The 117,926-nt window shown below is 41.1% G+C and overlaps 3 protein-coding genes and 1 pseudogene across 7 annotated transcripts; all 4 read left to right on the top strand.

Moving 5' to 3' along the window:
- Positions 1-8,960: 8,960 nt before the first annotated feature.
- On the top strand, positions 8,961-17,787 carry Cdx4 (caudal type homeobox 4). Its single transcript, NM_007674.3, has 3 exons — positions 8,961-9,618; positions 15,572-15,717; positions 16,997-17,787. Exons 1-3 carry the CDS (start codon positions 9,123-9,125, stop codon positions 17,201-17,203), a joined length of 849 nt encoding a protein of 282 aa, NP_031700.1. The 5' UTR covers positions 8,961-9,122; the 3' UTR covers positions 17,204-17,787.
- A 1,178-nt stretch (positions 17,788-18,965) lies between these two features.
- On the top strand, positions 18,966-24,816 carry Gm9516 (annotated as a pseudogene).
- A 19,149-nt stretch (positions 24,817-43,965) lies between these two features.
- Positions 43,966-96,655, top strand: Chic1 (cysteine-rich hydrophobic domain 1). Of its 2 annotated transcripts, none has more exons than XM_006527760.4 (6): positions 43,966-44,452; positions 53,777-53,831; positions 61,162-61,317; positions 74,818-74,874; positions 75,550-75,609; positions 96,575-96,655. In XM_006527760.4, the coding sequence occupies exons 1-6, from the start codon at positions 44,148-44,150 to the stop codon at positions 96,581-96,583; spliced, it is 642 nt and encodes a 213-aa protein (XP_006527823.1). In that variant the 5' UTR covers positions 43,966-44,147; the 3' UTR covers positions 96,584-96,655. The 2 variants fall into 2 exon arrangements, with proteins under 2 accessions (XP_006527823.1, NP_033897.1); NM_009767.2 differs by lacking the exon at positions 96,575-96,655 and adding an exon at positions 77,023-83,681 and having other exon boundaries at positions 44,039-44,452.
- On the top strand, positions 96,575-112,151 carry Tsx (testis specific X-linked gene). Of its 4 annotated transcripts, XM_030251301.1 has the most exons (9): positions 96,575-96,696; positions 97,311-97,371; positions 102,098-102,209; positions 103,598-103,633; positions 104,314-104,350; positions 105,772-105,853; positions 108,063-108,163; positions 109,551-109,609; positions 111,827-112,151. In XM_030251301.1, exons 3-9 carry the CDS (start codon positions 102,116-102,118, stop codon positions 111,850-111,852), a joined length of 435 nt encoding a protein of 144 aa, XP_030107161.1. In that variant the 5' UTR covers positions 96,575-96,696; positions 97,311-97,371; positions 102,098-102,115; the 3' UTR covers positions 111,853-112,151. The 4 variants fall into 4 exon arrangements, with proteins under 4 accessions (XP_030107161.1, XP_006528004.1, XP_006528003.1 ...); XM_006527941.2 differs by lacking the exon at positions 97,311-97,371 and having other exon boundaries at positions 96,664-96,696; XM_006527940.3 differs by lacking the exon at positions 96,575-96,696 and having other exon boundaries at positions 96,824-97,371.
- The last annotated feature ends 5,775 nt before the right edge of the window (positions 112,152-117,926 follow it).

The raw sequence follows: 117,926 nt of genomic DNA on the forward strand, positions 1-117,926 counted from the left end.
TCCTTGACTACCCCTCTGGCTCCTACAATTCTTCCTCCCCCTCTTCCTCAGGGTTCCCAGGGTGACCCAGTGGAGGTCTCCAATTTAGGCTCTCTCTCTCTCTGCCTAATGTTTGGCTGCAGGTCTCAGCATCTGCTGCCATCAGTTGCCAGAGGAAGCCTCCCATTTAAAATATTGAAAACTGAAGCTGATTGTCTCTTTCTGCTGCCTGTAGATCAAGATGTAGAATTCTCAGTTCCTTCTCCCCCCACCGTGTCTGCCCACATGGTCCCATGTCATGCTCCCTCTCATGATGAAGATGGACAAAACGTCTAAAACTTTTTTCTAGGCAAAGGAAGAAAGATAACTTTGATTTTCATAAGGCTCCCTAGTAAGTCAGAGTTGAAACATAAAGACAAATGCAAAGAGAGAGCTGTACCCAAGAAACCCTAGGATTTGGTTTGCCAAAGTTCCACGAAGAAGCAAGAGGCCAAGAGTGAGGAGGGATGCACAGCATGGAGAAAGGAGACAAGGCACAGCCTCACTAACTCAGCTGCTCCCAAGAATCAGCCTTGGAAATGGACTAACTCAAGGACTTGTTCCCAGGATAAATCGAAACACTTACACTTTTTTTTTTAATGCTTAATAAGAATGATAATCCCGCCGGGTGTGGTGGCACACGCCTTTAATCCCAGCACTCGGGAGGCAGAGGCAGGCGGATTTCTGAGTTCGAGGCCAGTCTGGTCTACAGAGTGAGTTCCAGGACAGCCAGAGCTAAAAGAGAAACCCTGTCTCGAAAAACCAAAAAAAAAAAAAAAAAAAAAAAAGAAAAAAAAGAAAAAAAAAAAAAAAAGAATGATAATCCCTAGCTGGGCATGGTGGCGCACATCTTTAATCCCAGCACCTTAGAGGCAGAGGCAGGCGGATTTCTGCGTTCGAGGCCAACCTGGTCTACAGAGTGAGTTCCAGGACAGCCAGGGCTACACAGAGAAATCCTGTCTCGAACCCCCCCCCCCAAAAAAAGAATGATAATCCCTTCCTGAGGGATACTCAGTCACAAAGGTGCAAGTCAAACATGGAGGTAAGTTTATGTTATGAAGGTGAAGCTCCAAATCTGTACCTAATATGTCAATAGTGCAGGTACAGTCCTTATTTCAATGCTTTGAGTTGCAGCATGTTCTGCCCAACAAATGCCTACATAAAAACAACTTTTCAAATTTGCAAATTAAAAAAGAAAGTAAAGAAAGAAGAAAACTGAATCTGAAAGAAGTGGAGTGCCAGCCAGGCGTGGTGGCGCACGCCTTTAATCCCAGCACTCGGGAGGCAGAGGCAGGCGGATTTCTGAGTTCGAGGCCAGCCTGGTCTACAAAGTGAGTTCCAGGACAACCAGGCAGAGAAACCCTGTCTCAAAAAAACAAAAAAAAAAAAAAAAGAAAAAAAGAAAGAAAGAAAGAGAAAATGTTTATCAAGTGATGAGATTCTCCCAAGCACTAAAAGGTTTAACCATACTCCATCATGATACCCATGGTCCATCCATAATTTCACACTTAATATATCCTTCAAGCCCTAAAATTAACCTCAGCAGTGAGTCATCAGGGTTTGAGTCTCCATTCCACCCATGCTTCTGTAAACTTCACTCCCTACAGCAAAGCTGCCTCTCTGGTTAGTATCCAAGTGAAGAAAGAAATCAAAAGTTGCTTTTAAATAAACTAGATTTCGTGTTTGTCCCTTTCCCAAAACTTACACACACAGAGTAGGGGAGAGAAAGACACAGGAGAGGGAGGGGGAGGGGAGGGGGAGGGGAGGGGAGGGGAGGGAGGAGGAGGAGCCTGGAGTGTCCTGAAGTGGAATGCTGGCTAACTCTGGGCACTGTACTTACCATTCCTGCTTCTAGTCTCCGTAGCTAGGTCACTGGGTCACTGCGGTTTCCAATCCACAATCCACAGGTCCTTTCACCGTCCAAAGGTTCTTTCCAAAACTGCTGAGTAGAATGCGTTCCATTCGACTGGACTTATACACATCAACCCATGTTCTCTCAAAGTGCTCAAATCCCAAAAAGAGTCAGATAAGAGTTCAAATAACTTTGAAGCGGCATGGTCTACAAAGTGAGTTCCAGGACAGCCAGGGCTATACAGAGAAACCCTGTCTTGAAAAATCAAAACAAAAAAAAAACAATAATAATAATTCTGAAGCAGACCAAACACAGTCATTTAGGAACAGGAGTCTCTAATGTGACTCAAAGAAAAGGAAGAGAACTTTCTGAGAGAAGGATTACTCCTTGAGGCTTTAGGGAGGCAGTTAGTATTGCAGCTGAGTCTTGTAAAGTAGAGAAAATTAGAACCTTTTTTTCATTTCCACAATTTGCTGCTTGTGGAGATGGTTTAGGCACAGGAGTGCATATGTAAAAATAATACCTTTTTTTTGGGGGGGGTTCGAGACAGGGTTTCTCTGTATAGCCCTGGCTGTCCTGGAACTCACTTTGTAGACCAGGCTGACCTCGAACTCAGAAATCCTCCTGCCTCTGCCTCCCAAGTGTGCCTCCACTGCCTGGCCAAAATAATGCCTTTCTAGTGAAAAGAATTCTGATATGAGAGTTGTCTTAGTCAGGGTTTCTATTCCTGCACAAACATCATGACCAAGAAGCAAGTTGGGGAGGAAAGGGTTTATTCAGCTTACACATTCATACTGCTGTTCATCACCAAAGAAGTCAGGACTGGAACTCAAGCAAGTCAGGAAGCAGGAGCTGATGCAGAGGCCATGGAGGGATGCTCTTTATTGGCTTGCCTCCCCTGGCTTGCTCAGCCTGCTTTCTTATAGAACCCAAGACTACCAGTCCAGAGATGGTCCCACCCACAAGGGGCCTTTCCCCCTTGATCACTAATTGTGAAAATGCTTTACAGTTGGATCTCATGGAGGCATTTCCTCAACTGAAGCTCCTTTCTCTGTGATAACTCCAGCTGTGTCAAGTTGACACAAAATTAGCCAGTACAAGAGTCAACAGACCTGTTTTTCAATCATAGTTCTGTTGTTTGGCCCCTTAAAATCTTGCCTTCTCAAGCCCTCTGCCTCCTCATGTGTAACGCTGGGTTCGTTGGTGTCTGTTATTTTCTCCTCAGGACTTCCTTCTCCTCTTTCCCCTTTCTATCATAACCCCTTCTCCATTCTTTTGACGGGGCCTTACTCTGTAGCCCAGGCTGGCTATGCAGTTCAGGCTGGCCTTAAAGTTGTAGCAATCTTCCACCTCAGCCTTTCAAGTGCTGAGATGGACATGAGCCACCATGCCCTGTTATAGGAATTGTTAAGGTCCTCCATATTCCTCTGTCCTGACACATTACCTCAACTATCACATAGACTAGTGTGCCTCGGAATACAGTAAGTGAAGGAATGGTTCACGGCCTCAGTCTTTTCATCTCTAAAATAGGAATAATAAATCATTTGTGGAGCTATTGCCAAGATTTAATGAGATCAATGTGCAAAGTACCTATAGGTACATTACCTAAAGGTAATGAATGACCTTAGTCTTCTCCCTAGCACAAAACTTTCCATTAGCTTTTTGCTAGTTATTTACTTATTTATTTCATCTCAGAAACAACTTTAAAATATAGAAAGAATCTATCTCTACTGCCACTCACAAAACTGCAGGAAACATTTGATTGATCATCTTAATACTACTTTGCCTGCTTATACTGTTAGGTCATTTGTTTACTTGTTAGTTTTGGGGTCAGGTTCTCATGTAGTCCAGATTGACCTTGAACTTGCTATGTCATTGATGATGGCACTGAAAACTGATCCTCTTCCCTCTACCTGCCAAATGCTGGGGTTGCTTATAGATATGTCCTTTCATGCCAAATTTAAAGTCTATTTTAAATTCAATGTCCAAAGCAATTCACCATAGCATTCATCTACTCAAAGTTCTACAATGTTTCCACCTCATTTAGGGAAAAACCTAATCTTTACAAAGTCTTACTCCCCTGTCTTAGTCAGGGTTTCTATTCCTGCACAAACATCATGACCAAGAAACAAGTTGGGGAGGAAAGGGTTTATTCGGCTTACACTTCCATACTGCTGTTCATCACCAAGGAAGCCAGGACTGGAACTCAGGCAGGTAGGTCAGGAAGCAGGAGCTGATGCAGAGGCCATGGAGGGATGTTCCTTACTGGCTTGCCTCCCCTGGCTTGCTCAGCCTGCTCTCTTATAGAACCCAAGACTACCAGCCCAGAGATGGTCCCACCAACAAGGGGCCATTCCCCCTTGATCACTAATTGAGAAAATGCCTTAGAGTTGGATCTCATGGAGGCATTTCCTCAACTGAAGCTCCTTTCTCTGTGATAACCCCAGCTGTGTCAAGTTGACACAAAACTAGCCAGTACACTCCCCCTTCAACATTTGGACCTCATTTGCTCTTTAACTACAAAGCCTTTCTCCAATAGAAAACAAGCATTATCTTTTCACTTGTTCTCTTAGTATAGAGTCTTCCTCATGACATAGTCCATCAACTTTTGTAATTTATACATATGTTACTTCTAAAAGAAGTTCTTAGCTACCACAACATTTAAAACTGCACCATCTCTCTCTAGTAGTTCATGTCATCTATCTCTCTTCTTCTTCTTCTTCTTCTTCTTCTTCTTCTTCTTCTTCTTCTTCTCCTCCTCCTCCTCCTCCTCCTCCTCCTCCTCCTTCCTAAAAGTGATTGATGTTTGACATACCACAAAATGTAATTTTCTAATAACATCCCACTAGAATACAAGTTTAGCGACAAGTGAGATGGCTCAGGGAATAGATACTTGCTGACAAACCTGCCAATGTAAGTTCAAGTTCAATCATCAGGATCTACATGGCAGAAGGAGCTCAACTTCTTATTTTTTTCCTTAGAGATTTATTTATTTCTTATGTGTGAGTACACTGTAGCTGTCTTCAGACACTCCAGAAGATGGAGTCCGATCTTGTTAAAGGTGGTTGTGAGCCACCATGTGGTTGCTGGGATTTGAACTCAGGACCTTCGGAAGAGCAGTCAGTGCTCTTGACCACTCCAGCCTGAAGCACAATTTCTACAAGTTGTTTTCTGAGCTCCACATTCCAACACATACATAGGTACACACACATACACACACACACACAATAAATAATAAGTAAATATAGAATCCAAGTTTAATAAGGTCAGATGCTTTATTCATTGGTGATGTGTCCACAGTTACCACAGTTCAGTACCCAGTACTTAAGTATTTGTTCTTCTCCTCTGTCTACTACAGTGAGTGGAAGTGTTCACTGCTTTCACCAGCTCTTGGGACCAATAGGCAAGGCTAAAGGGTACAGAATACAAATCTGCAGGAGAAAAAGAAACAAGGAAACAATAACCAAAAGCATCTGACTTATGCAATGCATCTGTTTCTGGTGGGAAACTGGCTTCTCTCACTATATGACATCATTTTAGAGGCAAGGTGGGCTTCTGTGCTTTGAACCAACCCAGGAGGAGCGAGTGCTGGTCATTCTCAAAAGAACCCTTGGAATACTAGCTTTCCTTGGATCTTAAAAGAAAACTTGAGTGTGTATATGTGTGGGGGAAGGAACACAAGCTCTGCTATAAACAGAATTCTTTGGTGCCTGAGGCTGAGCAGGTGTACCTCATGAAGAGTTTGTATCTTCATGTTTTCCCTGTTCAATAAGATGAGTTGTTTGTTTCCTCTTTGCTTTACTCTGAAAAGGGATGAAATTGTGAATATGTCCACTATGTTCAAGATTCCCATTTAACAAGATACTGTGAATATGTTCAAACCAACCTGCAGAAAACCAATAGGCAGCTTTGTACTGTCTGAATTAGCAACTCATAGACTAGTGCTGGATCCTGATACTGGCCAAACTGCAGCTGGAACTCTCGAAGTTCAGGTGGTGGAACCCACTAATCTAGTCAGATGTCTTTGGACATTTGTATTGAGGAGACCACCCATGTGCCTCAATCAATGTCTGGCATTGTTGGCATGATAAAGCGAATAGAGCCCAAAACCTGTATGCCATGTGTTGTGACCTGGCTACCTCTGCCTTAGCAATGTGTTAATGTCTAGAAGTTATCATATTAAAGAAGTTCCTGAACTTTCTTTGTTGGCTGAAGAGTGAAGGTTACAAGAAGGCCACAACAACTGTTTAACTTAAGAAACTTGAAACTTGGAACAACATCAAGATGGACCCCCACACTCAAGAGTAATTGACCAACACAAACTAGTCTCTTTTGTTGTTGTTGTTGTGGGTTCTTTGTTTGTTTGTTTGTTTTGTTTTGTTTTCAAAGGAGAAGGGATGGAGAGATAGTCCAAAGTTAAGAGCATATACAGCTCTTCCAGAAGACCAGAATTGGATTTCTAGAGCCCGCATCCAGTGGCTTAGAGCCACCTGTGACTCCAGCTTCAGAAGCATCAAGCCAGCTCTGGCCTCAAGTACCTGCACTCAACACACACACATGTACTCATACACATGCACTTAAAAGCAATAAAAGTAAATTGTAAAAGAGAGAGAATACAAAGTTGGGTAGGTAAGGAGGAGGTGGGGTGATCTGGAAGAAGAGGAAGGAAGGGATGAATATGATGAAAAGGCACTGTATGAAATTCTCAAAGAATTAATGAAAATGTTTTTAAAAGCTCTATGTGTCTTCATAGATGAGAGCTGGCAAGAGCGAAATGAGCAAGTGTCATTGTGGTGGACCTGCAGGGGACCCTGCATCACCTACAATGAAGACAATGGTGTCATCAAGATCTTCGTTTAAAAAAAAAATCCTTGGAATTGCTCTGCTTAATGTGAGCAGACTGCTCCTGCTCCTGGTGGACATGGGAGAGCTACATTTGTACTTACAGTGCTTTCTGGAAGTTAGGTGAATTATTTGCCACTTGGTTTAAAACTGTTTTCCTCAAGAATAATGATAGATTTCCCATGTACAAGAAGATCAGTACAGACCTCAGCAGAATCTTGAGAAGTCCAGAGAGCCAAAGAGCCCTGCAAACAACACACACTGATTCATCAGACTCCTGAACAAGAATCTACTAAGAACCTGGGAATCTTATTGAACTAAACCCACACACAAGGACCCCGCAACAGAACACAGTCCTCACTAAGCCAGACAAAGTCTGGGTGAAGAAAGTAGGGGCCTCAACAAAAGCAAATCAGATGGGGAGAGGGCTGTAAAGAAGAGGCTGAGAAGAAAGAGATGCAAAAGGGTGCAAAGAATGGGGTTCAAAGAGGGGGTGCAGGGGAAGGCAGTACAGAGAGGGGTGCAAAGAAGAATACAGAAATGGTGGTACATAGATGAGCAAGAGAAGGGGTGTAAGGAAGGCTCTGCAGAGAAAGAGTGCAGAGTATGCGGCTCAGAGCAAGGGCCACAGGCCAAGAAAGGTAAAAAGGAAAGAAGGAAAAGCTGCAACTACCAATAACCCAGTCACTGAAAAGAAACCAGCCAGGAAAAAGAAGTCTACCAAAGGGAGTGGAGTATGGGAGCAGGTTGCACAAACTATTAAAATGTGTACTATGTCATAAGGGTCAAATAATTGGTGACAACTTATTTGAATAAAGACCTGATCAAGAATGCTATCAAAAACTGTATTCAGATCCAGGCATGGTGGTGCACACCTTTAATCCCAGCACTCGGGAGGTAGAGGCAGGCAGATTTCTGAGTTTGAGGCCAGCCTGGTCTACAGAGTGAGTTCCAGGACAGCCAGGGCTACACAGAGAAACCCTGTCTGGAAAACATCACCACCAACAACAACAACAAAAAAACTGTATTCAGTGAATGAGTATAGCAGTCAAGCTGGTTACAGGTGTCATCTTTGAGAATCCTGCTTTATAATGCAGATGCAGTCAGGGCTTCTCTCTCTTTTTTTTTTTAATTTATTTATTATATGTAAGTACACTGTAGCTATCTTCAGACACTCCAGAAGAGGCATCAGATTTCTTTACGGATGGTTGTGAGCCACCATGTGGTTGCTGGGATTTGAACTCAGGACCTTCGGAAGAGCAGTCGGCGCTCTTAACCACTGAGCTATCTCGCCGGCCCCGGGGCTCCTCTTTTTAAATGGGTGACTGTGTCTGGGATATAGGTGGTGGAGTGCTTACCTAGTTCATACTTTTGGAAGGAAATTGCAAGTCTGCTGTAGCTGCCATGGATTTCAAACTCCATGAGTTCCTGTCCTTTAGGGCACTGACTTTGAAGAAGACAGACGGAAACTAATACATTACTATGAAGTTCAGAGTATGCACTACCCACTTGCGCTCTCTCCCCTTTTCATGGCTCCTTCTTCTTCTTCTTCTTCTTCTTCTTCTTCTTCTTCTTCTTCTTCTTCTTCTTCTTCTTCTTCTTCATCTCCTCCTTCTCCTTCTTTAATGTGTGCATATTTGTTAGCATCTAATTAGGTAACCTTCCATCCAACTGGAATCTAACTTTAGGAAGCTAGAAGTATATGTCAGTGCTGTTTCCCAGTGCCTACAACAATTCCTGACCCACTATGGATACTGAATATACATTTGTGAAACAAATATCTATCTGTCCAGAGAAACAAAGCCCTCTCCTTGTGTGTGAGAGAAGGGAAAATCCTTGCCAGTGGCATGATGGGCCAGTAACAGCTGGAAAGTCCATACAGGAGAGTATGGGCAGAGGGGAAAACCTGGAGAGCAAGCTGGGCTCTGGAAGATCAGGGAAAGGCAGGCCTCAGTGAAAGGAAGCAAGACTTTGCGCTTCTCAGTCTCATTTTGAAGAAGCCAATGAGAAATTTCTTGAGGAACAACTGCCTCCAAAAGCGCAAAAGTGGTGCTACGAAACCAGAAGAGTCCCTGAAGTGGCGCTGATGGGCTAGGAGCTAGGGGGAGAAGGTGTTTGGAGTGAACAAGAAGACGTTAAGTGGCCCTTCATTTGAATGCAAATGCTATGTAAAAGCTTGAAGCCCCTTGACGTCAGCCCAGCCTTTGGTAACCCTCCTATGGCTCACTACCAGTCACCTGGAAATTTAGGGTAGGAAAGGAAGGATGGAGTAGTCCGAGCCGCGCAGAGGAGCTAGCAGCGCTACTAGTGCTGACCGTTGATAGTCTCTTGCGTCTCAAACTCGGGTTGGCGCTAAGTTTACAGGGACCTCAGGATGGCTTAAGGGGCAACTTCTTCTATCCAAGTCACCATGTATGGAAGCTGCCTTTTAGAAAAAGAAGCGGGCATGTACCCAGGCACTCTCAGGAGCCCTGGAGGAAGCAGTACAGCCGGAGTGGGCACCTCTGGGGGCAGTGGTAGTCCTCTGCCTGCCTCCAACTTTACTGCAGCCCCAGTTTACCCACACTACGTGGGTTACCCTCATATGTCCAACATGGATCCTCACGGGCCTTCGCTGGGAGCCTGGAGCTCACCCTACAGTCCGCCCCGGGAAGACTGGAGTACATACCCTGGGCCGCCCAGTACAATGGGCACAGTGCCCATGAATGACATGACCTCCCCAGTTTTCGGATCCCCAGACTACAGCACTCTGGGCCCCACCAGCGGTGCAAGCAACGGCGGTAGCTTGCCAGACGCGGCCAGCGAGTCACTGGTTTCTCTTGACTCCGGCACCTCAGGCGCCACTTCTCCCAGCAGGAGCCGTCACAGCCCCTACGCATGGATGCGCAAAACTGTGCAGGTGACGGGTGAGTAATCCATCGTTCCGCTGTTTCTTCTCTTCTCTACCCTTGGTCCGCTACCCTCTTACTCTTCACTCTACGTCCCCGTAGGAGAGTTCAACTAAGCAGCCCACAGCGTAGCTGGCTGATGGGATCAGTAGTTCCCTCCTTTGCGCCTAGGTTCAAAGCCGGTTAAAAGTAGCGCTTGGAACTAAACCTCTCCTGGGGGTTGTTGAGGTGGGTTTGTTTGTTTGTTTGTTTGTTTAGGTGGTTGGTTGGTTGGGTTTTGGTTTGGTTTGGCTTTACCCTTTCCAGATAAGTCAAGGGAGTAAGGGTATGGACAGTGTTCCTGATGAACCACAAGGATCGGGATCCAATCCTGTCGTTGTCCGGAGGGAAAAAACCAGAAGCACATCATGATGAACAGGGTGAAGGACAGCTAAGGTTGTCATGGTGCTTGCCGGTTTTATCTCCAAATCTTTCCCTACCGCGGTATGCAGCCTCGCTGAAAACTTGTGATGCTCAACTTAGTAGGTGCTTAGCTGGCAACCGACGGCCGAGCCTAAGAAGGCTTCCAAGGCAAAAAACGGCCCTCGATACAAGATGCCTAAGGAAGCTACATCTTCCGTCGCCCAAATTAGAAATGTCTTGAAGCCTATTCCAATGTCCCTACCAACCGAAGGAAGCGTTAAGGTGAACAAGGTTACAGAACTGAGCTGTCATTTCATAGGACACAATCCTTACATCCGCCAGGCACACAACCCAACTGTTCCAAGTATTATTATCTCCCCCCCCCCACCCCCGCCACTAAGTGCCTAAAGCTCTCATAGCTATTTCAGCAGGTGGCCACAAATGCAGAAGCAGAATGCAAGTCTGCGACAGCGTCAAAACACTAAAAGGTGTAAGGACCCCAGTTTAAGGTCTAATGTCGCTGACCAATAAGCCCTGGCGGGCAACTGGGAGCAGCTAGCTGGTGGGGAGGGAGGCGCGAGCTTAGAGGAAATGAAGACTCCACTGTAATTCTTAGACTGGGAGCCAGTGACATGTTTGTTTACAGCTGTGGTTGTTCTCTTAACATTTTCTTATTATTCCAATACTTGTTCCCTGTCATTAGAGGACATTAGTGACATTTGTCTATCACATTCACCCCTCTGGGGAGGCAATGATATTTCAATAGTATTTGTCCATGTGTTTTCCCTTCTCGCTCTTCCAAAAAGCAAAGGTGAAAGGATAGGGAGGTAACATTTTTTTACCTTTAGGAGAATTTTCAGCCAGAAGGAGGAAGCTCCAGTTTTATAACTAGGGTAGAGATCCCAAGTTAAAAGTAACACTTAAGAACTTATATTAAGAAGAAAATATGGATAAGTCATGTAACTTTAAAAAATAATAATAAGGCTAGGGTAGGGCATTCATCCCCAGAACTGTTGTTACATCTAATCTTCAGGGTAAAAATAACATCCATTCACTAAAACCTAAGAATAAGCAAAATACATATTTTAAAAAGGACATAAAAATACCTACTGTCTAGGATTGTCCTTTGAAATACTGTAGGGGGAAATGTCACTAGCACATTTTTTAGAATGGAAAACAATGTGAGGAAAATGACACAATAAGAAAATTCAGTTGTGACGATTTGTCTTTGTGTTGCTGAGGGGAAACATGACAGTTTTCTCTGTTTTGCTTTAAGTCTTCCATATATATCTCAGAGCCTTCTTTGGGTAATTCTGATGCCAAGAGAAGTTGAGAAGGGATCCCCCCATCTACTCTGTGTTACTTCCTCTCTTCCATGTTTAGTAGAAGCTCAAAACTGAGAATGAGGTTATAGCTCCTTGGACTCTTGGCAACTTGTCCTATAGGCAAAGTTTTGTTAACATCAACATTTGTTTCATTTGAATTCCTTGTAAGTTAATACCATCCTTTTGCATATTCTTATAGTTCAGGTTGTTATTCATCAACAGTTTAAGATGAGAGCACCCCACACATATAAGTGATACTTTTCATAAGTTCTGGAAATTCTAGACTCACTGAATATCTTTCATGATATTGGGCCTTAAACTCCACAAAAATCAATGTCATCACCCCATTGAACACTCCAAACCAAAGTATACCCCTTTATATTAGCAAGGGAGCAGATGTTAAAGGTCTGTTAAGTGAACGGACAAGTCAGAGCTTCCTAAGCTTTCTCCTCACCTCCTACCATTGCACATGGACATAGCGTTTAGGGCTGAGAGAGAGAGAGAGAGAGAAAAATCTGTGGACAACAGACTGGATTAAAGCAATAACCCTTCCCTGAATTAAAGCAATCCCATTAAAGCTTTGTTTCTCTTTTTTTCATTAATGAAGATAATTGAAACAGACTTAAGTTAAAGTGTGTGTGTGAGTGTGTGTGTGTGAGTGTGTGTGTGTGTGTGTGTGTGTGTGTGTGTGTAGCACTCATTACAGCTGTGATTTCTCTCTTTTTTTCGCTTTTTTTTATTAGATATTTTCTTTATTTACATTTCAAGTGCTATCCCAAAAGTTCCCTATACCCTCCCTGAGCCCTGCTCCCCTACCCACCCACTCCCACTTCTTGGCCCTGGCGTTCCCCTGTACTGAGGCATATATAAAGTTTGCATGTCCAATGGGCTTCTCTTCCCAGTGATGGCCGATTAGGTCATCTTCTGCTACACATGCAGCTAGAGACATGAGCTCTGGGGGTACTGGTTAGTTCATAATGTTGTTCCACCTATAGGGTTGCAGATCCCTTCAGCTCCTCAGGTGTGATTTCTAAAGCATGGAGATAGACATGTAGAATAAACCTATTCTAAGCACATGCCACTATACGCAATCTATCTTATCCAAACATTTCTACAAATGTTAATATTTTCAAGCAGTCTCACATTTTAAACAATGCCAGTGTACGAGAACAAGTCGTTTTCCACTGTTTTCTTTAGTACAGAACTAAAGCCCTATATGAGTATTGGCCAAGCTGCATGCTTAGCACAGCTGGAAAGAGGCTTCCCTGTTTACAAAAGGAAAGGAAGTCATTTGAGCAATTCTATTTAAACCACTGGCCACTAAGGAAATACTTTAAAAGTTGTATTCAGTTAGGATACTTCATAAACTGAACTGCTTAATAATCCTTGAGGCCTTGGTCATTGTCTTCCTTGGTTTTTCATATTTTGTTAGACAACTTTAAAAGTGAGTTTGGATGTGATTTTTAGTTAAAAAGCAGTAAAGGATTGCCATTAGGTGAAAAGTCATCACGGTGGTACTGTCTCCATCGTTGTTTTGTTTTGTTTTGTTTTGTTTTCTTTTGTTTTGTTTTGTTTCTGTTCTCATCACCATTGTGGTCCTGAGGCTTCATATGGGCTTTTCTGCCTAATATTTCTTTGGCTGCTAGTCTCTCCACAGAACACCATTTCAACCACATTTATGGTGACAGTGTCATCCTATATAGTGACATCTCCTTGTGAACTGTGAGGTACTGCCTCCTGGGTGGTAGGAAGGACCATTGTGAACTATGGAGGTGATTGTTCAAGTCTTTGTGGAAGAAGTAACAAAATTCTCATTTCAGAGGAGTGGAAGTAGCTCTTTAATAAATCTTAGACTTTCTTCCATTCCTAAACTAACTCATAGTATCGGCTGAGAAGGAAATCCCCTGATCTCAAAATGTCATTGTCTCTAGAAAATAGAGGAACTTAAACAATAAAAACAAGTCCTCCTCATGCTTTGTTGGTCTTTGGTTTTAGTGTGGGAATATGGACATTGTGTTCTACCGGAAAGTGGCCAGATCCCTTCACTCATCTCAGGGGAAAAGGCTATTGGGGAAAGAGCCATGGTTCTGAGAATTTCTTTCCCTTTGTAAACTGTGCAGGTAGTTAGTATACTCCCTTGTCTTTGGGGTTTTCCGTCTTATCATCAGATTGGGCCTACAGACCCTTTTTAACACTTGTTCAGCTTTGATATGCATCTCAGCTCTTGTCATTACCCCTTTCTTCGAAGGTTATATTGCCGGAAAGGGTGAGCATTTTCATGGCAAATAAAGAGGCCTGGTCTTGACTTTATTGTCCTCAGAAGAAACTACAAGAGGGAAATTTATGACCAATGGGGGTTGGGAAGGACCACAATCTTTCCAGAGTTCTTGAAGTCTGGTTATATTTACTGATTAATTGGCTGAACTGAAGACACAGACACACACAAGTTGAATTTTAACCTTCCTCTTTCAAGTTAAAATTTAAACTCAGTCCCTTTTTTTTGATCAGGAAGGGTTTTAGGAACTATCTCCTCAAAGATATACTTTGATTCTAAAACCGAGGTCCTGAAAACCAATTAAACCTCAGATTTTTGTTTTCATCCTTCAGTATACATGCTGTCTTTGAAAGATGCCAAAAGCCAGATCCCTGGTTTCCTGTGTTTCTGCATGGATCCAGAAATCTGGATCGAAGTTTGGGCCTTTGAGGAAAGTTAATTGGCTGGGACTTGGGGCTCATCATTTCAAGGGAAAGAATTTTAGTTGCACTGAGTAGCCCATAAGTTATCTAGCCATTCAGTTGAATCCTAAGGTAGATCTGTTTCTACATCCAAGCCCCCTCCTCTTCCTGAAGATGAAAGGGTGTCTGACATTTGTTTAGGGCTTGTAAATTCCAAGCCAATTGGTTGATGTTCCTGAATGTAAAGAGGGTTCAGGATGGGATCCATGCTATGTGGCTCCTTTGTTAGGCCTGTGCTGCATCTTAACACCTCAATGGAGTTTAGGGACCCACTTTAAAGAGGTCTTTGTCCTACAGGTGGGGGGGTGAGCGCAAAACCTCACATCAAAAACAACCAGAGAAGATCAGAAGAACTTTCTAAAAGCCACAGGGGAAAAAAAGCGAGATCCTAGAGTGGGTTAGAGAAACTGAAAAGAAAGGGGGACTTCCTAATCACCTTTGCAAAGTTTGAAAGGAAGACTAAAACTCTATTTAAAGGCAAGCATGAGAAATTAGCTAGATGTTGTCACACAAACCAAATGTTTGGATATCTTTTCAAAGCACGTGGAGTCCTCACTTCAGTCTGCTTAAGTCAACACACCCTCCTCCCCCATTCACTGTTCACGTGGAAATAAAAAAAGCCTTAATATTCCCACAGGAAAAATAGTACTTTTTCTAATAAACATTAGGTGCCATTTTGAAACATAATTTGCTAAGTAGCAATTAAATATTTTCTTTTCAAACTATACAAAGTCTTTCTAGGTAATACACAGAACTACAATGTCAGGATTCCAGAATAGTTTGCTTCATGTGGGATTATACTTCCCAACAGCATACTAAGCCTAGAGTCAAAGGTCCATGCTTGGGTTTGCCCTCCTAGGCTCACCAGCACAAATTCACTTACCTATACTGAACCTCAGGTTCTTTGTCTATACAATAACATTCTCCATGTTATTTAACAGAGTAGATAAGATAATGGGAAACAGTCATGAAAGCATTGCAGAAAATGTAATTCATGAAGGCCAGCTATGGTGGTGCACACTTTTAGTCCTAGCACTCAGGAGGCAGAGAAGGGTATATCTCTATGAGTTTGAGGCCAGCCTGGTCTACAGAGCAAATTCCAGGACAGCCAGGGCTACACAGAGAAACCCTACCTCAAAACAACAACAACAACAATAAAGCAAAGTATAATTCATGGTGGCTGTTGCCATTATTGTTAATTCAATTATTATATTTGGATGAAAACTGTGTGGTTGAGTATTTAAATATTTTAAATGTTTTTGTATAACAGTAGGTAGAGTAGCTGTAATTCCACTGATTATTTCAGGACAATTATGGATGTTTATATTCACACCCAGGTAGGTATTGATAACATGATATGATATATTTGACATGATATATTTAGCTTAAAAATACAATTCCTTTCTATTTCAAAGTAATAAATGAAAGTTAGAAGAGTAACTGGTGCCCTCAACCCAAATAATCTCCAGAAGAGAAGAATAAGATGAAATCTTATGCTTTCTCAACAGGGAAAACCAGGACAAAAGAAAAGTATCGTGTGGTCTACACAGATCATCAACGGCTGGAGCTGGAAAAGGAATTTCACTGCAATAGATACATCACCATCAGGAGGAAGTCAGAGCTGGCAGTTAACCTGGGCCTTTCTGAGAGACAGGTATTACCAACATTCCCACATAGTTATTTCAATCGGCTAGGGTTTGGAGGAAATAGCAAAACAGAAGACAGATGCGTTTCTAAGTGCTCCTAAACCCATACTCACCCTGGGTTGTTTCATTGATCAGGGGACTTATTAGCTATTTAATGGGTGGGTATTTTGTGAGCCTGGGAGCAAGAGATCAAGCAGAGAGGTGCAAAGAGATTAGAAGTCCAATATAATTCATCAATCAAGTCAAACGTTGATCTGGTCCCTCAAGTAGTACTAACGAGTGTGAAAAGTGGAAATTTCACAACTGTGGCCACTGTCTGAGTCCTATCAGTCAAACTACAAGAGGAACTACATATCAGTGCAGTTCTGTGGATGGAGCTTTTCTGTTATTCAAAATAGGAAATGTAACCTTCTCTGGTCTGTATGATGTTATGATGCCTGCCTCCAATTTAGCTTCCTGTAAATACTCAATAAAGATCAACTTACAGCAAAGGGCAGCAGTCTCCACTCATTCAGACTTGGCAATTACACGAGCACCTGGTGAGTTTTCCCTAAGTCTAAGAATGATGCTGGAATCATAGAAGTCTAGAAATGTAAAATTCATTAATGCATTGCCTTATCTCAAGCAGTTTGCATTCCAACCACGTATAGGCGCATTAATACCACTCTCGTGTTGATTTACAACAAGAAATAGATGGTATTTCATGACCATGTTCACCCAGTTCTCGGTGTTAATTTTTTTTTTAATGGTTTTTCGAGACAGGGTTTCTCTGTACAGCTCTGGCTGTCCTGGAACTCACTCTGTAGACCAGGCTGGCCTTGAACTCAGAAATCCACCTGCCTCTGCCTCCCAATTGCTGGGATTAAAGGCATGCGCCACCACGCCTGGCTCGGTGTTAACTTTTTAATATAAGAAAAATTTTCTTAATGGCCAACTGTAATCACTGTTGCCATTTAAATCATTCTCTTTCATCAACATTCCTCAGCATCATTATATAATTATTTCTACTTGTGTAACAGAGGATGCAAATGAGTTGTAATACATATAGCTCTGTATTCAGAGTCGGTAGTCCTAGGTTTGATGGCTTCAGTCTCATCTCTTACAAAGCACCTTCTCTTTCTGAGACACAGTGTTTTCAAACCTGTAAAATGGGTATAGTTATAGGCAAAGTCACCCTAAGGCTCAAATGAAGTGATGTGTGTGAAGGAGGCTTGTAAGGCTGCACTTGCTGTGTTGGTTACACTTAGGGTGTTGTTCCCATTAAGTATAAAGCATTTTGTATTTCAGGTGAAAATCTGGTTTCAGAATCGCAGAGCCAAGGAGAGGAAGATGATAAAAAAGAAAATCTCCCAGTTTGAGAACACTGGAGGTTCCGTGCAAAGTGACTCTGGCTCCATCAGCCCCGGAGAACTGCCTAACGCTTTCTTCACCACTCCATCTGCTGTCCGTGGATTTCAGCCAATCGAGATACAGCAGGTCATAGTTTCTGAATGAAACAGGAGCAGAGAAACGGAAGCATCCTTCCTGTTACAGTGTCTCTTTGGCCTCTAAGCTAACAGCAGGGCAGTTGAGATTGGATATAATTCCTTACAAGACACAATTCCAAACAAGTAGACACACGATGAGTTGGAGATATTTCAGAAGACTCTAATATTCAGAAACCATCCCCAGACCACTCTTATTCCATGCTGTCATATGGGGGCTGGGCAAAAAGCTGTGTGAAAAGCTTTGCTCCTTAAAGTCTAGACTCAAGAGCCCTTGAAACTTTGTTCACAATTTCAGAAACTTGTTTGTGCATATGCTCTTGTATTTGTTATTTGATTTTGGTCTTTTTAGGGAATAGGAGTAAAGTAAGCATAAATTTCTCTATCTGGAGGTATCTTTTGGCGAAGAAATTAAAAAACAACCAGTTTTACAAGATAACTTTGTAAAACAGCATCAGGAGGTGATTACAAATCTATTGCCATTGGTTAATTAAATGAAGATCATTTTTCCCATTGAATAATACTCACATGCTATCAATTACCTAGCCATAGAACTTAGAAGATTTATCTATTTCAAATCTTGTCAAAACAATGAAGTCAGACTAGAATGATATAGGCTGGGTTAACTGAGTTGCTAGCAAGACAGATAGATATTCAACATACAGAACAAACACCCTTGCATTCTCAAAGAAAGCAGTCCACCACCTAAAAACACATAGGTCTGGGTAAGCAAAGGTGCTGCAGTGAGCAGGGTGGCCTGGGGCTTTTTTGTTGGCACACTGCATACATCAAAATGGCCAAAGATTAAATCTCCCTTTGAAAGACAAGGTGTCACAATTACTTGCTGGGGGATTGAAAATAAGAACTGTATTTTCCCATCCCTAAAGGAAATGTCAGAAAAGGGGTTCGTGGTTCCATGGCTCCTACTGAGGAAATAGCAATCTGTGCTGAAAGATTTAAGGAAAAAAAAAAAAAACTTCCACTTCTGCCCTGACCTCGTGGAAGTATATTCCTTCCAATAAGGAAGATACCAATCATCCATTTTACTGATGAGCAAAATGAGGTGTGAGCATCATGCCATTTTCCAAAGATAGAAAATAAGGCCATTATGAATGCTGATGAGACTCTTGCTTTCCCTTCCCCCATCTCTCCCCATTCCCTTGCTGACCCTCTACCTGCTCATGGACAGTCTCTCTCTCTCTCTCTCTCTCTCTCTCTCTCTCTCTCTCTCTCTCTCTCTCTCTCTCTCTCCCTCCCTCCCTCCTTCCCTCCCTCCCTTTCTCTGCCTTTACTACCCTCTTGACTCCGCTCCCCATGCCCTGAATAAACTCTATTCTATACTATAAAAAAAAAAAAGAATGCTGATGAGGACCTCTCTGCAGATAGATGATGATCTGTCTGCAATAAGAAGTCCAACCTCATTCCTAATACACAAAAAACACACCTTTGGTGGTAACTGTCACATTTACATGGAAGCTGCCCTTTCTTGCTGTAAAGCTATTGCTGTTTCTCCACTACTCTAGACTCTGAAACATCTGAATTTTTTTTCTTAATAGCATATTAAAGGCATTTTCTCTCCAAACAATGTGTTTGTTAATTCTCTGGGTGCTGAGAAAATGATACATCCCCTACTTTTATGGCTATATTACAGTGGTATATACTGGAGGCGTGTAGACAGAGGAAAGATAACACTAGAGCTCAAAGGTTGCACTGTAAGTAGCTTCAATAAGGAAAGGGTGGGTAGGAGCAAGGCAGAAATGAAAATTCAACAAATGGACACCTGGGTTCAGTCAGGTAAATGAGGAATTAAGGAGGGATATTTTTCTTTTCATTACTTTTCAAATGTATGCATACTATTTTTCCCATCCTCAAGTAGTTTGCACGCTGCAGAAGAGTCTTTGCAACTTATTCAGTGTTCCAGTCTTCAAATATTTTTCTGAACACCCCTGATCTTATCTTAGATATTGTGTGCAACTACAAAGAACGATCACTGGGAGGACCTGGCTTATTTCCAGATACAGGAGGAAGTAAGGCCCAAGGAAAGTTTTCCACAGTTGACTCAGATGCAGGCAACTGGCCACTTGTTCGGTGGAAACGTTTTAATGTTACCAAGCCAAGTCAAGAAGAGAAGGGGAGTCAGGAAGAAAGGACTAGAAGGGAGAAATACATTGAAAGGTTGTGTGAAGAACACTTAAGAGGTAGCCATCAGTCTGCAAAGCATTGGGTATGTTTACATACATCAAAACCCATCAACTTCTTGTTTGCCACTTACTCATTAAGAATGCTACAAAGGGACTGGAAACAGCTCAATTCATAGTGTTTGCCTAGCATGAAGCTATGGGTCCAGTCTCCAGAGTCACATAAATGGGGCATAGTAGCTTGTGCCTGTAATCCCAGAACTCAAGATGTGGAGACTAGAAGATACTTGGCTATATAATTAGTTTGAAGACAGCCTGGGTTACATGAGACCCTGCCCATCTCACCCCACCCCACCCCCCAAAACACTGCAAAATAATTACAGATTACAACTTTGATAACAAATGGGTAAGAACTCATTAGAGTTTCATCAATAGAAATAGCCATATTATGTGATTTACATTTAGTCCTTCAAGTAGGTATTTCTGGCTCTCATTTTCATACTTGAATATGCTACTGAGGAGAAACACAAATAATTGACAATTACTGAGTGTCTCATATAATGCTAATTAATAGGTTTGAAATGTAGCTGCAGACCTGAGTATATGATCAGTAAATCTTCCGAACACCAGTGCAAAGCAAAGAAGTCCCGTATTGTGTGTCTGTCATCCAGGAAAATATTGTAAATGGATAGTAAAGGAACATAGTAAAATGGTATTAGCCAGCCGTGGTGGCGCACGCCTTTAATCCCAGCACTGGGGAGGCAGAGGCAGGCAGATTTCTGAGTTCGAGGCCAGCCTGGTCTGCAGAGTGAGTCCCAGGACAGCCAGGGCTACACAGAGAAACCTGTCTCGAAAAATCAAAAAAAAAAAAAAAAAAAAAAAAAAAAAAAGACTATGATGTCATTAGTTTGTTTCTTAAGTGTTTTTTGGATTTATTTTAGTTTTAACCCTCTTAACATGTTTGGGGAGGCCCCATATGCTTTCACCCATTTCCAAAATTTACAGAAAATCTCAATCTCTCTCTCTCTCCCTTTCTCCCTCTCCTCCCGCCTTCTCTCTCTCTCATTATTTTTTCAGACTTAAATATTCCATTGGGAGAGTTATTGCTTTGGTCTTAAAGACTCCTCTTATCTTCCTGAGTTGACCATGGGGCCTCATCTTTTCAGAGCTCTAGTGTCATCCTTGTCTGTAAAACATGGATTTTGAGTTTCATTTCTCTGATCTCTGAAACTCTAGTCTGCAGCTACCTAATTAAAACACAAATGCCATCTGAAGAGACAGACACTTAAACTGTCAATCATTTCTCTAGTCCCTTTCAAAACAGAAAGGCCTTTAAAAGGCCTTCTCTTCATGGTCCACAGGAAATGTCCCTGAGCAGGAGGGAACTCCAGGAGGTGAGAGATAATTGCTACAAAACAATAAACTCAAATTACATAGACTGTTGAAACTCTTTGCCTTTAATTGTATTTAAGCAAACATTTTTGATAATTCCAAAAGCCAGAGAAAATGTCTCTCCTCTTCTTCCAGTACAACCTTTTCTGACACTGGGCTAGCCTGAAAGAGAAGTTTAGAAAATGGTACAAAGGGGGTTGGTGATTTAGCTCAGTGGTAGAGCACTGAGAGATTCTAGATTCATTCCTTAGTGCCAGAAAGGAGAGGCAGAAACGGAGACAGACACACAGAGACAAACAGAGAGAGACACAGAGAGAGAAATAAAGAGCATCTCTGGTATGCAACACACTTTTCTGACTTCCACGGACTCATATAAAACATGTAGTATAATACATACAGTCAGGCACACCGATAAAATAAATACTATAAAACAGTGGTTTAGAACAGAATTAAATAAATAGCAACAGCTACATATACTGCAAAGAACACAAGTAATGCCTGAGGAGGGAAGAAAATCTGATTTCCAGTATTCTGAGCATTCAATTTTCAATAAAAATAACTGATTGTAAAATTATCAATGAGCCGGGCAGTGGTGGCGCACGCCTTTAATCCCAGCACTCGGGAGGCAGAGGCAGGAGGATTTCTGCGTTCAAGGCCAGCCTGGTCTACAGAGTGAGTTCCAGGTCAGCCAGGGATACACAGAGAAACCCTGTCTCGAAAAAACAACAACAACAAAAAGAACCAGGCATAATGGTTCATACCTTTATTCTCCCCATTCAGGTTGATAAAGGCAGAAGGATCATGACTTTGAGGTCATCCTCAGCTAGCTATACAGTGAATTTGAAGCCTGAGCTACATGATCCTTTCTTAAAAACAAACACAAAAATTTACTAGACGATTTTTTTCTTGCAGTTCTGAGTTCTAATCCAGGTAATATGGTGCTACACAAATGTTCTACCTAAGCTACAACCCCAACAAGCTGCAACCTTCCTCTTTCTCCTCCTCCTCCCCCTCTCCCTCCCCCTCCTCCTCCTCCTTCTCCTTCTCTTTCTTCTTCTTCAATTGGAGACAGGATTTCACTGTGTAGCTCTAAAGAGCCTTAAGTTTAGTCTTCCAGCCTTGGCCTTCCAAACAGTTGCTATCGCATGCATGTGCTACAAAGCCTGGTTACTAAGAAGGTTTCAACACTAATATGAAGTGATGGAAAAGGGAATTAGTGACCTTGAAGCTAGATTAGTTAAATTCTGTAGTCTGAGCTGGGCATGGTACTTTAATCCCAGCACTCAGGAGGCAGAGGCAGGTATATCTCTGGGAGTTTAAGCTCAGCCTGGTCTGACTACAAGAGCAAGTTCCGGAATAGCCATACACAGAGTAACTCTGTCTCAAAAACAACAATAACAACAACAAAAATGATGTATTCTGAGCAATAGAAAGAAGGAAGAAAGGGGCTGGTGAGATGACTCAGTGGTTAAGAGCGCCGACTGCTCTTCCTAAGGTCCTGAGTTCAAATCCCAGCAACCACATGGTGGCTCACAACCATCCGTAATGAGATCTGATGCCATCTTCTGGAGTGTCTGAAGACAGCTACAGTGTACTTACATATAATAAGTAAATAAATATTTTTAAAAAAAGAAGGAAGGAAGAAAAATAACCTGAACGGAATCTAAGAATCCTGTAACACATTACTGACATTGTCAACATGAACATTATAAGAATTACAAAAGGAAAGAAGGAAGAAAACAAAATAGAAAAAAACTTTGAAGCCGGGCGTGGTGGCTCATGCCTTTAATCCCAGCATTTGGGAGGCAGAGGCAGGCAGATTTCTGAGTTCGAGGCCAGCCTGGTCTACAGAGTGAGTTCCAGGACAGCCGGGGCTACACAGAAAAACCCTATCTCCAAAAAACAAAACAAAAAAACACACACACAAAAAGAAAGAGCTTTGAAGACAGGATGAGAGAAGTCAGTCTTTTTTATTTATTTTATTAGATATTGTATTTACATTTCAAATGCTATCCCAAAAGTTCCCTATACCCTCCCCCCGCCCTGCTCCCCTACCCACCCACTCCCACTTCTTGGACCTGGCATTCCCCTGTATTGGGGCATATAAAGTTTGCAAGACCAAGGGGCCTCTCTTCCCAATGATGTCCGACTAGGCCATCTTCTGCTACATATGCAGCTAGAGACACGAGCTCTGGGGGTGTATGAGGGGAGGTGCCTAGTCTTACTACAGCTTGATGTCACGTTTGGTTGATATATATCCAGAGGAGGCCTACTCTTTTCTGAATATATACAGAGGAGGAATGGATGGGGGGCGGAGGTGGAGGCTGGACTGAGAGGAGATCCGGGAGGGGGCAACTACAGTTGGAATGTAAAAAAAAATTAGTAATTTAAAAAAAGAGAAGATGTGAGAATGGTAACTTACACCTGGAATCCCAGAACAAGGAAGGTGAAGATTCAAGGATCAGGGGAGGATGTAAGAGCATCAGAAGTACAAGGACAACCTGGACTATATGGTGAGGTTAAGGCCAGTCTCGGCTATATGCAACCCGATTTCAAAAAAGATAAGGAAAGAAGAATGAAGCCAGAACTATACAGAGAAACCCTGCCTCGAAAAAACAAAAAACAAAAACAAAAACAAACAAAGAAAAAATCAAAAACAAAAAAATGGGCCAAAGGACTGGGGGGTGTGGCTTAGTGGGTAAAGTGACTATCTCACACATATAAGGACCTGAGTTCAGATCCCCAGCACCCATGGTAACAGCAACGGCTGTAATCACAGAACTGTTGAGGAAGGTCAGATTGGGCAGTCTGTCTAGCCAATCAGAAATGCTGAAATTAAAGATGTGCACCATGACACCCAGCCCTGATGGTTGTTTGTTTGTTTTTGACGCAGGGTTCCTCTGTATAGCCCTGGCTGTCCTGGAACTCACTCTGTAGACCAGGCTGGCCTCGAACTCAGAAATCCGCCTGCCTCTGCCTCCCGAGTGCTGGGATTAAAGGTGTGTGCCACCACGCCCGGCTATATCATTCTTTCAAAGATTCAAGGGGCATCAAGGAAAAAGAGGAAGAATCATTATAAGAGCTGGAGGATGGGGAGGAATTTGATGAAACATGGCCTCCTGGATATGATATGGTCAGTTAACCATGAACACAGCAGGTAAGCATGGTGACCTTCAGAAGCCCAGCACAAAAATAAGACGTTGGCCAGGAGACATAGCTCGGCAGTTAAAAGCACTGCCTGTTCTTGCAAAGAGCCTGGGTTTGGGGCTGGTGAGATGGCTCAGTGGGTAAGAGCACCCGACTGCTCTTCCGAAGGTCCAGAGTTCAAATCCCAGCAACCATCCGTAACGAGATCTGACTCCCTCTTCTGGAGTGTGTGAAGACAGCTACAGTGTATTTACATAAAATAATAAATAAAATCTTTAAAAATAAAAAAAGAACCTGGGTTTGGTTCTCAGCACTCACATGATATCAGATCACAACCATCTACAACTAAAGTTTCAGGGGATCTGATGCCCTTTTCTGGTCTACATGGGCACCAGACACATGTGTGATGCACAGACAAATGTAGGCAAATTTATTTTAAGAGTTTTTAAGGGGCCACGTGTGAGAGGCAGGCCCGGACATGGCTGATCGCCACAATTCCAGAGCCCAGGCAGCAGAGAGATTCCTGGAGTTACTGTAAAAGACTTTAACCAGCAGGAGATCGTCAGAGCTCTAGCAGCCTTCCTCAAAAAGTCCAGGAAACTGAGAGTCCCGGAATGTGTGGACACAGTAAAGCTGGCCAAACATAAAGAGCTTGCCCATATGATGAGAACTGGTTCTACCCACGAAATGCTTCCACAGCTCGGCACCTGTACCTCCGCGGTGGTGCAGGGGTTGGTTCTGTGACCAAGATCTACAGAGGATGGCAGAGAAATGGTGTTAGGCCCAGCCACTTAAGCAGAGGCTCTGAGAGTGTGGCCAGCCAGGTCCTCCAAGCCCTGGAGGGGCTGAAAATGGCCGAGATGGGGACTGCAAGCTAACACATCAGGGACAGAGACATCTGGACAGGATCGCTGGACAGGTAGCAACTGCCAACAAAAAGCATTAAAACAAACAATGCTGGGTTAATAAATTGCCTCATTCATTTAAAAAAAAAAAGTTTTTAAGGGCTGGTGAGATGGCTCAGCGGTTAAGAGCACTGACTGAGGTCATGAGTTCAAATCCCAGCAACCACATGGTGGCTCACCACCATCCATAATGAGAAACAAACAACAACAAAAACCTATGAGCCATAATGAGCATAATGAGTGTAGGGGGCAGAGGAGGAGCAAGCAGGGCCTGGAGCAAGCAGGACCAGAGCAAGAGAGAGAAAAGGAAGGGGAGCAAAAAGAGTTTTTAAAATAAGTAAAATTAGTCTGGCATGGTGGCGATCGCCTTTAATCCCAGCACTTAGGAAGAAGAGGCAGGCAGATTTCTGAGTTCAAGGCCAGCCTGGTCTACAGAGTGAGTTCCAGGACAGCCAGGGCTACACAGAGAAACCCTGTCTCAAAAAAAAAAAAAAAAACCAAGAAGATGGAGGAGGAGGAAACAAGGACGAGGTAAGTGAAGAAAAATAGGAAGGGAGGGAGGGAGAGAAAGAGAGAAAATTAAGACAGGAACCAGTTTGGAAGAGAAAGGAGTCTATAGGAGAGGGGGGATTAAGAGAGGATAGATATGATCCCAGTATCTTATGTGCATTATGAAGTTGTTGAAAATAAAATTTAAAAAATAAAACAAGGGGGCTAGAGAGATGGCTCAGAGGTTAAGAGTACTGACTGTTCTTCCAGAGGTCCTGATTTCAAATCCCAGCAACCACATGATGGCTCACAACCATCTGTACAGCTACAGTGTACTCATATACATAAAATAAATTAATTAAATCTAAAAAAAACAGAAAAAACAAAAAACAAGGGAAGAATCTTGGAAAAAGTGGAACTTAAAGAGTTCTGAAGAGCTAAACTTGGGCTTGTTGATTATTGGGTATTTATTATCAGGCAAAAATAGCTCCTTTGTCTTTCTGCCAGGGACTATGAACTGTATTCAAAAGATGACACTAATTATGAAAAATCTAGGGGAAGCAGTTCATAAGGAATATGCTGTAAATGAAGTTGTGGAAAGTACAGAAGAGTAATTTAATTACTACTTGGTATTCAGGCACTCTATAAATACGAGTGACAAAAATTATATAGTATACAGATCATTCATCCATTCTGACATGTTCCTGTCCTGTGCATGGAGCTCAACTACTAAAAGATTTGTAAGCAGGCATGGTAGCACACGCCTTTAATCCCAGCACTGGAGGCAGAGGCTGAGGCAGAGGAGGCAGAGGAGGCAGAGGCAGGCAGAAAAACAAAAAACAAAAAAAAAACAAAAAAAAAAAAGATTTGTACAAATCAGTGTTGGCCTATAGACAGACCTCTAGATGAGAAGAGCTTTCCTTAATTACTGAAATCCTGCTGCTGGTGCAGCTTCTCCTTATTAACCCTAGAAAGCTGTGCAAAGGGGCCAATGCTCACACTTGAATTTCTTTTCTGTTGTTGTTGTTGTTTGATTTTTGGGTTTTTTTTTTTTTTTTGAGACAGGGTTTCTCTGTATAGCCCTGGCTGTCCTGGAACTCACTCTGTAGACCAGGCTGGCCTCGAACTCAGAAATTCACCTGCCTCTGCCTCCCGAGTGCTGGGATTAAAGTCGTGTGCCACCACTGCCTGGCCCACAGTTGAATTTCTTTCTTTTTTTCTTTTTTCTTTTCTTTTCTTTTCTTTTCTTTTTTTTTTTTTGTTTTTTTTTTTTGTTTTTTTGAGACAGGGTTTCTCTGTATAGCCCTGGCTGTCCTGGAACTCACTTTGTAAACCAGGCTGGCCTCGAACCCAGAAATCCGCCTGCCTCTGCCTCCGGAGTGCTGGGATCAAAGGCGTGCGCCACCACGCCCGGCCACAGTTGAATTTCTGACACACATTTTTGGTCTTGGTCCTCTTGTTCAATGCTATATTTTGAAATGTTCACATAGAACCAAATTTGTGTTTGTTTTCTTTTCTTTTCTTTTTTTTTTTTTTTTTTTTTTTTTTTTTTTTGAGACAGGGTTTCTCTGTGTAGCCCTGGCTGTCCTGGAACTCTCACTGTAGACCAGGCTGGCCTTGAACTCAGAAATCTGCCTGCCTCTGTCTCCCAAGTGCTGGATTCTTTTCTTTTTTTTTAAGATTTATTTATTATTATATATAAGTACACTGTAGCTGTCTTCAGATGCACCAGAAGAGGGTGTCAGATCTCATTACCGGTGGTTGTGAGCTACCATGTGGTTGCTGGGATTTGAACTCACAACCTTCAGAAGAGCAGTCAGTGCTCTTACCCGCGGAACCATCTTACTAGCCCTGGTGTTTGTTTTCTTATTGATTATAACAGAGAAATTGAAAAAAGTTGGAGTTCATTTGCCTTCCTTTTTTTGTTTTAAAATTGCTACCTATATAGTAAGTGATGAGTAACCTAAACATATACTGTAGAGCACCTTATTGTCTGGTTGACAACACTATTTTTTTTTTCAGTTTTTCAAGCCAGGGTTTCTCTGTGTAGCCCTGGCTGTCCTGGAACTCACTCTGTAGACCAGGCTGGCCTCTAACTCAGAAATCTGCCTACCTCTGCCTCCTGAGTGCTGGGATTAAAGGCGTGTGTCACCATGCCCAGCGATAACACTATTTTTAAAGGATCATAATCCTAGTCTCTATCACCACATGCATTTAATGTGTTAATACCATGTAGTGAAATGTTCCAGTTCTAGTCCCAGATGCTCAATTTAATGTGAAATCTGAACACATGCATCCATTTGACCTCCTTTTAGGAATAAATTAAGAAACCAGCCTTTCCTACTCATCTGTACTGTTCTTTTAGTGTTTCTTTCCTTCATCACATTGATGAAGAATAGGATCTTGGCTTGTGTCATAGTGATTGTGGCTTAACCCATATTTTGTTATGACAGAAGTTGAAAAAATAAGTTAAAATTTTCCTTGTTTCCAGATAACATTATCTTATAATCTTTCAGAAGACCAGAAGCTGTTAGATCTGAGAAGGAAAATGACAGGACACAAAATCAATATGCAAAAGTCAATAATAAGTTGACATGCTAATAGGAAATAATTGATGAAAGATTTCACAGAAGCAATCTCACTTACAGTTGTGAACATACTTAGAAATAATTTTAACCAAAGATATGTAGATCTACGCATTAAAAAATATAATATACTAGTAAACATTTTTTATTTTATTTAGTTATTTTTGGAGCCATGGTCTTACTTTACATCTTTGCCTGGCCTAGAACTCACTATGTGGGCCAGGTTGGCCTCAAACTTGTGGCAGTATTCATGATCCTTGTCTCTCAAGTGCTGAGATTAGAGATATATACCACAGTCTCAGCATTTGAGTACTGGTCCCAGGTTGGTGGAACTGTTTTGGAAGGTTCAGGAGGTATGGCCTGGATGGAGGACATATGTGCCTGAAGGTGGGCTTTAAGAGTTTAAAGATTTGCACCATGTTTGGTTCCTTCTCTGCTTACTGCTTGTGATTTGGAAAATGCTTCTGCTCCAGCTGCCTTGTCTACGGCCCACTGCCTCCGCTCTACATCAGGGCCTCTAAGCCTCTGGAAATATAAGACCAAATAAAGCCTGTTTTCCAGAAGTTACCTCATCATGATGCATCACAACAGTGATAGCAAAGTAACTAATGCAGTAATACATGGAGACAAACTCTCTGATACCAGTCTGAGTAAAGACTTTGGGGCTATGACATGAAAAACATGGACAAGGAAAAAAAACAAGTGATTTTCACATCAAACATAATAAACTTTTGAAAAAAATCAAGTGTGATGAGACAATGTACAGAATGGGAGAAAATAATTGCACATATATATATATATATATATATATATATATATATATGAATGATATTATTATACATTCAGCTATATCAGATATATGAAAACATGCTTAGCATGACTAATGGTTGTCAACCTAGAAACACCTGACCATGCCTGGTTTTCTTTCTTTCTTTTTTTATTTTATTTTATTTTGTTTTGTTTTGTTTTTTGTTTTTCGAGACAGGGTTTCTCTGTGTAGCCTATTTTTCTTTGCGCCACCACGCCCGGCCTGTAAGACCCATCTTAATTTCAGGCAGAACAATTTCCTGGATAAGGAAGCCTGGAAAGTACAGAATGAAAAAGGAAAGCTAAGCATTGGCCTGCTGATCATTCTCTGCTTTCTGATCTGTGACTGTGATATGGCTACCTGCTTCAAGCTTCTGCCTTCTTGACTTCCCCACCCGGAAGAGCTGTGTCTTGAACTGTGAAGTAAATAAAGCTGTTCTTTTAAGTTTCTTTCATCAGAATATTTTATCACAGTGACAGGAAAAGAAACTAAGCCACTCATCACCAGGGAAATGCAAACTGAAACCACTGTAAGACACTTCCTTATGCCTGCTAGGATGATTATAGAAAAGACAAAAGTTACTTGGCAGGCAGCAAAAGCAGGATTTCTGAGATCTAGGCCAGCCTGGTCTACAGAGTAAGTTTCAGGACAGCCAGGGCTACAGAGAGAAATCCTGTCTGCGGTTGGGGAGTGGGGGGTGGAGAAGAAAAAAAGAAAAGAAAAGAGAAAAGCTAAGTATTGGCCAGGATGTGAAACAAAGCCTTTGCATAATCTAAGAATGTAAATTGGAACATCCTTTATGCAAAGCAGTCTAGAAGGAAACACAGAAATACTAAGGCAGTCAGTGCATGCATAACAAAAGAAAATGGGGTTTGTTGGGTACCGTGGAGCATGCCTTTAATTCCAGCACCCAGTAAGCAGTAGTGGTTCTCTTTGATTTTGAAGCCAGCCTGGTCTACAGAGCTAGGCCTAGGACAGCCAGATCAGCACATAGAAACATTGTCTTAGAGAGAAAGAAAGAAAGAAAGAAAGAAAGAAAGAAAGAAAGGAAGGAAGGAAGGAAGGAAGGAAGGAAGGAAGGAAGGAAGGAAGAAAGAAAGGAAGGAAGGAAGGAAGGAAGGAAGGAAGGAAGGAAGGAAGGAAGGAAGGAAGGAAGAAAGAAAGAAAGAAAGAAAGAAAGAAAGAAAGAAAGAAAGAAAGAAAGAAAGGGAGAAAGACATGACTGTAGAGTTTGCAATGGAATATTGTTCAACCATAATTAAGAAGGAAATCACGCCGGGTGGTGGTGGCGCACGCCTTTAATCCCAGCACTTGGGAGGCAGAGGCAGGCGGATTTCTGAGTTCAAGGTAGCCTGGTCTACAGAGTGAGTTCCAGGACTTCAGGACAGCCAGGACTATACAGAGAAACCCTGTCTCAAACAAACAAACAAACAAACAAACAAACAAAAAGAAGAAAAGAAGAAGAAGAAGAAGAAGAAGAAGAAGAAGAAGAAGAAGAAGAAGAAGAAGAAGAAGAAGAAGAAGAAGAAGGAAATCACATTATTTTGGTTAGTTGTAAGAATCTGGAGGACATTATATTAATAAACCCCGCAGAAAGACAGATGTCACACATGTTTCACTTATATGTGGAATCTAATAAAGCTGATCTCACAGAACTAGAGTAGAATAGTGTTTATCAAGTGCTTAAGGGTAAGGTGAGGAAATGTTGGTTAAAGGTAGACTATTTCAGTTCAGTAGCATGCACAAATGAAGAGATCTATTGGAAAATAGTTGACTATAGTTAACCAGGCACTGTATTCTTGAATAATGTGTCAAATATGTTTAATAATTTCTATACAAACGTTATAACTGCATTAATGATTTTGATTTAACAATTTCACTATTGATAGATTTTTAATTTATTTATTTTTATGTGTATGGGTGTTTTAATTACTGTGCCTAAGAGATCCTTGAAACAAAATTCTTAACCTGTAAACCCGCTTACCCAAGGACAGATACTTCCTGAAATACTAGAGGCTATTGTTTCACTCTTTTAAACAAGTTTGTTTGACCCAACTACACAGATGTGTTTGATCTCATGTAGGTAACAGGTATTTGGGCAAGAAGTATGTCAGGATGTATGCTTGCCCCTGATTGGGTGTAGGTGGGAAATATGGTGGCCTTGTGGGGTTGTCTTTTTAAGCCTTTGCAAGATGTAACTCCTGGTCACTTTCTGGGAACCCAGGAATTGATCTGGCCAGAGTCCATCCTCCAGGCTGGTATTTAATTAAAGTTAAGCTTCAAATCCTGACTGGTATTTAATTAAAGCTTTCTTCAAATTTGGCTCAAATATTGTGGTGGTTAATGTGGTGGTAGTTAATGCAGTGGCTAATCTTCCTTTAATCCCAGGTGGTAGGGGCTGGTCAATCTCTCTTAGTTGGAAGCCCCTGTGGTCTATAGAGCAAGTTCTAGGACAGCCAAGGCTACACAGAGAAACCCTGTACTGAAAAAGCAAAAAACAAAACAAACACTAATAAAACACAATCCAATTTATTTAGATAAATTATGTGTGGATCACAAGAAAAATAGGTGATTTTGGAGAATTTAAGATAAATATCACTATATTCATGTTCATACTTTTATAAAAATAATAAATGTTGCTTTTATTATTCCACAAAAAAATGTGATCTTGAGGGGTTTGCCTTTTTTTTCATATAAAGCAACTAAAATATTTACTTTAAAGGTCCTTTTATTAATTCTCACTAAACTCTGGTGCTCCTCAAAGGTCAAATTCTGAGCCAATAAACTTAGCTGTATTAAATATATACTCTAGGCTAAGTTTAGTGATGTGTACCTTTAACTTTAGCACTCAGGAGGCAAATCCAGACAGATTTCTATGCGTTGGATGCTAGCCTAATATACATATATGCATACTTCCAGGCCAGTCAGGGCTCCAAAGTAAGACCATATCTCCAGTGTGTGTGTGTGTGTGTGTGTGTGTGTGTGTGTGTGTGTATAAAGTCTTTACTTATTCCTTAATATATCTGTTTTCTCGTGTTCCCATTTGTATGCAACAAACAATCACAGCTACTTTTTTTTGTTTGTTTGTCTTTTGTTTATTCAAGACAGGGTTTCTCTCTGTAGTCCTGGTTGCCTTGTAACTTTCTCTGAAGACATGTCTGGTCTTGAACTCACAGAGATCCACCTGCCTCTGCCTCCGGAATGCTGGGGTTAAAAGCATGTGCCACCACTGCTTGGCTATGGTTTCAATCTTTCTAAACAATAAGCTCTTCAAAGATTGAATAATGTCTTTTGATTGATTGATTGATTTTTTTTTTTTGGTTTTTTGAGACAAGGTTTCTCTGTATAGCCCTGGCTGTCCTGGAACTCACTCTGTAGACCTTGAACTCAGAAATCTGCCTGCCTCTGCCTCCTGAGTGCTGGAATTAAAGGCGTGCACCACTACGCTCGGCTTTTTTTTTTTTTTTTTGAATAATGTCTTTTAAAAATCACCTATTTATGTTTAGTCAGTCATGATGCCAAGTAAATCTTACAAAATGCATGTTGAATAAAAATAAGCTCATTAAGATCCCAGCCTTTAGAAAATGAAGATAATAAATTAGTATTTAAGTCATATTTTTGATACCAGAAAGAAACCAGGATTACACAGAGAAACTCTCTCTTGAAAAACTGAAAAAAAAAAAGTTACTGTGATTGCTTGCTTTGTTTTGTTTGTTGAGATAGGGTTTTGCTGTGTACCTCTGGCTGCCTTGGAACTTTGAACTCAAAGACCCCACTGCCTCTGTCTCCTGAGTGCAGGGATTAAAGGCTCAAGCCACCATCACCTAGCAAAAGTATTTTCACACTGTGGAATCACCAACGAAAGCCAGTTCATAACAGAAGGGAGAAAGTATCACAGAGAATTCACAGTGTAAACCACTAATTAGAAAGAATATTAGGGCTGGGCAGTGGTGGCACACGCCTTTAATCCCAGCACTTGGGAGGTAGAAGCAGGCAGATTTCTGAGTTCGAGGCCAGCCTGGTCTACAGAGTGAGTTCCAGGACAGCCAGGGTACACAGAGAAACCCTGTCTCGAAAAACCAAAAAAAAAAAAAAAAAAAGTATGTGGCCTTTTTTTCAACTAAAAATGAAACTTTAGGCTCTTACTCCTGCTTCTCTCCCTTGCCTCTTGCCCCCTTTCTCCCCTTCTCTCCCCCATTCCCTTCCCCCTCCACGTGGTCATGGCTGGCCTCTCCTTCTCTACTCTCTCCTTCTCTCTGCCTTTCTCTGCCTCTGTTACTCTCTTAACTCCCCTCCCCCATGCCCTAAATAAAAACTATTTTATACTAAAAAAAAAAAAAGAAACTTTAGCCACATTGCTGGTAGGAGTTCAAACTTGTACAACCATTTTGGAAATCAGTTTGATAGTTTCTCAGAAAACTGGGAGTAGTTCAACCCCAAGTCCCAGCTATATCAGTCCTGGATGTATACCTGCTATACCACAAGGACACATGCTCAGCTATGTTCATAGCAACCTTATTTGTAGTAGCCAGAAGCTGGAAAGAACCCAGATGCCCCTCAACAGAGGAATGGATACAGAAAATGTACTACATTTGCACTACTCAGCTTTTAAAACCAAGGACATCAAGAGTTTTGCAGGCAAATGGAAGGAACTAGAAAAATAATATCCTGAGTGAGGGAACTCATACCCAAAAGGACATGCATGTTATGTATTCACTGATAAGTGGATGTTAGCTGTAATGTTCAGGATACCCATGCTATAATTTACAGACCCAAAGAAGCTAAACAAGAAGGAAGGCCCAAGCCGGGCGTGGCGGCACACACCTTTAATCCCAGCACTCAGGAGGCAGAGGCAGGCGGATTTCTGACTTTGAGGACAGCCAGGGCTATACAGAGAAACCCTGTCTCGAAAAAACCAAAAAAAAAAAAAAAAAAAAAAAAAAAAAAAAAAAGAAGGAAGGCCCAAGTGAGAAAGCTTGAATCTCAGAAGGAGGAATAAAACAGTCATAAGAGGCAAATGGAAGGAGGGAACTGAATGCAGTAGGGGACTGAGGGGAATAGAGGGGGTGTTGTGGTGTGGGGAGAGACAGGAGAGATAGCTAAGATGGTCATGAAATTGAATGGAAATCTGCAGGCAAGGGAGGATAGACATCCCAAGGACATGCCAGAAATCTGGGATGAGGGAGGCTCTGAGGAATCAATGAGGATTACCTTAGCTGAAACTCTCAGAAGTGGGGATATGGAACCAGAAAAGGCCACCTCCTGTAGCCAGGCGGAACTCCCAGTGGAGCAATAAGGACACCAACCCACCCACAAAACCTTCGACCCAAAATTTGTCCTGCCTACAAGATGCTCAGGATAAAGATGGAGCAGAGACTGAGGGAACCACTGGAAGCATTTCCTTAATTGCTTATTGCCAGGAGGACTCAGTCCACTGTGGACAGTATCATCCTTGGGCAGGTGGGCCTGGGCTGTGTATCAAGCCAGGGGAGGCCTGGCCACCAAGCAGCATTCTTCCTTACTCTCTGTTTCAGTTCCTGCCTCCAGTTTCCTACCCTGGCTTCTGTTGATGATAGACTGCAATCTGTAAGCCAAATAAACCTTGTCCTCCCCAAGTTGGTTTTGGTCAGTGTGCTGGCTAGTGTTGTGTCAGTTTGACACACAAACTAGAAGCATCTGAAAGGAGGGAACCTAAATTGAGAAAATGCCTCCATAAGATCCAGCTGTAAGGCATTTTATTAAATTAGTGATTGATGGAGGAAGGCTCAGTTCATTGTGGGTGGTGCCATCCCTGGGCTGGGTTCTAAAAGAAAGCAGATTGAGCAAGCTTTGGTGAACAAGTTAATAAGCAGTACACACACACACCCCAACACCCCCCCACCCGCCCTGCCCCGCCAGGCCTCTGAATCAGCTCCTGCCTCCAAGTTCCTGCCCTGTGGGAGTTCCTGTCCTGACTTCCTTTGTTGATGAACAGCAATGTGGAAGTGTAAGCTGAATAAACCCTGTCCTCCCCAACTTGCTTTTTGGTCACAGTGTTTTATCGCGAAGCCTTGACTAAGACAGTCAGTGTTTCATCGCAACAATAGAAAGCAGACTAGAGCAGGAGGTGTGCACAGTACAAAGCACTCACCTGACTAGCATGAATAAGGCCCTGGGCTTCATCCTCGGGGCCAGGCAAAAAATAAAACAAAGATTATCAGAGATGAAGAATAGCATTACAAAATAACTAAGGAATCTTAAAGAATCTCCAAAGAAGATAAACTGCTGGAAATGAAAAGGAAACAAAGCCAGTTTTGTAGTCTAGAGAGAACACATTCCTGTCGGTAACAAAGAGAGTTCTCTCTCTCTCTCTCTCTCTCTCTCTCTCTCTCTTCTGTCTCTGTCTCTCTCTGTCTCTGTGTGTGTGTTCTGGACAAGGTTTCTGTGAGTAGCCTTGGCTGTCTTGGAACTCCCTCTGAAGACCAGGTTGGCTTCGAATTCACAGAAATCCACTTGCCTCTCCCTCCGAAGTGCTTAAAGTGATTAAAGGTGTGCTCCACAACACCTGGATAGATAGTAGTCTTTTTTTTTTTTTTTTTTTTTTTGGTTTTTGGTTTTTGGAGACAGAGTTTCTCTGTATAGCCCTGGCTGTCCTGGGACTCACTTTGTAGACCAGGCTGGCCTCGAACTCAGAAATCCGCCTGCCTCTGCCTCCCGAGTGCTGGGATTAGATAGTAGTCTTAATCAACATAATAAAATTACCATTGAAGAACCACTGAGTCCAACCACAGCAAAATACACGTGCTTTGAAAGGCACAAAGAGAACATTTACTAAGATGTGTCATATGTGGGCTCTAAAATATATCTTAATAAAATTTGAGAAAGCAGCAGAAATTATGTGAAATCTATGTTCATACTCCAAAAACATAATCTAAATCATAAAGAGAGAGTCGGTAATTTGGAAGTATTTAGAAACTCTACAACATAGTTTTAAATAACCTATGGGTCACACAAGTCTCAAGAGAAATTAACATGTTTTAACTAACCGAAAATAAAAGGTACAGCACATCAGCAGTGTGCTGGAGCTGAATTTTGAAGAGATAATTATAGGATTAAATGTCTATACAACAAAAGAAGGAAGATTTGAGGGGAACAAATTAAAGGTCCATCATAACAACCTGGAGAGGGTAAGGAAATTAAACCTAAAGCAAACAGCAGAAAGAAAAGACTGAAAAGGAAAATTTAAGAAATCACTGGGAACAAAAAGAGAGAGACAAACCCCTTATACTTTGTGCTGAGGCTGTAGCCCAGTGGTAGAGCTCTTGCCTACCAAACCCAAGGCCCTGGGTTCGATCCCCAGTTTGGAAGGAAGGAAGGAAAAGAGAAAAGAGAAATCACTGAAACTGAAAGCAATAGAAAACATGTGGACAGACTTTGAGATCCTTGTGCCTGCAGCTACTATCACGGAAGCTATCAACTGCCACCACAGCTGCACTTTGGGTCAAGTCTCTTCTGTCTTTGTTTCTAAGTACAGGAGTCACCCAGAGCCAGTGACCTGCTGTTCCTGTGATTAGCAAGCCCCAAAGCAGCTGCAGTGATTCCTCTATCCCAATGATGCTTTGTAACTTCCTCTTTTATCTCTCTCCCCAAATCCACTTAAGCTATTATTTCTGCCATAATTTTGCTGCCACAGGATCAATCCTATCCTATGGGCTCATTTTCTAGATGCCTAAATCACTTACCCTTATAGATACTGCTAGCCTAGCTGCTGCCTCCATGGGTGCTTTGGTCCAGAGAGCCAGTGCAACCCTGCACCTGTGCCTTCAAACATCCACAAGGTACAGAAGGATCCAAGCCCAATAATCCATGCAGCCAAGGCTGACTTCTGCAGGCAGAGTACTGCATAATGCCAGCCCTGGCCCACACAGCTGCACACATGTCAATACCTCTAACTCAGCCCCAAAGCTGATCAAACCTATGCATACCCTCTTTCTTGCCACCTCTACTTCTATAACACAACAAATAACTGAAGATAGTCATGAAATGTGTGTGAACACAGAGGAACCCACTTGTGAGTATACAGAGAAAGCAACCATTTGCAAACCAGAGAGAGCCCCCAGAATAAAGTAAACCAGGAGGCAGTGGTGGTTCATGCCTTTAATCCTAGAGCTTGGGACGTAGAAACAGGCAGATCTCTTGTAAGTTCAAGACCAGCCTGGTATACATAGTTCCAGGACAGCCAGAGCTCCATAGTGAGACCCTGTCTCAAACAACAACAACAAACCACACACACACACAAATGGGCCAACAAGAGGACTCACTGGATAAAGGTGCTTGCTGCCAAGCTTGATGATCTTAGTTTGGCCCCCAGAAAGGAGAGACAAACTCCTACAAGTCACTCCCTGATCTCCACAAGCACACTGTGGCGCACTTAAGCACACACACACAGACAGACACACACGCACACACAGAGAGAGAGAGAGAGACAGAGAGAGAGACAGAGAGAGAGAGAGAGGTATAATTTTCAAAAACAGAAAGGATCTTCCATTTAGTTATTCAACAGGGAAATGAAAATCTAAAGAAGGATGAAATGCCATTGTATACATGATGCAATAAGGACTAAATACAGGATACCTAACAAAATGAATAAGACAGACAACAGCAACTATTGAGGATGAAACTGGAACACTAGCATCTTTGGACACAGCTGTTAGACAGGTACAATTATGGAGAAAAGATTGGTTGCTTTGCTTCTTAGAGAAAAATGCATAGGTTTTCTATGAGACCTGGCAAATTTTTCTTGTGTGTAACCTGTAAGAAACTTGCAAATACACGCTCATAAGTGCTTGTATGGAATACTAAAAGCTGCATTATTCCCAGTAGTTGTATTGTTCCTGTTCTTATTCATAATAGGGAAAACCAGATGCAACCTAATAGTCACCAATTGAAGAATGCAAACAAAATGTGGGTTATTCATAACCATAATTTTATTCAGCCATTCAAAGAACAACATGCTAGCAAATTTTTGAATCTTAAAAGCATGTGTCACACAAAACAAGCCCAACAGAAATACTTCATCCTGTGTGTCATTCTATTTCTATAAACTGTCCAGGACACACAAATCCACTGAAACACAGTGTAGTAGATTTCTGGTTCCCAGCGGCTGACAGGAGAGGTGGAGCGGGCATGGGCATTAATGGGGTGATAATCATGTTGTGGCATTAGAGAGTGTTATGGTTTCAAACATTTGTGATTATACTAAACAATATTAGATTGTTTGCTCTAAAATAAAATGATATTATCTGTTTAAAAAATCAGTCACAGATTTCTATTTTAGGGAGTTAGAAAACAAATCAAACCCATAATTTTTGGACAGACGTGGCTGTGCATGACTTTAATCCCAGCACTCAGAAGATAGAAGCATGTAGATCTCTGAGTTCAAAAGACTGCTTTACACAGTGAGTTTCAGGTAAGTCAGGGCTACGTAGTGAGATAATATTGATCATAGTCACCCCATTGCTCTGTTATTACCACTGAACCCCTTCTTCCCAACAAACGTCTCCTCTCCTTTTGTCTGTGTGTGTGTGTGTGTGTGTGTACATGTGTGTAACCTGCTGCTTTTAATTAGACTGCTTACATGAATGTGCGTGGGGCTTATTTATTTGAGCAAGGAAAACTTACCTGGGGCTACATCATTGAGGATTCTAAGCCCTCTTCCTCACCGGGATTTCTTATTGCCTCATCTACCCCAGTCTTGGGTTTGAAGAAGCCAGAACCACAGCAAGAGTAGTTGAGACAGATATAAATTTAGTCCCAGCTCAGCTCTTTCTAGCCAAAGAACTAGAAAAGGAAAACTGGAAACAGCTAACTGGAAACCCTTTAGATGGTCAAATTATCTATATAGTAAGTGTTAACACCATAGAAAAGAACTCTAGTTCTGCCTTCATCTTCACAGCAAGGCCAAACTTGTTGCTTTGTCTTCCATACTTCTGAAGTTACAAAACAACAACACACTGGTGAAAAAGTAGGCCAAACACACACCCAGGAATCTTCAGGGTTAGTGCAAATGACATAAGCCCAAATACTTACCTCATCCAGCAGCACCAAGGACCCCTGTCTGAGTGTTAATCAAGTCAATGGGGAAAGTGGACTTTCTCCTCCAACAGGGCAACACATAAAGATACAGCAGCTCACCTTTCCCTAAGGGAGCAAAGCCAGCAGACTTCAGTCAAAAGAGAAAGCTGAAAGAGAATCCAGGCTCTCATAAGGTAATATGAGAATACCCGCAATTACTTGAAAACAACTCATGAAACTGGGTATGTTGCTACAGGATTTGAATCTCAACATTCTGAAGGTAGAGGCATGTGGATATCTGCAAGCCCTAGGCCAGCCTGGTTCACACAGTAAGTTCCAGGCCAGCCAGAGCTACATAGACAGACTCTGTCTCAAGAAAAGAGAAAAAAAGCCGGACGTGGTGGTGCACACCTTTAATCCCAGCACTCGGGAGGCAGAGGCAGGCTGATTTCTGAGTTCGAGTCCAGCCTGGTCTACAAAGTGAGTTCCAGGACAGCCAGGGCTATACAGAGAAACCCTGTCTCAGAAAAACAACAACAACAAAAAAACAAAAACAAAAACAAAAAAAAAAAGAAAAGAAAAGAAAGAAAGAAAAGAGAAAAAGGAGGTAGAGGAGGAGCCTCAAATTAGGACAAATAAATCCACACCACACTACATAATAATTTCATTTTCAAATATTAACAACAAAGAAAAATATTTAATGCATCCAATGAATAAACAAAATATCACTGACAACTCAAAAGCAAGAGATTGTTCTTTAACTAAACATCTGGACACATGAAGCAAATGGCATGGTCTTTTTCAAGTGCTGAAACTATTGTCAGTCCAGAATTAAACACCCAGTAAAAAGACATTTCAGGGGGCTGATGAGATGGCTCAGCCGCTAAGAGCACTGACTGCTCTCCTGAAGTCCTGAGTTCAAATCCCAGCAACTACATGGTGGCTCACAACCATCTGTAGTAAGATATGACGCCCTCTTTTGGTGTTTGTAAAGACAGCTACCATATAGTTACATAAAATAATAAATAAAATCTTTAAAAAAAAAAAAGACATTTCAGGAACGAAAGTAAGATCAACATTTTGTCAGACCAGGAAAAGTAAGGTAATTTATTGCCAACAATTCTGAAGAACAAGTACAAGGGTTGGGGAAGGAGTGGCACAGTGTCTGGGCACCCCTCCCAGTGTATGCACTTCTCCTAGGGTTTGCACTTCTCCCAGGGTGTGCAGGGCCCTGGTTTCCATTCCCAGCATGGTAAAACAGAGAGAGAGGGGGGGAGGGAGAGAGAGAGAGAGAGAGAGAGAGAAGAGAAGAGAAGAGAAGAGAAGAGAAGAGAAGAGAAGAGAAGAGAAGATGGAGCAAAGACTAAATAGGAAAGACAAATCTCTTACACTATCAGTAACAAAGAAGGAACAGTAAACAAAATTGTTAATAAACACCTCGTTCATATTTATAAATGGTGGTGGCAATTGACTTGTTATAATAAATCATTTAAAAGACAGAGAAGCTATGATCAAAAAAATAAATAAATAACCAGAGAATACTTCATGAGAATGTCAACTGATAGAGCCAGTATGGAAAAAATCCTTCAACAGCTTTATTATGTTTAACACAATCTTTGTAAAAACAAATCCTTTTACTTTATCATTAATTGTGTGTGTTCAGATGTGTACAGGTGCCCGCAGAGGCTAGAGGCATGTAATTTGCTGAAGTTGAGGTTACAGGCTGTGTACTGCCCAAATAATGGGTGTTGGGAACCAAATTCAGATCTTACGCAAGAGCAGTATGTGCTCTTAACCTCTGAGCCATCTCTCCAACCCCAAAGTTCAACACAGTCTTAAGCAGATGGCCCAGAATTCCACTTATACACATCTATTCAAGAAAACAATTAAATCATGTTTTACAGAGACATATGAATGTCCACAACAGTATTTACATAATATATAAATGATGAAAGGAATCCAAATGTCATTACCAGGTGAGTGGATAAGAAAAATATGATCTACTGCAACAATAAAATACTATTTATCCATTAAAAGGAATGAAGCTCTAATAAATGACACAATATGAAGAACCTAGAGGACACACTAAGCAAAAGGTGTCAGAAGCAATGTATTTTATAATATAGTTTATTTGAAAAGCCCTGCTAAAGAAATACTAACTCATAACACAGACTAATTGTTGCATAGGATCGGGGATGAGAATTGGGGCAGGGGCTATTGAAAAACGAGGCAATGGAAATATTCTAAAATTAGTTTCTGATGATGACTGCACCATTCTGTAAATTGACTAATATCACTAACATGCATACTTTAACAAACAACACTATCTTTTAAAACCCTCTCAGACCATTAAACCTGAGACTTTGTGCCTCAGTCAGCCATCTATTAGCCGAGAGAATGACCCTCATGACCTTCTTAGCACGTTAGGCAAACAAAACCTTTTTCCACCTGCTTTCCTCCCTATCCATTCCCCAATTTACTATCCTGAAAGCTAACTTATCATTTAAAAATCATCATGCTTCATGTAGTCACTGACAGTGGATACACAAAACGTGTTTTCCTGTGCTTTCCCAATCTAAGACTCCTCCTGTCGTTCAGTGCAACTGATTGCCTTTGTAACCACATATGCTTCTTCAGCACAGTGTACATGCAGGGAAACAGATGAGCTGATCTGACTGTGCTTGCACACTTGGCCAAGTGTAACACGCCTCTAAACTACTTTGTCCTTTTGACTTCTGACTAAATGTCAGCGGCCTCTTTCCAAATTATTTAGTTTGTTTTACTTTGTTTGAGATAGTGTCTCAGTGTCCTAGACTGACCTGCTTACTATATAGCCAAGGATCAACTTGAACTTCTGATCTTCCTGCCTCCTCCTCCCTGCTTCTGGGATTACAAATGTGCACCACCATTCCCAGTTTATGCTGTGCTGGAGATTAGAACTAGGGATTTCCTACATGATAAGCAAGCACTCTACCAACTGAACTACATTTCGGGACTCTCTACTTTGCAGCATATAGTAGCATTTGCCCTACCCTTCTTTTCCGTCTTCCTTTCGGTCTCCCTTAGCCACTATCTCCTACTTTTACAATAGTTCCAATGACTTTTTGCATTCATCACAAAATCCATATCTTACTCCTTTCCCTTTCTGTCAAAAATTCCTTCCTAGACTAATTTTGAGTGATAAAAACAGAAGCTAGTAATTAAGCAGTAAAAAAAAAAGGCAGTAATTAGCCAAATACTACTATTCCCTCTAAATATTGATATACTAAACTCTTTCTTTATACATAAGATATTTGGGAAATATTTTCCTCCTTGGGTCTAAGGTCATTCAATCTTGCTGTTGATATATGTTTCAAAGCACCAGGAAAGCCAACAATTATTATGGAATATTTTAAGATTCTTTCTTTTATCCTAATCTCTAGCTAAAGAAAAGCTCTTTATGCAACAAAATGCTACATTTATTCCTTATAGAAAATGTTACAGCTTACTTTTCAATTCCAAAATAGCCAAGCTATTGAATATAGTGGAAACATTTAATATTAATAACGCCAATTCCTTGATATTTTGAACAATCTCTCTTATAACAGATTACTCCCCTCCTCATATGCCCAAATATTTTGCTTATTACCACTATTCTGCTGATACCAGGCTCATTCTAAACCCCCAGTTCTGTCAGAATGGATGCTCTACTACATCTGAAGGAGAAGAAAAGCTGGTATTAGTATAGAGGACCTCAATATTTATTCTATTACAGAGGAGCTGCACAACTTTATAGTCTTAATTGCAAAATTCGGTGCCACTGACAGATATGAACCAGTTGGTGCATTACCTAGTAACTCAAAATAGGTAATCTATGTATTTTAGCAATGTAAAGATGAGGTAGAATGTTTGAATGGGAAAAAAAAGAGAGCAAGTCACTACCGACCTGAATGAATTGTTTAAATTTTCTGATATTCAACTCTTCCTCTTTTTTAATGATTTTTTTAACTTCATGTACATCAGTGTTTTGCCTACAGGTATGCCTATGTAAGGGTGTCAGATCCCTGGAGAAACTGGAGTTACAGACACTTGTGAGCAGGCATGTGGGTGCTGGGAATTGAACCAGGCCCCTCTGGAAAAGCCAGTGCTTCTGATGAGCCATCTCTCCAGCCCATCAGTTCTTCATCTATAAAAGACATATAAAGATGCCTACCTCACAAGAGTGTTTGAATTACATGAGCTATGGTATTTGAAAGAATACAGCTTGGAATCTATAGAATGGGTGACGTTAATTAATGTGTCTCTAAACTGGCATACCCTCTGCTGCACACTCTACAGCTCCTCTTCTCCAACCCCAGTCTCTCTCTCTCTCTCTCTCTCTCTCCCTTCTCTCTCTCTCTCTCTCTCTCTCTCTCTTTCTCCCTCCCTCTCTCCCTCCCTCCCTCCCTTCCCAGAAGGGTTTCTCTTTTTCTCTTTGTAACCCTAGCTGTCCTAGAATGAGCTCTGTAAGCTAGGCTCAAAAGATTCTCCTGCTTCTGCCTCCCAAATGCTGGGCTTAGAGGTATGTGCCACTATGCCGGCTTCAGAACACCCATTGCAAACCTGTGTATCCTTATTTATAAGAACCAACCAAAATGCACCACTTCGCCCATTCTTTCCAATCAACTTTAGGCACCATGGCTGTTTGGCTAAAAGAACAGAGCTTTGGGAGTCAGACGAGACTCTGGATTTAAAAGCTCATTGTCATTTATTAGTTCCATGTCTTTGGACAAATTATTTATTCTCTTTGTATATAGATTGCCCTTGTGTGATATGAGACTCAATGTGGTACACCCCTCATAGGGTTGTGGGGAGATTAAATGAGATAAGTACACAGAGCACTTAGCACAGTCTATGATGCTTAGCAAGTCCGCAAAGTACCATTCAACGTAAGAAATTAATAGAAAGTTTCCTCCTTTGAAAAATGTTTACCCTTTTCTCAGAATTGAACAATCTCTGCGTAAGGGAATGACATATGCGTACCTTGAGATATTTTGGGCAATGTCCTAAACTCTCTTTTATAGAATTTGCTTTACCTCAACTGTCTGCATAAAGGCAAATATATCCCGCATTAATTAACAGACACTAAAACGAGAACGTCCCCTGTGTACAAGAGACTGACGTCCGAAACGCAGTATGAAGATCAGCACCCGCAGACCGGACCTCGAGAATTCCCTGGAGTTCACCTCTACCGGCCCCCTCCCCTTGGAGGCGCGCAAGCGTACACCGAATTTACTCCCTGGTCCCTCATGCCCCCGCCTCCAACCCCCGCGCCATCTACCCAACACGCAGGCGCGTCTCCTCAAGCGCTTTCCCCGCCCCCTCCTCTTTCTCTTCAGTCTGTTCCCCCTCCTCTCCCAGCAGCTCCGCAGGTTCAAACTCTTCTCCGGGAGAGTGGCGGCTATCGTGCGGTCACGTGATGAGCATCCTGCTGCCCAACATGGCGGAGTTCGACACCATCTCGGAATTGGAGGAAGAAGAAGAGGCAGCAACATCGTCGTCGTCTCCATCGTCGTCTCCGTCGTCGTCGTCGTCGTCGTCGGTATCTGGGCCCGATGAGGACGAGGAAGATGAGGAGGAGGAAGAAGAGGAGGATGAAGAGGAGGAGGACGAGGAAGAAGAGGAGGAGGAGGTGCCGCCCCCGCCTCGGGTAGTGAGCGAGGAGCATCTGCGGAGATATGCCCCAGACCCTGTGTTGGTGCGCGGCGCCGGCCACATCACTGTGTAAGCGATTGGGGTCGGGGGCTTGCAGAGGCTGAGATTTGACGACAAACCGAATGAGAAGGGCATTGAGGGGCCTGCGGAGTGGGGGGAGGGCTGACTAAAGCGTACTCTTAGCAAAGGGCACCTGGTCAAAATGGCAAAACCGCAGGTTGAATAGGTATCGTGTAAAAGAAGGGGGTGGGAGATAACGCTGCATCGACCCTGAGGAAAGAGTGAGCATAGGACATGGAGTTGCAGGGTAGGGAGCCAGAGAGACTGAAGTAGGGGCGATCTGCTCGTTCGTGCGCTGGCAAGTGAATAGTCTCTAAACTGCAGGATGTACTAGACTTCTCTGCTGCCAAGATTGATGGCTAGTGGAAAACGGCGACTGCTGTGGCAGGTGACATGATCTAGGTTTGGGTTCTTCAAAAACAAAACAAAACAAAAATGTGATGCATTTTGTGAATAATATAAGTATTCATCCACCCACATATTTGTCCATCCATTCTTCCTACCTAATGAATGAATATCGTCATCCTTTCTCTGTTGAACGCACTACTCTGACGTTCCTTTAATATCATATCCTTAGAGTTTCAGGTTAATAGGAACCTATGCAAAGTAGAAAGAGCAATGGATACAGAGTGAGAGATCTTGGTTGCTAAATCTCAGTTTCCCTTCTTACTGGCACTGTGACCTTGGTCAGTTGATTCTTACTTCCAGGCCTTGGGTTCCTCATCTCCAAAATGAAGGGTTCTGAGTGCGTGGTTTCTAACCCCCTTTGGCTCTGAAATAATTTAAGATGTCTACAGGGAATCGTGTATGTCCAGACATTAAATATACAAATATTAAGTATATTAAGTATATAGAAATTAGCCCTTAATGAATTGAGTTTAATTTCTTTAAAACTCAACCCAGATGACTTCTTTTACATTGAATCCTATGTCATATTTAAGGAAATAAAGTGTGCAAGGACTTCTTATCATCTTTGTTGCACAGTAAGAAAAAAATTGATCACTGGGCTTTGAAGAGTGCTTCCTCATTTTTATTGCTTGGATTGCACATACTTGAGAGTTTGAATATGGTGTCGTGTTCATGCTCTTGACTGTGGTGTCTTTTACTGCATTTTCAAACTATATTTGCGCCTTCCTATCAAGTCACACTCTCTTTAATTTTTATCATGGCTCACATAGTCCCTTTGACTCAATTGAGTGCTAGTACGAAATCATCCAGTGTGTACGCTATCTCTTAATTTTTAACATGTTAACTATTTTGACTGTAATACACCTTTTAAATCATTGAATGTATGTATTACCAAATGTTTGTCAATTGTGGAAGGCTTTGGAGGTGACTTTTGGGCCTTATTTTTTATTAGGTAATTTGAAGACAGTTTTTTTTCTTAGTCCAAGATTTTTGCAGATAACCTGTAATGTTCAGGTGCCAACTTCCTGCACCATTTTCCTTCCATTTCTTTTGTCACTAGGGAGACCATTATTCAAACTAATTATGATTCTGGTATCCAGGCTTCTTTTTTGTTTTGTTTTGTTTTGTTTTTCATTCCATGAAATTCTAAAATACTATCATGCCCACCACACTTGCTGTCTCGTTTTCCAGACTTTTTATGCAGATAATTTTCCATGACTAGACAAAGAAAAGGTATTTTCTATCCTGACCCATAATTTTATCTTCCAACTCCCCCCATTATTTTCTACAATTCAAGCAATGATTACATAGCAAGGAAGCATAATTTAAGTTCTCTAAAACTTCTTTGTGGCTCCATTCTATTTTCCACACAACCAATTTCCTTGTTCTCATTTAAAACAGAGCTCTGAGGTTTGCTGTGGCTAGCCTCTTATAGGTATAATTTTCTGCTATCACCACACACACACACACACACACACACACACACACACACAGTTTTAAAATTCTGGAGTTAGGTGTAAAGGAATGGCACTAATAGCATCTTAGTGTTAATTATTTGAAGAAAACTCTGAAAAGTGTAAGCCAGTCTTAAATTACTAAACATGAAAATTGTTTAGCTTTATTGTACACATTTTCTCATTTAGGAAGAACATTTAATGCTAAATATCTAACATTTTTAAGAAGAAGATTAAATGTTTAGAAGCCAGACATGGTGAAGCCTGTGATACCATCATTTGGTAGATTAAAACAGGGAGAGTGTCATGAGTTCAAGGCCAAACTGGAACACATGAGTTCCAGGCCGGCATGGGCTACAGAGTGAGACCCTGTTGTTAGTAAAATGTTTGTTTGGTATCAGAAACATGAACTATAATAACAGAACATCCCATCTGTCAAATGAAGCAAAATCCTTAACAAATAATCTTAAACTAATACATCTAAAATACCAATTTTTGTTTCATTTTTTTTCTGGCATAGGCATGTGTTGATTACCCTAAACTATATGTTATATTGGTTTTCTTTGGTTTTGTGGTGATGAAACTCAAACTACAGCATTGTGCATCCAGGCAAATGCTGTATCTCTGAGCTACAACCCTGGCCCTGTACCAATGTGAGTGAACTATTTCTTCTTCTCCTGTATACTGGCCTTTTTCTATCCTCTGTTCAGTCTTCATCTATAGAAGATTTGCTTCTATTCAAAGTTTAAAAATTGAGGTGTTGCCATCAACTGGATTTTTAAAAAAGACGGAAGTATTTTGTAGCTTTTTACCATGACTAGGAGATAAATATTTAAGATAGTATGTTTAACCTGATTGTAACTCAGTGTATCTTACACTCAACATTTTGTTTTGTTTTGTTTTGTTTTGTTTTGTTTTGTTTTTGAGACAGGGTTTCTCTGTATAGCCCTGGCTGTTCTGGAACTCACTTTGTAGACCAGGCTGGCCTCAAACTCAGAAATCCACCTGCCTCTGCCTCCCGAGTGCTGGGATCAAAGGTGTGCGCCACCACACCCGGCTAACATTTTTCCCCCCAAATGGGTTGTATTTCTAGTTGCCACATTTATAGTGGTAACACCAAAATTCTACTCTCCCAGGGTAATATCTGAAATCTTTGAGTCATTTTGATTCTTCTCCTTGAATTGCCCTATATCCAGTTTTCCCAGAATTGTATCATCATATATTTGGAAATTTGTTAAGATTTTTCATTTTCTCTATTCCTATTTGGCAATACTCTTGCTTGAGTTGCCATCCCCTTCTTGAATTATAGGCACAGCCTGCTGCCTCTCCCCGCTTCATTGTGTATGCTTGTGCCAAACTAATTTTCTTAAAATTCCATTTAATCGTGTCCTGTACAGCTACAAATCTGCATTGGCTCTTTATTAGATCTGAGTTTTCCCAACATTGCAATTCAAGGAGTTCCTTACCTAAAACTCATCTCTTCTGCTTTTCATACCCTTCTCTTCTAGCCTCCACCCAAGGTCTTTGTTCCGTGTTAGCCCCTGGCTCCAATAGTGCTTTACTTTGATTCTCCTTAGAATCTAGTCTAGATTGTCCTGTAATTTTATTCAATCCTTCTATGACAAAAACCTTCTGATACCCACATCCCTTTTACCTGCCCTCTAATCTCTCTTCACCAAATTTCTTTAAAGTACATACATATGCCATAGATACTTCCTCTCGGCTGGGTTCTGCCACCTTAACTGTGAAGAATCTGGCCTCAATCGAGATCACTATGATCAGACATTGGTAGTATGTATAGTTTTATAATAGAGTGCTTGCCCGGTGTATATTTTTCATTCACAGTCTTCTTCCTTTCTTGCTTCTTAAATACCAGTGATCTTCAGGATTTTGTGCTTAGTCCTCTACTTTTACTGTCTACACATCTTAAATGGTCTCTTCTTGCTTCTTGTGATCTAGTAATCCAGTGTTTCCAAATGTGTATCTCTGTACCAGACACTACTGAGGCTTTTACCTGGACTACTTCACTCTCATGTGCCTTTTTGTTCTTTATTCTCCGTTTCAGTTGAGTGTGTATCTCTTGTTACCTCCCTTTTCTTCTCATGTTTCCCAAAGTGAAGCATCAAAAAATGATTGATATAGGACTTAGATTTGCTTATATTCTTCTCCAGTGCCACTTCTCCGATTCAGGCCTCTTTTTCTACCCTAACTAGTTGTCTTACCTCTATCCTTGTCACGCTAACATCTGTCCTTCAGCCTGTTACTTGATTAAAATACCAAAAGTACAGAGCTAAATGAACTGCTGTCCTGATTAAGCTTAGTCTAGTTTCTCCTTCCTTGTCAGGATAGAGTCCAAGCTCTGGAACATGGCATCCAAAACTGGATCTAACCTGTCTCTGTCATCTTTTTCTATTTCCTTTGTTGCTTGGATGCTACTTATCATAACCTGCTATATCCTTTTTTGAAGATTTATTTATTTATTATGAGTACACCGTAGCTGTCTTCCGACACACCAGAAGAGGACATCAAACCCCATTACAGATGGTTGTGAGCCACCATGTGGTTGCTGGGAATTGAACTCAGGACTTCTGGAAGAGCAGTCAGTGCTCTTAACCGCTGAGCCATGTCACCAACCCAGCCTGCTATTTCTTATCTTATGTCTGTTCAAGCTAGTGCCTCCATTTGAAATGCCAATCCACACCTCCCCTCACCTTAATTATCCAAATGTCACCATTTTCTGTCAGTCTTCTTTGCCATCACTAAATTGTAAGCTACAACAGCAAGAACAATCTTTTATTCCCTATGAATCTTCAGTGCCTATCATAGTCCCCGTTTAAGTACATTCAATGACTATTAGTTCATTTTAGTGATAGTCTATGTCTGTTTGTCAGATTTATTACAGGCCCTCAACAAATGCTAGTTTGTTGAATCATGCTAGGAAGAGGACTTCACATAGCTGTGATACTATCAGAATCCTAGTGATGAGGGATCCTCACATCACCATCCCTCTCCTCTATAAAGCTTTGTTAAGTTTTCCTGTGGGTCAGAGAACTCCAGTTTACTTGTATCATCTTCATGTTTTTGGCTTTCTAGTTATTTTAACAAAATATGAATTTTAACATGAAATTAATGACACTCTCTAAAACAGATGGTTAAATTTACAAACAGTACCTTTCTAAACAAATTTAGAGACACTTCTCGGATTAGAGAATGGCCTACCATTTTGTTACCTATCATTGAAAGATTACAGTGACATATTGATAGTCTAAAGTGAAACTGGGATGTGGTGGGGCGTCCCTTTGGTCATAGCACAGGAGGCAAAGGCAGATGTTTATAGCTGTTAGAGCCCAGCCTGGTCTATATAGTGAGACCCTGTCTAAAAAAAATTACTAAATTAACTTCCACAGGTTTGATACTAAAGAAACAAAATGATGAATGTCACTTGCAAGTATGAAATGTTTCAAAAATGTTGTTTATGTGACTTATACTTTTCTTTTTTAGGATAAATATCGGGGCATGGTGTATTAAAATACAGAAAACATACATCTGATCAGATATTTTTCCCCTTGTGTTTTAAAATATGATCATACTTATTACTTAAAATGTGCATAAGTCTGCCCTTGCTAGAGTACGTGTAATTTAGTTGAGATAATTGCTGAATTACTGTTTTTTAGGGAGTCTCATTAGATATAGAACCAAAACAGATGGTTAAATTTACAAACAGCAGGTTTCTAAACAAATTTAGAGATACTTCTCGGATTAGAGAATGGCCTACCATTTTGTTACCTGTCATTGAAAGACTACAGTGATATACTGATAGTATAACTTTATGGACTCAGAGAGAGGCCTTGGTTAGTATGAGCAAGGCCCCGGCTCAGTCCCCAACACTGAAAACAATCAGGTAACTATTTTACAAGGCTTTAAGCCATTTTGTAGTCTGATGAGAAAGATTAAGGAAATCTAAGTAGAATCTAAAAACAAAACAAAACTGAAAAAAACCTCTGTATTATAGGGTATAATTTTCCTTTTCCTAAGTACAGTAGAGTACACTACATGTAGTTTAGAATCAGTCTTATGAAGTATATAGTTTTCTAGCAAAATTGTGGCTCTTGTTACAGGACTTTATATGTATTGACTCTTAACCTGAGCACATGAACATTCATTTATGCAAGGTTTAAATGATTGAAAATAGTCGTCTTCACAAGGATGGAAAGCCAGGGCTATAGAGAGGCAGGGTAGGATGCATCCTTCTTTGCCTCCATTTCCTATCATCCAAAGAATTGTTTCAAGAAATTAAAAGGCATTGAAAACACTTAAAGAGAATTCAATCTTTGACAACCACCAGCTTGGTCAACTTCAAACACATAATAGACTCTATATTTAATAACATCAATAAAATGACTTTATGAATAGTTCCCAAGTGCCTCTTTGTCTAATGCTGAAGACTGCCACATCTTGGCTTAGAGTAATGAATAGATGCATTTGTGCAATTTCTGTGTAGCCGTAGTTCTTAACTTCATAGTTCGCTTATGAAACAGAGAAAACTTATTCATTCACCAGCAGCTATTTTAATATTATATTTGTAGCTACTAAGTGAAAGCCTCAGAATTAAGGCTATTTGAAGTAAGCACCCTTTTTATGTCCTCAATGTTAACAAAAAAGAAAAAGAAAAAGAAATCCCTGGTAAGTGAGAAGAGGATAGCTATTCCTTGTTAGCCAAAATTATGAGAGTAATGGGTCAGGTTTGCTTTTCAGTATGCTTTGTTGATTTTTTTTAAGATTTATTTATTTATTTTATGTAAGTACACTGTAGCTGTCTTCAGACACACCAGAAGGGAGCATCAGATCTCATTACGGATGGGTGTGAGCCACCACGTGGTTGATGGGATTTGAACTCAGGACCTTTGGAAGAACAGTCAGTGCTCTTAACCACTGAACCATCTCTCCAACCCCCTGTTGTTTTATTTTTAAGATGAATTCTTAATATATTGTCCAGGTCGACCTTGAACTCACTATGTAGCCCAGGTTGGCCTTGAACTCACTATCTCTTGCCTCATCCTGGGATTATAGACATGTGCTACTCTGCCATCTTCTTTATATGTTATGGTATCACACTAACAGGTTTTGCACAAATCCAACCATTTGCAGATCAAAAATATCTGAAACAAATCACCATCTACATTGATCAGGGATAGACTTTCTCTTAGCATTATTCTATAAACAACACAGCATAGCAATGATTTGCATAGCAGCTGTTTTAGCTATTACTAGGATAATCTAGAATACAGAAGGATGTATATGGGTTAGATGCAAACACTATGCCATTTTAATATAAGGAACTGGGGGCTGCAGAGATGGCTCAGCGGTTAAGAGCACTTGTTGCCCTTACAGAGGACTTTCCCCTAGTACTATAGAGTTTCCTACCTAGATTTCAGAAAGTAGTGATTCAGAATGCCGTTCACCTTCAGCTCCCGGGACTCAAGTGAATGCTCATGACCATCACTAACTCTAGCTCTAGGAGGTCTGATGCCCTTCTCTGACCTCCAAGGTCATTAGGGATACACATGGCACACATCATACATGCAGGCAAAATATACATAAAATAAAATCAAATAAATATAAAATTTCCAATAAAAAATAACATAAGGGACTTGACTATCCAGGAATTTTGATATCCAATGTCTGGCTCAGAGCCAATCTCCCACAGACACAGATGTCTATATGTTTCTCATAAAATCAGGTTTGTTTGTTTGTTTGTTTGGTTTTGGTTTTGTTTCTTACAAGTACGAGACAGGGTTTCTCTGTGTAGCCCTGGCTGTCCTGGAACTCACTTTGTAGACCAGGCTGGCCTTGAACTCAGAAATCCGCCTGCCTCTGCCTCCCGAGTGCTGGGATTAAAGGCGTGCGCCACCACGCCCAGCTTTTACTTTTTTTTTAAGGAGGTTTTTAAGAAGTAAAAATAAGCTGGGTAAGAGTGACGTACACCTTTAATCCCAGCACTTTTGTTCGTGTGTGTGTGTGTGTGTGTGTGTGTGTGTGTGTGTGTGTGTGTAAACCTTGGAATTATACTTTGATGAGTGTGACCAGGTACTCTTCAGACAATTAAAAGATCTTTTTAAATACCTTTCATTTGCCTCACTGTTCTGAGAAAAGAGATGACCTACCTCTAAGATTTTTTTCACCCAGTGTGTTTGTTCACTATAATATGTAATAAAGTCAAAAGGAATTGTATCATCCTTTGCTCATCCGCTAATTGAGTAGGAATACCTTAGGTCACTTTGTGAATGTCAAACAATTGCATATCAGAATAAGTAAGAATCTTTGTGATGATAGGTAAGCAAAACCTTAGTTCTGATGATAGGTAACCAAAAACCAAGTAAACTAGCACTGAGAACGACATGAGAGGAAAGCAGTAGCAAAGGAAAGACACCATTAACTCCAAGCTTCCAGGCTACACACTATGCTAAGTGACTCTATTACTTCAACAGCCTCCAAGAAAAAAAATGTTAAAAGCACATGCTTTTAATCCTAGCACTCAAAAACATTTTTAAAATAAATTAACTAAAATAATTTGCCTAAAGTCAAGTTCCCATTTAGTTAAGTAGTGAAAACTACAAATTAATAATAGTTACTATTCTTTTTAATATAAATAAAAATAAATCCTCTTCTAAAATATAAAAGCATATTAAATGGAAAAGGAGCTGGGTGTGCTGGTGCACACCTTTAATCTCAGCACTTGGGAGGCAGAGGCAAGCAGATTTCTGAGTTTGAGGCCAGCCTGATCTACAGAGTGAGTTCCAGGACAGCCAGGGCTACACAGAGAAACCCTGTCTCAAAAAAAAAAAAAAAAAAAAAAAACAAAAACAAAAAAAAGCAAAGAAAAAGAAGAAAAGAAAAAGGAAGTATAGTTTTACTTTCTGTAGTTTTTGTTTAGTTTTGGTTTTTGTTGGTTTGTTGTTCGAGACAGGGTTTCTCTGCAACCCTGGCTGTCCTAGAACTCCCTCTGTAGACCAGGCTGGCGTCGAACTCAAAGAGATCCACCTGCCTCTGCCTCCCAAGTGCTGGGAATAAACACCTAGTGCACCACCACGCCCAGCTTTTTTGTTTGTTTGGTTTTGGTTTTTAGTCTTTCAAGACAGGGTTTCTCTGTGTCACGCTGGCCATCCAGGAACTCACTCTGTAGACCAGGCTGGCCTTGAACTCAGATATCTGCCTGTAAAGTTTTATTCAGAACATATCTGTTGGATTTAATGGATTTTTAAAAATGTAATGTTATTTTTAGGACTTGCGTATGCATTTTTAATCCATTGTTTGGTTTTAACTGGCACATACATCATAAAGTTGTGAATATTCAGGACACAATTGTCTGAGTCTGAAGACCAAAAGAAAACCTCATGGGTTTTATAACTTACTGTGAGAAAGGGTTAAATATGCTGAATAGAATAGATATTGTTCTGTCTTTGTTTTTAAGGTTTGGATTGAGCAACAAGTTTGATACCGAATTTCCGTCAGTTCTGACAGGGAAGGTAAGTGGGCTTGCTTTGAATTTTCCAATTCTAATGCACTGTGTTATGGTTTATTCAATGTTATGACAAATGCTTTGACTCACTGGTAATGAAGCCAAATAACAGGCGGCCTCCCTGCTTGGAAGCTGTGTGCAGTGACTAAATGGTGTTTCCATGACTACCAGCCTCTGGCCAGCTATTTCGTCTGTTCTTCCTTAATGTCAGCCATTGTTTATTTACCTGCTCAGCTTTTCCAGTGTTGCCTTTTTTGCCCAGCGCAGGTAGCTGTAATTGTTTTCATTTAGATCTATAATTTCCAATCTTTCATTGCCAAAGCTATCTTTTTAACTGAGTCACTATTATTTTTTAAAAGTGTTATATGGTATGCATCATTTATTACAAATAAAAAGCATCATATTTTTGGTTACATGTTTTTCTTCCTTTTAGCTTGAGTTTCTAAAATTGGATTCACACCAATAAGTAACTACCTTTCTATTTCTGGGTTTCCCGATAATCAGTTGTATAGAGAAGCATTCATGCTCAAATTTCAGACTTCCCAGGACTCAAACATAAGTCTAGGTTAATGTACTGTGTGATGGTTATAAATAATATTGTATTATATGCTGAAAATTCACCAAATGAACAGATTTCAGGTTCTCTAAAAGAAATGATAAATAACTACGTAAGGAGATATGTTAACTTGCTTGACTATAGTAATTATTTCACTAGGCGTGCATATGTATATTAAAATATCACGTTGAGCTATTGCAATGACATAGGTCTGTAAACCCAGCACTAGCATTCAAAAGGATCATGGGTTCCAGACTTAGTCTGGGTTACATAGTTAGAACTTGTCTCAAAATATAAACAAACAGCCAGGCCGTGGTGGCACATGCCTTTAATCCCAGCACTTGGGAGGCAGAGGCAGGTGGATTTCTGAGTTCAAGGCCAGCCTGGTGTACAGAGTGAGTTCCAGGACAGCCAGGGATACACAGAGAAACCCTGTCTCAAAAAAGCAAAAACAACAACAATAACAAAAAAAAAATCTCCAATAGAGAATTTATTTCCATTAATGCTACTGCATGTTTTGACTGGGGAATTATATGCAGCTTGAATACTTACTTAATTGTTCTTACATATTTAAAATTATAGCTTTAGAAAATGAATATCTGCTAAACTGTCAGCAAATATAGCTCCCAGGCATACACGTTAGCCACTTTTTAATTAGCCATTTTTTTGTGCTGAAGTAATCTTTTGAATATTTTTTCACACCTCTTCATTCCTTTCCAATTTTTCTGCAACTAAAAATTTCAATTGACACAAAAGATACTAGGATGTTTTTAAATTGGAGTTGTAAGAATGGTAAGCTGCTTTTGATAACCATTCATACTACCTAGATGATCTGGATGGAAGCTGTTCTTGACAATATCCCTCCCTCCTCCTCTTCCTCCATTTAAATCTGCCCTCCTTTCTTTTTTGGAAACAGAGTTTTGTTATGTACTCTAAGCTGGCCTCGAACTCATTTTGTAATGCAAGCTGGTCTCAAACTTTTGGCAGTCCTCCTGCCTCAGCTCTCTAATTGTTCTGATTACAAGCATGAGTCACCATGCCTGGCTAAAACATGTATTCTCTTCTGGTGATTAGTTGTTTTTTGTTTGTTTGTTTGTTTGTTTTGGGTGGGTGGAGGGTTTCGAGACAGGGTTTCTCTGTGTAGCCCTGGCTGTCCTGGAACTCACTTTGTAGACCAGGCTGGCCTTGAACTCAGGAATCCGCCTGCCTCTGCCTCCCCAGTGCTGGGATTAAAGACGTGCACCACTACGCCTGGCTAGGTGGTTAGTTTTATAGTTCATATACATTCAGGTATGTGTAGTTTGTACTATATGCATTTTCTCATGTATTAGGTAATGTAGAATGATAGTGCAATATTTTCTTAAAATGTGGTCAACAATGAGACAAGCACTAAAACCGATTCTGAGCATCCGGTGTCTGTTTTGTTGCTGGGGATCAAGCCCAGTGCCGTGCTCACACTAAGCATGTACCCTACCGCTGGGCTTTATTTCTATTTCCTGAAGGTCTGATTTTTCAAGTTACATGTTTATAACCTAAATTCAAGTTTGATTTCCTTAATGAGAATCTGTTTTCTTCAGTAGGTACTGTTTCATTAGTATAGATTAGTGTGGATTATTAAACCATTTCTGTAGTAAGGGGAGGCCTTCCATAAATATGAAAAAATTAAATTAAAAGGTCTTAATTACCAACTTAAGACTCATTGTGTAAACTGTCGTAAAATGGATAATTCTAATACCTAACAGAAAAGAGTTACCCTTTATTTAAAAAAAAAAATCAGTCTTTTGGCATGAGTGAGGTAGTCTAAGTAGCCAGTTTGAGGTAAACAAAAATGCAGTGAATTAGGAAAACCTAAAAGGCCCTTTCAGAAACTCCACAACTCACTATTAACCATTTTTGCTTCTTTTGTGTTAATTCTTGTGAGTACAGACCAGTGAGTTCTGTCATGATAGGACAAATCGTGTAGATGAGTGTGTTTATCCACGCACAGGAAGATTCTGGTGACCAGAAAGTGAAAGACCCACATTAAGTTTTCCAAAGGAAATGAAAGTGTCTGGTGCTCAGCTTGAAAGCAGCAAAGAGCATTATGGGGCAAGCAGTGTGTAGTGTTAGCAATGGGGAGCCATAAAAACTGACACCCCCCCATTGTGATCCAATATGACGATTGATAGGCTTGTGTTCCTCACAATGAGGGAGGCACATCAGTCCTGCTGGGCTTTGCTTTAGTTTTTGTCTGTGCAGAGTCTCCTGCATCCTGTTATAAAATATTATGACCTTTCCCCCACCTTCCTGATGTTGTTTTCTTTTTTATTTCTGAGAGAGTCAAAAGGAATGAAATTTGTTTCTTTACAACCTACTGTCCAGCTAGAAAGTCAGAGGCTCCTAACCAATACTATTATTAGCCAATAATACTAGAAATAGTTGTATAGAAGCGAATGAGTCCAATTGGAATAACCGCGAATCTATAGTTAACCAAACACGTTTAAAGTTGAGTTAGTTGATTCTCGTTCCCTGTCTGTCTTATGACTTATACTGTTACTCAAATACGGTTTTTATTTCCCAAACCCAGTCCTGGCATCTTTTTAAAGTCAGTGCAGACTGTAGTTTCTTGTTTAAGATTCTGGTGAAAGTTTTTCTTCTCAATATACTTCTCTTATGACTCAAAATTTGATTTCTCATTTGTAGTAACTTGAACCTTTGAGTTTTAGTCCGTCAGTAGTAAGAGAGTATCTGTTAAAACACGGAGTGTTGAAAACGGAAAGGTGTCAAATTTGAGGTGTGTTGGTGTTTTCATTTTCTGAACCATGTAATCAACCACATATAGGATATACTGTGCTATTATAATTGCTTTCATTCATGCTTCAGACTGCAAGCCAGCTTTCCCTTCCCTCAGCCTTCTACTACACTGTTCTTCCCTGCTAGAAAGAAACTTTTTTTTTAAAGAACCCTTATACGCGGTTTTGTTCTTTTGGATAGATTTGTTTCTATGTCTTTCTTCTAATTTTCTCATCTGTACTTTCATGCTGCTTTTAAATAAAAGTTCCAGTCATGATCACAAACTTTTTTAAAAAGTCCTTTCAAGGCTGGCACGATGGCTCAGTAGGTAAAAGGTTCTTGCCAACAAGCCAGACAGCCTGAGCTGGGTCCTGAGAGCCATACAGTGGCTGACTCCTGCAGGGCATACGATGTAGTCACATACACAGATAGATAAATAAGTACATATGTGTAACAGATACTTTCTAAATAAGCTAAGCTCAAAAAAGGCAACACTGTAGATCATCTCCTCGTACTGCAAAGTGGTAGCTGACCATAGAGCTGGAAGTCAGGTTTGGATGAGGAAGAGGACACCAGAGTTCCAGTCATCCAAACCGGGGTGGATGTGCTTCCATGGCGCTAGCTGGTGCAGGCCACTCCATGAGAACACAAAAGGCCTGTAGGGGCAAGCTTAAGGTGACAATCTGAGTAAGCCTTCTCGGAATAACCGTTCTGAAATAAAATTATATTCATCTGAGAGAGAGATGGTGTTTTTAATTTATTGTCACAATATGAAATCAATTTTGTTCTTTAAAAAGAAAAAAAAACAGAATTGCCTGCATCATAGAGTGACTACAGTTATATCCACTAGATTTTTTTTTAGAGGAGAGGAATAAAGCATAAGATAGTAGGAAATGCTGTTCCATAAGCACTCCCAGGCAGTGAGGTAAATGGTCCTGTTTTTTCAAAGTATACACATTGTTAAGCCAACAGTGCTTAAATGCTTAAAGAATGCAATTAATACTCTTGTTTTGCCTGCAGTCTTACCAGGAGATATGAACAATAGCTGCACTTTCTGAGTGCCTAAAGTAGCTTTATGGTTGTTACCTCATTTATTCTCGAGATTTTTTTTCTAGCAAAAGGAAAGAGATTATAGCCTGTTCATAGGAGGAACCAATGTTACGCAGTCAGGACAGAATAGGGGCCTGAGAAGTCTGGCCCCTCCCGGGATTCTGCGAGGCCTTAGCTCAGGTAGAAGGTCTTGTGCTGAGAAAGTCCTGCTAGATAGAAACGATCTTTAACTGTTACTTGGTGATTCCCTGCAATGAAAAGGAAGTTAAGTGCTTCTGTTTGGGACACATAAATCTTTACATAGTAACTTGGCACCTTGTTTTTTTTAAAAGAACAGCAAAGGACTGCAGGAGGAATAACCGGTAGGATACCTGCTTACCATGGGCTAGCCCCTGGCTTCCAGCCCTGGTTCTGAAAAAAGGGGAGAGGAAGGAAGCAGGGAAACAGAATAGCTCTGAGAAACTCAAGACCCGAAGATCATTGACGTTTCCCTCAACACGCTGCAGATTATCCTTTATTTGTAATCCATGTGTAAGAAAACTGAGGCTCTCCATGCACATCTGATCAGAGAACTCAGGCAACCACTTTTCTATCTCTACATCTGAGATGTGATTTACACTTTTTTTCCAAAGTATTCTAGATAAGAAATTCCTTCCAAATTAGAACTTCGATTTCCAGTGCCTATATCAGGGCAGGAAAGATGGCTTAATGGTTAAGAGCACTGGCTGCTCTCCAAGAGGTCTTGAGTTCAAGCCTCAGCAACCACATGGTGGCTCGTGGCCATCTATATAATGGGATCCTGATGCCCTCTTCTGGCCTGCAGGGATACATGCAGACAACCCTCACCCATAAAATATATTAATTAATACAATACAATAAATTAATTAAAAACAAAAACTATGCCATTTCACCTTATATATGAGGAATTGTAATTAAGTAAATGAGTTGACTTTAGCTGGTACTATACACAGTTTAATCCCAGCAGTTGGAATGCTGAGACAGGCAGATTTCTGTTGACTCAAGGACAAGACTGGTGTACAGAGTTCTAGGACAGTTAAGTCTGCACAGACTCTGTCTTGATAAAAAAAAAGGGGGGGGGGGAATGGTTCAGTAGTTAAGAGCACTAGTTGTTCTTCCAGAGGTCCTAAATTCAATTCCTAGCAACCATACGGCGACTCATTTTTAGTGAGATCTGGTGCCCTCTTCTGGCCTACAGGCATACATACAGGCAGAACACTACATAAATAAGTAAATCTTTTTTAAGAAGATTAAATGATATTATCTGTGGTTTTTCCCAGACATGGCATGAAGTAGAAGCAAGTCTTCTGATTTAGCTTTAAAATGTTTTCTCATTTCAATTTTATAGCATGAGTCTCTCAATTTATTTTTCATTATTATTTTTATTAGGTATTTTCTGCATTTACATTTCCAATGCTATCCCAAAAGTCCCTCCCCCCTCCCCTACCCACCCACTCCCCTTCTTGGCTCTGGTATTCCCCTGTACTGAGGCATATACCCATGGAAGGAGTTACAGAGACAAAGTTTGGAGCTGAGATGAAATGATGGACCATCTAGAGACTGCCATATCCGGGGATCCATCCCATAATCAGCCTCCAAACGCTGACACCATTGCATACACTCTCACTTTATTTTTATATTAACCCCCAGAAATGTTACTTAATTGGAATTCCTGGTACCCAATGACTGCCAGTATATCACATTGTTAGCAGTGTAGATGGAAAGTGGAGCCCATTTTCCCTATATAAACTACATTTTAAGTTCTACAGTTTCAAAACTGGTCATTGTTAGCAAGAATAGCCAGTTTATGGAGTAAGTAATTAACTTACAGGTGCCACAATTCTAGGAAAGCTTATCTGCGTAATGTTTTCACAGTTATAGTGCTGAACTGAATCTTTATAGCATCCATTAATACCTATGTTTGTGAATTCTAAGACATCCCTGTTAAAAGTAAAACACACACATGTGTGAAGAGTGAAGCTTTTAGATTTGTGATGTCACACATCATTGTGTAGCTTTCATTTTACAGCAATTTATCTTTTTACCACCATCACAAGTTTTATTTTTATAGCCAGATGCTGAAATTGTTCACATGAGTTTTCCATCTGCTCCTTTCTAAATGACATGGTATCATCTTGTTAATCCAGAAATATGATTTTACTGAAAGCATACTATTTTTAGTGTTCCTTTGAATTATGTAAGTTGCAAGAAGAATTTTGGTGCAAATCTTAACTCACATGGGTCACACTCATGCTTTTGAGTGGGCTCTATCATTGTTTATAGAGAAACACAAGCAACTATTTCAGGAACAGAGGTAATTAACTAGAAATATGAAATTTGTGTGAAGGGTTTTTCAACCTTCAAAACTCGGAGTACTTATGAGTCTTATGTGGGCTGAACACTGATAGATAGCTTTAAACCAGATACCACTTTTTTGTTAATGCAAACAATAGCCGGTTTAACTATTATATTACAGATTTGCCAGAAAGAAAAGGTATTAAGAGAGTTTATTTCAAAGTAATTGGGGATTATTATCAATGCCTGCTTGAATTGCATTTCCTCTGGGTAGTTGTTTGGGTTTTAGTCTTATCTTACGCTTCTAACCAAAGCCCAGCTTTGAGTCAGGGTGCCTGAAGACTGTGAGCACCATTGCCTTAACAAGAATGTTTGCTAACAAAAGTGTTTGATGGGTTTCCATTCCAATCAGTCCTGTTGCTTTCCATTTATTGTTGGTCATTTCAGAACATTGTGAATATTATGCGAAGTTCTTGAACCATGAAATTGTATTGCTTTACTCGCTAAGTCTTCCAAGAGTATATGATACAGATGTATGGAGAGACTATATTGAGACATTGAAATATTTGGGATAAGGCGTCTTCCTTAGGATTAGAGGTAGTGGGGAGCTGTTCACAAATCCTTAAAGAGAGTCCCCCTATTTTAGGTGGCTCCAGAAGAATTTAAGACCAGCATTGGCCGTGTGAACTCATGCTTGAAAAAGGCTCTCCCTGTCAATGTGAAATGGCTGCTGTGTGGATGTCTCTGCTGCTGCTGTACCCTGGGGTGCAGCCTGTGGCCCGTGATTTGTCTCAACAAAAGAGTAAGTATAACCAGCCTATTATATGAAAATAAAAAGAGCTGACATTTATTAACACTTATTATGTGTTAGAACTGTTTCCATGATTTATTTAACTCTCAGAACACTGCTGTCTTTATTTTAATGCTAAAGAAATTATGGAAAGAGAAAGTCACTTGTTTAGCCTTTACCAATAGTTTATTACTTAATATGAGTTTACACCATTTTCAATAAATGCAATTTAATTTATATATTCAAATATATATGGATTACTTTTTTAAAAAAAGGAAAACCCAAAAGGATGACTTAAAATAATTCTGAGCTACAGCAGAAGCCAACCAGAAGGACCAGCAATCCTCAAAGGTGAAGAAAGCTCTTACCCTTGAACACGTCATAGTAACATTTCTTTCTAGTTGTGTCATGAATTTAGGACACTACCTCAATTTTGTCTACTTTAAAATTTCATTTTTATTTCAGGTCTGTTTTCTCCAGTTCGGGAGGACATCTTTGAAAAGTACGATTAACAGGCTGGGATCAGTGATAGAGTGATGTTCAGTTTCCAGTAATGAAAAAGAAATGTGATGAAAGGGGCTGGAGAGATGGGTAACAGCCCTCTCTGCACAAGCATGTGCGCTTAAATCCCAGCACTCATGTCACAAGCTAGGCCTGGGTGAAAACAGAAGGGTCACGAGGCTTGCTGGCCATCAGCAGGAGACTGACTGTAACGGGTTCTGGTGCCCTCTTCTGGCCCACAGGCATACATGCAGGTAGAACACTGTATACATAAGAAATACAATTTTTTAAAAGATTTATTTATTTATTATTATATCTAAGTACACTGTAGCTGTCTTCAGATGCACCAGAAAAGGACATCAGATCTCGTTACGGATGGTTGTGAGCCACCATGTGGTTGCTGGGATTTGAACTCAGGACCTTAAGAAGAGCAGTCGGTGCTCTTAACCACTGACCCATCTCTCCAGCCCAAGAAATACAATTTTTAAAAAGATTTACTATATCTAAGTACACTATAGCTGTCTTCAGACACTCCAGAAGAGGGAGTCAGATCTTGTTACAGATGGTTGTGAGCCACTATGTGCTTGCTAGGATTTGAACTCAGGGCCTTTGGAAGCTGAGCCATCTCTCCAGCCCCAGAAATAAATAAATTTTTAAGGAAAAAAATACCCTCACACTTCTACATACCTGGCCTGAGCTTATCTTAGACTCTAGCCCAGGAAGGCTTTGAGCTCATGGTTGTTTTTTGTTTGTTTGATTTTTGTTTTGTTTTTTGCTTCGGTCTCCTAAGCAACTGGGATTATAGGTGTGTGTTACCAGGTGCTGCTCCACTCTGACTTTTTGGAAGTAGACTACTGATTCCTTTAATAACCACCAGTAGCTCAGAGCTTTGCTTTAAATATAGTTTAATTTGCTTGTCAATACAAGCATAGTATTTTCAACTGGCTTTCTACAAGTGTTAAAAGAGATAACAACATCATTTTTTAATTGTATCTTTTAGAAGTTATAATCACTAACTTCCATGATGTTATTTTAAAACCTCAATGTGAATTACATGATTTGGATTTCCCATCCTGAGTGTAGCCAGTCTCAATCACTAAGAAACAAAGTTTTGGGTTTTAATGTTATCAAGGATATTTCTCCACGCCTTTAATCCCAGCACTCAGGAGGCAGAGGCAAGTGGATTTCTGAATTCGAGGCCACCCTGATCTACAGAGTGAGTTCCAGGACAGCCAGGGCTATACAGAGAAACTCTGTCTCAAAAAACCAAAAAAGAAAAAGAAAAAAAAGATATTTCTCTCCTGTGACTTATTTATGCTTTGTCCATCTCAATAACTGCACCAAAGGGACTGAAACAGAAACGTGCTTTCAAGTCATGTGTTTGTGCTGAGTATTCTAATAGGATAGTCAGTGAAAGCTGAGATGATGCTGATTCTCTGATATCCTTCTTTCTGTTGTTGCTTTGTTTTAACTAAAGAGTTTATCCTAGGGACAGCAGGGTGGTTCCGCTAGGAAAGGTACTTGGTGACAAGCCTGCCAAGTCTGGAGTTCAATCTCCAGACCCATATGGTAGAAGAGAGAACCAACTCCCACATGTAGACTCCGATCTCCACTTGCATGCACATACATGTTTGTGCCCACACATGCATACATACATATATTTAAAACAAAACAAAACAAAAAAATCTTTGAAATGACAGTTCAGGCTGGGGTTAAAGCTCTACTGCATGCCTAAAGCCCTAAAGTCAATCTCCGGCACCGAATAAACCATGCATGATAGCATATGTCTGTGATGCCAGCATTTGAGGGGAAAGCCCTAAGAAGGAAGAGTTCAAGGCTCACAGCCATCTGTAGTGGGATCCAAAGCCCTCTTCTGCTGTGTCTGAAGACAGCAGCAGTGTACTCACATACACAAAATGAATAAATAATTTTTAAAAACTTAGAGTCCTGAAACCACAGATCAGTGGTGTGAAGCCCAGCAAGTATGAAGTTCCAGATCCTACCCCTGGCACGTCACTAATTAGTTAAGTAATGTTCAAAAGATTTGTGCTATCTAGCCTGTTTCTCATAAAACCTAAAGATCTGAGAAGACTGGATTTCAATGACAGCTAACTGTGGCCACTACATAGGCATGTGGGTCCAGTCAGTTTTGACTTACGGCTCTTGCATGTAACCATAGAAGCAGCTATGGCTTCATATTCAGCTTTCAGGCTTGTTCACGCCACCACCCTTATATATGAAATTACTGTAAACCTTTCTCCTTTTTAACTTTGGGTCTTGTGAAATTGAGAGAGTTATTTAGAAGCCATGGACTATTCCCGTGTTTTATGAAGCAGAACTTGTAGTTCACCATCATGCTTGATTTGGGTTGGTTTTGGTTTGGTTTTGTGGCTTTTCAAGATAGGGTATCTCTGTGTAGCCCTGACTATCCTGTGTTCACTTTGTAGACCAGGTTTGCCTCAAACTCATACCTGCCTGCTTCTGCCTCCTGAATGCTGGGATTAAACATGTACACCACCATGCCTGGCTATGTTTTTTTTTTTAAGTATTTTTAATTTTTATTTGTCATTTTTATTTTTTTAATGATTTATTTTCATTTTATGTTCATTTTGCTTGCATGATGGTTGAAGGTGTCAGATCCCCTGGAATGGGAGTAACAGACAGTTATGAGCTTCCATGTGGGTGCTGGAAATTGAACCCTTGTCTTCTGGAGGAGTTGCCAGTGCTCTTAACCACTGAGCCATCTCTTCAGCTCGTAATTTAAGTATTTTTTAAAAAGAGAATAAAATGAAAGCCCTATGGATACATCATATCATACAGAAAAGGAATAAGCCTGTGTGAAAGACACAAAGTTCTATCTGTGAGCTGTATTCAAGCAGTTTATTTGTGCCTTTCACAAAATATATTGTGTGCTCTTGTGCTAAGAAGACATGAAACTATTCCATACAATGTTAGAACTTAAATGTAGCCTGCCTTTGAACCTTTTGGGAGGTGTGTGTGTGTGTGTGTGTGTGTGTGTGTGTGTGTATGCGTATGTGTGTTTGTTTGTTGAGACCATGTTTCATATCCCAGGCTGTCCTTGAATTCACTATGTAGGTGAAGATGGCCTTGAACTTCAGTCCTGCATCCACTATTTCCTGAATGGTAGGATTATATAGACTACTATAGTGCTGCTATGCCTAGTTTATACAGTACTGGGAATGGAATCCAGGTCTTTGGGTGCATGCTTCCTCCTCTTCCTCCTCCTCTTCTTCTTCTTGGCTTTTTTGGCTTTCTGGCCTTTTCAAGGGTTTCTTTGTGTAACCCTAGTTATCTTGGAATTCACTCTGTAATTCAGGCTGGTTTCAAACTCAGAGACTCTTCTGCCTCTCCTGCCCAAGTGCTGGGATTCAAAGCATGAGCAACCACCATCCAGCCTAGCCACTATCTCTTCATAGCCATATTTAAGAAATATTTGTGTTTATAAGTAATATTAAAGACTAATGAGTATGCTCCCGGTCCCCCATTTATTTTCTGGTCAGCTTTACTGGCTAACCGCTTTACTTCATAAGGGTTTTTTGTTTTATCTTTTTGTTTGTTTTTGGTCTTGTTGTTGTGGATTTTTAATATTTATTTATTATATGTATGTGAGTATACTGTTGTTCTCTTCATATATACCAGAAGAGGATATCAGATCTCATTACAGATGGTTGTGAGTCACCATGTGGTTGCTGGGATTTGAACTCAGGACCTCTGGAAGAGCAGTCAGTGCGCTTACCCACTGAGTCACCTCTCCAGCGGAGGTTTGTTTTTTTGGTTTGGTTTGGTTTGGTTTGGTTTGGTTTTTGTTTTTTTGAGACAGGGTTTCTCTGGCTGTCCTGGAACTCACTCTGAGACCAGGCTGGCCTCCAACTCAGAAATCCACCTGCCTCTGCCTCCCAAGTGCTGGGATTAAAGGCGTGCACCACCACTGCCCGGCTCCTATTTGTTTTTCTTTTTTGCCTTTAATTTAATTTGTTCTTTTTACTAGGTCCATAAGGTGTGAATCAGTTTACTGATTTGAGAGCAGCCTTCTTACTACTGTCATTCATAGTTTTGCTTCCTTCCAAGGACTGCTTTAGTTTATGCCCTGTACATATACCATGTAATAGTCGGCTTTCATTCAGTATTCTCCGTTTGCTTGTGGGTTCATTGCTTCAGAGTATGGCGTTTAATTTCTTCCTTTATGGGTTTCTCTATTGAGCTGCATAGTTGCTTTATCAATTACTGAAAGTAGTATATCAAAGTCTCTGTTACTATAGAATTACCTAATTTTCACCTTAGTGTAGTTCATTTTTAAACGTACTTTTGAGTTTCTTGATCATTGCATGTATGTTTATAATGATTATGTCTTCTTCATAGATTTATCCTCTCATCAATCGGCTTATATTGCTAGTGACTGAATGTTTATATATCTTCACCAAATTCATTATGTTGCAGTCCTCTAACCTTACAAGAGATGAAGTCTTTATGGGATTATTGCCCTTAGATGAAAAGGCCAGAGAGAGTTTTCTCTTCACATCCTCTACCTCCTTTGCCTTTCCATCACTATCTCTGTCTCTCCTTGTTTTTGTATATATATAAAACTCTTGGGGTTTTTTTCCTTTTATTGAAAATGGATAATAGGTTCTTTTTTTTTTTTTAAAGATTTATTTATTTATTATATGTAAGTATACTGTAGCTGTCTTCAGACACTCCAGAAGAGGGAGTCAGATCTTGTTACAGATGGTTGTGAGCCACCATGTGGTTGCTGGGATTTGAACTCCAGACCTTTGGAAGAGCAGTCGGGTGCTCTTACCCACTGAGCCATCTCACCAGCCCCTGGATAATAGGTTCTTTTCTCATATAATATATCCTGATTATGGTTCCCCTCCCTCTCCTTTTCACAGCTCCTCCCCACCTCCATTCATATCCAGATCCACTTTTTTTCTGTTTCTCATTAGAAAAAAAACAGGCTTCTAAGAGATAATAAATATATATAACAAAATAAAATACAATAAGAACAAACAAAAACTATCACATCGAAGTTGGACAAGGCAAACAAACAGAAATAAAACAGCCCAAAAGAAGGCACAAGAATCAAAGCTCCACTCATTTATACACTCAGAAGTCTTATAACACTAAATTGGAAGCCACATAAATTTCTGGAGCTTTTTGTTTGTTTGGTTTCATTTTTTGTTTGGTTGAGGTTTTTTGTTTTGGGGGGTTTTATTTTTTTGGTTTTTTTTTTTTTTTTTTTTTTTTGGTTTTGGTTTTTGAGTCAGGATGTCTTTGTGTTAACAGCCCTGGCTGTCCTGGAACTTGCTATGTAGACCAGGCCAGCCTCAAGCTCACAGATATCTACTTGCCTCTGCCTCCCAAGTGCTAGGGCCACCACATCTGACTCAGTGGCTATTATTTAAAAAGAAACCACAAAACAGGGTATGCCATTTTTGTTATTCTGCCTGAACAGATTAACTTGTGTGTGTGTGTGTGTAGTCTGTCGTTTTCATTTAAATGTTCTTTTCTTTTTATTCTTTTTATTTTATAGGTCTATTGTGTCCTATATTAATTAGCATAGCTGCCAGAGTCTCTTTTTGCTTAATATGTCATGAAATATCTTTTTGTAGCCTTTTCTTTTTAATTTTTTTAGGTTTATTTTATTTTATGTTCATGAGTATTTTACCTGATTGTATGTATGCCACATGCATATCTGGTACTATCAGGGGTTAAAAGAAGTCATTGGATCTCCTGGAACTGGAGTTATAGACAGTTAAGAGCTGCCCTGTGGGTGCTGGGAACTGAACCCAGGTCTTCTGCAAGAGTAACAAGTGCTCTTAACCACTGAGCCACCTCGCCAGCTCTTGTCCTTTTGTTTTCAATCTATTTGTGTCCCTAGTTCTGAATTTAGTGCCATGTACAATATAATAGATGGGTCATGGTCTTAATCCAGTCTGAAAATATCTACATTTTAAATGAGAGTTTAATCTATTGACTTTTAAGGTGACTAATAACAATGTATTCGTTTCCTGATGCTTTGGTAACAATGTAGCACAGATTAGGTAACTTGACCAGCTAAAATGTATTTCCTCACAGTTCTGGAAGCTAGGAGTCCTGTCTTAGTTAGGGTTGCTAGTGCTGTGAACAGACACCATGACTTCCTCTTAAAAAAAAAAAAAAAAAAAACATTTCATTGGGGCTGGCTTACAGGTCCATTATCAGCATGGCAGGAAAGATGGTAGTGTGCAGGCAGACATGGTGCTGAGAAGGAGCTGAGAGTTCTACATCTGGATCCACATGCAGCAGAAGTAAATGCCACACTAGGAGTGCATAGTGAGTAAGACCCTATCCTTTGCTAAAAAAACGACAAAATAAATAGTCTCTAATAGGATTGCTCTTCTGAGTCTTTCTGGACAGTTAATTTACAGTCTTGTTTCTATATGTTCACAAGTCTCTCTCTCTGCATGTCTGATTTTTAATCCTCTCTTCCTATAAAAATACCAGTCATACCCCTCATGCCTGTGATCATAGCAGTGAGGAGGTAGAGGCAGGAAGATCAGGACATAAATGCCAACCTCAGCTACCTAGCAAGTGCCATGATAGCCTGAAACCCTTTGTCCAACAACAAGGCACAGTACACCCGTAAGACCTCATTTGTACTGAACTATCTCCTTCCATTCTTTTACTTTCCAAGGTACTGAGGGGCAGGATTTCAATGTGGATTTGTTTTTTCAGAGAACAGATTCAGCTCATAAGACGGAAAGATTTGATTGTTTTTTTCTACTTTGCTATTTTTTTTTAATCTGGCATTCTTTCATTGCCCACTCCCATTCCTGTTTTTTCCTAGTGTGGTTTGAAATTTTAATATCCCCGGATAAGACCAGATGTTAGAATACTTGGACCCCAGGTGGTGACACTGTTTGGACAGGTTTTAGAGACCAGGCTTTGCTAAAGGAAGTATGTCAGCAGGAGGTGGCCTTCAAGCTTTCATTCCCAGTTCTCTGTATCATGCTTAGCCCTCAAGTCAGCCCTCAGCATCCTGTCCTTGCTACCACACCTTCCTTATGCCATCTCAGAGTCTAATCCTCTGGAACTGTAAACCCAAATAAGCTCCTCAAGTTACCTTCATCATGGTGTTTTATTACAGTAGTAGCAAAGCAGTATGTCTCCTTATCAAATCCAGAACGGATTTTTGTAGTGAAGTATTGTCTTGTTCGCTTTTCACGTTCTGTGGTAGAATATCTGACAAATGCAACGTAGGGAACAAAGGCCTTAGCTTGGTTCATGATTTCAAGAATATAGTCCATCGAGACAGGCTACTATTATGTCTGTGGCATCAAGAATTTGTAGCTCATCCAAGTCATGGCTAATCAGAAAGCAGAGAACTCCAGTCAGAAGTGTGGCCTGGCTAAAACCTTTCAAAGGATTACTTCAGTGACCCACCCCCACAAGCCATGCCTTCTTCCCCAGATGTTTCACAACCTCTTTAAAAAGCACAGTGGCTGATCAGGAAGTTTTGAAGGAAATTGCTAAACTGCTACGGTGTCAATACCATTCCACATTCCTAGCATAAGTGAGTAGGATTTCTGTGTAGGTCATCATCCCCAGCATTTGGTGTTGCCAATATTTTAGATCTTGAGCATTCTAAAACATGTTCAGCAGTATTTCACTGTTGGTTTGATTTCCAGTTCTACAAAGTCTTATGATATTGGACAGATTTGTGTGTGTGTGTGTGTGTGTGTGTGTGTGTCTGTGCACGCGCGTGCATGTGCACATGCACACAAGCACACAAGCTTATTTGCCATTTGTGTATCTTCTTTGTAGAGGTTTCTACTCATGTCTCTACCCTGTTTGTTTGGAGTTTTTTGTTGTTTGTTTTGCTGTTGGTTTGGGGGTTGCTATTTGGGCTTTTGTTTTTGTTTTGTTTTTGAGATATTGTCTCATTTTGTAGACCAGGCTGTTCTGTAACTCACAGAAATTTACCTATCTCTGCCTTCCAAATACTGGGATTAAAAGCATGTGCCACCATGCCTAACTATCCCCTCTTTTTAAAATATTTATTTATTTGTATGTGTTTGAGTATTCTGTCTTCAGATACACCAGAAGAGGGTACCAGATCCAATTACAGATGGTCGTGAGCTACCATGTGGTTGCTAGGAATTGAACTCAGGACCTCTGGAAGAGCAGCCAGTGCTCTTAACCGCTGAGCCATCTCTCCTGCCCTCTACGCTCAGATTTAGTTATTTTTCTTTTACTACTGTTCTAGCCAGCATAACTCTGAGTAAAATCTGCTTTTCATAAGCTACCTGCTCTATAGTAAACTGTTACATGACGGTGAACAACCAAATACACGCCCCATTCTTTCTGTCTTTTCTTTCGTGTCATATGACATTAGCTATGCCAGTCACTGTGATTTTTAATAGGAATATTGGCTATGGCCCTCAGCTGTCACATGAGTGATCTTAGCTATAAATTTAGCTGTATGCTTTTTGTATATTATTTATCAAGTTGAAGAAGTTCCTTCCTACTTTGGGTTCACTCATGGTTTTTCATCATGAATGTGTTTCTTTGTATCAAAAGCCTTCCCTGAATATATTGGTATGATTGCACAGTTTTTCTTTAAAGTTGCTAGTCTGATTGATTTTCAAATCCCAGTTGGTTGGTTGGCTGATTTTTGTTGTTGTTTTGTTTTGTTATTTGAGACAGGTTTTGTTATTTGAAACAGGGTTTCTCTGTGTAGTCCTGGCTAACTTGGACCAGGATGGCATCAAACTCATAGACATCCACCTGCCTCTGCCTCCTGAGTGCTGGGATTACAGGCATGCACCACCACTGTCCTACAGGTATATTTGTGTATATTATCTTTATTTGATTTAAGTACTGTGGAAATAATTCCCCTATATAGGGCTGCATAGTGAGACCTTGTCTCAAAAAAACAAAAAAAAAAAAAGAGTAGAAAATGTTAGCCACTAAGCTTCTCTCTAGCCCGTGATTTAATTTGCTTGCTATAGACTCATTCAGATTGCTTCTTCTCCTTGAATGAGTTTTGTCTCCTTCAAATAATTATTCCATCTCATGCTAATGATCAATCTACAGGCAAAAAAAAAGTTATTAAGAATATTCCTTTCCTGGACTGGCGAAATGGCTTAGCAGGTAAGAGCACTAACTGCTCTTCCGAAGGTCCTGAGTTCAAATCCCAGCAACCACATGGTGGCTCATAATCACCCATAATGAGATCTGATACCCTCTTCTGGTGCATCTGAAATCAGCTACAGTAAACTTATGTATAATAATAAATAAATCTTTAGGCCAGAGCTAGCAGGAACTGAGTGAGCAGAGGTCCTAAAAATTCAATTTCCAACAACCACATGAAGGCTCACAACTATTTGTACAGCTACAGTGTACTCACATCCAAAAAAGAGGAGTTAGAGAAAGTACCCAAGGAGCTAAAGGGGTCTGCAACCCTATAGGTGGAACAACAATGTGAACTAACCAGTACCCCCAGAGCTGTGTCTCTAGCTGCATATGTAGCAGAGGATGGTCTAGCTGGCCATCAGTGGGAAGAGAGGCCCTTGGTCTTTCAAAGATTATATGCCCCAGTACAGGGAATGCAAGGGCCAGGAAGCAGGAGTAGGTGGGTTGGGCAGTGGGGGGGGGGGGGTATAGGGGACTTTTGGGATAGCATTTGAAATGTAAATGAAGAAAATATCTAATAAAAAAGACTATTCCTTCCCTAGTCCATGAGATGAAAACTGCTAGCCCCTCTATCACTTTTGTAAGTACTTACTAACTTTTATCTGCTCCTTTCTTACTCTGTTAGTAAAGCTTTAGCTTCATTAATCTTTTCTCTTCTCCCTTCCCCAAGACATGAAAGGCCTCACTAAGTAGCCCCTTGTCCTGGAACTTGATCTATATACCAGGCTGGCCTTGAACTCCCAAAGATCCACCTCCCTCTGCATCTCCCGTGCTGGGATTAAAGACCGGAGCTGCCTAGCCCACTTGGTGAGTTTCCGACCAGTGAGAAAAACAGCTGTCTTCCCCCCACCCCAAAAAAAAAAAAACCAAAAAAACAAAACAAAAATGGTAGACAGCACCTGAAAAATCACAGAGGGCAAAATCCCTCTGTCCTTTTCAGTGCATGTGTATAAATGCAAATCTGGTTTGATGAGTGATATGGTTTTAGTAGGGCTTCATTATTTATTAGCTACCGTGGAGGGCTGCACTCACCCTTAGTTAATCAAGTTGCCAAACATGCCATTTTCCTCCCTTACCAGTCTCCTGCTTTATAAAGCTCTAGATCAGCGGTTCTCCACCTTCCTAAATGATAGGACCTCCAACCATAAAATTACTTTTGTTGCTACTTCAGAACTGTAATTTCGGCATTATTGGGAATTGCAATGTAAATATCTAATATGCAGGCTATCTAGTGTTGGGGGTCGCAAGTCACAAGTTGAGAACTGCAGAGACTGTAGTGGACACCTGGACTTAGAGCACCACCTTGTGTCAGAACAACTGAAGTGACTACAAGCAAAACAAACAAAACCAAACACTGAGGAAAGTTAAAATGTTTTGGGTTTTGTTGTTTTGTTTTTTTTTCAAACAGGGTTTTTCTGTGTATCCCTGGATGTCCTGGAATTCAGTATGTAGACCAGGCTGGCCTCAAATTCTTGCCTCTGCCTTCAGGTTCTGGGATTAAAGGTGTATACCATCCTTACCTGGTGGAAAGATATTTATGCACATTTCTTTATTACTTATTTTGAGATAGGTTCTCATTGTGTAGACTTGGCTGTCTTGGAACTTGCTATATAGATCCTCCTGCCTCTGCCTCCCGCTGGAGTGGCGGGATTAAAGGTGCTACCTTGCCCTACTAAATGCATATCTCACCCTTCCCCCCACTTCCTCACATCCGGGATTCTGCTGGTCTCAGCAAACACTGTCTGACCATGAAAAAGATGGCTTCAGAGTGTCCTACAAATGTATATATCATTGTATTGAGGACCCGGAATTAGACAGATTCCCTGATAGACAGACAGATAGGGAGAGGGGCCAGGACTACATAATTAAGGCGCCAAACTTCCAAAATGGCTGGTTCCTTCCTTACCCTCTTGACCTGAAACAAAAGCCTAGAGCAGCTTAAGGCAAAGGCCTAGAGACCTTTTTCCTCCTCCACTATAGGACTGGTTCCTTGCTGTTTTTGTCGTTTGTTGCTTTCTTTATGTGTTTTGGAAATTAATCCCATATCAGATAGATAGATAGATAGATAGATAGATAGATAGATAGATAGATAGATAGATAGATAGATAGATGATATTTTTAAAAGAATTTTTATGGGTTGTGGGCTGATATTTAAACCTTTAATTCATTCTGAGTTAATTTTTGTATGATGTAAGCTAGGGCCAACTTCACTCTTCATATATCCAGCTACCTGACACCATTCAAGAACCTACCCTTCTTTCCCTACTGTAGACGTTTGCTCATCTTGTTGAAATTTAGTTGAGTATGTGGCTGGGTTTACTTTTATGCTCCCCGTTCTGTTCTATTTGTCTATATATCTGTGGAGGGGTTTGATTTTCTTTTGTTCTTTTGTTTTGTTTTTATTTTTCCACGAGTGCTTGTGTGCATGCCTCTGTGTGTGTGTGTGTGTGTGTGTGTGTGTGTGTGTGTGTGTGTGTGTGTGTGTGTGTACATGTGTGCTAGCACTCATGGAGCCCAAAAAAGGAATTACAAATGGTTGTAAGCGTCCCAATATAGGTACTAAAAACTGAACCCCAGTCTTCTGCCCTGTCTTATTTTAATACTGTGTAGGACACCACATCTATCCTTCTTTAGCATATACAAATTTTATTTCTTTCAGTATTTTATATATTATGGGCACTGTGTTGGCTTGTATTCCTACACACCAGAAGAGGGCATCAGATCCCATTACAGATGGTTGTGAGCCACCATGTGGATTGAACCCAGGTTCTCTGGAAGAGTAGTCAGTGCTCTTAACTGCTGAGCCATCTTTCCAGCCCCATATACCTGCCTTTTATACTAGTGTCATACTGTTTTGATTATCCTTTCAAGTATAGTTTCATACCAGGATATGTAATATCTCTACCTTCATTCTTTCTCAAGATTCTTTTGGTTCTTTGGGTCATGGGGTTGGGGTAGGGGTGGAGGGTGTATATGTGTGTGTGTGGGGGGGGTGATTCCATACAAACTTTAGGATATTCTTTCTCTGTTGCATTGAAACAGCGTGGACAAGCCTAACCAAATACAGGTCTTTCACCTTTCTACTGATTTTTCTTTTTAATTGTTTTACAATTGAGTCCTTCCTTCCTGTCTTCCATCCTTTTTATTTATATTGAAGCAGGATCTCACAGTGTGGCTGTGACTCCTGACTGGCCCAGAACTCACAGGGATTCACCTCCCTAAAGGTGGGGTTACAGATGTGTGCTACATCTGGCTTTTCTTTATTTTTAATCAGAAACTTATTAAAATTTCTAATAAGAATAAAAAATTCCTGGTAATCTTAGAATGGTTTTAAAAGCTCTACTTTTCTAAGTCCCTACAAAATACTTGCATCTTAAAAGGGTTTGCCTGGAGGAACTCAGCCTGTATCTGTATCTGTATTGAAAAAGTAGTTGTGAGAAAGGTTTATGAACAACTGTACTGGGTCTACAACTGCTGCTGTTGTGTGTTAGCACTGTGGCTCAACTTTCATAGCAGTCCAGTGCATAGCCACATACCGTTTATTTGCGTCCTTCATTTGGAAAAGCATAAATTAAAGTTTCATTGATGGATAGATGGATGGATAGGTAGAGCTCCTTTTCTACCTATATAGTAACCACCCAAAGAGTTATTTTGCTTTTGACAATTTCTTTCAAATATATTGCCTTTTCTCTGGTTTATAATAGAAAAACCAGAGAAGAAATTAATTGTACCTTACAAGAAAACAGAAAAACACAGACACATGTAGCTTATAACGTTCTTCAGCTCCTCTTATCACAGAATCTTGATCCTTTTTCTTAGACCAGAAGATCGATTCAGAAGTTACTAGAATGGGAAAATAACAGATTATACCACAAGGTAAGACATGTAGGCAAGTAAGTGCTCCGTTCATATGTTTGCATTATCAAATTGAAAAAGTAAGTACTAAGTCCACAAAGGAATCGACTAATGGACTATTCCTCAGTTACTAGTATGCCTTCTTTGTTTAAAAAGAATTTTTCCGGGCTGGTGAGATGGCTCAGTGGGTAAGAGCACCCGACTGCTCTTCCGAAGGTCCAGAGTTCAAATCCCAGCAACCACATGGTGGCTCACAACCATCCGTAAAGAGATCTGACTCCCTCTTCTGGAGTGTCTGAAGACAGCTACAGTGTACTTACCTATAATCAATAAATAAATCTAAAAAAAAAAAAAAAAAGAATTTTTTCCTTTTTTTTTAGTTTTTATTTTTATGATTTATTTATTATTATATCTAATAGCTCTCTTCAGAGTCAGACAGACCTCATTACATTGGATCCCATTAAAGATGGCTGTGAGCCACCATGTGGTTGCTGGGATTTGAATTCAGGACCTTCAGAAGAGCAGTCAGTGTACTTAACCACTGAGCCATCTCTCCAGCCCATTAGTATGTCTTCTTGATAAGGGTTGTGAGGTACTGTTTTATCTCAAGCAGCCTAGATTGTACTTTTAGTGACATATTCAAATATAATTAGCCAAAGATAGAAGAATTCTTAACCAAAACTCTTACCTTTTTAGCTTGCTCTGCACTGGAAACTGACTAAAAGGAAATGTGAAACTAGCAATATGATGGAGTATGTAAGTATGAAGCTGTTTTAATTGCATTCTTTGGATTTTTACGCCTTGTGCTTGCTGTCTGTTAATTGTGCCTTTTAGCTTCTCAGCCCGGATTTCTGTCAGTTGGGGTGCAGAGGCCACCGTTCATTTTCTTTTGCTTTGTGGCCAACCTAAAGTATCTCCGGAGTTTGGAGATCATTTACATCTTTGAAAAGTCTGAGCTCCTGTGCTCAGCTGAAAATGTTCCATACCCTTCATTTCTGTTACCTCAGACACAAACTATATAACATATGGCAGTAAGAACAGCTGCTGCCTAGCAAAATCCACTGAGGTGCAAGCTTATCAAAAAACTTATGTAGGGATTCACTCTCAGTTTTGGACTCACATCCCTGGCTGCTTTTTGCTTTTTTTTTTTTTTTTTTTTTAATTTGGCTGGCATTTAGCTTGGAGTGAATAAACTATTGAATGAGTAAAATCTATCAAAATAGATTTGATACAGGCTAAATCCTGCTAGGTGCGGTGGTACATACCTCTTATCCCAGCACTTGAGAAGCAGGGGTGAGCACATCCCTGCGAGTTTCAGGCCAGCCAGGGCTAAATAATGAAACCCCACCTCAAAAAACTTTTCAAATATGAAAGAAAATAGGTAGCCTTAGTCACAAAGCATAAAACCACATATAAACAATATGATCTGTTCAGCATCCTGAACCTTCCAAACTTCCAGTGTTTATCATTTAAACATTCCAAGGGCTGAGGGCATAGTACAATCAGAAAAGTGCTTGTCCAGCATCTAGAACCCTCAGTTTGGTCCCCAGCACCACTCTAAGCCTGTAATCCAGAAGTTCAAGGTCATCTTTGACTTCATAGCAAGGTCGAGGCCTGCCTGAGGTACATAGACCTGCCTTCATCATAACAATAATAGAAGAACATAATAATAGAAGTGGCTTGCACCTTTCATCCAGCTCTTAGAAACAGAGGCCAGGTGAATGGGTAAGTGTGGGGCCAGCTTGATCTACATAGCAAGTTCCAGGCCAGCCAGGGCTATATAGTGAGACCTGAGACCCTGTCTCACAAAAACAGAAATATTTTTTTCTAATCTATATAAAGTAGTTTTAACCTCTTCTTCTTGGCTGAAAGAAAAGGTACGGGATATAAAACTGTAATAGGGTTTGCCTCTTGGCAAATGTCTGTCATAAATCAGGCAATAACAACTGTTAGTTCTAGTGGGTAGGGTTGGCTGCCAGTTTGATTTGGAAACAAGAGGCCTGTTTGGTCATAACCTAATTCTTTGAATAACTGTTTTTTGCATTTCAATCACTCCCTGTAATCCACGATGAAAATGCAGTCCTGTGGTACTCAACAAGATTTTGTGGGTTATGTACATTAAATGAAAAATATCTTGTCAATATATTCTTTTCTGTCTTTATTTTACAGGTAATACTAATAGAATTCTTACCAAAATACCCCATATTCCGACCCGACTGAGGAGTTTTCTTCAGTCTCTTCTGTGTTATCTGTCATTTCCTACCCTTAGTGCCTTGTAGATGATCTTGGAATGGAGACAGTCTCCTTCGCTGTGTTCAATTTATTCTTTACAACAGTAGACTATTCTTCTCACTCTTTTATTTGTGTTAATTTAAGAAAATTTGCACATCTTTTTTGTTATTAAATGAGGCTTGTGTTTTGCACTCTCAATTTTTAAATAAATGCAAACATATACCCGTATTTATCGTTAACACTAAAAACATCAGTGCTGGTGTTTAAAGAAACAAAACAAAAACCTTGTTCTGAGCATGCTGCCTTATGATTTTCATACTCACTGTTTCTAAATATGCATCATTTTTCTAGGCTATTTAATGCTCTGTAATCCCTTACTGGACACACCCAAATAAGCTTTTGGTAGCTTTTAGAAATGGTTTTACTCTGCTCTTAAAGAAAATGCAATTAATAGCACTGGTTTCCTCCTGCACTTTGCTAAATTGTCACTTATGTTAGTGGATAAAATATTTAAACTCCTAAAGACTTGTAAATATTGTCTCTTTGCATAATGTAAAATGTGGTATGCCATGGTTTACAGAATGTATTATTATTATCAATGTATTGCCAACAATTCCACATAGATTTTACTATGAATGATGTTTGTAAGCATCCTGTTGAATGTAGAGACCTTTAACATGCTGTTTTGTGGCAAAGCCAAACTGAGTATGTTAAATTTCAGGTGTGGGGCGGAGTGCCCTTCCTAATAAGTGGATTAAAATTGAAATCATTACTTCAGATCTTAGGCATCACACCTGAGACCAAGAACCTTCTTTTCCATTTACTTCACTGTTTTCCATTTCTCCTCCACTCCACCCCCATCTTACAGCCTCACTAGCTCTCATTTCCTTTCCCTTCTTTGAAGGTACACAAGATTTCAGTCTTTAAATGTCTTAAGAGCTGGGCACATACCGTTAATCAATCCCAGCACTCAGAAGACAGAGAGAGGCCACAGATCTCTTTGAGTTCAAGACCAACCTGGTCTACAGTATGAGTTCCAGGACAGCCTGGTCTACAGTATGAATTCTGAGACAGCCAGGGCTACACAGGGAAACCCTGTCTTAAAAAAAAAACAAAGTGTCTTGAGATTTTTGCCTCTTATGTGAGGTATCAAGGCCTCCGTGAAAGCCATGGCTTATCCTCTTCTGAAGTTCCTGTATCCTACATTGAGAAAGAGCACAGAGAAGCTCTACCTACATAGTAGGCTAGTCAGAGTTGAGAAAACAGTTTCAGCCGTCTGATTGGGGATCTTTTTTAAACACTTATAAATTATTGAGGAAAGACAAGTAAAATTTAGATAAAATTGTTTTCGTTTGTAAATTGGCCACATTTTTTGATTGATACATGCATATTTCTCTGGTTTTTTCCATAATTAAATTGAGTGATGTTACTACTTTGATTCTACTATAATTTGAAATTATAATATAATATAATAAATGTTTTTCTATCACATTAATTCAACTGCAAGTGAATGCCTGTATATGGGCATTGTTTGTAATTTGCAGTGACTGACATACATTCTATTCTCTTTGTCCTTCTATTCTTAACTGCTTTTAAGTAAGCTCATCTCAGTGAACGGAACAAGCTTAACAAGGTCAAGCCTTTTTAAGGCACTTTTAAGAGTTATGCCTAATCTGAAATCCTTAGTCCTTGGTGGAAAGAGGAAGGACATCCTGTTTGATATGTGGCTCTAATGGTTTGCACAAAATCTTTTTGAGCCACCCAGCCACCCCAGATCTCTAAGTTCTAATATATTATGTATGCCTGCAAATATGTCTGCCTGCTGCAAAATTGAAGGTGTATTTTTATAGATAAGAAGGAAGCCTTTGAAAATGCATACCCAATGTCTTGTTTTATAGCTAAGGTCAGGGAAAAACATATCTATGTCTTATGTTTCAGCTAATGTCATCAGATTTATGCTTCATACTGTGGTGTTTTAATACCAAAATTGATTTCCATCATAATATAGAATTTTTAATTCTCACTGGTAAAAAAATTACTTGTGAATGTCAATCCTCAGCAATCTTACATTTCGTCTGTAGCCTTAGAATTTGACCAAATAGTCATCATAGGAATTTTTTTCTGCCATGTACAAATCACACTTCATTTTGTTCAAAAAAAAAAAATCAAGAAGTGTAATGAATTGTTTCCATGAAACAAATATTAAGACAGGAATAGATTGTATATGAAAGTGACCAAGTATCATTCAAGTTACAATAGTATTTGTCATTTAAAATATTTATCATTACATGTCATATCAATTTGAACTCCTCACTAATAACTGTATTATTTTATTGTTCAGTATATTGATTGACAGGTGATAGTTTTCTCGTTACTTTTCTTTTTTATGTGACTGGTAGTTTGAGTGGGGAAGAAGTTCCTTTTCATTGAAATTAGTCACAGCAAATGCTAACCCTTCCCCTCCAAACTTCTTTTCTTTTAACCTCAGGATAGAATGTAACTTGTATTTTTCTATTGGGTTAGCCAAGTATTTTGTGAAAGTTATTTTTGACTAAAAAAGAGAATAATTTTGTTGATATATAATACTCCTTTATTACCATGGTAGTTTCCAAAGGAAAAAAAGTTTTGAAATAACATTTTGCCAAAGCTTCTAAATCTCTATAGGCTTTGAGATTTCAACTTAAAGGACTTTTTTTTTTTTTCTTATTCTGAAAAGCCTGGCATGGTGGTTTATACCCCATAAATTAGTGAATCCCAGCATTTATGGGGCTAAGGCAAGAGAATTGCTGTGAATTTGAAGCCAGCCTGGGCTACAAGCTGTCTCAAGAAAAAAGGAAAGGAAAGGAAAGGAAAGGAAAGGAAAGGAAAGGAAAGGAAAGGAAAGGAAAGGAAAGGAAAGGAAGTTAGTTTTTGTTACTTCTCATTTGATCCAAGATTATGGTTTAATAAATTGATCCAATTGGTCAATTTAAAGCTTATGTAAAAGGCCAGTAGCATCTATATTATTAATAAAAATAAGGGCAAATGTCACTTGCCCTTGTCTCAGACATGTCCTCTACTTGTTTCCCACATTACCCCATGTTAATTTAGGAAAAAGATTATTGTAACTTTAGAAATAGATGGGAAAGTGCCTTGTCTTTTTCAAAGATAACGTGGTATGTAGAAGGAAGCAGAATAAATGAATTAATAATGATTAGAAATGCTTCTTTTCAAGTAGGCATGATAGCACTAGGTTATTATATTTCTCTTATTTAAATCCATTTACTTATCTTCTAATAATGTTGTATATTAATGACAAAATATCACAGAATAGACCAGGCACTTAAAAATTGGTATGATTTTAATGCTAATAAGCATAGAATTTAACACAGTTCTGGAAGGACTGTCTTTGATTGAAGACCCTACCAAAACTCACTTAAGAATTAAATATCCCAAGCCAGGCAGTGGTGGCGCAAGCCTTTAATCCCAGCACTTGGGAGGCAAAGGCAGGCAGATCTCTGAGTTTGAGGCCAGCCTGGTCTACACAGTGAGTTCCAGGACAGCCAGGGCTACACAGAGAAACCCTGTCTCGAAAAACCAAAATAATAATAATAATAATAATAATAATTCCCCATTTTTTATATTAACATGACCTGTAAACATTAATATCTCAGAAATTAAACTGTATTTGTGCCCAGCATTGCCATTTTTAATGAGAATTATTGTTGCCTTTGATAACTTTAGGAGAGCTCAATACCATTTGTAAGCCTAACAACAATTAGGTATTTTCAAATGTGGTGAGACCTTTACAAATCCTTAGCACCTTCATTTTTGCTTACAGATAAGCTGCCACTTAAAAATAAACCATTACTTGAACACAAAGACCCCAAACAATATTTTATTTGAGTTTACTGTATGTCCTAAGCAAATACAGAATTTACACTCATCTGATTCATTGGACTAACTTCACATAGTGGAAATACTTTTTCCTAAATTGACTGGAAGTATTCAATTCATTGAAATTAAGTCCAATTATACTTATAATTGGACTTAAGTCTGCTTCTTTAAAAAAAAAAAGGTCTATTTTACAACTATCAAATCATTCAGGTTCCCTTGAGTGGTGAACTGTTGGGAAATTTTTCGTGGTAAAGAATAAGTTTATTAATACTTGTTCATATACTTTGTGAGCTAAAAATAATAGAAGGGTATCTATAAGTATATCCTTCCATGTGTGAGTGTGTATGTATATATATGTGTGTGTGTGTATATATGTATGTATGTATGTGTATAATTCTTATCTTGCTCCAGCTTTTCCACTCACCTGATTCTGAGCCAGCCTTTTTATTTTGATGATGGCAACCTGAGAATATGTTCCATTTTCTGTGAATTTTGTCAAAGTCAGACTTAATGAAGAAACTATCTAATATTGTGGCCCCAGGCAAGTGGTCTAAATTATGTGTCAGTGTTTTCCTCTGTAAAAGTAGAGGGTTGAACCTTGAGCTAGACAGGAAATGAGAGGTTAGTTACCATTCTGTGGTTCTGAGAAGCCACAGAAGATCTTTGCTGTGCAGTGTGTGAAAATGGTTATTCTCGGATCTGCACTTGGTGGAAACTCACAGTGCCTTGCACACAGTTTGAGTTCAGTTTGCTGGCTGGCTGCTAGTTGATGTGTGTTAGTGAAAACACACTCAAAGAACCCAATGCCTGGTAGACCTTATTCCCTCTGTGCTGATAAAAGTGAATGTAGTTTCCCTAGGAAGGAGGGGCTGGGATCTCTGTTTGCCATGTGGAATCTGACTACGCAGTTGGTATCAGGTGTGACATTGGTATCCGCTTAGACTGTGTGAAGAGTTGCAGGCTCAATTTCACATCTCCTTCAGTGTCTCACCAAGTTCCCTGCTCACCAAAAGGATCTATCCGAACGGACTTAGAAAATTCGGTGGAAAGGAAAATGGCATGAAAGTTCAAACCCAAGTCACTTCTGGTTTCATTCCTAGCTCTGCTGCTTAATTCCTCTGTACCTCATGTCCTCATTGCTGAAGTGGGGACAATATTCTGGACCTACCTCACAGGGGAATTGAGGGTCTTTTTCATGTGTCTGTGTGCTTAGAAGCTGACTAAAAGAAATATTGGATAGCATGATTATATAATTTCTACGTAGATGTGACTTTCAGTCTGCATTATGTTTTCTTTCTCAGTAACATCCTACAGAGTGTTCTGACTCAATTTTTTTCCCAAGTCATTTTTGTTGCTAATGCCCTATTTGTTAAACATGAGTGATTGTACTATATTAATACTTGATTTAGGGAGGAAAGCAGGTGGGTGTAAACTAGTGGCCCTCAGGTTAGAGTAGATGAAAAATAGCAGTGGAAAGTAGCCTTGAGCCTTTCTCAAGAATCATTAATTCACATAACACTAAAGGCCACACACTGACCTATCACATTCCTTCTACACCAGCCAAACAACACATGGAATCACCATGCATTTTGCTCATGTTCTTTCCTGTTCTGTCTATTGACATGCTTACTGACACTGATTAAAAGCTGTGAATGGAAGTGTGCTTGTAATTAATAGAAATGAGAAAGCTGTCCTTAAGTGTACTTTAATATATACTTGAAAATGGGGAAGGAATTTAGAGATCCATATAATGAAAATGTTAGGAGCCACTTTTAAGAAGAACTAAAATTATTTGGCCTCTCAACACATTGTGTCCTAGTCCTGAATGATTGGGGGCAAGGGGGAGAGAGAGAGAGAGAGAGAGAGAGAGAGAGAAAATAAATGAGAATTGACTAGATTAAGCTATAAATTCAGATTATAATTTGCCTTCAGTTTTGGTTTGTCTCTGGACTCTAGAACTGAACTGATTCAGTGGGGTGTGTCCATGCACACACACACACAGGATTGCAAATGTACAGGATTGCAGTGTTCTGGTGTCATGTTCTAGCATTAGTCTAAGTAACAGTTTCTCAGCATCTGAAAGTAGTTCTATGTGTAAAGCCTGTATGGTAATCAAGGCAATAAGTTCTCAAATGGTCCTTTTACTCCTGCTTCTTTGATTTGCTTTTATCTTGGCATAGTTTTCCTGCTTTTCTGTTTTTATTGTAAGCAAATAGTTGAAAATTGTTCTAATGCCAGGACTTTGGAACAAGTTACAAATGTTTGAAATTATATAATCTACAAGCTAGTTTGCTGTCCTTGGACTAATTATATATAAGTGTGAATTTCTACTGCAAGGACATCCAGATAGAGCTGGCGTTGTTCTAAAGATTGGATTGAAAAATGAAACAACTTCTCCATTTTGGCCAAGGATTCCTGTTGGAACAGCTTTCCCAGAAGAGAATCATAGTGGCTATGTCTGTCGAACCAAGAACATTCATGCATCTTGTAGTGTTATGTAGCCTGTGGAATGAATTCCTCTTCCCCCTGGAGTCCAGGACTGACTCTCCTGGAAGAACTCAACCTATATACAGCTGTGCCAAAAGAAGGCTACCTGCCTCTGAAACTCCCACTGCTGCTTCTGTCGTTGTTCACTTGTCAGATACAATTTTATTCTCAGGATGCAAATTCCAATAAAGTACAAACCCATGGTACTGAGTTGAACCGTGTGGCTTTGGGGCACACCGTCTCAGTTTCCTTAGGTTTTCATCATTATAATATCATTACTTAGGGGCAGATACAGTAACTCAGATGGTAAAAGTCTTGTTGCCTAGGTGACCTGAGTTTGATCCCCAGGACCCACATGTTAGAAGGAGAAATCTAACTTCTACAAGTTGTCCTCTGACCTCATATAACACACACACACACACACACACACACACACACACACACACAAATAAATACCTAAATGTAATTTTTTCTGAGACAAGGTTTCTCTGTGTAGCCCTGACTGTCCTTGAACTCACTCTGTAGACCAGGCTGGTCTCTAACTAAGAGATCTGCCTGCCTCTGCCTCCTGAGAGCTGGGATTAAAAAGGAAAGGAGAGTTTATTTGGTTTACACTTCCAGATCACAATTTGTCATGTTGTATAATAAAGTTAATTTATATTAATTTTTACACAAGTTTAGGCCTTATGAAAACGTTGCTATGATGGTGATCATCAAACGTATTCTCAACCCCCTTTGGTAGCAATCGAACACCATAACTCAACAAGCCAGGTGTAGTGGCACAGACCTCTAATCCCAGCACTCCAGAGCCTGAAGCAGGAAGATTATAGTAAATTCAAAGTCAGCATGGTCTACATAGCAAGTTCCAGGCCAGCTGGGGCTAATAATCAGGGCTGAAACTACTGATAACAATGATAAATCACTTTGTAGAGATCACTATTACTTGAAGCTTCCTTTTAATGACAACACTTTGCATATTGCCTCTCCTCCCATTGAGTAGTATTGTGTCTGATTGTATAAGTAGTAATTCATGCCATTTATTGGCTTTGGGAACCTTCATTGTACCCAGTGTTTGACATATGGCTAAGTAGAAAGCTGTTTTTGAATGATCTTACTAAACATAAATGTTTAAGCGTAGAGTGTAGAAATATGAAAGTGCTTAGCAAGTCCTGCGTCTTACCAGCAAGTTACTCCTTATCAGCATCTTCTACTTAAGTTGTATTCAGGTGATTAATCCAGTTATACTAGATTTTTTAAAAAATGCCTTTGCAAAATTCATCGAAAATAGCAAAATAAGGGTTAGAAGGATGGCTCAGCAGTTCAGAGCTCAGCTTTCCAGCCTCCATAGGCACACATGAACTCTCAAAAATACACATACACAGAGCACATAAAAATAAGCCTAGTTCTGTCAGTGGAAGTTGTTGACAATGACAGTGGTTCTTTGAAAAGAGCAAGTTGAAAAGCTGAGCAGTAGTGTAGCACACCTTTAATCCCAGCACTCAGGAGGTGGAACCAGGAGGATCTCTGAGTTTGAGGCCAGCCTGGTCTACAAAGTGAGTTCCAGGACAGCCAGGGCTACATGGAGAAACCCTGTCTCAAAAAACAAAATGAAAACAGAGAAAACACATAGAACACAATAGAAACAAATGTATTGGAAAAGTCTAGAAAAAATTGGTGTGGATGACTTCCAAGGGTTTATGTCCATCTCACAGTAAAATAGGAGCCCTAAAATAATGGAGCCCCACCAATTCAAACTTGCCCAGTAACCCCATGCTGGTGGAAGAAGAGATTTCCCACTATTCTAACAGCTTACCTCATGCTCAGGTTACCATATGTGTATCTGCTGCTTTCTGTTCACCTCTTCCAAGTTTAATGCTGTTGTTAGGTAGATAGGGTTAGTAGCCTTGTGGATGGACCTTTCTGGCGTGGTCCTCTATTCACCTGTACTCCCATTGCCTGCCCCGTCCAATTTACAACTTAAAGTTCTCTTGCCCGGGTGGAGAGTTCCTTTAAGTGAAAGCTAAACTTCCTCCCGGTGGAAAGAATGGATTCTGAGCTCTGCCTCTGGCTCTAGGTGGAAACTGACATTCTGATCACTCCAAAGATTAGAAAAAGAGCATACTAGCGTCTCCACCCTCAACAGTTAGCCCATGGCTGGAGGGATGGTTCAGTGGTTGAGGGCTTATTGCTCCTGCAGAAGACTCATATTCAGTTCCCAGCTCCCACATCAAGTGGCTCCCACCTCCTGTAACTCAAGGTCCAGGGGATCCAGTACTCTCTGGTCTCCAAGAGCACTATGGGTCTGGGGTGCACATAAATTTACACAGGCACTCATACATCCATACACAGGAAGTCAATAATTTTTTAAATAATAATAATAATTAATCCAGGTGGGCCTGGAGACCATCCTACAAATTCTTGTCAACCTGCATTATTACTGAACATGCCACCTTGGATCCTAACTCAAAAAGCAGGGCTTCCTCTTTCTCTTTTCTCTCCCTCCTCCTGGCAACTGCTGAGATTGACAGCTTGCATCCTCTGTATGCCTATCTGTTTTTTTCTTGAGGCTAGGCTGTGGGAGTTTTATTGTTTGTTATTGTTTGAATTTTTTTTTTTTGGTCTGTCCTTTTGGGGGGAAGAGGTGGAGGGAACACTGACTTACAATAAATATATATATCCTTGCATGGCCTGAAACTCCCTATGTAGACCAGGCTGGCCTCGGAGATACACCTACCTACCTCTGGCTCCCAAGTGCTCCATTCAAGGCATGCACCACCGTGTCTACCTGTGATTCTTTTGTTAGATTCTTTTGTTAACAAGACTGAGTCCATACTGAGAACCCTGAATTTCCGCATGACAAGGAAGAGACAATGAATCTTTCTTTCCCTGCCTTGTCCAAATTATAAGTAAACTCATTTTCCTTTACCAATTTCCATTCTCAATTCTTTTAAAAATACAGAAAAAGTAACAGCCTAAGGTTTTTTGGGGGAGGGGGTTGTTTTAAGGAATTATTTTATTTTATTTTTTACTTTTTGGTTTTGGGTGTTCTCTGCTCTTTGTTTTGTTGTTACTTCTTTTAAAGGTGGCCAGACCACAGTCACACACAAGGTAGCCTGAAACCCACCAGGTTAGCCCCAAACTCACAGGCAGTGTTCTGCCTTAACATTCCCAACTTGCCTGGATCGCAGGCATGCACCATGCCACTATACCTGGTCAGTGGCAGCCATTTTATGAGTCTGGGTGCTGGGTAACAATAAAGCAAGATGCTTTCAGTCCGTAAAAATCCCTAAATTCGCCGGGCGGTGGTGGCGCACGCCTTTAAAATCCCAACACTCCGGAGGCAGAGGCAGGCAAATTTCTGAGTTCGAGGCCAGCCTGGTCTACAAAGTGAGTCCCAGGACAGCCAGGGCTATACAGAGAAACCCTGTCTCAAAAAACCAAAAAAAAAAAAAAAAAAATCCCTAAAGTCTTAACTGTTTCAGTATTGCTCAAAAGTCCAGTCCAAAGCCTCCTAAAAACACAGCTCTACCTAAGCAGTTAAAACATCAAAAACAAGTTACATACTGCCAAAGCACAATGACACAAAGCATTCCTGTTGCAAAAAGGGAAAACCGGGAAAGAAGGAATCAGACCAAAACTGGGATTGATTTAAGGGTTTATTTAATCTTACTGTTAATCCCAAATGTGGGAGGAGAAAGGCCACCGACTCAGATCATCAGAGCCAAATTAATTAAAGCAAGCTCTTTTATTCATGTTATACATTTTTTTTACTCACTTTACATCCCACTCACAGCCCCCTTCCTGGTAACCCCCTCCCACAATTCTTCCCCCATCTCCCTCTCCCCTTCTCCTCTGAGAGGGTGGGGCCCCTCCTGGGTATCTCCTTCCACTTCCCTGGGCATATCAAGTCTCTGTGACACTAGGTGCTTCCTCTCCCACTGAGGCCTGACAAGGCAGCCCAGCTAAAAGAACATATCCCACAGACAGGCAACAGCTTTTGGGATAGCTCCTGCCCCAGTTGTTCAGGACCCACATGACAACTGAGGTGCACATCTGCTACATATGAAAAGGAGGCCTAGGTCCAGCCTGTGTATGGTTTGGGTCCAGGTTAGTTGACTCTGTTGGTCTATCAATGGAGTTCCTATCCCCTCTGGGACCCACAGTTCCTCCTCCTATTCTTCCATAAGAGTCCCCAAGCTCCATCCACTGTTTAGCTGTGAGTGTCTACATTCATTTGACTCAGCTTCTGGGTGGAGCCTCTCAGAGGACAATCATGCTAGCTTCCTGTCTGCAAGCATAACAGAGTATTAATAGTGTCAGGGATGGGTCTCAAGTTGGGCTGATATTCATTGGTCATTTCCTCAGTCTCTTCTCCATCCCCTGTACCTGCATTTGGATACAGGATAACCCATCCACAAAACTTTCAACCCAAAATTTATCCTGTATCCAAATGCCTTGTTTTTCTGTTTACTAACTGTGAGGTATTAGGCAGTGTGAATTTCCACTTCTACACTGTCAAGTGAACAGTTTCACTATTTTTTAATGGTCTTCCCAGGTCTCCATTTTTAAGCTCACATTATTTAACATTGTAAGGCAACATTGTGCATCTTTACCAGTTCTTTAAGTGCCCTAGATGCAAAGCTCATGCGTTAACCTGAAGCACCCACCATTAATGGAATCAGAAAGGTCTTCTTGCTTCCCCTTGATGATACCCTGCATCTTAGTCACATGGTGTGCAAATCTGTGCAGGCAGATAGAGCTCTATGAACATAGAGAGGATGCTCTGGGAACTCAGGAACTAGGTTGAAAAATGAAGTATTTGTGTCCTTAGTAGAATGTTCTCTAAGAGGATCTGGCAGTCTTGCGTCCATGAATTGGTGTGGCCCTTGTAAGTAGAAATATCTAGTAACATGGGGCCATATTTAAACATAGCATAATGCAAAATGTATTTAGTCCAACTTTCAAAGTCCTCATAGTCTATAGCAGTTGCAACAATGTTAAAAAGTCCAAAGTTCAAGGTCTCTTCTGAGATTCATTCAACTTAATTAACTGTGATCCCCAAAGCAAGGCAGGAAACCAGCTGGGCAAACTCCAAACTCTGCATCTCCATGGCTGATGTCAAAGCAGTCTTCAGATCTCCACTCCTTTTTCAGCTTTGTTGACTGCAACAAACTGCTTTCTCCTGGGCTGGTTCCCCATGTTAAATGGCTCAGCGATTAAGAGCACCGACTGCTCTTTCAAAGGTTCTGAGTTCAAATCCCAGCAACCACATGGTGGCTCACAACCATCTGTAACGAAATCTGATGCCCTCTTCTGGAGTGCCTGAAGACAGCTACAGTGTACTTACATATAATAAATAAATCTTAAAAAAAAAGATCTAGTAACATTGTCCCCTCGTTTGTTACCTAGTTAGCACTTGTGTACAGTATATGCTATTTCTGCAAATGTGTTTCCTATTATCCAGATTTTTTAAAAATTATAGTACACGTTGGGGATGCTATTCAAGTGTCTCCAGAAAAGGTACATTTGTCAGTCCACAAATCTCAACTTTTTATTCAGAAAGGAGAAAGCACTCCTCTTTTACCACCACAACTAAAATATTATGGTATCATGAGAAGAAAAAAAAAATCATGTTTTAAATTCCTGTCTGTATTATCATAGCACTTAAGATAGCATAGTAGGTTTTAATCAAGCTATGATGTCAGCAGTTGGATTAAGAATAGGTTAAGCCAGGCGTGGTGGCGCACGCCTTTAATCCCAGCACTCTGGAGGCAGAGGCAGGCGGATTTCTGAGTTCGAGGCCAGCCTGGTCTACAAAGTGAGTGCCAGGACAGCCAGGGCTACACAGAGAAACCCCGTCTCCAAAAACCAAAAAAAAAAAAAAAAAAAAGAATAGGTTAAATTTAGACTTCTCAAATCAAACAGGAGCAGGGCTCCCAGATATGGCATGTGACAAGAGTCCTTGTATTCACAAAAGCTACCCTGCCAAGATATTTTATTTATAATTTTTAAGAGGTAGGTACACAACGTACTGAGGAAATGCATTTGTTTTTTGTTTGTTTGGTTGGTTTGGTTTGGTTTGTTTTGTTATGGGTTTTTTTTTTTTTTTCAAGACAGGGTTTCTCTGTGTAGCCCTGGCTGTCCTGGAACTCACTCTGTAGACCAGGCTGGCCTCAAACTCAGAAATCCGCCTGCCTGTGCTGGGATTAAAGGCGTGCGTCACCACTGCCCGCAGCCCCTTGCCTTTCAGTTCCTTAGACCTCAGCCCAATCACATTTTACATACCTATAGGGCTTTTAACATTTCCGCAGCTTTCTGGTTTCTCTCAAAAATTCTCACTGTCCAAAAGCTTGAGCTTTTTCAGTAAAGTAGGCTTACTGATGTCTAACTTGAAGATAAGGAACTCCTTCTTGAGAGGGAAAATGAGCTTCCTAACTGCTTTGTCTTAAAGCTTACTTCATTCTCTAAGCTGTCCACTCTCTATCCTCCCCACTTTCTGGACTCCAAAGCTCTGACAGTCACAAAGTAGCCACGTGCTTAGCACAGTACTTAGAGCATTTGAGCTGGGGTAAAATTTAGAACCAGGGTTGCTAAGGCTTGGGTAAACCAACTTGTCCAATGGGGAAAAAAAACTAAATGTCCACTAATTTTTTTTTTTAGATTTATTTATTTATTATATGTAAGTACACTGTAGCTGTCTTCAGACACACCAGAAGAGGGAGTCAGATCTTGTTACGGATGGTTGTGAGCCACCATGTGGTTGCTGGGATTTGAACTCTGGACCTTCGGAAGAGCAGTCGGGTGCTCTTACCCACTGAGCCATCTCACCAGCCCCCACTAATTTTTTTTAAGATTTATTTTTTATTTATGAGTGTTTGTGTGTGTGCATATGAACATGTTCGCAAGAGTCCAATGCCCACAGAGGTCAGAAGAGGACATCGACCCTCTAGAGCTAGAGTTTCAGGTAGTTGTGAGCTGTTCAACATGGGTACTGGGAGCACAACTCCAGTCCTTTGGAAGAGTGGCAAGGGTTCTTAAGCACTAAGCCATCTCTCCAGCCAGACTGAAGCTTAGGTAAATCACTTATCCAATGCTAAAAACAAATTAAAGGACCACTAATCTTTTAGTATAAAGTAAATGACCACTAATCTTTTAATATGCTTTCATCAATTATTTGAAAATTTTATATAGTGTTTTTTGCTCATACTACTCCCTACTCCTCTATCAACTCCTCCCAGACCAATCCCTAACCACTTCATTCCTTCTCAACATTGAGTCCTCTTTTTAATAGATAGATAGATAGATAGATAGATAGATAGATAGATAGATAGACAGACAGACAAACCACAAGTCCAGTTTGTGCTGTCCAAATTTACCTGGGTGTGGGCCTGCCCGTTCACTGCAACTACCAAGGGCCACACTCTTAAAGTTGAATTTCCCTCTGCCAACAGCTGCTATCCACTGTCAATACCTCCTTAGTTAGGGGATTCAGAGCCCCTCTTCCTGCTACCACTAATACTTTAAATACCTATCAACGGGCCTTGAACTGATCAGTTAGCTGCTGTGCTCTTCTTTGCCTGTGTCCACTTGTCCAACGTCTTTGCAAAGAAATCTGTCTTGTTTCAGACTTTTTGGGCTCTAATATTGACACGACTGAAATTGAGATCCAGTAAGGTAACACTCGATTTGCTATCATTTTCCAGCCAAAGAAATACATAGAAGCAAGAGACCCCCCCCCCCCCACGGGGAAAAGAAGAAATTGGGAAACTATAGCATGTGTATTCAAAGCTGACTTACCAATGAGTAGAAAGAGATCTTGGGTATGTTTCAGTTCCTAATACAGAACCTGGATCTTGAAAGGACTGCAAAGGATCAGCAAAAGGCCCGAGATGAGAAATGACAAAATGCATGTTGTATCATTAGGTGAGCTGACTGCTGCTTATCTCTAGCCTGGTCTACTCTTGATTTTCAAGCCTTTGAGATCTAGCATTATACAAGGTTGCTAAACCACAAAGATACGAAGTAGAATACATGTTTCTTTTTTTAAAAGGGGGTATGATGATACAGGACTTTAATCCCAGCACTAAGTAGGCATAAACTCAAATCTCTGTGAGTTTCCGGGTAGCCTGGTATACGCAGCACGTTCCAGAACAGCAAGAGTTGGACTCTCATCTCAAAGGGGGAGGTGGGGGAGAAGGTGATACATAGAAAGTGAATTGCAAATTGGGAGCTTTTGTGAAGGTAAAGAAAGTTGTGAGCCACTTGATGAATAACAGGAAGTAAAATGGAGAACCAGTAAAAAGAAAAAAAAATACCCTGTTATTTATCCTCCCTCTTCCTGCTTTTTCCATTTTTGATTCTTTGTGAATTTCACATCCTGCACTCCAATCCCACTAATCTTACCATCCCTGCATATCAACCCTCCACTCTAGCAACCTCCCCTCCCCCCAAAAAAACTAAAAGTATTTTTAAAGATTTATTTATTATTTATATCTAAGTACACTATAGCTGTCTTTAGACACACCAGTAGAGGGTGTGAGATCCCATTATAGATGGTTGTAAGTCACCATGTGTATTTGAACTCAGGACCTTCATAAGAACAGTCAAGTGCTCTTAACCACTGAGCCATCTCTCCAGCCCCCTAAAAATATTTTTAAAATTAAAAAAAAAAAAAAACCTTGCTGTGGAATCTGCAGTGTGTCACAGTGTGTCTCACACTATACCCTTTTGTCCACACATCTTTTTTTTCTTAAGATTTATTTATTTATATATAAATACACTGTAGCTGTCTTCAGACACCCCTGAAGAGGGCATCAGATCTCATTACAGATGGTTGTGAGCCATGTGGTTGCTGGGATTTGAAATCATGACCTATGGAAGAGTAGTCAGTGCTCTTAACCGCTGAGCCATCTCTCCAACCCTTCTCCACACATGTTAACTTGCAAATGTTTATTGCAATGAGTCATTGGTCTGGTTCGAGGCCTCTGACTTCTGCTACATCATCAAAACCAGACCCTCACAGAGACTTCTCTAGGATATCCTACTGTTGCCCTGTGTCACAAAGACTCTGCAGTTTTGGTTCTGCAGACAGACCCCCTGCACGCACTTCAGCAGATCATAGATAGGTTATGTGTTGGGGTGGGCTAACCTAAAGCCTTGGATCTGGGCCTGAGTGGTAGCTGAGTTGGTCAGCCCACTAGCCCTCATGGCCATGGCAAGGGGCGGGGCCTCCTTCTCCAAAGTGCCTCAATGAGCAAGGGTGGGGCCAGCTCTCCCAGGTTCCTCAGCGAGCAAGGGGAGGGGCCAGCTTTCCCGCTCACGCAATTAAGGCCAGGCAAGGGGCGGGGCCAGCCCTCCTGCACTGCCCCACACTGGGGCGGGGCCAGCTCTCCCAGGTGCCTCAGCGTGCAAGGGGGGTGGGGCGGGGCGAGGCGGCGGCTGGGTACTGCCCTCAAACAGCAACATTTCCTCTGATGGCGTGTGAGACCGTGCACTCCCATGTGGCCTTTAGTGGTAACATGGGCCATGGTCATTGACACTGATGCCTGCTGCTATAGGGCCACAGAAGCATACATGGCCTTTGGCGGCAGCACAGTCCCAAACATCATCATGGTGGCTGTGCAAGCCTCTCACATCAGGCTGTTCCTCATAGTTCTACCTCTCTTCATAGAACACAAACTGCTCTGCTTCTCCTTCTCTGCCATCTTTTCACCACATACTTGCTCACTGTAGTAGTGTTTACCCCAGTCCCCAAAGGGTAGGCCTGTGGACTCTGGCTGTCTTCCACCCTGGTCCCAAGTCTCATAGATCCCAGGCTGGCCTTGAACTCACTATATAGCTGGAATTCTGATCCTCCTACCTCCACTCTAGTTGGAATTGCTACAGTTGTATTCTATCAAAGTCAGTATTGGCAAAGTTGATTTATGTAAGCTTAGTTTCCCAGGTTATGAAATGTAAGAGTGGGCTGAAATGAGCAAGCACTCTACCAACTAAGCTATACCCTAGCCACTTCCACCATTTCTTTTAGTCTCTAATCTGTCCCCAAAGCTTCTTTTGTCAATCTTCATGAAAATGACTTGTTTATCTTTAAAACTGCCTTCACCAAAGGGCCAACTGATAGACTCCCATACAGTTGAACTTGTGAGATCTAGTTGGGGAAAGTAATAAACTTTGGTATTTAGGACCTATCCCCAAACAGAATCTCTATGATGTAGTAATCGGGCATCTGTTTTTAGCCCTCCCCGCTTTCCTACCTTGGCCAGGTAATTCTGGTGTACAGGTTAACTGATTTTTTTTCCCCAATACCCTGATGTGCTAGGTAAGAAAACTAAGTGATGCCTAGAAAGGGGCAGAGTTCAAACCTAGAATAACAATATCTGTAGTGAATGAAGTAGTATCAGAATCCCTTAGCCCATTTGTGTCCGTCTATTTGTGCTGTTATAATTGTTGACACAAAAATACCACTCTTACCTCAAAGAGGGTAAGACAGAGCTTATTCTGAAGCCAAGTAGAAGTGATTGCAGCTCAGGAAGAAGAAAGTCACAAACCAACACACTTTTTAAACACATTATGGAGATAACAGGTTACAGGCAAGTGGAAAAATCTCAGCTATAAGTCTCAAATGTTATTTAATGTTTTGGGTCATGGAAATTGAGGATTTGTTAAATTAATACATTCCAAATGGTTTTTCTCTGATAGTCACAGGATAATGGATCAGGAACTGAGATGGGTAAGAAATAACTATTAAGGAAGCTAATATCAGGCTGAAGAGCTGGCTTAGTATTTAAGAGCCCTGACTTTCAGAGGAGCCCGGTTCCATTCCCATCACCCACCAGGTGGCTCATAGCCAGTTCCAGGGGATCTGATGTTTTCTTATGACCTCCTCAAGCACCAAGCAATCATATGGTACACAGACATAAATGAAGGCAAAACACATAAAATAGCCAGGCGTGGTGGCGCACACCTTTAATCCCAGCACTTGGGAGGCAGAGGCAGGCGAATTTCTGAGTTCGAGGCCAGCCTGGTCTACGAAGTGAGTTCCAGGACAGCCAGGGCTACACAGAGAGACCCTGTCTCAAGAAAAAAACAAAAACAAACAAACAACAAAAAAACCACATAAAATAAAATGAATGAATCTGATTTCTAAAGAAAAGCTTTTTTAAGGAGGCTAAATAGAGTTTAAGATAACTAAATTAAGCTATGGACCAACAGTATTCCAACTTCTCCATAATCTTTGAAATTCTAATCAGTTAATCAGCCTTGAAGAAGTTTCTATGGAAGGTGCAGTTTCTAGTAACTTCCATTCATAGTTCCTCCTATAGGTCTAGCATCACATGTTGTGCATGTGTGGGGCAAATATTAATATATCATTGTTATAAAGACTCTCATAGCCGGGCAATGGTGGTGCACGCCTTTAATCCCAGCACTCAGGAGGCAGAGGCAGGCAGATTTCTGAGTTCGAGGCAACCTGGTCTACAAAGTGAGTTCCAGGACAGCCAGGGCTATACAGAGATACCCTGTCTCGAAAAAAAAAAAAAAAAAAAAAAAGACTCATATATGAGGCTGAGATGTGAGGAAGGTAAACTTTGGGAGAGAGAGGACTAGTTGAGAAAGCCATTAAGGAAGGTTAATGTTAATGTTTCTGGATAATGTCAAACTCTGCTAGCCATTAAGATCCCAGTGTGACTGCTTTTTAATTCTCTGCACTTAACATGAGATATATGATAAAAATAATATGCCTAAAACCAAAATAATCAAGAATACTGTCTAGCCTAACAAAATAAAGGCAACAGATGAGGAAATTAGGCATCTATTTTTTTAATTAAATTTATTCATTTATTTTATTTTCCAAGACAGGGCCTCACTCTGTATCCCTGGCTGGCCTGCAACTCCCACTGTAGACAAAACTGTCCTTCAACTCATGGAAATCCCCCTGCCTCTGCCTCCTGAGTGTAGAGATTGAAGGTATGTGCCATCACAACTGGTGAAAACAGGCATTTTAAACAGCCAGGATTTATATATATTTTAAAAACTAGATTGTGTTGTGTGCACTATTCCTGGAGAGATATGAACAAGCTTCTACTCATTCCAGATAGGAAACCAATCTACACTACCACTCAGGAGGCAGAGGCAGGAGGATCTATGAATTCAAGGCCAGCCAGGTCTATAAAGCGAGTTTCAGGACAGCTAGTACTACACAGAGAAACCCTGTCTTTAAAAAACAAAAAGGAAAGAAAAAGAAAAAAAAAAAAAGAAAGCAAAGGGGCTAGAGAGACTGCTCAGTGGTCAAGAACACTGGCTGTTCTTCCAAAGGACCTGGGTTCAATTCCCAGAACCCACGTAGCAGCTCACAACTGTCTGTAATTCCAGTTCCAGGGGATCTGACACCCTCACATAGACTTACATGCAGACAGAACACCAATATGCATAAAACAAATAAATTTTAAGAAAACAAGGGCTGGAAAGATGGCTCAGCAGTTAAGAACACTGACTGCTCTTCCGAAGGTCCTGAGTTCAAATCCCAGCAACCACATGGTGGTTCACAACCATCCGCAATGAGATCTGGTGCCCTCTTCTGGTGTGTCTGAAAACAGCTACAGTGTACTTACATATAATAAATAAATCTTAAAAAAAAAAAAAGAAACAAAACAAAACAATCAAACCAAACCAAAATCTAGCAGTATAGATCTAAATCCTGTAGGCAAAGGTTTTGCATTTGAAACTCAATTGTTGTGTGGTCTTTGGGCTCTAAAAGGCTTGGTCAGTGCTTAGGGACTAAAAATTGGGTAGTTCCCTGACAGGCAGATAGATAGGCAAAGAGGCCACATAGATCAGTAATAAAGATGGCAAAAAAATAGGCCTCGAACTCAGAAATCCGCCTGCCTCTGTCTCCCAAGTGCTGGGATCAAAGGCGTGTGCCACCACACCCGGCTTCCCAGCCCCAGATTTTAAAAACTGAATTTGGCTTTCCAAATCCCTTCTCGGCCCTGCAGGGATTCTTTTCTTCATGTGTGCCTCCCTCCACCACCACCTCCTCTGTCTGTCTCTCTCATATGTGTGTGTGAGTGTGTGTATGGTGCCCTTCTTCACATATATTTAATAAAGTGTGTTAAATATTGTTGTCTAGTGTGCCTGAGTTCTTCTTCCTGCCTTTTAATTCTTTAATTGGTGGAGAATGAACACAATCAAGACCCCAAGACAGTAATGGTACCGTAATCCACTTCACACCTGCCACTGTCCTGGATTAAGGTAAGTGCCCATTGTGTTTCCCCACAAGAACCTTGGCCAGGTATAGTGGTGCACATCTTTAATCCATGCATTTAGGAGGCAGAAGCAGGAAGTGGATCTCTTTGAGTCTGAAGCCAGCCTAATCTACATAGCAGGTTCCTGACCAGCAAGGGCTACATAGTGAAACCCTGTTTCAACAAAGACAGAAACATAAAAAACAAGAGACTAAAGGGAAATGGGGGCAGGAAGCTTTCTTCCTGAGGAGCAGCAGCAGTGAGAGGCCATGTTGGGGCAAGGCACTCAGCTCTCAAGAAAGACTAAAGGGAGGGCATGTACTGGGCAGTTTCTAGCCAACCCGACACACAGCAGGGTCATCTAAGAAAAGGGAACCTCGGTTGAGAAAATTCCCCCATCAGATTGGCCTGTAGGCCAATCTCTGGGGCATTTTCTTATTTAATAATTGATGTGGGAGGACCTAGTTCATTGTGGATGGTGCTTGCTCCTCTAGGACAGGTAGGAGGTCCCCTGAGCTATATCACCTCTGGGCAAGGGGTTCTGGATTGTACAAAAAAGCAAGTTAGGCAAGCCAGTAAGCAGCATTTCTCTGTGGTCTCTGCTTTACTTCCTGCATCCAGGCTCCCTCCAGCCTTAAGATTCTGCCCTGGCTGCCCTTCATGATGGACTATACCCAGTAAGGTAAAAGAAACCCTTTCCTCCCCAAGTTGGTTTTGGTCAGTATTTTACCACAGCAAGAGAAAGCAAACTAGAATAGAAACTTGTACCAGTATGGTCGTTGCTGTGACAGAGTTGCCCGCATTTTGGAAAGGGTTGTGATAGAGTGTGGAATGTTGGGCTAGAAAAGCTGTTGAGTGGTCACTGCTTAATGGACCACTCCATTAAGACCTTGGGAGGTAGGGAGGCTGAGAGAAATGCAGGCGATGAAGGCCTGGTTTGTGAGGTTTCAGAGGGAAGTTTGAAAGTACTTAGAGGGATGAAATAAAAACCCTTATCTCCTGTGTTTTAGTTTTTAACTTAACAGGCTAAAGCCAGCCGGGCGTGGTGGCGCATGCCTTTAATCCCAGCACTCGGGAGGCAGAGGCAGGTGAATTTCTGAGTTCGAGGCCAGCCTGGTCTACAGAGTGAGTTCCAGGACAGCCAGGGCTATACAGAGAAACCCTGTCTCGAAAAACCAAAAAACCAAAAAAAAAAAAAAAAAAAAAAAAAAAAAAAAAAACAGGCTAAAGCCATCCTCACCTGACCAAATTCCTCCATTAGATTGCCTGTAGGCAAGTCTGTAGGACTCCCCACCCCCATTTTGCTATAAGATGGCCCATCCTATAGTAGGCCTTGACTCCCTGGCCAGGTGCTCCTGGGTTCCATCAGAAAGCAGGCTGAGCAAACCAAGGGAGTCAACCAGTAAGCAACCTCCAAGGCTTCTGCTTCAGTTCCTGCCTCCAGATTTTTGCCTTGAGTCTTACTCTGACTTCCCTCCCTGAGAGTAACTTGAGAATTGTAAGCTGAAATGAAATTTCTCCCCCAAGTCACTGTTACCCATACTGTTTTTTTTAACTCCTATTATCATTATTACTACTATTATTATATGTAAGTACACTGTAGCTGTCTTTAGACACTCCAGAAGAGGGCATCAGATCTCATTACAGATGGTTTTGAGCCACCATGTGGTTGCTGGGATTTGAACTCAGGACCTTCCGAAGAGCAGTCAGTGCTCTTAACCACTGAGCAATCTCTCCAGCCCCACCCATACTGTTTTATCACACTAGAAACCCTAAAATTATTCTTAAGCCGCTTATCAATAGAAAGCAAACTAGAACCCAGAAGGACTGCAGAAATGGCTGCCTAGGAACAGACTGCAGAAATGCCTGTGGGGGCCGGACATGGTGGCGCACACTTTTAATCCCAGCACTCAGGAGGCAGAGGCAGGCAGGTTTCTGAGTTCCAGGACAGCCTGGTCTACAAAGTGAGTTCCAGGACAGCCAGGGCTAATACAGAGAAACCCTGTCTGGAAACACCCCCTCTCCCCAAAAAAGAAAGAAATGCCTGTGGGGAGCAAGCCGTTAATGTAAGCGAGCTCAGTATGCTTGCTTGCTTGCTTTTTAACTGTCAGAAAGAGCAAATTCTGTATACCAGAAGGCCAAGGGGACAAACCTTCTGGGCTTGGCAAGTACAACTGGGAGATCTAAAGGTCTGTACAGTCAGTTGGGAGGAAGAGCCAACCTCTTCAGTAAGATCTCGGTAACTGTTTCAACTTAAGAAGACCAATACCAGAACTGGAGGCACTATGGGTCACCTCCATAGCCCAGTGAAAGGAAGAGCAAGGAACAGGTAGATCTCTCCCCACCAACGTATATGTATGCATATACAGACAGCCATGAACTAGATCACAGACATTTTCTTAGCTTTTCATCCTAGCTGGGGGGAGACTAGGCACCAGCATAGTTTTCAATTTTCAGTGGTGATGTGACAGAATATTCACTGGGCCTTTAGGGTACTACAGAAGGCTGTCATTCTCTCATCATACATCCCTACCTGCACCCTCTTGATCCACATCCCCACCTCCAGCCCAATTCACAGCCCACCTTATATGCTGCATGAGTAGTGCTAGGAAATCTAACGGTCTGGGCCTGTCCCTGGAAAGGAAAGCCAGGGTCAGAAGTGAGGTCTTGGCACCCGTAGAAGGCATAAAGAAGTCTGTTATAAAACCCAGTGATTGGGAGAACATAGGGACAATTCAACCCCTCAATATTAACTGGGTCCCAGACATTTTCTTCACAGTTCCAACCTAACTGAAAGAGAACTTAGACACCAGTATTTTCTAGGCTCTCCAACCACAACGAACCTTCAGGATGTGACAGAGATGTGACTTTTTCTATTCTTACCCCACTAGAACCCCTGTGCTACCCTCCCCCTCCCCCAGCTCCACCCTCCTATCTCCCTCTACTGCACCCTAGTCCCACTTCGTGTTTCTCAAGCACTACTTCAAAATCAAATGGTAAGGTAAGTCAAGGTTAGCTTAGGTGCCTTGGCTTCATTCTGTTTGGTTTAGTTCTGTTTGTTTTAGGAAGACAATCAATATCCCCAATAAGGTTTTAAGATCTTTATAAAGAAGAGATGCCCAGTACTTGATCTAGTGGAAGAAGGACTATAGATGCAAATCTCCACACCCCAACAACAATGACCAAAAAGTCCTGTTTTCTTAGCTTTTCCAATCTAGGTGAGGGAGAGTGTACATCAGTGTTTTCAGGGTCCTCCGACCAATGTGAGTCTTCGGATACTTTAGAGGCTTGACATTCTCTAGTCCTATACCCCCCACCTGGCCCCTTCACACACACTTGACGTGCTCCTCCCCACCACCGTCGCCACACTTGGAGAAGAGTGGTCTGTGTTGTAGGTTTGGGAGGATAGCCAAGCTAGTACCGGACCCAACGAAGATCCAGTCCCTCTCCTCCCTAACATTAACTAGATCACAGATATTTGTTTTGTGTATCCATCCTAGATGATAGAGAATCTAGGAGCCAGTATTTTCTAAGTGTTCCAATGTGGATGGAACATTATGATACTACAAAGATCAGATTTTCTCTCTTCCTAGACTCCCAACCTCCCCCATACTAACCTCCCCTACTCCTCTCCCAGATGACCCTAAGCCTATCTTCTGGGCTCCATAATTACTGCTGGGAAATCTAAATGAGGACTGTACAGGGTCTCTGAAAAAGAGAGTCGTGCTCCAAAGTGAGGTCTTCTATCTTTATAAATAAGGCAGTCCACTACCTGGCCCAATATAAGGAAAAGCACAGAAATGGCTGCACAAAATAGCAACCAAAGGACAGTGTGGTAGTGCACTCCTTTAATGACAGTACTAGGGGAGGCCAGAAGCAGGCTAGTGGATCTCTGTGAGTTGGGGACAATCTGATATATATAACGAATTTGGGTCCAGCAGAACTACATACTGAGACTTTGTGTCAAGAAAACATTCTCTAGAGCACAGCCATTTCTTGTGCTTCTAGGGTAGTTGAAGAAAGAACAATGCCACTCGCTGTTCTCTAGTATCATCCCTCAGAGAGCAGCCATGAGCCTTTAGCCTGCTGCCACAAAGGTGTGACAGTCTCTTCTAACGTCGAACTGCCCCAACTCCAGCACACCACCTCACTTTCTGGCCCCCCAGACCTGTGCACCACCACGCACCATGCCCTGTCGTTCATTCCCCCACCTTAAGTACTCCACAAGGACTGTTTGAAAGTCTGGTGCTCATTACAGATCCACTGGAAAATCGAGTCCAGTTGTGCAGTGAGTTCTTGCTGGCTTTGTAAGGTAGGAGGTCTCAATATTTAATGCATCCAAAGGAAGAACATAGGGCAGCCCACCTCCAAGGCTTTAAACTAGATCAGACATTTTCTTGCTGCTTCCCATAGAGCCGCAACCTAGCAGCGAGTGTGTTTGTTCTAAGCCCTCTAATGAGGAAGCACATTTAGGGTAGGTACTACCAAAGTGTGCTACTTTCTAGTTCGTGTCCCACCTCTCTGCCCATCACCATCTTACCCCACATAACCCCATAGCTTCTGCCACGAGCCCCACCTGTCATGGCGCTGGTTCCAGCCTCATGCCCACCCCCACCATCTGTGCTCCTTGAATACTGCTGGGAACTAACAGTCTGTGCCTGTTGATAGATAAAGTCAAGCTCTGGGAATCCCAGTATCTGACACACTGAAAGGAAGGGTATAAGAATGGCTCCTACAGCCCAGCCTTCGCTCAGATACTGTTAAGCTTTTCCACCCCAGCAGAGAGAAAAGTCAGACTCCAGTTTTTTTCCATGCCCTTAGAGGATAGGGGTATAAAGTACAATGACATTCTCTTATACTACAGTTCTGCAGAACTCCCTGCCTGCTCCTGGCCCATTTCCTCACCTCTAGGTCTCACCTCCCATCTACTGGTTCCCAACCACTGTCCCCTTCCTACACCACTGCCTGCTGATCCCACCCACCCTCCTATTCTATACAAGTGCTGGAAACTGGAAGGGTAGATTGGGAAGGACAAGCTCCATGGTTGGAAGATCTAATACCTGATCAGTAAAAAGAAGTACACAGGACCTACTCCTTCATGCCAATACTCACTAGATCACAGAGATTTCCTTAATACTTTTACCCTAGCTGAAGGAAAATGTAGAGGTCAATGTTTTCTAAGACCTCCATGGAAGATAGGCATTTAGGATACTACAGAGGTGTGTCATTCTCTGGTTCTACCCATTCCCAATACCCGAGGCTCTCCAGACTCCGCCCCCTCAACTTGACCCCACCCCAGCACGAGCTGTGATAAAAACTTGAAGCTCTGGCCCAAGCCCTCAGGCCTTTATTCACAGCACCCACCTAGACTTGGGTATCAGCTCCACCAACAAGGTCTCCCTCCACAGAAGCCGAATCCCGGAGCTATGTCTGAAAAGCAAAGCCCCAAGACCTCTGAAGCAGAATGCAGTGCAATGGACTTGCCAGAATTCGAGGATGAAGAAAACTGGCTTTTCAAAGGTAAAAACCTACTTACTTTTTTATAGTTACCGGAAAGAGGAAAGTGACTCCTCTGGGCACGAGTCCAGGGACACTGTTTCTTTCAAATTCCCCAGGAGCAAAGGGGAAACCATCTCCTGTCTCCCCAGGGTTTTCATTTCTCATGCCACCTCTCCCTTGATATCTAAGTAATATCATCCTAGGATCCTTAGTTTTCTCCAAAGCTGTCAAACTAAACCAGAGATTCCCTTTAACTGGAGGCAACCAGAATGACACAGACGGTTGCGAATGAATTAAATCAGTGTTAGTTAACCATGTGGACCTGGAGGTGGTAGACTGTTGGAAAGGATTGTCTTTTATAGATTAGAATGTTCCAGTATGAGCCTGCAGTTACCATCTTCTTTCTACGTTCTCCTCGAATGTGGGTTATCTGGTATTGCTCCTAAATCAAACTGAAGGACCTACTCAAGAACAACAAAAAACTTATAAACTAAGACATTTAACATATACGTTGGATTCATTTTCAGGGCTCCCAATAGAGGAGCTAGAGAAAGTACCCAAGGAGCTAAAGGGATCTGCAACCCTATAGGTGGAACAACAATATGAACTAACCAGTACCCCCCAGAGCTCGTGACTCTAGCTGCATATGTATCAAAAGATGGCCTAGTCGGCCATCACTGGAAAGAGAGGCCCATTGGACAGGCAAACTTTATATGCCCCAGTACACGGGAACGCCAGGGCCAAAAAGGGGGAGTGGGTGGGTAGGGGAGTGGGGGGGGGAGGGTATGGGGGACTTTTGGGATAGCATTGGAAATGTAATTGAGGAAAATATGTAATAAAAAATATATAAAAAAAAATAAAAGAAAGTACGCGGGAAGCCGGGCAGTGGAGGTGCGTGCCCTTAATCTCAGTACTCAGGAGGCAGAGGCAGGTGGATCTCTAAATTCAAGGCCATCTTGGTCTACAGAGTGAGTTCCAAGAGAGCCAGGACTACACAGAGAAACTCTGCATTGAGAAAAACAAAACAAAACAAGAAACAGAAAGTGAGCTAGATATGGTAGCATATACATTTAATGCTAGCCCCTTGGAAGGCATAGGTATGGAAACCTCTTTAACTCTGAGGCTAGCCTGTTCTACATAGAGAACTCCAGGCCAGGTAGGGCTATATACAGTGAGACCCTACCTCCAAACAAACAAAATATCAATAAAGTTGTTTAAGCTTCCTCCATAACAGCCCATAAAATCTATATATTCTTGCTCCTATACCTCCTAAAACATGGAATACATGTGAGGATATTTTCAAAGTGCTTTGACTTCTAACACATTAAACACAAGTTTTATTTGCATTTGAGTCTGTGTATGTTTTAATCCTCAGTTTGCCTTTTTATTCTCTCTTGTTTCTTTCGCAGTTCTGGGATTCCAGCCTGGGCCGTCCTCTGCTCTGGGCAAGTATTGCACCTTGGAACCCCACCCCCAACCCCCACCTTGATATTTTTGCTTCTGTTGTTGTTGTCATTTTGGTTTTTATTTATGTGTTGACAGTCTAGGTCTTTAAAAACCAAAAACAAAAAATAAACCAAAACCAAAACCCAACAGTTAAGCCTTCATGGGAATGAACTCAGCAGCTCGGGTTCTCTCCTTTAGTGCTGGAGTGGGCCCGGTCTGAAGAGGAACTCAGGTACCTTTTTGTTCTGCATCCCCCTTTAAGCTCATTTTCCTTCACCCATTTCAAGAACCTAATGTGTTTGAAAAAGTGCTAAATAATGCTGAAGGGATCTTTTTCCAAGTTTACTTACAAATAGTCAAAACAATAAATGAAAATACTATTTTTTTGGTATGTGTAAATACAAAATTTAAAACACTAAAAAAGGTAGTAAACGACAACTTTTATTTTTTTTTCTTTTTATATTCTTGCTTGTTTAAAGGGTCCAATCTCCAACTAACTATTCCACAGGTTGTAAACAAAAAAATCTCTGTTGTATTTAGCTTCAACAATATCATTGAGCAGGTAGCAGTCTCCTGCACCCAGCAGTTTAAGCTCAAGAGGCCTTTGATCCCAACCCCTCCTTTCTACCACCCTTTGCTTCCTAGCTGCACTTTCACATTTGATTTTTCATGATCACAGATGATGACACCGACGATCAGGCAGATGAGCCACTGAGGTAAGTTGTGCAACACTTTCTTCACATCAGCAATGGTCACCTTTGGTGTCAGCAGCTGATTTCCACCCAAGTGAACAAGAAATACATCTTGCATGACCTTGCCACACAATTTGATGCTCAGCACAGAAATGTACACTTCCATGAGACATCCTAGAGCAGTAGCCGGGAATCTATGACGCTCCCCCCCCCAAAAAAAAGAAAAGAGCCTTTAGTCTTCTTGTGGATTGAAACTGGTAAGTTGCTGTGAGTTTTTTAAAAAAGTGTTACTGCAGTAAGACTAAAAAATTTTCTTTGGACTTTTATTTCCCACAGTGTTCTGAAACCCTTGTTATGAACATGGTAGATATCAATTTCTCTTTTGTACTCAGTTTTCATGGGGGATGTTCCCAAGGCCAGAAGCATTCTAGTTGCTAAGACTAGTGAATGAGGCACAGTGTCCCAGAGAACTGATAATGGAACTCCCAGAAACTCTAGGAGAAAATGTAGCCTATTTGTTTCATGAAAACAGAGGGTAGGAACACAAGCACAGCCACACCTACTTGTAGAATCTTGGTCTAGACTGCCTTGAAAAGCACACATTCTCCACTGTGGATGATCCAGGGCCCAAATTGCAATATAGTTAAATCATTTAGGGACTACTGTTAGGAACAAATCTGTTTCTGTTAAAAATATTGGGAATCGCCGGGTGATGGTGGTGCATGCCTTTAATCCCAGCACTCAGGAGGCAGAGGCAGGCAGATTTCTGAGTTCGAGACCAGCCTGGTCTACAAAGTGAGTTCCAGGACAGCCAGGGCTATACAGAGAAACCCTGTCTCCAAAAAAAAAAAAAAAAAAAAAAAGAATATTGGGAATCAAAATTAGGCTGGTGATTGTGACCTGAACAAAAAACAAACCGGGCGTGGTGGCGCACGCCTTTAATCCCAGCACTTGGGAGGCAGAGACAGGCGGATTTCTGAGTTCGAGGCCAGCCTGGTCTACAAAGTGAGTTCCAGGACAGCCAAGACCATACAGAGAAACCCTGTCTCGAAAAACCAAAAACCAAACAAACAAACAAAAAACAAGAACAAACTTGATAAAATTCCAAAACTGAAGCTTTTAAAAGGAAAGTGTTTGGGGAACAAAATACATATATCAAGTAAGCCAGTAGAAGTGCAACAAAGTTATAGTCAAAAAACAGATTCACCTCACTATTTCAGTTCTTTAATCTATACAATGAAAAGGTTACTCTAGGTGACACGCTTCAGCTTTTAGATTTTGTTCAAGGCATTTTTCTGAAGTAAATCATAGTTATTCAATCATTTATTTGGCCCCTGATTTTACTTTAAGCAACAGATTAGTATGTCGGTTTCTGAATTGCATGTAGTCTGTCATTGAGATAAATGACTCTCCAGTGTATTTATTATTATGACATTTTTCTCTAGCGCTGCCGAATTTCTTCACCTGCAAGATATTCTTCAGGAGGACAGAGTCAGCAGTACCGATGATGAGGACACTTGCCAAGCTGTAAGTGGTCCAAGGAAGACAGAAACACACCAAGATGGGACTCTGAAAAAACACAAATGTCAAGGGTGGATAAGCTCTAAACATGATGCAATAGATATGGTACTAGGATAATGATAATGATAATGATAATGATAATGATAATGATAATGATGTCCACTGAAAACTGAATCACGCTAAGATTGTATTTAATTGATGGTCAATTGTTTCCCAGAAGATCCCCTATAGTTAGGAGTTATAAGAGCTTGTGAGCAGCTGGGTGTGGTGGCGCATGCCTTTAATCCCAGCACTCGGGAGGCAGAGGCAGGCAGATTTCTGAGTTCGAGGCCAGCCTGGTCTACAGAGTGAGTTCCAGGACAGCCAGGGCTACACAGAGAAACCCTGTCTCAAAAAAACAAAAACAGAAACAAACAAACAAAAAACAAAAACAAAAAGAGCTTGTGAGCTAGTTGTACAATGTGGGTGATGGAAATTAAGCTCAGGCCTTCTGGAATAGCAGTGAGAACTACTAAGTGCTCTGCTAACTCTCCAGCCCATAGTGCATCCATTTTCGAAAGCCTCACTTTAAAAGTTTCCAAACAAATCTGGGGGAGAGGGGAGCTCATGGGGCTGGGCTGGGGGTGGAGAACTAGGAGGACTGGAAGGAGGGGAAATGCAGTCAGAATGTTATGTATGCGAGAAGAGCTTTTTAAAAATCCAAACAAACTGATAATGTGTTTAATTATATACCCCCAAAATTTTCCTTGGTAGTATATACCATGAATAAACTAAAGTGTAACTGCACACGTAGCAAGTTTATTCTTGGCCGAATTATTGAAGCACAGTATACAGAAAGAGCGGTGACAGTTCTACCTTATTGTGTGTCATTCAGCTTCTGGCGCACTGTGTATTTTTAGTATCATTTTCTAAAGTGTGTGTCTGTGAAAAGGTATTTTAGCCCATAAAAAGTGTTTTTAAAAGCCAGATGTGGTGCCTTGAATGTGTGATCCTAGAATGTCTATGGTGAGGTGAGAGGCAGAGACAGAATGGTCTGGAAGGTTGTAGGCCAGTTAGCCTGAACTACGCAGCATGGCAGAAATAAGACTTACCCTGTCCCAGAGAAGGTAGAAGGTGAGAGCCAATCTCTCTCTCTCTCTCTCTCTCTCTCTCTCTGTCCCTCTCCCTCTTTCTCTCTCTCTTACACACACACACACACACACACACACACACTTTAAAATTTGAACAAGACACAGCATCAATACAGCCTTGTGTGCTTAGACACACCGCATAGAGTTTTAGCACTATGCCTTGGGGTGGAGGTTGCCAGCAAAAGGAATGTAAATGTGGAAATTGTGATATTAGATGAACAATGTAGAGGATGTGTGCTTAAAGTTTGAGAGCTGAAACCAGGTGACAAATTGTTCACCTCTCTGTGCGTGTCTGAAATGACCAAAAGGCAATTAAAATATTTGCAAATTTGCTAATATAGAATACATGAAAATTGAGGATTTACTTCCAAAGTAAAGATTCTTTCCAAGTAGCTGCTATTTGCCTACCCTGAAGCCAGGACACTAGCCCTGGGGAGCTAAGGTGAATGAGACCTAGACAGATATAATCCTCTCCACTCCTCCTTCTTTCCTTATTTATTTCTGAAACAAGGTCTCACTGTACAACTCACTCTGTAGACTAGGCTGGCCCTCAAACTCACAGAGATCTGGTTGCCTCTGCCTCCTGAGGGCTGGTGGGATTAAAAACTGGGCTTCGAGCCCTCAGTCCTGCCTCTACCTCATCAGTACTGGGACTGCAGATGTGTACTGCCACATTCAGATTTCCTTTTGGGATTTTGAAAGAAAGAAAATAAATGTGAGCAGTAATAAAAGCCAATTGAGGATTATAGTCAGCAACCAAAGCCACTAAAATATTCTAGAACCAAGTCAAACTTCTTCAGGGTATCTGGTGCTTTCATTAATGTGAGCAATCTACCATTATAAGAACACTGTACCCAAGGCCCATTTTCTCAAAACTTATCAAGGTATCTACACTAATGATCTTGATGTGGGAGAGAAGCAGTAGTCCATAAGGTACAACTGTTTACTAAGCTTTGTCCCAACTTTATTCTCATCAGTTAAGACTATCAACTCTAGGGTTAACATTAAGACAAAAGTCCTCCTTTGACAGCCAAAAATTATCTACTTCAATTTTGACTTTCCCCTGTGTCTTTATCACTCCATAGGGATGTACTGAAGATGATGAAACCAGTCACAGTGACAGAGACATAGACAATAATGTGAAAGTCATCACTGGCAACATTAAAGCAAGCCCCTCCATGTATATGTATGTATTCTCAATTGTTCTTGGGTTATGGGAAATCCAGGGAGGAGAAATACAATAGGAGTTGGTTATCCATTAACTGTGCTTAGTCTTATCCTTGGTATCAGTTGAGAAGCAACGTAGGAAGATGATGAAGTCTGTAATGACATAGTGTTGTAGTGATCTGGTCTGTAGTTCCACACATCAGTTGCAATATGCTGCTGTTCCTTTATGGGATAGATTGTTTTTGTCTACTCTGTTTTGTGTGTACCTTTTCTCACAGATGATTTTGGTATGAAATTATGTAGGATTTTGTTTTTGTGGGCCTGGCTCTCATTTTTGTAGGAAGTCAGAGAGTTCAAAGAGTAAAAGAGACCCTAAGTCTATTTGTATTCATGTGACTGCTCTTGAGTACAAGCAATGTCCTAGAGAAGAACTTTCATGCTCTGTCCTTTCAGTACTGTCATTTGTCATGTGCTAGTGGAGGCTTACATTTTTTCTTCTTTTTTTTCCTTTTTCCTTTTATTGGATATTTTCTTTATTTACATTTCAAATGTTATATCCCCTTTCCACATCTCCCCCCCGAAACCCTTTATCCCATCCTCCCTCCCCTGCTTCTATGAGGATGTTCCTCCACCCACCCACCCACCCACTCCCACCTTCCCACCCTCAATTCCCCTACACTGGGGCATCTATCAAGCTTTCATAGGACCAAGCGCCCCTCCTCCCATTGATGCATGACAAGGCCATCCTCTGCAATGTATGCAGCTGGAGCCATGTGTACTCTTTGTTGATGACTTAGTCCCTGGGAGCTCTTGGGGTTGGTTCATATTGTTCTTCCTGTGGGGTTGCAAACCCCTTCAACTTCTTCAGTCCTTTCTTTAGCTCCTCCATTGGGGACCCTGTGCTTAGTCCAATAGTTGGCTTCAAGCATCCATCTCTGTATTTGTCAGGCTCTGGCAGGGGGAGGCTCACATTTGATGTCTTTTTTCCTTTAAAATGGAAAAATAGTCAGGTAAGATAGTGCACACCTTTCATTCTAGCACTTGGGAGGCAGAAGCAGGAGTTCTAGGCCAACTTGCTCCACATAGTAGCTTCCATTTGCCTCTGCCTCCCAGACTGCTGGTGGGATAAAGGCTGGCCTTGAGCTCTCCATCACCGTCTCTACCTCACCACATTGCCACTTCCAGATTTCTTTTTGAGAGCTACGTAGAGCATGATTTACATAGTGGCTTCTAGGCTGGTTAGGACTATATAGTAAGAGCCTGTCTCAAAGAAGGTGGGGGTAGATAGCCTGTCTTAGTTCAAATATAAATGGGTCATATTTTCATGTGTGTGCATGAATGATTTTCATGTCTCTCTAAGTTGTTGGATTTAGCCTATTGACAATTGATTACACTATATATTCTAGGGAGATGTTCACTGATCAGAACCCACAAGCTGACCAAGACCTGGAAGAAACTGAATCAGGTATCTTTCTTGCCCTTTGGATTGTTATTGAAGTCACACATTTCATCCTTGCAGCCTGACATACATACAGGGAATTTAAAGGCACTGGAAGCCAGGTCTAGGGTACACACCTTTAAGCCTAGCACTCCAGCACTCAGAGAGGCAACTGACAAGTATCTGTGACTTCAAGGCCAACATGGTCTACATAACAAGTTCTAGGCAAGCTAGGGCTAAATAGTGAGACCCTACCAAATAAATAACTAACCAAATAATAAATAAGACAATGGAGGGATAATCAGGATGTAGCTCACTAGTTATAGTACTTGCCTTGCATGAATGAGGTCCTTGGTTAGAGTCCTTAGTACTACAAAAGCCGAGTATGATGCAATCCCAGTATCCAGGAGACAGAAGGCACCCTATCCCATTCCGAGGATGGTCTAGGCAATCAAAGAACATCAAGGGTAAGGAAGAGACACAAATGGTCACTGTTCCCACAGATTACACTGTACTTTGGCCACAAGGGAGGACTCTAGCTCAAGGACTGTCCCTGGTGTCCTTTCCCACTCAGACATCCCCAGATAAGCAGCCCCTCCTCTCCCCTTTGTTAACAAACCAAGTCCAAGGCTCTTGAATCTGGCCAAGGAGGAGCCCCAGCAGGCTGGTTCAGCTGAGATCCCTGGGGAGTAGATAAGGTTTTCACCTGTAGGAACCAGATTGTGAGTAATAGTTATCAAGAAAAAAAAGAAATGAGACCTTGAAGGAACTGGGAGGATCTGAAGCAGTACAAGTTTATAGGGTCCTAATGTTCAGATCGCACTAAACTGTACTGCTGCCCCTGGAGCCAGAATCCCTGAAGCTACAATCACAGTGAAGGAGTAGAAGCTAGGGAAGAGCTGAGCAGCCAATCCACAGCCAGTCCTACTTCTGAGATCCTACCTCTTAGGCTCTGACTTTCCAGAACAATTGAGCTCTGAGAATATAGAATAGACCCACGGTCTCGAACACTCTCCAGGACTTGGCAGAACGGAGGGGGAAAAACAAGAACAACAACAACAACAAAAAACAGTGTCTCCTATAAAGAACTAAAACCATGTGGCTCAGTAGTTAAAAGCTCATATTGCTCTTACAGAGGAGGACCCAAGCTTGATCCCCAGCACCTGTGTCAAGCTGCTCACAATCACCTATAATTTCATCTCCAGGAGACCCAATTCCTATCACCCCTGTAGGCACTAGCACTTGTATAAATTAAATAAAAGACACACAACTGTTTTTAAAAAGATTTATTTATTATTATATCTAAGTATACTATAGCTGTCTTCAGATGCACCAGAAAAGGGCGTCAGATCTCATTACGGGTGGTTGCAAGCCACCATGTGGTTGCTGGGATTTGAACTCAGGACCTTTGGAAGAGCAGTCAGTGCTCTTAACTACTGAGCCATCTCTCTAGCCCAACATACAACTTTTATCATTTACAGTAAACCTTAAACAGCTCAAGAGCTGGGCAGATATAGCACTCATGTGACACAGAGACATATAATTTTTAAAATAATAATAAAATACCATGAACATTTTCCTGGAAAGAAGTGAGGTAAATAGTTATTGGCTAAGCTTGGCATTAAGTAGAACTGACGTTTAGTAATCAAATCAGTGCAATTTCTTTATAAGTTTTCTTAAAACTTTCACATTTCACACAAAGGAAAAGGATTTTGTAGTTTCTGTAGTGCCTTCTGTCTTTCACAGCGTCAAAACTATAGTTTACAAAGCAAACCAATGACAACATCCATAGGTAAAGAAGGAAACAGACATTTAACTGTTTAGCATTGCTTGTATTGGCAAGTACTCTTACACGTATGCACCCTCACAGGTTTGACAGCATGCAACTTAACCAGCTGCATCTCCAGCCCCATACTGCCTTTTCACGTAGGCATCTAATATAGCTGAAACACTGATGTTTGCCCTTTAATATAAGCAATCAGCTGGATGGCGGTAGCACACACCTTTAATGCCAGTGCTCAGGAGATAGAGGCAGGCAGATCTCTCTGAGTTCAAAGTCTGCCTGGTCTACAAAGGAGGTTCCAGGACGGCCAGGGCCATTACACAGAAAAACCTCCCAAACAACAAAACACAGAGAGAGAATCGATAAGACTTGGTAGACCTTGGAAGGCCCCTTTTCTAAAGATGTTCACGAGGGAGGCATTACTGAAAAATAGAGAATAATTGAAAACCTTTCTTCCACAGATGGTGCCATGAACCCAACTGATTAAGCAGGCAGGCAGAAACGTGTCACCATCAGCTACCATTGTGCCCTCATGCATAAATGAAGTCCTGATGGAAAACAGACAAACAAACAAACAAACAAACATCTCTACACACTAAGCCGAAAACAAATCTATACCAAACTGCTAAAATAAATGGAAAATACTTAATTTGAGCCTGGCTGTTTTGAAAATTGGAAATCCTTCTTCAAAATGAAAATCACCGCAAAACAATCTAAAGTCATCTACAGGCCAACTAGGGTGTTTGTTGCTTGCCAAACTTCCAATAAATTCTGCTTGAAACCTTTGCGTTTCTGTGTCACTGTTTCTCACTACCCCTTCCTTGTCATGCTAATTATGCTAATTACCTCGTTTTTTCCTTTCCTTTCCTTTTTGGTTTGGTTTGGTTTTGGTTTGGTTGGTTAGTTGGTTTTTAGAGACAAGGCTTCTCTGTGTAGCCCTGGCTGTCCTGGAACTCACTTTGTAGACCAGGCTGGCCTCGAACTCAGAAATTCACCTGCCTCTGCCTCCCGAGTGCTGGGATTAAAGACATGCACCATCATGACTAGCTTTTTTCCTTTTTTTTTTTCTTTTCTTCTTCTTCCCCCCCCCCGAGACAGGGTTTCTCTATATAGTCCTGGCTGTCCTGGAACTCACTCTGTAGACCAGGCTGGCCTCGAACTCAGAAATCCACCTGCCTCTGCCTTCCAAGTGCTGGGATTAAAGGCGTGCGCCACCATGCCCGGCGACCAGCTTTTTTCCCTTTCTTAAAATGTAGTCTGGGATGCTGCTGGCTCATGCCTTTAATCCCAGCACTCCAGAGGCAAAAGAGGCAAAAACCTGTGGGTCTTTAAATTAAAAGCCAGCTGCTCATAGTGAGTTCCAGTTCAGGACTACATAGTGAGATCCTGTCTCAAAATAAACTTTAATTAGTTTAGTTGAGTAGATTAATTTCTTATATTTTCTGTTGCTTTTGTTAAGTGTGCTGAGAACACAAACACTATAACAATATAAAAAACAAAACTATTAAAGATCTGGTCATTAGCTCCGGTGGGTAATTTTTTATTTGCAAGTTTTTTTATAGTAAAGGTTTTTTTTTATTTTCAATGCTATCCCAAAAGTCCGCCATACCCACCCCCCCCAATCCACTACCCACCCACTCCCCCGTTTTGGCCCTGGGGTTCCCCTGTACTGGGGCATATACAGTTTGCAAGTCCAATGGGCCTCTCTTTGCAGTGATGGCCGACTAGGCCATCTTTTGATACATATGCAGCTAGAGTCAAGAGCTCCGGGGTAGTGGTTAGTTCATAATGTTGTTCCATCTATAGGGTTGCAGTTCCCTTTAGCTCCTTGGGTAATTTCTCTAGCTCCTCCATTGGGGGCCGTGTGACCCATCCAATAGCTAACTGTGATCATCCACTTCTGTGTTTGCTAGGCCCCGTTTTTTTTTTTAATTAGGTATTTTCCTCATTTACATTTCCAATGCTATCCAAAAAGTCCCCCATACCCTTCCCCCCACTCCCACTTTTTGGCCCTGGCGTTCCCCTGTACTGGGGCATATAAAGTTTGCATGTCCAATGGGCCTCTCTTTCCAGTGATGGCCGACTAGGCCATCTTTTGATACATATGCAGCTAGAGTCACGAGCTCTGGGGGGTACTGGTTAGTTCATATTGTTGTTCCACCTATAGGGTTGCAGATCCCTTTAGCTCCTTGGGTACTTTCTTTAGCTCCTCCATTGGAGGCCCTGTGATCCATCCAATAGCTGACTGTGAGCATCCACTTATATGTTTGCTAGGCCCAGGCGAAGTCTCACTAGAGACAGCTATATCAGGGTCCTTCTAGCAAAATCTTGCTAGTGTATGCAATGGTGTCAGCGTTTGGAGGCTGATTATGGGATGGATCCCTGGATATGGCAGTCTCTAGATGTTCCATCCTTTTGTATCAGCTCCAAACTTTGTCTCTGTAACTCCTTCCAGTAAAGGTTTTTTTTAAAGATTTATTTATTATATCTAAGTACACTGTAGCTGTCTTCAGACACACCAGAAGAGGGCATCAGATCTCATTACAGATGGTTGTGAGCCACTATGAGGTTCCTGGGAATTGAACTCAGGACCTCTGGAAGAGCAGTCAGTGCTCTTAACCACTGAGCCATCTCTCCAGCCCCTATAATAAAGTTTTAATTTTAAAAAAGAAGATACTTTAAGAAGTTAGAAAAAAATGAAGAGTGCATTGCAATCACTCTTGCCTTACCAATTAGAAGTATTTTTCCAGATCACGTCACCAATTATAAAAATAGAAATCATTGTGCTTGCTGTTTTACAATAAATATTCAAACATCTAAACTTTAAAAATGAATAAGTCTGGTGAGGGGAAATTGCTGGAGTGAGGTACCTCGGTGAGTGGCTGAACCAGTGAGGGATCTTCATTATTTGTAAATTCCAAATTTTAAAAATTTTATTTATTTTTATTCCATGTGCATTGATGCTTTTTTGCCTGCATCCATATCTGTGTGATGGTATAGGATCCCTTAGAGCTGAAGTTACAGACAGCTGTGATCTGTATGTGGTTGTTGGTAATTGAAACTGGGTTCTCTGGACCTCTGGAAGAGCAGCCAGTGCTCTTAACCTCTAAGCCATCTCTCTAGCCCCCAAATTCTGAATTTTTAAATATCCATATAGTAAATCTCTGATTTCGTTGCAAACAAACAAACAGTGGTTTATAGGAAAGGGCTTTTATTCCTTATCAGCAATTAAACAGTCAAGGGTTGGTTTGGGGTGGGGTGGGGGCTGGGGGCTTAAGCTGTTCTAAACCAAGTGATGGTTCAGCACATTTACTTTTTGAACTCTGACATGAGGAGCTCTTGCCTTACATGGTACAGTTAAATCTCCTTACTACAAGCCGGGCGTGGTGGCATGGTGGCGCATGCCTTTAATCCCAGCACTCGGGAGGCAGAGGCAGGCAGATTTCTGAGTTCGAGGCCAGCCTGGTCTACAAAGTGAGTTCCAGGACAGCCAGGGATACACAGAGAAACCCTGTCTCGAAAAACCCACCAAAACAAAAAAATCTTCTTACTATAAATGGGTAGAGTATGCCCGGCCCCTTTCTTCCTGAATCAGAAAACAGCTGGAACCAAGTAAACACCAGTTTTTCTACTTCCTTCCTTTTCTCACTTTGTAATCTTCTATTGTTCCATCTATCTGGGGGACTGTTACTCAGCCGATGCCGTGATGCGGAAGAAACTTGAAGTACTACAATTGATATTATAAAGGATTTTCTACTAGACTTGCTTAGGAGACATTAATGCACACAAAGTAGAATTTAGCAAGGAACTGCTGCCTCCAAACGTATGAGCTGTGGAGTCATGACTAGCTTCACCTAGATTTCAAAGGATTCCTCCATGAGTTTTGAGAGCCAAGCAGAGAACCAGAGGAAGGCTGATATAAAGTCTCTACCAGCACAGTGCTTAGCGACTTTTGCCCAGAGAATAGACCCCCAATGAGAGCAATGCCCAAAAGAGCTATGAAAACACTGCTCTCAGTTATGACGCCAGAGCTATAGAGCCACCAGTATGCAAAAACAGCTTGGGAGAGGTGCCAGCAACTGGTTCCGACTGACAAGAAGTGCTGTGTCAGCGTGCCTAGCGAGGCAAGCTTAGAGCCCTGTGAACCCAAATGGCGCTCCGTGTGTCTAGAGGCAGAACTTGGAGCCAAAGTTTGCTCTTGAGCCTTAAGATGAAGTATTACCATGTTGGGGTGCTGCTCCTCAGGGGACTTATATTCAGTCCCCAGATGTCTCAAAATTCCCTGTAACTCTAGCTCCAAGCGATCCAATACTCTCTTCTGGCATACTCCAGCAACCCACCCCCTGTACTGATAAATACAAGTAAAAATCTTAAAACTATATTTATAAAGAGAGAGGGGAGAGAGAGCAATGGCATCTAGACCCTGGGATCCATCCCCTCTTAGGGGAATATGTTGGTGTACATACCTTTAATCCCAGCAGTCAAAATACAGAGGCAGGTGAATCTCTGATTTAGATGCCAGCCTGGTCTACCTGATGAATTCCAGGCCAATCAGGCTACATAGTGATAGACTGTCTCAAACAACACAACACAACACAACACAACACAACACCAACAAAACCTTCCCCTATTGGGAGGAGCTGATGTTACCCCACCCCTCCCTGGGGGGTCTATAGTTGGTGAGAAAGGGAGAGAAGATCTGAGTGTGTAACTACTTGTAGGGAGTCCATTCTCCTACAAATAATCCCCTCACCCAGGACTCTGAAAGCAACTGTAATGAAACACTTTGGAGCACGTGCGCACACAGAACGAACTCTTGCCCTGCCATGTCTGGGGCTTATTTGGCGTAATTTATCCCTTTCTTCTTTCCTATTTCTGACTTTTGGAATAAGTATGTCTACCTAATGTCTGTCTCAAAGTTGTGGTTTTAGACTTTTTAAAGATATTTTTTGCTTGTTATTATTAGTGTGTGTGCATGCACACATCATGAGTAGGGTGATCAGATGGTGCACGGCTTTTGTCCTACCACTCAGGAGGTAGAGTCAGGAGGATCTTTGTGAGTTCGAGGTCAGCCTGACTCCAGAATTCCAGGATAGCCAGAACTACACCGAAAAACCTTGCCTCAAAACCAAAACCAACCGAACAAAAACAACAAGAAAGATAAGGCCTTTTTGGATGTATTTGGTAATGCCTCCATGACTCGATTACTGTCCCTGTCCTTGTAAGAACAGCTAAAAGTACACTCCTGGTTGTGTCTTTTGCTCTTCCATTTCTTCTGTCTTGTGAGAGAAGCACCTCTGTGGAAACAGGGATCATCTGCATGGCATGAAATCTGCTATCACTTTCTACCTTCTAGCACGTGAAAAGTCAGTGGGCTATTTTTGAATTATCGTTCTGGACATTTTGTCCTGGCAGTAATAAAGAGTACAATACAGCAGATATCTGAATTTCTTTCTTAAAAAAAAAAAAACTATTTTTTTCCTGAGTACACTGTAGCTGTCTTCAGACACACCAGAAGAAGGCATTAGATCCCATTACAGATGGTTGTGTGGTTGCTGGGAATTGAATTCAGGTCCTCTGGAAGAGCAGTCAATGCTCTTAACCGCTGAGCCATCTGTCCACCCCCATCCCCCTTTTTAAAAATATTTATTTATCTTTATTTTATGTGCTTGGGTGTTTTGGCTGCCATACCTAGGTACCATATCTGTGCAGTGTCCACAGAAGCCAGAAGAAGGTGTCAATGTCCCCTAAGAACTGGAATTATAGATGGTTGTAAGCCACCATGTAGGTGCTGGGAATTGGACTCAGGACCTCTAGAAGAGCAGTCAGTACTCTTTGTTTTGTTTTGTTTTTTCGAGACAGGGTTTCTCTGTGTAGCCCTGGCTGTCCTGGAACTCACTTTGTAGACCAGGCTGGCCTCGAACTCAGAAATCTGCCTGCCTCTGCCTCCCAAGTGCTGGGATTAAAGGCGTGTGCCACCACGCTCAGCAAAACTAGAGTTTTCTTTAAAAAGGATCTAACACAGTATCATTAACTGTAGTGCCTGTGCTATGTATACATTAGATCTGTAAAACTTATTTATCTTGCATATCAGCTATTTGTATCTTTTTAATTAGTGTATACTATTTGTACAAAGTAAAGATTTCATTAACTATTTCCATAATGCATATAACATAATTGCATATTCACCCCTCTATTACTCTTTTTTATCCCTCCTACTTTTCCTCATAGTTTGGTAAAAACCAGTCCAGCAACTAATAAATAAGTTGGTGACTATCTGGATCTGTTTGGTTGTACACTCAATCAGCCTATCACTCAGCATTTTGTATAATGGCAGACACTATCTTCAAACACTTACCTACCTCGCATTTCCTGACACTTAACACATGGAAAAACAGCAAATTCTAGACTTTAGCTAAACATTGCAACACTTCAGAAGTTTCTAGCTAACCAACAATAGTCAGATGATAAACAGCTCAATTGATTTTAGCATTATTTGAGTTGAGAAGTAATGTCTTTAAAAGGAACCTGCCAGGTGTGGTGGGGGGAGGAAGATGGCTC

Source organism: Mus musculus, chromosome X, assembly GCF_000001635.26.
Source record: "Mus musculus strain C57BL/6J chromosome X, GRCm38.p6 C57BL/6J".
Lineage (NCBI taxonomy): Eukaryota > Metazoa > Chordata > Mammalia > Rodentia > Muridae > Mus > Mus musculus.

Excerpts from the sequence above, each read along its gene's own strand:
- Cdx4 (NM_007674.3), top strand. The coding sequence starts at position 9,123 with ATGTATGGAAGCTGCCTTTTAGAAAAAGAAGCGGGCATGTACCCAGGC. Across the intron at positions 9,619-15,571 it reads CAAAACTGTGCAGGTGACGG|GGAAAACCAGGACAAAAGAA; the intron begins GTGAGTAATCCA and ends CTTTCTCAACAG. Across the intron at positions 15,718-16,996 it reads TGGGCCTTTCTGAGAGACAG|GTGAAAATCTGGTTTCAGAA; the intron begins GTATTACCAACA and ends TTTGTATTTCAG.
- Chic1 (NM_009767.2), top strand. The coding sequence starts at position 44,148 with ATGAGCATCCTGCTGCCCAACATGGCGGAGTTCGACACCATCTCGGAA. Across the intron at positions 44,453-53,776 it reads GGCGCCGGCCACATCACTGT|GTTTGGATTGAGCAACAAGT; the intron begins GTAAGCGATTGG and ends TTTGTTTTTAAG. Across the intron at positions 61,318-74,817 it reads TGATTTGTCTCAACAAAAGA|ACCAGAAGATCGATTCAGAA; the intron begins GTAAGTATAACC and ends CCTTTTTCTTAG.
- Tsx (XM_030251301.1), top strand. The coding sequence starts at position 102,116 with ATGTCTGAAAAGCAAAGCCCCAAGACCTCTGAAGCAGAATGCAGTGCA. Across the intron at positions 104,351-105,771 it reads CAGGCAGATGAGCCACTGAG|CGCTGCCGAATTTCTTCACC; the intron begins GTAAGTTGTGCA and ends ATTTTTCTCTAG. Across the intron at positions 108,164-109,550 it reads GCAAGCCCCTCCATGTATAT|GGAGATGTTCACTGATCAGA; the intron begins GTATGTATTCTC and ends TATATATTCTAG.